The 128,131-nt window shown below is 43.8% G+C and overlaps 2 protein-coding genes across 3 annotated transcripts in view; both read left to right on the forward strand.

Annotated features, from left to right (window-relative positions):
- The first annotated feature begins 212 nt into the window (after positions 1-212).
- On the forward strand, positions 213-86,401 carry LOC139367074 (collagen alpha-1(XV) chain-like). Of its 2 annotated transcripts, none has more exons than XM_071105080.1 (42): positions 213-453; positions 549-625; positions 42,178-42,725; positions 47,436-47,510; positions 49,994-50,086; positions 54,067-54,184; positions 54,376-54,416; positions 54,786-54,977; positions 55,537-55,563; positions 56,751-56,813; positions 57,142-57,219; positions 57,338-57,394; positions 57,551-57,679; positions 60,178-60,231; positions 60,386-60,421; positions 60,807-60,932; positions 61,238-61,297; positions 61,424-61,459; positions 67,538-67,579; positions 68,973-69,035; positions 69,230-69,265; positions 69,402-69,485; positions 69,836-69,901; positions 72,554-72,616; positions 73,138-73,227; positions 73,327-73,362; positions 73,787-73,840; positions 74,061-74,117; positions 78,233-78,292; positions 78,405-78,446; positions 79,442-79,469; positions 80,340-80,417; positions 80,573-80,598; positions 80,697-80,795; positions 81,269-81,413; positions 81,525-81,589; positions 81,871-81,993; positions 82,101-82,148; positions 82,349-82,378; positions 83,319-83,522; positions 84,032-84,147; positions 85,248-86,401. In XM_071105080.1, the coding sequence occupies exons 1-42, from the start codon at positions 443-445 to the stop codon at positions 85,447-85,449; spliced, it is 3,678 nt and encodes a 1,225-aa protein (XP_070961181.1). In that variant the 5' UTR covers positions 213-442; the 3' UTR covers positions 85,450-86,401. The 2 variants fall into 2 exon arrangements, with proteins under 2 accessions (XP_070961181.1, XP_070961180.1); XM_071105079.1 differs by having other exon boundaries at positions 236-453; positions 546-625.
- Positions 86,402-91,250: 4,849 nt separating this feature from the next.
- The window catches only part of LOC139367075 (reversion-inducing cysteine-rich protein with Kazal motifs-like), a 59,923-nt gene continuing 23,042 nt past the window's right edge, over positions 91,251-128,131 (forward strand). Inside the window, exons 1-10 of the mRNA XM_071105081.1 lie at positions 91,251-91,511; positions 105,162-105,220; positions 109,292-109,366; positions 110,665-110,701; positions 114,553-114,638; positions 114,718-114,765; positions 116,511-116,544; positions 117,216-117,413; positions 117,974-118,238; positions 118,712-118,885. Of these exons, the coding sequence (XP_070961182.1) occupies positions 91,442-91,511; positions 105,162-105,220; positions 109,292-109,366; positions 110,665-110,701; positions 114,553-114,638; positions 114,718-114,765; positions 116,511-116,544; positions 117,216-117,413; positions 117,974-118,238; positions 118,712-118,885 (1,046 nt within the window). The 5' untranslated portion in view covers positions 91,251-91,441. The remainder of the gene's footprint in view (positions 91,512-105,161; positions 105,221-109,291; positions 109,367-110,664; positions 110,702-114,552; positions 114,639-114,717; positions 114,766-116,510; positions 116,545-117,215; positions 117,414-117,973; positions 118,239-118,711; positions 118,886-128,131) is intronic.

A 128,131-nucleotide genomic window follows, 5' to 3' on the forward strand; every position in this document is an offset into this window, starting at 1 on the left:
CCTGGAGTTTGATAAATGACATTGGCACATGGATTGAAACCAATTTGAGCAAATGTATTAGTAGGAAATAATATCATTTACCCTTTTTTTTGTATACAATATACTGTATCTCCGTATTTGTATTATTCATTTTAGACAGCATTTTTGTTATCTTTATCAAGGCTGTCAATCATTTTGGACCAGACCTCTATGAGGGCAGAGTTGGATAAAGCAGTGGTCCAGGAAGAGCGACTGTGAGGAGTCAGATTTCAGTGTTTGAGGACCGGTTCAGTCTTGGAGGACTAAAGCAGCCTTTGTTTCATTTGCAAATGCGGGCAGTCCAAGTGAGGGGGAGAGCAAGATCTTTTTAAGAGGGAGTGAGTGAGGGATAGAGCGGGCTCCAACTCTTACCACTATCACATTGTTACAAGAGGACTTTTGTGTGGACTTAACAAGATCGAAGATGACTTCACGGTAAATTCGCACATATTTTACGCGCATTGAAAGTGTTTTGAAAAACCGAGAATTGAACTCAGCTAAATTATTCACTTTTCCCCCTCTATCAGCAGCCTCTCCCTGTGGTCCTTTGGAATACATCTCGCCTTGTGGTACTGCCAACTGTCGACTGCATATCAGCTTCTGGACGGTATGTGACGCTCATCATTTCCCCCCCTGCTCTCTCTCATTTGGATGAACTGGTTTAGTATGGTGAGAAAGTATTAAGCACAACTTTCGCAAATATGCATCCATTCATTCATGATGAAATGGCAGTCTGTGCGAGTTTAGCTAAAGGATTTTGTGATCATGCACATCCTATTCTAAAATGCCTTGGTGCAATCGCCTTGGCGTGAAGTTCCACTTTTTAAGACCCTGGTGCTGTGCAAGTATTAGAGCGTTATGAAAGTGAGTGATGGGTCAGTAAATCGTGTCCTTGTCGGTCTTGTGTTGGGATTTACGAATGTTTTTAACTTGACAATACTTTTTTTTTAAATATCAGACTGATGCTTAAAACCTCTTGAGTTCGTTGCGTCTTGTGGGTGTAAATACACAGCGCGTGTCTTTGACAGCATCGACAACCAAGTGTTAAACCAATCAGTCATTATTCTTTGGGTAACGTGTCATTCTAGCAACGCTCGGTCAATCTCATAACTGTATACAGTGCGACACGTTTTTGACGGGGAATCAGAACATGTCCACGTACATTTGGAAAGCTGAAGATGTGATGATGTAGCGTATCTCATTTTCTTGTGGCTGGTTGTGTGGCTTGCTGTGCGCTCTATCTATGGTGTCTGCCACCGACGGCTCCGTGACTAATGGTAAAAAGTAAAACAAGATGTGCGCGATTCTGCAGGTATTGACTGTGCTAGCAATGGACACTGAAAGGAATTGCCACAGATCAAGGACGCAGACAGTAGATGGCTGTGTCTGGAAGATGAAGAACACAGGCTACCTGCTGTATCAGTAGACAATCATGTAATTGAGTTGGAGCAGTAGATGGAGTTTTGTATCACTTTGAAAACATTTCCGCATATAACCATCCAGTAGACCTCACTGGATGTTAGCTAGATAGTTAAGACATTTTACAGGACAGTTGGGACTGGTTATGGGCCCGGGCCAAAGAAAAAGGATACACTTTCAAGGGGAAGGTGTGTATGTGTTTGTGATTTCGTGTATGTGTCTCCAATGACACGTCCCTGACTTGGCTTCAACTTCATTTCATTGGGGTTAGCGTTAGCCTATATACGGCTCCGTCTGATAAATTACCTGGGTAGTGAGTGACCGGTAATTACTGTCTCTCCTCGTCAATTCAATGGCACGCAGATTGCCATTTTGACAAGCTCTGGAGATCATATAATCACCACTATGAGATGACCTCACAAAAAGCACCTTTGTTTTCGCTAGCCCCATAAAATAATTACGGGCTGCCAAGTCATTGTAATGTGGCCCCGGGAGCTTAATTGTTGAGCTCATTCCTTCGGAGTTAGAGTCACTTGGCTCTTACAAGAACAAAAATCTATATGAGCAAGCTGTATCTAATTTTCTATGGAAAATAACTCTGAAGTATGATGACTTGTGACTGAGGGGAATGTGGAGCTGGGGGAAAACTGGTGATTCTACAGCCTTGACAGTTTCCTCGACTGTATTTCCTGTCAGCTGTTTGTGGATGTGCCATATTCATAAACTGCTCGAAGATGATTCACTTTTTTGGAGAAAAAAAATATTCAGTGTGTTCTGCTTTTGCCAGCGGAGGCCATTAGGGAGAAATATTTCCAGGCATATGTAGGCTATGCAGTAAATACTCTAAAAAACAAAGCCGTCGCCTAGAAACGTCCCATCTCATGTATTTGTTGAAATCGAGCTGATTATTATCCATTTTGAGGTTGTGTGCTGTGTCCTACCGCTTAGATCAGGGGTGCCAAAATCATTCCATGGAGGGCATAGTGTCTGTATTTAATATATATATATATTTGACTAATTAGTGACCCTAATTTATCAATTAAGTACAAGGGAGGAGCGAAAACCCACACACACTTCGCTCTCGGTGGAATGAGTTTGACACATGTGCCTTAGATACTTTCTTGTTCCATAAAGTCAAGTCGAATCAAGTCCAAATAAATTCGTCACATGCACCAAATACAAGGGGTGTAGACTTTACCATGAAATACTTGCATGAAAATATATATATATATATATATATATATATATATATGTAACAAGAGAGGAATAAAATACACAAGAATGAAACTATGTGTCCTTGTATGCTTTATATCAGTGACAGGGACTAGCCTTAATGGTTTTCTTACCAGCCTAGTCCGGGACAAATACCTGCTTTAAGTGTTCGTCAATGTAATGAGCCCTTACACATACCAGGAGGGTTTACTTTATGAGGTATTGTCATAGATAATTAAGTTGTTTTTCTTTTGGAAACATCATAAAATTAGTTTGTGGGAATTCACTCATGGTGATTTGTTGCTTTTAATGCCTGGTAATGTGGAATTTATCTGCCGGCAGGCACAATGCACCATTCCAGCCTTTGTGTGCTACCCCCAGTCTAAATGCATGTTCAAGCGTTTCCAATTCAGATAAAGGTTGAAGACTGCTGCCTCTTAAACGTAAATGTGTTAATAATGTCCTAAGGATCAATTCTGCAATAGACTAACTAGAGCGTCAACATTCACCACTTGAAGGTATTATGTGGAATCTTTTCAACATTGGAGCAAGGACTGAAAATTGTTAGATGCTTAGGCCTACAGCACATGTGGAGACAGTCTACTCATGTTAATGGTTTATTAGTTAGGGAAGGGGGGTGGAATTTGGCAGCCTTCCACGCAGAATATTCCCTTAATGATGTTCATGGGACTGTTGTAAATGAATATCTGAGACACAGAGACAGGCAAAAGGCCTTCAGCTGTTCAAAAGAGGAGCACAGTGATGCATCTCCAAACAGTAATATAATAATGGCGTTTGGCGGAGGCCTTTATCCAAAGCTTGCGTACTTTTTAGATATGGGTTGTCCTGGGAATCCAACCCACTATCCAGGCGTTGCAAGCGCCATGTCTACGAGCTGAGCTACAGAGGACGACAGTGCTGACGTAACTATTTTCCTGTGACCTGGTCTGTAATGTAGCCTACATACTTTGTCTAAGAGATAACCGTTGGAGTAGATAACCATTGGAGTAGATAACCACTGGAGTAGATAACCACTGGAGTAGTCGTTGTAGGAAAGAAGTAATCCCATGTGTTTCACTAATGCCCCTAATGATGATGATGGCGATGCGGTGGAGTAATTACACTTCAGTCGCGGCTCCTGCCCTCAGTTGACCCGGGCCTGACAGTAACGTACTGCATAGGCGAGAGCTGGGAATTATTCAATACTGACATGCTTATGCCACGTGGGGACCACCAACTGAGGGTCTATTTATGGGAACAGCACAGTATGCTTCCTAAAGAAATGTCAACGTCTGTACTGTGTCTCAGGATACTACACTACACAGATCTACTAGACAGATAAGAGAATACTATATATCACTCTGAAGCATGCCTGTGTGTGTGCTTGTGGGTGTGTGCTTGTGGGTGTGTGTCTGTCTGAATGCTCTTAATTCTGGACCAGTCCCATGGAGTTTTGAGCCAGAGAGGGGCTTGCATAGTTTGAGTTTCTCCCCCCAGGGCTGCTCCCATGTCGGGCTAACAGAGAGAAAGAGAGAGAGAGAGAGGGTGGCCTCCTGCCAGGCTGCTGAGTTTAGCTGTAATGAAGGATGCCTGAGTGGCAGCTCTGTCTTGGTTGTGGGGGCAGCAGGCTCAGACGTACAGTAGCAGGGCAGACTGCATCACCCCTCACAGTGGCATGACCAATAATGAATGTCAACAGACTCAACACCTCAGTGAAGAGAACTGCACTGACATGACATGTGTTGCCCTAAAGGGATAGTTGTTCACCGCAAAATCAAAGTTTCATACCTCAAAAGTGGTCCAAAGTGGAGCTGAGTTCCTACTTTATATTTTTGGGCTGGGATTATATATTTTATTTGATCACAAGGTCATGCAAAGATACAATCATTGATATTTATGCATAAGGACAGCTTCAACAACAAACACAAATATATATAAACAATGTACAATACTAACAGAAATACAGTAGTTAGATGCTAACAGATGTGTGTTCCAAAATGGCTTAGCATACAAGAAATGGAAAATACAAAAACAGGACAGTCACTTATGGCAGAGCATTAGTATCTAAAATACCACAAATAGATAGTGATATTGTTCTTTTTTACACCATGTGTCCAAATCCCTGCCACCCGCCCTCCCTCTCCATCCACCCTGATGTTCCTCAATGATATTGTGGTTCATGTCATATATATATAAACTCAGTCCAAAAATAAACGTCCTCTCACTGTCAACTGTGTTTGTTTTCAGCAAAGTGTAAATATTTGTATGAACATAACAAGATTCAGCTACTGAGACATAAACTGAACAAGTTCCACAGACATGTGACTAACAGAAATGTAATATGTCCCTGATCAACGGGGGGGTCAAAATCAAAAGTAACAGTCAGTATCTGGTGTGGCCACCAGCCTGCAGGAAGGGTACCACATGAGGGAGGAGGATGTCTTCCCTGTAACTCACAGCGTTGAGATTGCCTGCAATGACAATAAGCTCAGTCCGATGATGCTGTGACACACCGCCCGAGATCATGACGGACCCTCCACCTCCAAATCGATCCTGCTCCAGAGTACAGGACTCGGTGTAACGCTCATTCCTTCGACGATAAACACGATTCCGACCATCACCCCTGGTGAGACAAAAGACTTGTCAGTGAAGAGCACTTTTTGCCAGTCCTTTTTTTTTTTGCCAGTAAACTCCGGTACATAATTCATCCGACACGGGTATCGGTTTCAGCAAAATACTGAAAATGTGCTTTCTTATTTGAGATGAACTAGTCCTTTAAGTAAAGCAAGCCACCGTTCATTGCTGATGAGACATGGAGTTGTTGCTGGGCTAGCTCACCATAAATCCATGATTTGTATTAGTGACACTCACACCCACGTTCCTGTCTAGAAAAAGTGGAGAGGTGATGGTTTGATGTCCTTCCACAGATATGTAATACAAATGGTTTAGGGCCTTGTTTCAGTAAAAGAGACATACAAATGGGGCCCATGCTCCACATGGAAAGCATTTATTTATGTTATATGTAAAACTCTGCTCCCTCTGTCCCTCCCTGATTGAATAACAGACGTTGGCCGCCGTGGTTGTATTTGACTTGACATGCCAAACTGTTTCTTCTCCCAAACTCTCCTAAACTCTGGAAAATATGAAGCAGAGGAGGACGGAGATGGATATTCATCAAGGAAGTGTGTTGCTCTCATGTCCAAACATGAACCATGGTGACAAAAAAACTGTGTGGTTTAATTTAGTCCTCTCTCCTCTCCCCAAATGGACCTTGTGCGTGTGAACATGTGTGTGGGAGAAATTAACAGACATGCAGGGGAAGGAGAGGAGAAGGTGGGACCTCTATGTAAGCTAATGTAAGCTAACTCGAGTAATGTTGCTAATACGAGCCGGCCCCTTGCACTTGGCGGAGAGGCTCTCCAGTCCAGTGTCTTCCAGGCAGACTGTTAGCAAAACACTTGGCTTCCCTTGGGTGTCGGGAAAGGGCCCACTGGGTCTGGTCAATGTCTGCTGCACCATGTACTGTAACGCTGACCCGAACCATTCTTAACTCGGCCTCCATTACAAAGGAAAAAATACTTGTCACACCGTAAGGGTAAACATTCCCCAGTATTCATCAAGTTAAAAGCGCCCTAGCTTTAGTTTTGAGCCAGCGTGCCTATGTATGTTTATAGAATTGTTAGATGTGTATGGATGTGTTTATATAGAAGAGGTTCAAGCACATTCTATTTCTCTAGTTCCTCACTTGATGAGGTAATACTTTTTCTTACTTACCCCCTTAGAAGTCCATACCCACTGGGCACACCGTGTCATTTCAACGTGGATATTTGGGTAATATTTGGTTGAGATGTTGATCAATCAGATTACAACCCATATTTACCCACTCAATAAGACAGCCAAAAGTTAGTTGAATTTCCAATATGTTATCACAATGCTTTCAACCATCTAAAATCACAACCAAATTCCAATGGAAAAACAATGTCTGACTTTTGGTTTAGTTGTCACCCAAATGTTTATCACTGCGCTTTTAAACACTTAAAAGTGCAGCAAGGTTCAAATGGGAATACAATATTTTATTTATTTATACAACAGGTTAATGTTTTATCACTGTGCTTTATCTAATAGCAGAATCAATTAACCTGGATTGCAGATGAGATTACATTAAAAGTACATGGTGCAAGTGATCAATGCCATACGAGATTCTGCAATGATTATTACAGCAATTGTGAAGATCTCTACAGACCTGCGTCGACCTACTATCTTGGACATGCACGCTTTATATGATTACACGAGAAGAAATGTATAGTTAGCTACAGTAGCCTTGAAATGTGGCCACGTTACATTAGTTTGTAAGATAGCCTTAACTTTAGGCTACTTACTGTATTACAAAAGTCATATTGAATTGTGTTTGGTTGACAACGCAACCAAATATCAACATTCAAAGGAGATATATCTACTGCTTGGATAGTTACATCTAAGCCACTGGCTTAATCCCATTCTTTAACCTTGGTTGGTTGAGTTGGAGATGTGAGATGTGAGTCCAACATATCATTTGTTAACTTGTCGACAAGTTAATAGGCTATATTGTATTTCAAAAGTGATATTTCATTTTATTTGGTTGTCAACGCAACCAAATGTCAACATTTGGAGGAGATTCATCTTCTGCTTGGATAGTTCCAATCAAATGTTAATGCACTTTAAATAAAGTTTATGATGATTGTAAATAACACAATACAACCACACATGTGGATACAATACATTTAAAAATCACAGCGGATAATATGCAAACGTTTAGAAACCTATTTCCATGGTGGTCCTCTTGGTAACAAAATACTTTACATTATTCATCAATGAACAAGAAATCAAAGATGCAAAACGAATGGAGTTGAGGCTGTTTGGAAAAGTCAGTATGGCTTGAGCAGATGGCGCATCAATGGTACAGTACAGCCATGGAGAAATGTTGTCTGTCATCAAGGGCCTGTTGCTTTGTCCGACGTTCCCAGTTCCTCCATAGTAGCCCCTCCTCCATAGTAGCCCCTCCTCCATAGTAGCCCCTCCTCCATAGTTAGCTGATCCTCCATTGATGGTCAGATGCATTGGCTGCAGTAAAGCGCCAGAAAATCAACCACACATCAGCAGTGGTCAGGAACAGTCCCCCTGCCTCTCTGACATCTCAGACACCGCAGTCTCCACCTTCCAACCGGCAGGTGAAACAAAAAAGCCGGAGATGCCTGCTGCATTATTTAAATGCAAACATTAGCCATCCAGCTAGCTAGCTAGCCATGGCAAACAAACAGATTTAAAATCAAAGTCCTGCAATTCTTATTTTTTTTAACTAGGCAAGTCAGTTAAGAAGAAATTCTTATATTCAATGACAGCCTAGGAACAGTGGGTTAACTACCTTGTTCAGTGGCAGAACAACTGATTTTCATCTTGTCAGTTCGGGGATTTGATCTTGCAACCTTTCAGTTACTAGTCCAACACTCTAACCGCTAGGCTACCTGCCACCCCAAACTTTGACATTGAAGACCACAATATTTATGTGCTAAATTGTTTTAAACAAAACAACACTTAAAATGTTTTGTTTGATTTGATTTAGTCCTATTCTTTAACTTACATTTTTGGTGAAGATGGAGACGTGAATCCAACAATTATCAATTATTAATTTGTAGACAAACTGGAATTTAAACCAGACTAAGTCAGTGGCACATGAAACTGTCCAAGCAGAAGATACATCTCCTTCAAATGTTGACATTTGGTTGCGTTGACAACCAAACACAATTCAACATCACTAAATATCATGACATTTACAATCAACCAGAGCTTGAAACCCTAGGCCTATTGTATTGTCTATTTTTCTATTTTCAGTTGAATTCTGTGTTGAATTGAAACCATATCTGTTGATGACTTCACAAATGCTATATAGGCCTAAATAGCATCATTGATGATGTACAGTGGGGAGAGCAAGTATTTGATACACTGCCGATTTTGCATGTAGAGGACTGTAATTTTTTTATCATAGGTACACTTCAACTGTGAGAGACGGAATCTAAAACAAAAATCCAGAAAATCAAATTGTATGATTTTTAAGTAATTCATTTGCATTTTATTGCATGAAATAAGTATTTGATACATCAGAAAAGCAGAACTTAATATTTGGTACAGAAACCTTTGTTTGCAATTACAGAGATCATATGTTTCCTGTAGTTTTAGACCAGGTTTGCACACACTGCAGCAGGGATTTTGTCCCACTTCTCCATACAGACCTTCTCCAGATCCTTCAGATTTCGGGGCTGTCGCTGGGCAAAACGGACTTTCAGCTCCCTCCAAAGATTTTCTATTGGGTTCAGGTCTGGAGACTGGCTAGGCCACTCCAGGACCTTGAGATGCTTCTTACGGAGCCTCTCCTTAGTTGCCCTGGCTGTGTGTTTCGGGTCGTTGCCATGCTGGACGACCCAGCCACGACCCATCTTCAATGCTCTTTCTGAGGGAAGGAGGTTGTTGGCCAAGATCTCGCGATACATGGCCCCATCCATCCTCCCCTCAATACGGTGCAGTCGTCTTGTCCCCTTTGCAGAAAAGCATCCCCAAAGAATGAGGTTTCCACCTCCATGCTTCACAGTTGGGATGGTGTTCTTGGGGTTGTACTCATCCTTCTTCTTCCTCCAAACACAGCGAGTGGAGTTTAGACCAAAAAGCTATATTTTTGTCTCATCAGACCACATGACCTTCTCCCATTCCTCCTCTGGATCATCCAGATGGTCATTGGCAAACTTCAGACGGGCCTGGACATGCGCTGGCTTGAGCAGGGGGACCTTGCGTGCGCTGCAGGATTTTAATCCATGACGGCATAGTGTGTTACTAATGGTTTTCTTTGAGACTGTGGTCCCAGCTCTCTTCAGGTCATTGACCAGGTCCTGCCATGTAGTTCTGGGCTGATCCCTCACCTTCCTCATGATCATTGATGCCCCACGAGGTGAGATCTTGCATGGAGCCCCAGACCGAGGGTGATTGACCGTCATCTTGAACTTCTTCCATTTTCGAATAATTGCTCCAACAGGTGTTTCCTTCTCACCAAGCTGCTTGCCTATTGTCCTGTAGCCCATCTCAGCCTTGTGCAGGTCTACAAATTTAGCCCTGATGTCCTTACACAGCTCTCTGGTCTTGGCCATTGTGGAGAGGTTGGAGTCTGTTTGATAGAGTGTGTGGACAGGTGTCTTTTATACAGGTAACGAGTTCAAACAGGTGCAGTTAATACAGGTAATGAGTGGAGAACAGGAGGGCTTCTTAAAGAAAAAGTGACAGGTCTTTGAGAGCTGGAATTCTTACTGGTTGGTAGGTGATCAAATACTTATGTCATGCAATAACATGCAAATTAATTACTTAAAAATCATACAATGTGATTTTCTGGATTTTTGTTCTAGATTCCGTCTCTCACAGTTGAAGTGTACCTATGATAAAAATTACAGACCTCTACATGCTTTGTAAGTAGGAAAACCTGCAAAGTCGGCAGTGTGTCAAATGCTTGTTCTCCCCACTGTATGAGAGGTAAAGTATGATCACATTTAATTTGCTCTGTTTAACCTACCCTTGGAATGACTTCGATAGCAACAGTGAATCTATTTAGTTTGGAGATCTAAGTGGAGATCTCTCAACAATTATTCTCACAATAGCACATTGGTAATAATCACTGAAAAAGCGTAGATAAGCAAGGCTGGGCTTGATTAAAACCCTGGATGGGAGAGCAATATGTAGCTGTAGATAAATCAATTCTCCCGTAAGAGGTGCTGCCCAGCCTATAGTTTTTTTTCTGACAGTGGATATAACGTTGAATATATGCCGTTGTTTTAAAGGTACAAATTCAACATATTTTATACAAGGTGTGTCTATGTTGACATTTGGTTACCAAAATGGTATAATCCTGTGGTTGAAATTTCACCCTCAAAACAACAGTTTACGTTGATGATCCAATGAAATTGATTTTCTACGTAGATTCTATGTCACAACAACGTTGACAAATTGCATTGACACAACATTGATTCAACCAGTTTGTGTCAAGTGGGTGTGTCATGAGACAGCATACTCAAACCAAGACCCCCTTATAGACTGATGTGTTAATACAGGAGAGGTTCAAGCACATTCTATTTCACCAGTTATTTACTTCATGATGTAAGAATAGCATATATTCGAGTATACATTTCCCCTTAGAAGTGACCCTAAGAAGTCCATACTATTATATCATAAGACAGCATCCACTACTAAATCCACAACATTTTTTTTATGCAGATGACACTGTTCTCCATTCAAGTAGAAGCAGTTGGACTTTTGAAAAATCTCAAATAGCTATTAACATCATTCAGCAGAATCTGTCCGACTTGAAGCTTGTTCTGAATTCCTCTCAATCAAAATGCATGTTTTTTTCCAATACTAAACACTCTGAAAACCATGTAATGACTACCTTGGACGCACATTCTATAGAGCAAGTCAAAACGTACAAATATCTGGGAGTTTGGCTGGAAGAGAAGTTGAGCTTCATCACCCATGTAGAGAACCTTGTCTGGAAACTCTGCTTATTGGGTTTTATTACCTGCACAAAATGTGTTTTTCCTTTGCCGCCAGAAAATAGTTGTACTTTTCAATCTGTGTGACTATGGTGACTATGTGCAAGCCTCAAGCTCTACACTGAAGGCTCTTGACTCTGTGTATCATGCAGCCCTTGGTTTTATCACTAATCAGATGTACATCAATAGCAACCGGTCAAGCTCAAACACTGGGACATTCTTATTTGTAAGGCCATTTTAGTAAAACTGCCATCTTAAAGCTCAAAATGAAAAAGCATACAAGCTCAGATCTTAATATTGTTTTATGCTTACAGTTCTGAAAATTATAACCGAGCATTACCAGCCCCCTGGTCTTGCAATTCCCTCCAAGCCAACCTAAAACTCCTTGACCTGGTGTCCCTGGAGGGGTTCAAATGGCAAATAGATGAACATGTTGTTGAGACATAGTTTTTTCTAGTTGTCAGCCGATGTCACTAGTTTGCGTTGCCTCAATCTCTCTCTGGCTCAGGCCCCACCTGCTTCAAGATGTCAACTATTATTCCCGTGGCCAAGAAAGGGAAAGAAACTGAACTGAATGATTATTGACCAGTAGCACTTATACTTCCATCATCATGAAGTGCTTTGAGAGGCTTGTCAAAGACCACATCACCTCTTCCCTCCCTGAAACACTCGACCTTCTCCAATTCACCTACCGCCCTGACAGATCCATGGAAGACGCAATCATTATTGCACTGCACACAGCCCTTACCCACCTTGACAAAAGGAATGCATATGGGAGGATGCCGTTCATCGACTACAGCTCGGCCTTCAATACCATAAAGCTCACGGACCTGGGACTTTACTCTTTCCTATGCTACTGGGTCCTGGACTTCCAGAGGGGCCATCCCCCAGGTGGTGAAGGTAGGCAAAATTACCTCCTCTACACTGATCCTCAACACGGGGGCCCCACAAGGGTGCGTCCTAGGTCCCCTCCTGTACTCCCTGTATACACACGACTGCGTGACCTCACACAGTTCCATCTCCATCATCAAGCTCGCTGATGACAGTAGTAGGCCTGACTACCAACAATGACAAGATGGCCTACAGAGAGGACGTAGGCACGATGACGGCGTGGTGCCAGTTAAGCAACCTCAACGTCAACAAAACAAGGGAGCTGATTGTGGACTTCAGGAGGAACCAGGTTGGGCACGCCCCCATCCTCATCAATGGGGATGCTGTGGAGAGGGTAAAAAACATCAAGTTCCTCGGCGTACTCAACTCAGAGGAGCTGAAATGGTTAAACCTTCGACTCTTCAATCTCAGGAGGCTGAAGAAATGTAGCCTGTCCCCGAGGGCCCTCACAGTGTTCTACAGGATTACCATCGAGAGCATACTGTCAGGCTGCATCACAGCCTGGTACGGCAACTCTACTGCCGCTGACCACAAGGGTCTACAGAGCGTGGTACTCTCAGTCGAACGCACCATTGGGTTCACACTGCCTGCCCTCCAGGACACCTACAACATCAGATCCTCAAGGACCTCAGCAACCCAAGCCACGGTCTGTTCTCACTACTTCCATCACTCAGACATGGGCAGTATAGGAGCATCATGACAAAAACAGACAGACTGGCCAATAGCTTCTTGCCCCAGACCAGCAGGCTGCTGAATACCCACCACTAGGCAGCTAGCTACCTGCTCACCCTGTCCCCCTACTGCTACCTGGACTTCCTTTGATTTGATTTGACTAACCAAGACCCATTGTACATGCAGTTGTCAGATACTCAGAGAAGTGTGTGTTCCACATGGCCAAACATGTTCCTACTGTTCTCAATGTGAATAGCATAAACATAGACTTGAGGGAAAATGAGTAACAACCCCCCACCATGATTACAATTAGAACTATTAGCATGTGTTGGATGAAGTGATGACCCCTATGACACAATGAAACCAGGAAGCGAGGAAAAACAGGAAAGGGATTGGGTCCAGCAATAGTTCCATCCATGCATTGCCCTCATCATGACGCGATCCAGCCGTTAGATCAACAAACACACTCACCTCGTATGTTTTTTGTTCCGTTAATGTAGCCACTAAGTAGCCGGTCCCAGCTCTGTTTGTTTTGTGGGTTGTTCCACCAATTCATTGCCTTTTGAGAAAGTATAATTGGGTCAAAAACACTTTATTTCACCTAATTTAACATTCTGTCATAAAGAGAAAACGTTTTACTTTAAAAAAAAAACATGTTTTCCCATCTCAAGAGGTTAAATAAAAAACGTACTATAGTAAGTGCCTATTAAATGCCAAGTAAAGTAACAGGGTTGACGACTTCATCTTAAATCAGCCATAAATCCCCATGTCACAGGGGGAATGGATGCCTGTTGTGTGCAACAGGGAATGACAATTGAATGCAAGCTTCACCCCCCAAAATAATTGTTAAAACATTTCTAGCCTGTCTATCTATAGGTAACAGGGTTGACGTGTTATTCTAGCCTGTCTATCTATAGGTAACAGGGTTGATGTGTTATTCTAGCCTGTCTATCTATAGGTAACAGGGTTGACATGTTATTCTAGCCTGTCTATCTATGGGGAACAGGGTTGATGTGTTATTCTAGCCTGTCTATCTATAGGTAACAGGGTTGATGTGTTATTCTAGCCTGTCTATCTACAGGTAACAGGGTTGACGTGTTATTCTAGCCTGTCTATCTATAGGTAACAGGGTTGATGTGTTATTCTAGCCTGTCTATCTATAGGTAACAGGGTTGACGTGTTATTCTAGCCTGTCTATCTATAGGTAACAGGGTTGATGTGTTATTCTAGCCTGTCTATCTATAGGTAACAGGGTTGATGTGTTATTCTAGCCTGTCTATCTATGGGTAACAGGGTTGACGTGTTATTCTAGCCTGTCTATCTATAGGTAACAGGGTTGACGTGTTATTCTAGCCTGTCTATCTATAGGTAACAGGGTTGATGTGTTATTCTAGCCTGTCTATCTATAGGTAACAGGGTTGATGTGTTATTCTAGCCTGTCTATCTATAGGTAACAGGGTTGACGTGTTATTCTAGCCTGTCTATCTATAGGTAACAGGGTTGACGTGTTATTCTAGCCTGTCTATCTATAGGTAACAGGGTTGATGTGTTATTCTAGCCTGTCTATCTATAGGTAACAGGGTTGATGTGTTATTCTAGCCTGTCTATCTATAGGTAACAGGGTTGATGTGTTATTCTAGCCTGTCTATCTATGGGTAACAGGGTTGACGTGTTATTCTAGCCTGTCTATCTATAGGTAACAGGGTTGACGTGTTATTCTAGCCTGTCTATCTATGGGTAACAGGGTTGACGTGTTATTCTAGCCTGTCTATCTATAGGTAACAGGGTTGACGTGTTATTCTAGCCTGTCTATCTATAGGTAACAGGGTTGACGTGTTATTCTAGCCTGTCTATCTATAGGTAACAGGGTTGACGTGTTATTCTAGCCTGTCTATCTATAGGTAACAGGGTTGATGTGTTATTCTAGCCTGTCTATCTATAGGTAACAGGGTTGATGTGTTATTCTAGCCTGTCTATCTATAGGTAACAGGGTTGACGTGTTATTCTAGCCTGTCTATCTATGGGTAACAGGGTTGACGTGTTATTCTAGCCTGTCTATCTATAGGTAACAGGGTTGACGTGTTATTCTAGCCTGTCTATCTATAGGTAACATGGTTGACGTGTTATTCTAGCCTGTCTATCTATGGGTAACAGGGTTGACGTGTTATTCTAGCCTGTCTATCTATAGGTAACAGGGTTGACGTGTTATTCTAGCCTGTCTATCTATAGGTAACATGGTTGACGTGTTATTCTAGCCTGTCTATCTATAGGTAACAGGGTTGACGTGTTATTCTAGCCTGTCTATCTATAGGTAACAGGGTTGATGTGTTATTCTAGCCTGTCTATCTATAGGTAACAGGGTTGATGTGTTATTCTAGCCTGTCTATCTATAGGTAACAGGGTTGATGTGTTATTCTAGCCTGTCTATCTATAGGTAACAGGGTTGACGTGTTATTCTAGCCTGTCTATCTATAGGTAACAGGGTTGACGTGTTATGCTTGACACGCTCAGTTTTCCATCACAAAACACAAGAAAGTTGTAAAAAGGAGTACAACCAGCTCACCTGCTTTTACACTATGATTTGACTTTTAGATGTTCAATATTTCTTGGAAAAATATATTTAAAAAGGAATAGTTTCACCATATTACAATGAGAATTCAGTTCACGTAACAGTGTTATTAACCTTAAAATGAGGGCCAGACATAAATAATCACTAATCACGTGAAATAAATAATAATCTTGATAAATAATTTTGTAAAAGCAACAAAATAACTAGGGCTTTTGATGATGGTGAAAACTTGGAGAAATTTGGGGGTTAAGTTGGTAAAAACTGCCTTGATGTCACTGAGGGTGCACGGAGGGAAATGTCAAAATGCAGAATTTTGGCACTTCTTTATTAATATAAAATATCTGATTTATTGAATTATTCATGTGGTTTATATTAAGGGACACTTCATTTAATATAACAGGCTTTTAAAATTCCATATTGGTACCAAATTTCCAACGACCCTTGTTTTGCCAATTCGTATGGTTGAATATTGCGTGGCAATGACCATAAGAGCTGTGAAAGACAGCACACCAGGGTAGCCACTAAGTGCACATTGTTGACAGCCATAAAGAATGGGTCCAATATACTGTGGTGACTGGTGTTGATATTGAACTCCTTTCCCCATTTCCCTTATCTTTTCATTAATCTCTCATTAATTCTCCTATCATTGCATTAATCAGCCTGCTGAAATCAAAGCTTTGTTCATCAAAGAGACTAGTGCTTGGCTGGCCCATTTTCAAACACTTTGATGTGCCTAAAGATAGTTTTTTATCTCTTTAATTTTGAGGTCTTGAGTAAAATGCATCAGGCCATTGCCATCTCCCACTCTCCCTCTCTCCCTTCTCTCTCTCTCCCTCTCCCTTCTCTCCCTCTCTCCCTCTCTCTCTCTCCCTCTCCCTCTCTCCTTTTCTCTCTCGCTCCCTTCTCCCTCTCTCTCTCCCTCTCTCCCCCTCTCCCTCTCCCTCTCCCTCTCCCTCTCTCCCTCTCTCCCTCTCTCCCTCTCTCCCTCTCTCTTCCTCTCCCTCTCTCTCTCTCCCCCTCTCCCTCTCCCTCTCCCTCTCCCTCTCCCTCTCTCCCTCTCTTCCTCTCCCTTTCTCAAGCCAGTATTTATTTATGTAACCTTTGTTTCCCCCAGGAAATCCCCTTATTAATATCCCCTCTCCCTCTCTCTCCCCCTCTCCCTCTCTCCCTCTCTCTCTCTCCCCCTCTCCCTCTCCCCCTCTCCCTCTCTCCCTCTCCCTCTCTCCCTCTCTTCCTCTCCCTTTCTCAAGCCAGTATTTATTTATGTAACCTTTGTTTCCCCCAGGAAATCCCCTTTGGGTTTGAGCCTCTTTTCCAAAAAGAGACCTGAATGCTGCCTGAAACTAGGAAAGGAAATAAAATGTTCCTACATTAGGTCACCTTCTACAGGGGTTAGAAATGCATCAAATCCATACGTTAATAGAACATGAAACCTGTATGAAATATTAGGGTTTTTCTAGGAGCGCCCATGCAATGTCCTGATGCTATGCGACAGACAAAGCGGCCTGATGGGATTTTTATCCTGTCCAGGAAAGTCACTGTCAGAGTGGAAAGATATAGCGAAAAACAAGCAGGTATCTGTTTATAAGAGATCAGAGGGAGAGAGTGGCTTTCTTCTCATCCCACAGTGACGGTTCTGAGCCCTGAGAAGCCTTTAGAAGTACAGGCAGCAGGCAGGCATCCTGTTGATTGAAGTCAGTTGAGTACTGCTGTGTGTTGCTGTGTTTGTTCTCTCTCTCACTGAAGGTGATGAGACTAGAGAGGGGGCCCACTAATGACAGAGCAGCCATCTGGAGCCAACAGATTTATGAAGTTTCTTTGGTGCTTGAGTGTTTTCTCTTCTGTCTGGAAAAGTGTCAGCTTGTCTTTTGAAGCGGGGGTGGCGCATCCTTCAGCCTTTGATTGCTGCTTGCCTGATTAGTGACTCAGCCTCCGCTGTTGCTGTTTTAGAATCTATCGTCATCAACTTTAAATTATTTTTGTGAGAATTCGCAGGCGAGTAGGTAAACCACCACTACCGTCAGTATTATTAGCCAACATTAAAAACTGTAGTATCTTATGTTTCACAGAGACGTGGCTGAACGACGACATGGATAATATAGAATTGGCTGGGTTTTCCGTGCATTGGCAGGACAGAGCAAATACGTCTGGTAAGACAAGGGGCAAGGTGGGTGTCTACTTGTCAATAACTGCTACTGTGTGATGTCTAAAGTTTCGAGGTGATGCTCGTCTGAGATAGAATACCTCATGATAAGCTGAAGACCACACTATAAACCAAGAGTTTTCTCATCTATATTATTTGTAGCCTTCAATTTACCACCAAAAACATGATGCTGGCACTAAGACCGCACTCACCGAGCTGTATAAGGCCATAAGCAAGCAAGAAAAGGCTCATCCAGAAGTGGTGCTCCTAGTGGCCGGGGACTTTAATGCAGGCAAACTTAAATCCGTTTTAAGTCATTTCTACCAGCATGTTACATGTGCAACCAGAGGAAAAAAAACTTGACCATCCTTTACTCCACACACAGAGACACATACAAAGCTTTCCCTCGCCCTCCATTTGGCAAATCTGACCATAATTCTATTCTCCTGATTCCTGCTAAAAATAAAGCAGGAAGTACCAGTGATTCGCTCAATACGGAAGTGGTCAGATGATGCGGATGCTACGCTACAGGACTGTTTTGCTTGCACAGGCGTAAATAGGTTCCGGGATTCATGCGATGGCATTGAGGAGTATACCACCTCAGTCACCTGCTTCATCAATAAGTGCATCGAAGACGTCATCCCCACAGTGACCGTACGTACATATCCCAACCAGAAGCCATGGGTTACAGGCAACATCCGCAAACTATTATAGACTACTATTACAGACTACAGTGATGCAAGCCTACCAGACAAGCTAAATGCCTTTTATGCACACTTCGAGACAAGCAACACTGAAGCATGCATGAGAGCACCAGCTGTTCCAGATGACTGTGTGATCAGGCTCTCTGTAGCCGTTATGAGCAAGACCTTTAAACAGGTAAACATTCAAGGCCAGACAGATTACCAGGACGTGTACTTAAAGTATGGGTGGACAAACTGGCAAGTGTCTTCATTGACATTTTCAACCTCTCCCTGTCCGAGTCTGTAATATGTTTCAAACAGACCACCATAGTCCCTGTGCCCAAGAAAGCGAAGGTAACTAAATTACGTGAGTGCTAAATGATTACCGCCCCATAGCACTCACAATGGTAGCCATGAAGTGCTGTGAAAGGCTGGTCATGGCTCACATCAACACCATCATGCCGGAAACCATAGACCCACTCCAATTTGCATACCGCCCAAACTGATCCACAGATGACACAATCTCAATCGCACTCCACATTGCCCTTTCCCACCTGGACAACCTTTGTGAGAACACCTTTGTGAGAATGCTGTTCATTGACTACAGCTCAGTGTTCAACACCATAGTGCCCACAAAGCACATCACTAAGCTAAGGACCCTGGGACTAAACACCTCCCTCTGCAACTGGATCCTAGACTTCCTGACGGGTCACCCCCAGGTGGTAAGGTTAGGCAACAACACATCTGCCATGCTGATCCTCAACACTGGGGCTCTCAGGGGTGCATGCTTAGTCCCCTCCTGTACTCCCTGTTCACCAACGACTGCGTGGCCAAGCACGACTCCAACACTATCATTAAGTTTGCTGACAACCCAACAGTGGTAGGACTGATCACTGACAACGATGAGACAGCCTATAGGGAGGAGGTCAGTGACAACAACCTCTCCCTCAATGTGAGCAAGACAAAGGAGCTGATCGTGGACTATAGGAAAAGGAGGGCTGAACAGGCCCCCATTAACATCGACAGGGCTGTAGTGGAGCGGGTTGAGATTTTCAAGTTCCTTGGTGTCCACATTACCAACAAACTATCATGGTCCAAACACACCAAGACAGTTGTGAAGAGGGCACAACAACACCTTTTCCCCCTCAGGAGACTGAAAAGATTTGGCATGGGTCCCCAGATCCTCAAAAGGTTCTACAGCTGCACCATCAAGAGCATCCTGACCAGTTGCATCATCGCTTGGTATGGCAACTGCTCTGCATCTGACCGTAAGGTGCTACAGAGGGTAGTGCGTATCCCAAGCCTCCTGCCATCCAGGACCTATATAGTAGGCGGTGTCAGAGGAAGGCCCAAAAAATTGTCAAAGACTCGAGTAACCCAAGTCATAGACGGTTCTCTCTGCTATCACACAGCAAGCGGTACCGGAGCGCCAAGTATAGGTCCAAGACGCTGCTTAACAGCTTCTACCCCCAAGCCATAAGACTGCTGAACAATTAATCAAATGGTCACTCGGATTATTTACATTTTCATTGAACACTGCTTCTACTCGCTGTTTATTATCTATGCATAGTCACTTTACCCCGGCACTTTGACCCGGTACCGGTAACCCCTGTATATAGCCTCGTTATTGTTATGTCGTTTTCTTGTGTTCCTTTTTGATTCAAATGTTTTACTTTAGTTTACTTAGTAAATATTTTCTTAACTCAATCTCTTGAACTGCATTGTTGGTTAAGGGCCTGTAAATAAGCATTTCACATTAAGGTCTACACCTGTTGTATTCGGCACATGTGACAAATACAATTGTATTTGATTTATACTGTGGTCTCTGTGTTGTGGTTAAGAGTGTGGTCACTGACCATCTGTGCCTTCCAGCGTGGTTATTGAACATCCTTTGCTTTGTCAGCAGCAAATCCAAACACATGTCACACTCTCAGAGATTCAACATTTCATGGATGTAATATGTGTTGGTCTAAGGCTGTTTTCATGAGGCATTGGTAAAGGGTTAGGCTGCAACTTCTGCAAGGATGCTGTCAGCCTAACTTGTTAATGGAAGATAGAGAGGGGGGGGTAGAGGAAGAGATTTTCTCTCTATTTCTCTTTCTCTGAATCGATCTTGATGAATTTCCAGGCGGACCAGATCCTGGGGCTTTCTCAGGGGGGGTCTCTACTCTCAACAGCTGGACTGCAGCTGCTTTGTTTTTGATATGCGACATAGTACCGTCAACGCACTTCCCCAAACCCCACCACAAATGTAATCAGCAGCCTCCTACTAATAAACCTTACCTCTTCCTGCCAACCTTAACCCTACGAGTGTGTATGAAGTCATCACTGTCTCTCTCCAACCCCCGTTTCTTCATTCATTTAGCCTGTTTATTTGATTCCTCTCCACCCTCTCACAGAGATTACTTAAGCAGTTAAAGTGTGACTAAACTGCCTTGTTTTCCAGCTTCTTGATTAAACAGAAAGGTTATTCTTTCTGTTTAATCAAGAAGCTGGAAAACAAGGCAGTTGGGAAAAAAAACTCAACAATGCCCTTCTCTTGATTGGGATCTAATTACAAACCAGCAAATCAGTTTCTCGCCTCGGTTTGTGGCGACGAGGCCTTTAACACTCGCTAATGTAGCATGGTTGCTGCCCATCCAAAACAGTGCCCCTCCTTAAACAGTGATTATGATTGTGTTGCATGTATATAACGCAGTCTTCCCACCTTTCCAAAGGCATAATAACATGGTCTCAAGAGAGGCTAAGAGCCCTATAGACTCATTATTACTCTTCCTCATCCATCCAGTAGCAGCACAGCACAGAAAATCACCATTCATAGACATAATATTAGAACACGGCTCAGTAGGGACCTATTCTGGAGGACCCACAGCGAGTCCTTCAGCCTATTATAAACACACCTCCATTGGTGTGTGTGTCTGTGTTTTTCCCCATGTGTGTGCACGTGATTGGCTACGAAACTACCTCTACCTCTCAGAAGAAGTTCCAGCTGTTTCCACCCAATTTACGCCTTTAGAGCCGTGGGTTAACTGTTGCGGTCAGTCAAACGCATAAATGCAAACTCACCTTTGGGTTTTAAGGCTTCCCCTGAAGTACAGTACAGTATATGATGTGTCCTACAGGAGATCGAGCTGTATGTCTGCCAATAGGAATAGTCATTCTATGCCTATGGGTCTGCCATATAATGTTATGGGGATTGTCAGAAAAGTGCTATTACTGTGTCCCACAGGACTGTTCAAAAAAACATCCAAACTTTTACAACGTTTGGAAGGATAAATATGAACCTAAATTACTTTCTTGACTGTGCTGTCCTTGTCAAGCTAGAATGGCGCAGTGGTCTAAGGCACTGCATCTCAGTACAAGAGGCGTCACTACAGTCCCTGGTTCAAATCCGGTTGTGATTGGGAGTTCCACAGGGTTCGTACAATTGGCCCAGCGTCATCTGGGATAGGCAGTCATTGTAAATACGAAATTGTTTTTTAACTGACTTGCCCTGTTAAATAAAGGATTACATGCTTAATTATAATAATTAAATAGACGTAGCAATGACAGGACTGTCTTAGTGTCTTGGTTGATTATTGTATAATTCAGTGCTCATTATGACTTACTGTACATTGAAATCTTGACCCATATCCCCATCCCTCAATTCTTTGCCTTGCGTTAACCATCTGTGGTCTTGACTAAGTGGTCTTTTCTACGTCATCTCTCAGTCTGAGGCAATCCTCCATTACTTTGAATGGAAATTAAGCTTGTTTTTGGAGTGCGATGTCATGGATGTTACACACTTCACTGCATAGCCAACTATCCATCTTCCCTCCCTAGTCAAGATGGTAAGGATCCAGAAGTATTAGGCTCCAGATAAGAATCTGAAGACAAGCAGATACTAGTGGTTGTTGAGATATAAAGTGTGTTCTTTAACTATTTTGGATGCCACACCATCATACTTTTTGCAGTGCTACACCACCACACCCTTCTGGGTCACCTCCAGAACACTAGACTCTAACCAGGTTCTTCAGTTGTACAAATGATTCCACAGAAGCCTAAAGTGTACCTTCCCATGAGCCTCATCTGAACAATGCTGTCCTTAGTATATCACAGCAGAGTAAAGCTCCTAAACCTTTGATCGACTCCAGTCCTCACACCAGACTTGAAACATACTTCCCTTTCCAAGGCCCACCAACCTGAGAGTGAAGGTTGATCCCAAATTGGCCCATGCTGCTGACTTAAACCGCACTGCAACCTTCCTTTAACCATGCCCATGAAAAATCACCAAGTCAGCAGGCTTACTGTAACAGCTGAGTCAGACCTGGAAACCAAGTGAAGCCTGCTGTTGTTTTAATGGGAAACACAATGCAGGGGAAGTATACCTGGCAAACCGTGCTGTAAAATGCTCCGGGTGGCAAAACCCTGTGTATGAAATAGCAATTTCCTCTCCCTCCACTCACAGTTCTTGAGATATCATCGGCTGTGAAATCGCTCCATTGTTGGTGTATTGAGCGTAACTTTGTGAAGTGGGCCGTCACGGTAGGAGTTCGAGTTTTGGGCATACAGCGTATGTATTGACACAGTATAATGTGTGTATGGAGAGTATAATGTTGAACTCTTTTCAGCCAATCTGTTTTGAATGAGCACAATAACTGTGGGTTTTGGAAGCGATGTTCGGGACCAAGGGTTTACCCTAACGTTAGCGGTTAGAGCAGAGACGTATGGGTCAGAGGAGCCACTTGGCAAGAATGGCAGGCGGTTGAAGGGATGCTAGTCATCCCCTGCTGCTTTGTGGGTAACCATAAACAAACCTATAATCCAGTGTCACATGTCTTGGAAGATCCTGTGGTCATGCGTTGGTTTTGGTGATACAGAGGGAGAAGGAATGCGAGGAGGGGGTGCTTGGTGTCATGGCAACGAACAAATCTTACAGTACCACCCATTCAACTAATTGCAGGGAGAAATCCTGATTGTTTGTGACAATGGACATGTCTTGGGGAGCCCTTCTACATAGTGAGGCACGTTTTAGCTGACAGGCCTCTTGTAGAGTGATGCATATCACCTTTAAATGGCCAGTCAATGAGCTGGACTTACAGAAAGAAGAAATAACTCTTTATTGCCTAAGACTAGCTAGTCAGTTGAAATGTCTGTAAGATGGCCACACCTGTCTAAATACAACTGTTTAGACAGTATTTTATGCAGGAAGTTTATTTTTCACAATAAACTGCGGTCGTGGTCCTTGGGTTCACTTTAGTTTATAGTCAGACCTCATTCACACAAACAATACACAAATATGCTTTGTTTGTTCTGAATGGATCTGCTTGTTGTTAACGTTTCTTAGCATTTAATTGTTCCCATGCCAACTGGATATTCTCAGATATTCTCTTGAACATCCTCAGGCAGTGGATCATCCTTTCTCCCTCTGCTTCTCTCCCAGGGTCATGTATTCAATGGCTGGCCAACTGCTTTTAATTTCCCCAACACTCCCCTTCTCTCTGTTTGTTTTGACTTGTGCAAAGAAAAGTTCTGAAGGCTTCGGGGCCTTCTTTTGAATTTTCCGTCAGAGGATGCAATCTATGTAGTCCACTACTTGGTGTGTAACAGTGGAGTGTGAAGGGGAAGTGGGAATGGGGTATTATTGCGGTCGCATCCTTTTAGTTCGGGCTCGTAACGTCTCGCAAGGTTTTAGCGAGGGGAGCGGGGTGATCTACCACGCTAGGTCAGTCTTTCTAACTTTTACGATGGGATATTTTGATGAAAGAGCAGAGTGTCCTCCGCCATGAGGAGGATTGAAAAGAGGAGTGTGTGACCTTTGAACTCTGGTGTGTTGGATGTTTAACTTCCCCGTCAAGGTGGACCTCATTCTAAACTTGAAAGAGGGAGCGAGGGGATAACAAAAGTAGAAATAGGCATGTAATCATTAAAGGAGAGTAAAAGACAGGAGGCACAGAAGCAAATTTATGAGAAAACCTGCATATAAAATCCCAATTACTTATCCTTGGCACAGTTTACACCATTTGCCTCTTGCTACTTAACAAGAAATGTCTTAGAGGTTACTAGTTTATTAGGTACACCCGGGTTGGACTCCCCTGTAGCCATGAAGGGATGCGCCTGGTCAGCAACAATGTTCAGATACGCTGTGGTGTACAACCGTTGCTCAATTGGTATCAAGGGATCTTACGGGTGTGCCAGGAAACATTCCCCACACCATTACACCACCCGCACCAGCAAGTACCATTAACACCAGGCAGGAGATTTTGGCCCTACTGTTAGCTTGGACTATTCTTGTCATATTCGCCTACAGGACAGTATTTTGTTTGTCTCTCCATTCTCGGTAAACCCTAGACACTGTTGTGCTTGAAAGCCCAGGAGGCCAGACGTTTCTGAGATACTAGAACCGGCGCTTCTGCCACCGAAGATCAAACCATGCTCAAAGTTGATTAGGTCACTAGTTTTGCCCATTCTAACCTTCAATCGAACAGTAACTGAATGCCTCAATGCCTGTCTGCCTGCTTTATATTGCAAGACACCTCTATAGGAACAAACCATTTACATGAACGGGGTAGTGTACCAAATAACGCTCCCTACTTCAGTAGCAGGTTGTCAGTCATTCGAAGACCACTGACCATAAAGCTTCAATGGCGCTCCTCAGGTGTGAATGTATTTTTGTGGATCTATATTTCAGCGATTTGCGCCCAGTGGAAGAGACCGAGTTCAGACGTTAATCGCTGTTTGGCATCAAAAATCCGACAAAGTAAGTCCTGTGCCACCAGCCACTTGCTGTGTGGATTTATATGGTCTAACAGCTAACTGCTACCTCCTCTGTTATATAGACCCTGGCAGCCAGAGAGGCCAAGTTCACAGTCTAAGAGCAGTCTAAGTCTAAGAGCAGGTGAAGAGGGCTTGAGTTGAGTTGTAGCATTTGCCTCAGGAACCCATTACATGGACTGTGTTCGCGTAAATCTCATTTGGCACTTTGGCTGTTTTTGAGGCAGCTCTTGAAAACGGTTGGATGACTGAATGTTGAGAATTTAGTAATACAAATTATATGAATGTACTTTATGAATTAGACATTTGAATTAGAGTCAAACAGAAACAAGCTTTATTGGTTACATAAGTTTGTTTCCTTGTCCACGGTGGACTATTTAGTTCATTGACGACTACAGTTTGGCAGATAGGAGAGTTTACTCTGGGTCCTGTTGGTTATTGCCTCTAACGAGAACCATGAATCAAGCTTTCAGCTTCCTTGGACATCAACCTGAACCTGCTCTGTAAGCCAAGTACAGCAGAGGCTGAAACCATACAATATAAGTGTCTGAACATGCAGCTGGTATGCAATGCTTTGGTAACATCATACTTTGGGTTGGTCCATTAGCATAGAAGGCAGGGTTAGTTCCCAGCGGGCAAAATAGGTTGAAATCATGTCATTACAACCAGTTTAACATTCATTAAGATGTTATTTCAACCAATTTTGCACGCTGGGCTAGACAGTGTTTCCCAAATGTGCTTTTGGAGTTGCCTTGTAGCCTACCAAGAAAACAAGTGTTTGTAGCCAGGACCCAGTCTCAAACGGGGACCCTAAAGGAAGTAGTCACTTCTGCTACTCACTGGGTTCTGAGTTGACCCACCATTTGGGAAGCACTTTGTTAGAGGATTACTGTCTAATTTCTTGGTGGGGAAATGGAAGTTTAATGTTTCAGGAGGACTTGAACCTGAGTGTGTGACCTTGTTATGGGGGTTGAAGCGATGGTTGGAGTGTGTTGGGTTTTCTCCTCAGTAGGAGAAGGGAAGTGGGAGTTTGGTCAGGAGGTCATTTCGATTGAGTGTTGTCAAACAGCCACAATCAGTTGGCGCCATGGAAACAATGGTGCTACACTGATTTAATAAATTGTGAGTGGACTGCAAGTGGCTCTCTTCAGACTTTATAGACTCCCACTGCAATGCAAAGCCAAGACAGATGGCATTGCTCTGGGCTTTAGAGCACATTACTCCAGCCCCCCTGAGATAGTTTTGATTTCTAAACCGGGATCTACAAAACTTCCAAATGATGTATATGGACACGGATAACCCAGTCAGCTTAAGCCAGAAGTACTTTATTTTTTCCAGGAAACGGAAAATAAGAAAAAAAGGGTGGGGGGAGGCGGAGCATGTTAGGGGATATTTCGACACAGAGGGGGCTTCGTTATGACTCTGGAGCGATCATTGCAGTGCACTCCAAAGAAAAGCCCGTTATGGATGGCTCTCTAGTCTTCAAGGGGTCATGGTATACTGCAGACCTCCCTTTGCAAAGCACTCCATCAGTCATCGTTCCCTCTTTCTCCCCCTGAGAGGCTGGAATGGAAGGAGGGGGGGGGTGTTTGGAGGCAAGCTGCCAAAGAGTATAGCAATTTTAGCTGCACTACCATTTGCTCTGACACTTTGGTCAGAGAGGTGGAAGTACAGCTGGTCAAACAGAGAGGGAGACCTCTGAAGCAACGTGTCGTTTACATGACGGCAGCCTCATGCCCCCTCCAGCCATACACTACTGCAGCCATGATCTACTCAAACCTATTACCACTGACCTAAGCACCAGCAAGGGAGGAGGCAAAAGCATATAGCTAGCTAAGCTTGAAGGAATGCTCTATTTTTGATTGGCACTCATTCATTTACCAGTAATTTACTGGACTGTACTTTCATTTATTGTACTGTTCTACCCTGCTAGATTCTCAGCGAGCTGCTTTCAGTCTCTATATACTCTCTTTGGTCCATTAAGGATTTGTTGCATAGTTGAGGTTTCCATGAATAAACAGACTTTCAATATCATATCATACAACTAATACATTTTTGGTGCACATTCCATTCCAAACTGTTGAACATTGTTAAATCCCCCCCCCCCCCCCCCAGACTTATTTTTGGTCTCTTGTCAGAGAATCCCACGCAGTTAACAGGTCTCCATGGATAGTATTTAAATAAGTTCTACATGTAAAGGCATTTATTCCTATGTTCTTCACACACAATGCTTGAACTGTTTCTCCTGTTCTTTTATGCTGCCCACAGATGTAGGATCTTAATTTGATCACTCTTTTGTTGCTGAGAATTTTCCTGCTGTGGAAGAAATGCAAACTTGTAGTATATTTGAGTTTTAAAAAGGCTTCGTTGCCCTTACAAAAAAATGCATCAACCCCCACTAAAATGTCCATGAATTATTATTCACATAATAATACACATTTCCTGTTGCTGCGGGGCAATTTTCCTGCTGTAGCAAACTAGCTCAAATTAAGATCCTACAACTGTACACTGCATGTAGTTCTTAAATCAAGGTGAAAGTGCCTCTCGAGACCAAAATTAAAAATCAAGAAAAATACTGCAAATCTCCCCCCACACAAAAGAGATACTGTTCTCCCACTGACACTAACAAAATGGTGACCAATATCTAGATTAAAGATAAAGACATCTGGAAGTCGGAGACTAGTCGTGAGGGAGCGTTATTATAAAGAGCTCTTTGGCCCTTGGCTTTTTTGGCCCTTGACATTATGCCCAGTTAAAGTTATCAGTAACCCTTTTCTTATAAATGTTTACTTATGTGGGTACGCCCTGATGTGGAATGGGATTTTGGCCTGGATTTAACAAACTCAGTGCCCCCTATTGGGCTTTGCAAAGCGTACTCTCTACTTTCTGACAAATCACTTAAGAACATGTTATGATTTCTTGTTAACTGCGTGGGCTTCTCTGTCAAAGAGACCAAAAAGAAGTCTGGGGAGATTTAACAATATTCAACAGTTTGCGCACCAAAATGTATTAGTTGTGGTACTGTATGATATTGAAAGTCTGTTTATTCATGGAAAGCTTAACTATGGAACAAATACAACAAATGGAGCATAGAGAGTTGTGAATATCTTGAGGTCATATGGATTTGCTCTTTATTGAGGATAAAAGCTCATTTTCACAAATGGTTATACTCTTGTCCTACCACTTCTCCATGCTAAGTGTTGTCATTAGGATGTTGTTATAGCTCTGTTACAGGGTCTGCTGAAATTGGAGGCACACATCATTGCAAATCACGCATGCACGCATGCACGCACACGCACACACACACACACACACACACACACACACACACACACACACACACACACACACACACACACACACACACACACACACACACACACACACACACACACACACACACACACACACACACTGGCCCATCCCCTGGATGCTTCTGGCCCCTGGATGCTCCTGGCCCACACACATGCTGTAAAGAATTGGCTCTGCTAACTCTGCTAGGCTGCGTTTACACAGGAAGCCCAATTCTGATATTTTGCCTAATTATTGGCAAAAAGTCTGATCTGATTGGTCAAAAGACCAATTAGTGAGGGAAAAAAAGATTAGAATTGGACTGCCTGTGTAAACACAGCCCTAGACTTTCAGACTCTTCTTGTGTCTTGATTGGCTGTCTGGCTGGATGTTATCGCCTAGTTAATCTCACTCTGGCCAAACTCTGGGATCCACCAGACACAGCGGGTGTGGTAAGAGACTCCTTGTGGTCTGACAGCCTTTGTGTCTCAGGACTCTAGCATCTCAACACCATAGTAATTATGATTGAAATAGAAATAATTTAGCTAGGGTTGCCAGATTACAGAGGCCACTGCATTGCAGAACTCACTTTTCCCGGGTTGCCAGATTACCGGAAGACATTACAGCATATCCCCTCGCAAAGGTTTACGGGTCGTTCGTTGATCTCCGCATCTCTGTGTTGTGGTAATCAGCGTTCAGAACCAAAATGTCTGACTCGGTATGTAGCCTCAGTAGACCTCACAGCGGTTAGTCATAACGTTCAGAGTACAGGCACCATCTTGTTTCTATAACAAACCACCTACTGTACAGACAGTCAGTCTGGACTCTGTAGTCAGAGACTGTAGCTACTGTAGACTGAATGACCTCGTTAGATAGATTCTCCTGACTAAGGTAAAAAAAAAAAAAGAAGGGCTGCTGACATTCAAGATTAAGTTTGTCTGGGATGAGGGAGAAGAGCGAAGTCGAACCGCAGATGGTCGGGCCAAGTCGACCACTGGACCGTGGTAGTGAGCGTGGTCAAACGCAGATGTTCATTAAAAAAAGTTCTCGACCTTGTCTGTCTGCGCTCTGTTTAATGTGCTCCCCTGTGCGGCAACAGCATCTGCATTCATAATATAGGTTCCATTCAGTCAGCTGAGGTTTACATCTCACTCCTTAATTTGCACTCCTATCCAAGTACAACACACTCAGCGGAATGGGGTTGATTAGGTTACCCATATGCAGTAAGAAAGGGTTCAATTGAGACTTTGTACACTAGGTGGTAGAGCTGTTAAATATATTGCTTTTTCACAATCATGGCCGATGGTAGAGAGCCGTGTCTTAAGTATGTGCGGTCTGTGTTCCTGAAATGTTCAGTGTGTGTGTGTGTGTGTGTGTGTGTGTGTGTGTGTGTTCTATTCTTGTGGGGACTTCTCAAACGAAAGTTTGACCAACTGGGGACATTTTGTTAGTTGTTGCTGTTTCTAAGGGGTTCAAGGTTAAGGTTAGACACTAGGGTGTTATGGTTAGAATTGCGTTAAGGGTTACGGTTAGGAGCTTGGGTTAAGGTTATGGTTAGGGTTAAGGTTAGGGTAAGAGTGCGGGTTAGGGTTAGAGTTAGGGTTAGGTAAAATAGGATTTTGAATGGGATTGAATTGTGTGTCCCCATAAGGTTAGCTGTACAAAACTGTATGTGTGTGTGTGTGTGCGCATGCATGTGTGTTTGCTCGTATGTGTGTGTTTGCTCGTGCAATACCATGAATGTGTATGTGTGTATGAAAAGGCATGGAAGATGAGACCACCAGACAGCTAATGATATTCCACGTAACTGGATATTTAAAACCATTGTGTTCCCTAAGAATCCCCTACTTGTGAAACTGTAACCCTAATGACAATAGTTCCTCTCTCTGCGCTGACTGTGATATCGGAGCTGAGCACACCTGAACTGGGGATTCCAGAAAGGATCAACTTACTTGTCCTCACTTTGGTAGCTGCATCTATATGGTACAGTTGTTTTAGAGTAGGCATGCATGTGCATCTTAACATTTAACATCTTCATCTCCCCTGAGCTTGGACTTGACCCTGCCCTTTCTGTTTCCTGTCCAGCCGAGTCATGAGTCACAGTAACACATGGCAACACTACTGTGGACAGCAATGCTACTGTGGAAACTCCCTGAAATGATCTTTTGTGTTCCCAACTTAATTTCCCTCTAATTACCTTAATGCACTTTGTGTTTCCCACCGGAAAATACAGTTTTTGTTGTATCTGAAATGCACTTGAGAACACAATGTGAAGGGCCTTTCCCCCCTTAACACGGAACAGGGGTTAATTGAGGACGTTAGGTATAGAATGTGGCTATTAAGAGTTGGCTTTGAGACCACACATAGGGCCTGAGCACTGCCAACAGAGTAATGCTGTGGTGTCATGGAAGCTGTGATGCTAATGAAATCAAGCAGATGGGGCATGGAGATGGCATGCTACTCCCTGGTCTGCCGAGCTGCTTTTTTCTGTCTTTCACTCCATTTCTCTCTGCCTTTCTCTCTCTTTCTTTCCCCTCTGATTGCGGTCAAGCTTGAATCACTACGAATTATGCTGCCAACTGTGCCAAAGAGATAAAGATATTTGTGTTTGTTTCCAACCTTTGGGGAATTAATGATATTTGATATTTAATGCACTTGCACAAAACCCACAATGATAAATAATGGGCTTCAGAGTGAAAACAGACTTTGACTGCTCTTGGGTAATGGAGTAATACCCACATTTCTGTCATGTCAATTCATTCCAAATGTCATGATTTAATTCATTTAACAAAAAAGAAAAAAACATTTTTTCTCAAGGGCTCTAGTTGGGCTTCTGGCAAAGTCTTGGCTGGCTCGTACAGACATTAACAAAGAAAACAGTGCCCATGTTAAAACCTGATGGAAAAAGGACTGTTAATAACCGACCCAGAGGATTCGGCAATACCACTCCTGCATGGCATGAAAACAGATTGTTCTGCCAATTCTCACATAGAAACTTAATGGGGAGGTTTAACATGCTTTTACAAAAATATCACAAACCATTTTTGGCAAAATCATGATGAAAGTGGCCATTTTAGGCCCTTTTTAGACCAGTACAGGCCTCCTGTAAGACCCTATGAACCAGAACCTATACATGATACAGACAAAATCTTCACGTCATTATACTCTTATAATGTGTCTATAATATATAGTCTATATTCTGAAATACAATTTATTCAACATGAAAAATATTATAATTAATATTTCAAAAGTACTCTTTTTTTATTTAGCTTATTTTTAGACATATTGTTTGGAACAAACTACTCTTCAAACATATCACATTTCTGGAGTGGGCTCTTCTTTTGAAGAAATTATACATTTTATACATAGAAATTGACATTATAGGTCATTAACCAATCACAGCCCTCCTGTAGGATTGCACATTCACCAAATTACCAGCAGAGGGAGGTCCCTTTGAATCCATTTTCCCATTCACTGCGTTGGTGGCACTCATACAATTTATCATAGCAAAAATAAAAGGAGAGAGCCCACTTTGGGAATGTGATGTACTTGAATGGTATATTGTTTAAAACAAGATGTCTAAAACTTAACAGAATCAAAAAGGGTACTTTAGAGATATTAATATTAGTCATTTTTACGTCAAATAAATGTATGTGTAATAATGTATTTCAGAATGCAGCGATACTCCATATTTTAGAGCAAACTGTTTGGAGTATAATGACACCAAGATGTTGTCTGTCTTGTACGGTTCACAGATCATAAGGTCTTACAGGAGGCATGTATAGGTCTAAAAAGGACCTAGAAGGGTCACTTTTCATCATGAAAAAAAATGGTTTGTGCTACAAATAGAAATGTTTGTCAAACATACTTCCTTCCAATTAAGTTTCTATGTGAGAATTGCCAGAACAATCTGAGATGCAAAAAATATTTGCCTGCATGGAATCGCCCAGGGAACTATTTTGTAGCCATTTGGTTATTTTCATACCAATTGAACTTTAATGCCTGTAAAAATAACATTTTACATATAAATCTGCTTCTCCACTATCCCAGTGCAGTGTTATTAGACCAAGGAGTTCTCGTACTGAGTTCATTGTGGAAAAAAAGTCCCCCCTCTTCTTGAAGTGTGGCTGACGTAAGCCACATGTATGGTGTCAAATATGAAGGCCATGGGAGTGATAACAAATTCTAGGCACTTCACCATTTTGTCAGCTCAGCTTGCTGTTTGCGTTGTAACATTGTTGTAAAGCTGATGTTTACTTGAGAGTGCCATCAAAATGCTAAAATACTATGGAGTGATATTAATGCCAAAATAATTCAATAATGTTGACTATACCATTGCATAGTAGTGTGACCATGGAGGCATTCTCATCAAAATCATTCCTTGGCGTTCAGGGGCCTCTAGGGAGCAACTTCCGTGCTCCCTAGAGTACAGTTCTAAGTCCCATTTTAGTTTTTTTGAACATGACCCACTTAACCATTGCTGGTGGGATTCAAATTCTTGAGGTTACCCTCCCTGGCCTCACACACTGGGACTTGGTACGTCTGCTTCCCACAGCAACTACCGTGCTTATGTTTTGAAACACATTATTTACTTGGTTTGACAGCTATTTAAATCCGTGAGGAAAAGTTCATCATGAATGAAATGTCAATTTCTCAGTCAGTTCCTCCCTCTCTACCTCCTTCCACTCACTATAATACTCCCTGTAGCACCCACTGTAAGATCTAGCTATCAACTAGTTTCTAAGTCAACCACAACAGATTTGACTGTTCTGATATGACTAGGGTTGCAATATTCCGTCAACTTTTCCAAAATGTCATGGTTATTCAGAAATCATGGTTGAGGATTTCTGGTTTTCCTGCTTATTACCTCGTAATTCCAGAAGTCTTCCAACCAGGATTTCTGAAAAATCGATAAATGTTGGGAAAGTTACTAGACTTTTCATCTGGATGGGACCACATGATGGAGTTGGAAGGCTGTTTTTACACCTGTTCATTGGCTGATCTCCAGCTCTCTATCTGTGTTTACACAGGCAGCCCAATTCTGATCTTTTACCAATACATTGGCCTAAGACCAATTAGTGGGTGAAGATCAGAATTATGAGTGCGTGTGTTTGCGACTCAGTGCACCGAATGGCAGAGCTATCTCAAATCCAAGTGACAGTGGTAGAATGCCGTTGCTCAGCGTCGGAGCCCTTATAAACGTTCCCCATTCATTCCCACTTAAGTGGTGAAAGCCTTTGATCAAGGCTAGGGTGCTAGGAGCTTTGCTGGGCACTAGGCTAATGCCTGTGTTGACTCACCTCTAAGCCTGCTGCTAACAGACAGGCCTTTGTGCTTACAGGAGGCCATTGCTCACCTGACCGCGTGTCCTCTCTCAGCTGAATACACAACGCTAACGTCTACCTAGCCAGCTAGCTCCTTTTTCCTGTTTTTCAAACCATGCGTGGCCAACATCACCCCCTAAACCGGGCTGTCACTCAAAACTAAGGACGCCGAAGGCAATGGCAACAAGCATTTTGATCTTGTGAATGACTTCTAAGTAAATGACGCTCTTTTCAAAGTGAACACAAAACAAGTCCCGTCACAGACCGAGACTAACGTTGTTAAAGCGTGACATAATCCCTAGAAAGAAGCATTACTGTAACATGTGGTGTAGCCTAATCCCATTTCCACAGAGGATACAGTACAATTAGGTTTAGACTGAATGGCTTTGTTGAATTCTAGCCTTTGTGACCAATGACAGCATTGTGGTACCACAGATACGTGTGTGTGTGTGTGTGTGTGTGTGTGTGTGTTGTGTGTTTTGTGAAGTGATTTGAGTTATTCCATTGGTATCCTTTTTATTTCAATTAATTACTGGAGGTTTACTCATATAAAGTCATCACAGATTCCATCTGGCCCTACCTGTACTCCTACCAAGAATCTCATACCAGACTGGGATTAAATGGATAGTGCGAGATTTTCATTGATACCAATTGTATGTCTCTGTGTGCAGTTTGAAGGAAGTGAAAGGAAGTTTTGCGAGCCATTGCTAACTAGACTTCCAGTCATTGCACTGGAACAACTTCCTTAAAACTGTTCTCAGAGACATAAAAATGGTATCCAATAGTTCACCTGACTCTGGCTAAGTAGAAAAGGGCTAAATTGCCAAAATCTCGCACTATCCCTTTTAAGTTTGATTAAAAATGGCCCTCTCCATCCACCTGGCAGTCCATTCCAGGCTTAATGGAGGCACATGGTAGTGTAATAACTGTAAACCCCTGGACTGCTCCAGCTCCACTTAACCTGTCCAGAGCCTGTCTCTCACCACTGCCGTATTACCCCTCGACTCCTCCGTCTGCTGGGCCTCTCTCTGTCTGTAGTCTTCCCACTATGCAGCAAGTGTCTGCGGATGGTGTCAGCTAGGGCTGCAAGGATATACACATACGTGTACAAAAGCACACACTCGACACAAGTCCAACACAAGTAAATGTACACACATTTGCACGAACCTACACACCACACACCCACACACCCACACACACACCCACACACACACACACACACACACACACACACACACACACACACACACACGCTTAAGAGATATTCATTATTTTGTGAATTCTTTCCATTCTGTACTTGGCACTCCATTATTGAAGAGAGATAGCAGGAAAGCAGCTAGCTGTATATCGGACTCCTGAAGGGCCAAAGATCCTCGTCCATTAACCCTAACTCATCTACTGTAGACTCTGTGCATTAGAAAGGCATTAAATGTGCCCTATGTGCCTGATCCCACACTCTCAGAAAAAAAAGCTGCTATCTAGAATCTTAAAGGGTTCTTAGGCTGTCCCCATAGGAGAACCCTTTGAAGAACCCTTGTTGGTTCCAGGTAGAACCCTTTTGGATCCAAGTAGAACCATTTTGGGTTCCATGTATAACCCTCAGTGGAAAGGTTTCTACATGGAACCCAAAATGGTATTACCTGGAACCAAAATGGGTTCTCCTATGAGGACAGTCGATGAAGCCTTTTGGAACCCTTTTTTCTAAGGGTGTAACTAGAGATCTGTTTACGTAACTCGAACGTTCCCACAAATCGTCCATAGACATCATTTGCATGATGTGATTGTGAAAGAGTGAGGTATGCAAGACGAGTCTTATAACCATGACAAATTACTTTTTCTCTCTCTGTCTATTGTAAAAATGTAGTTCAGTTTTGTTGGCGAATGTTTGTTGACAGCTGCTAATTACTGTGTACTACTTACTGTGTCTTTAAAATGACCTTAAATGTTTTCACATCATTCAACAAAGTGAATCTCTACTCCTCACAGATACTTTTTAAAGACCATGGCTGGTGGTTTCATTTCACAAACATGTTTCATTCACCTCCATGTAAGGCTTGACACCAATAGTCTGAGGAGTTTTCTAAAGCACTAGCATATCTAAGACCATGGGGCATTTTCAATAATGCCCTTTTGAGGCCTGAACTAAATCAGTCCCAGGAGAAAGGCTTCAGACTTTTAAACAGTCTGGTAGTCTAGTATTAAAGTGGTTATTGTTTTGCATTCCTTTATTTGCTAGCTACAGCCCGTTGGGTGAACAAATGTTGTGGTTAGCTTCCTCTGTGGCCAGCTTGTAACGGTCTCATTTCCATGCCGAGGAGAGACGCATAGTGGGGCTGGAGTTGGGTTTAGAGGGACAAAAGGGAGTAAACTTTGACGATGACACACACACACACGCACGCATGCACACACACATAAACAAACACACACACAAACACACACACACAAACACACACGCACTCCCTCCAAGCCATTGCATTGTCAGCAATTTAACAGTTTGTGAGCTGTCTTTAGTCTGGAGGTGTGAGGGTTGAAGTCAGGTTAAAGGATCATGTTGGAACTGTACACACCAGTGTTTTACAGTATCATGCTACATTCCCCGTCAGAATGTTTCTGTCAGAAGTCCTCCAGTGATTGTTTGATATAGAAAGGGGCCTGTGGTTTCCTGTAGGCCTGTCCAAAGTAAACCTCATAATACTACTGTAATGGGATTAGTGGTGGTGTTTTGACTGACTGGGAAACCTGGCTCAACAGCAGGAGGTTAAGTTACTGAAACACACACACACACACCAAACACACACGCGCAGGCGTGCAGGCATGCACGCACACAAACACACAAACACACTGACTTAGAATACCTAATGACGAGCTGCAGACCATACTATTTACCAAGAGATTTTTCATCTATATTTTTCATTTCTGTCTATTTACTACCACAATGTGATGCTAGCTCTAAGACCGCACTCAACGAGCTGTATAGGGCCATAAGCAAACAAGAAAATGCACATCCAGAGATGGCGCTTCTCTTAGCCAGTGATTTTTATGCAGGGAAACTGAAATCCGTTTTACCTTACTTTTACCAGCATGTCACCTGTGCAACTAGAGGTGACAAAGCTCTTGATCACCTTTACTCCACACTCAGAAACGCATACAAGGCTCTCCCTCGCCCTCCCTTTGGCAAATCTGACCACAAATCTATCCTCCTGATTCCTGCGTACAAGCTAAATGTCAAACAGGAAGTACCAGTGACACACTCAATATGGATGTGGTTCGATAAAGCGGATGCTAAACCACAGGACTCTTTCACTAGCACAGACTGGAAAATGTTCCAGGATTCATCAGATAACATTGAGGAGCTTACCACATCAGTCACTGGCTTCATTAATAAGTGCATCGACGATGTTGTCGTCCCCACAGTGAACGAACATACATATCCCAATCAGAAACCATGGATTACAGGCAACATCTGCACTGAGCTAAAGGCTACAACTGCCGCTTTCAAGGAGCGGGACTCTAATCTGGACGTTTATAAGAAATCCCGCTACGACCTCCGACGAGCCATCAAACAGGAAAAGTGTCAATACAGGATCTAATCCTACTATGCCGGTTCTGATGCTCGTCGGATGTGGCAGGGCTTGCAAACTATCACAGATAACAAAGGGAACCCCAGCCACGAGCTTCCCAGTGACGTGAGCCTGCCAGATAGGCTAAATGCCTTATATTCTCGCTTCGAGGCAAGCAACACTAAACCATGCATGATGAGAGCACCAGCTGTTCTGGATGACTGCGTGATCTCACTCTCTGTAGCCGATGTGACTAAGACCTTTAAACACGTTAACATTCACAAGGCCGTGGGGCCAGATGGATTACCAGGACGTGTACTCAGAGCAAGTGTCTTTACTGGCATTTTCAACCTCTCCCTGACCCTGTATGTAATACCTACATGTTTCAAGCAGACCACTGTAGTCCCTGTGCCCAAGAACAGCAGAATAACCTGTATAAATTACTATTGCGCTGCGTAGCACTGTAGCCATGAAATGCGTTGAATGGATGGTCAGGGCTCACATCAACACCATCATCCCAGACACCCTGGACCCACTCCAATTCGCATACCTCCTCAACAGATCCACAGATGATATTTCTCCCACACTGCCCTCTCCCACCCAGAAAAGAGGAACACCTACGTGAGAATGTTGTTCATTGACTACAGTCCAGCTTTCCACACCATAGAGCCCTCCAAGCTCATCACTAAGCTCAGGACCCTGGAACTGAAGACCTCCCTCTGCAACTGGATCCTGGACTTCCTGACGGGCCGCATCCAGGTGGTAAGGGTAGGCAACAACACATCCACCACGCTGACCGTCAACACGGGGGACCCTCAGGGGTGCGTGCTTAGTCCCCATCCTGTACTCCCTGTTCACCCATGACTGTGTTGCCACGCATGACTCCAACACCATCATTTAGTTTGCTGACGACATGACGGTGGTAGGCCTGATCACCGACAATGATGAGACAGCCTATAGGGAGGAGGTAAGTGACCTGGCAGTGTAGGCAGTTGACCCTTTTATTTTGATTTTTGCGCTGTCTCTATGCACACTCACAGGGCCTTACACACTCACGCACACTGACACTCCAACACACACAAACACTCACTTCATAATTTGCTTACACACATAAATGCACATACATGTATACCGACCTTACACACACACGCAAACCCACTCACCTACTGTATAATCATTATATACCCAGCTGCTACTCTGTTTATCATATATCCTGATGCCTAGTCACCTTACCCATACACAGTTGAAGTTTACATACACTTAGGTTGGAGTCATTAAAACTCATTTTTCAACAATTTCACAAATTTCTTGTTAACAAACTATAGTTTTAACAATGTTTTGGCAAGTCGGTTAGGACATCTACATTGTGAATGACGCAAGTCATTTTTCCAACAATTGTTTACAGACAGATTATTTCACTTAATTCACTAAGTTGACTGTGTCTTTAAACAGCTTGGAAAATTCCAGAAAATTATGTCATGGCTGTAGAAGCTTCTGATAGGCTAATTGACATCATTTGAGTCAATTGGAGGTGTACCTGTGGATATATATCAAGGCCTGCCTTCAAACTCAGTGCCTCTTTGCTTGACATGTGAAAATCAAAAGAAATCAACCAAGACCTCCACAAGTCTGGTTCATCCTTGGGAGCAATTTACAAATGCCTGAAGGTACCATGCTCATCTGTACAAACAATAGTACGCAAGTATAATCACCATGGGACGACGCAGCCTTCATACCGCTCAGGAAGGAGACGCGTTCTGTCTCCTAGAGATGAACGTACTTTGGTGTGAAAAGTGCAAATCAATCCCAAAACAACAGCAAGGACCTTGTGAAGATGCTGGAGGAAACAGGTACAAAAGTATCTATATCCACAGTAAAACGAGTCCTATATCGACATAACCCGAAGGCCGCTCAGCAAGGAAGAACCCACTGCTCCAAAACCGCCATAAAAAAGCCAGACTAAGGTTTGCAACTGCACATGGGGACAAAGAGTGTACTTTTTGGAGAAATGTCCTCTGGTCTGATGAAACAGAAATAGAACTGTTTGGCCATAATGACCATTGTTATGTTGGAGGAAAAAGGGGGAGGCTTGCAAGCTGAAGAACACCATCCCAACCGTGAAGCACGGGGGTGGCAGCATCATGTTGTGGGGGTGCTTTGCTGCAGGAGGGACTGGTGCACTTCACAAAATAGATGGCATCATGAGGAGGAAAACTATGTGGATATATTGAAGCAACATCTCAAGACATCAGTCAGGAAGTTAAAGCTTGGTCGCAAATGGGTCTTCCAAATGGACATTGACCCCAAGCATACTTCCAAAGTTGTGGCAAAATGGCTTAAGGACAACAAAGTCAAGGAATTGGAGTGATCATCACAAAGCCCTGACCTCAATCCTATAGAAACTTTGTGGGCAGAACTGAAAAAGCATGTGCGCGCAAGGAGGCCTACAAACCTGACTCAGTTACACCAGCTCTGTCAGGAGGAATGGGCCAAAATTCACCCAACTTATTGTGGGAAGCTTGTGGAAGGCTACCCGAGACATTTGACCCAAGTTAAACAATTTAAAGGCAATGCTACCAAATACTAATTGAGTGTATGTAAACTTCTGACTCACTGGGAATGTGATGAAGGAAATAAAAGCTGAAATAAATCATTCTCTCTACTATCTGACATTTCACATTCTTAAAATAAAGTGGTGATCCTAACTGACCTAAGACAGGGAATTCTTACTAGGATTACATTTCAGGAATTGTGAAAAACGGAGTTGAAATATATTTGGCTAAGGTGTATGTAAACTTACGACTCTCTGGTACCGCACGGCAAGCAGTACCGATGCACCAGATCTGGAAACAACAGGACCCCGAACAGCTTCTACCTCCAAGACTTCTAAATAATTAACCAAATAGCTACCCAGACTATCTGAATTGACCTTTTGCACGTTAAGTATTTTGACTCATCACAAACTCTGCTGCTACTGCTTATTATCTATCCTGTTGCCTAGTCACTTTACCACTACCTATATGTACATATCTACCTCAATTACCTCATAGCCCTGCACATGGACTCAGTACTGGTACCCTGTGTATACGGCCAAGTTATTGTTGATCATTCTGTGTTTATTCCTCGTGTTATTATCTTTCAATTATTTTTGTATTTTTCTCTCTGCATAGTTGGGATTAAGCATTTTACTGTTAGTCTACACCTATTGTTTACGAAGCGTGTGACAAATGCAGTTCGATTTGATATGACACACACTGATAAAGCATGTTCTGGCTCAGGGTTGAATGTGTTTTAAATAGTGCTTAATCCACACTGTCTTCTCAAACCTCACATAGGAGATACTGTACAAAGCACATTTCCCTCAGAGTCTCCGTTACCAAATTGAATTGGACTCAATATTATCATTTCTTTGAATTGCATAACCTAAGCAAGACGAATTAGCTGTTATGTGCACTTAATGAAATAGTGCGGAGACTGTATAACTGGGCTATACTGTATGTGCAGATGGTAACAGTCTAGTCCCTGCCAAAATAATGCAGTGCTCTGAGTCCAGGCCGCATTACACACTCCTCAAAATGCAATGACCCACTTAGGAAATTACCCCGAGAGAGATTCCTAAGGAACGACGGATGACCACTTGGATAGAAAACAGTCATGGATAAACACACACACCCACCCACCCACACACCAACCCACCCACACACACACACACCCACCCACCCACACACCCACACACACACACAATGCCATGCACCCACATGGCTAATTAGCAACATGTGTATGCGAAGCTAGCAGCCAAACCTTCCACTACGCAATGCCCCAAAACTGCTCCCAAACACCCTCTAGCTAACGAATCAGGGAGATTTGGAGTGTTAATTAATTGGTCATTCATTCTAGTGGTCTTTATTCTGGCACTGTGGTTATATTACCCTACAATTACTTATAGCCCTTCTATCATGATATTTCCCAGTAGATTGAAACATATTGTATGCACACTGAAATGATTAATCTGTGACTTGAAGTGAATCTGAGGTACTTGCTACTTTGTTGGTGATGTCTGTCCCGTCAAGGCCAGGTCTCTATCACTCCGCCAATGATGATGTCACACCTGGTTCCATACAGTATGTTGGTCTTGCGTCATGGGAACCTGCATTTGCCAAAGAGTGCTGTGTGATGTCTCCAGCTGCTCCCCCATCTGTTGTTATGTCACTGGGTGGGCAAGGAGCTCCAGGTGACAGGACTATTTGGAATTTTGGCCTCTCTTCCATGACACCAGTAAAACATGCACTCAGACCAAGGGTTAAGGTTTACTAGGGACACTGGCTTGAAGAAGCCTGAGAGGTGATGGCCATTAAAGACTGCGTGAAGCATGCCTATCTGTCTGTGTCTCTCTATGGGGAGCTAGCGCTAGCCTAACACTGTGGGTTAGCCTAGCGGTATGGGTTAGCCTAGTGGTATGGGTTAGCCTAGCGCTGTGGGTTAGCCTAGCGGTGTGAGCTAGCCTATTGGTGTGAGTTAGCCTAGCAGTGCTAAGCCCATTTTACAGGAGCAGCCTGGACCCGGTGTGTGTATTAGTCTACGCTAATGCCTTCCAGATGAACATGCCTTACCCTGCTATACAGTCTCACAAAACGGATGATTGTTCCATGGGTTCTCCCTCCTAACGAGGAACATGTGTGGTGGGGAGTGTGTGTGAGTGTATAGAGATGCGTGTGGAGAGGGACTGGGATGGAAGGAGTGAAGGAGGGGAATGCTTCCACGTTCTCATCCTCTTGGCAAATTAGGTGAAACTGTGGTAGATTTGTAATCCATTGAAGCGGAAAGTAATGGCTGGAAATGAAAGCACAAGCCAGATCACCTTCACAATGCAGAAAGAGAGATGAGGGGAGTCAGTGCAGCACAGTTTGCGGACCAATTTGTCATTGGTATTACTATTCATAATCATGAATTCATTGTGAATATACACATAACTAACTCATCAGGTCTTTATATGAATGAATGTGCTATCCTATCCATGCGCTATGTCATATGCCTGTCTTATTCATGTGATTTAATACAGTATTTGATTGTGTGTGTTTCAGAGCGGGGCTCCCAGGGCCAGATAGACCTGACCGAGCTGATCGGCATTCCTCTCCCCCCATCGGTCTCCTTCATCACAGGGTTCGAGGGCTACCCGGCCTACAGCTTCGGGCCCGATGCCAACGTTGGCCGCCTCACCAAGTCCTTCATCCCCGACCCCTTCTACCGTGACTTTGCCATGACCGTCACCGCCAAGCCCACCACGCAGCGCGGCGGGGTCCTCTTCGCAATCACCGACGCCTACCAGCGGGTGGTGCACCTGGGGGTGGCGTTGAGCCCCGTGGAGGATGGGTCTCAGCGGGTGCTCCTTTACTACACCGACCCGGGGGATGGGAGCACCAAGGAGGCGGCCAGCTTCAAGCTGGGTGACCTGACGGGGAGGTGGGCCCGCTTCACGCTGACGGTGCAGGGGGCGGAGGTGCGCCTCTACATGGACTGTGAGGAGTACCACCGCGTGGCCTTCCAGAGGAGCCCGGAGCCCCTCACCTTTGAGGCCAGCTCGGGCATCTTCGTGGGCAACGCCGGTGGCACAGGGCTGGACAGGTTTGTGGTAAGTTGACAGGTGGGGTTTTGTTTTTGTGGTGTTTTTGCTTCTTTTTGTGTATGAGTGGAGGTGTTGGGGGGGTTATTTTACGTTGGTTAGGCCTATAGTGTGTTTGTGTTTAGTGTCCTCTGCTTGGTTTTCATGCGCCTGGTTGCTGTTTGGCTGCATGGTTGCTGTTTGGGCCTCAACCCTTCCAGAATGAAATCAGATCTCGGTCTGATTTAAATGTTCGATTCCATAATGATTTTCCTCAGCACTACAATGATTAAATTGAGAGTGTGCCCCAAACCCAATAGTAATGAGTCCCAAAACGGAGTGTTCAGAAGTGGTCATCAGGGCTTGCCACAGGCTGGCAGCATGGCTCGCCTCCATAGGCTTTGAATGACTTCACGGTCGATTGCCTGGGAAAGAGACAGTAGGGTGAGTCATTGTGGAGAACTTGACTAAGAGCTGGGCTCACCACTTCTGCTGACATCATGGTCAGCCATTTTGATTTTAAAGCATGAAAAACCCTGATGCAACATTATGGCAATAGCAGAGGATAGAGGACTGAATGACCTATACATCTTTATAAGATATACAATAAATGCTATGAATTAGCATGTGAATGCTTGTGGAATGAGCATATCGTGCCACAAACCAGTGTTCACCTAGCCGGAGAGTGTTTACTTAACTCTGAATTTCTTGTAAAATGGATAGATGAAGAGAAAATGGAGATTGATTAAAACTAGTTAAGCAGACTGCGTATCAAATCAATCAAATCAAATTTTATTTGTCACATACACATGGTTAGCAGATGTTAATGCGAGTGTAGCGAAATGCTTGTGCTTCTAGTTCCGACAATGCAGTAATAACAAGTATCTAACTAACAATTCCAAAACTACTGTCTTGTACACAGTGTAAGGGGATAAAGAATATGTACATAAGGATATATGAATGAGTGATGGTACAGAGCAGCATAGGCAAGATACAGTAGATGGTATCGAGTACAGTATGTACAAATGAGATGAGTATGTAAACAAAGTGGCATAGTATAAAGTGGCTAGTGATACATGTATTACATAAGGATACCGTCGATGATATAGAGTACAGTATATACGTATGCATATGAGATGAATAATGTAGGGTAAGTAACATTTATATAAGGTAGCATTGTTTAAAGTGGCTAGTGATATATTTACATCATTTCCCATCAATTCCCATTATTAAAGTGGCTGGAGTTGAGTCAGTGTCAGTGTGTTGGCAGCAGCCACTCAGTGTTAGTGGTGGCTGTTTAACAGTCTGATGGCCTTGAGATAGAAGCTGTTTTTCAGTCTCTCGGTCCCAGCTTTGATGCACCTGTACTGACCTCGCCTTCTGGATGATAGCGGGGTGAACAGGCAGTGGCTTGGGTGGTTGATGTCCTTGATGATCTTTATGGCCTTCCTGTGACATCGGGTGGTGTAGGTGTCCTGGAGGGCAGGTAGTTTGCCCCCGGTGATGCGTTGTGCAGCGTATGTCACGATCGTCGTAAGGAACGGACCAAAATGCAGCGTGGTATGTGTTCATGATGATATTTTAATTAAAGAAAGCACTGAACACTGAATACAAAACAATAAACGAATGTGAAGCTAAATGAGAACTGTGCTGACACAATCAACTAACATAGACAATCACCCACAAACAAACAGTGAAACTCAGGCTACCTAAGTATGATTCTCAATCAGAGACAACTAATGACACCTGCCTCTGATTGAGAACCATACTAGGCCGAAACATAGAAATCCCTAAATCATAGAAAAACAAACATAGACTGCCCACCCCAACTCACGCCCTGACCAACCTAAATAATGACAAAACAAAGGAAATAAAGGTCAGAAAGTGACAGCGTATGTGACTCGAACCCAGCTCTTCTGCGAGCCACAAGACTGTGTTATCCCATTGATCGAAATCCTGGTATTACAATGGAGTTTATTTCACCCTTAGATATAAAATAACCAATCAATTGCTACTTCCACTCCACCATACCACTACTTAATGTTGTACTAATCTAAACAGAGTGGATGAACTAATAAATCATTGCCTGCTTCAGTTTTAAAGTGCACCAAAAAGCTCATTTCAAGCAGCTATTTTCCTCTCATTAAAGTTTCATTGGAGCGATGGGTTGGTAGATTCCAAGAAATACAGTTAACCTTGGGGAGAGGAGCAGGAAACTCTCTCTCTTCCAACCTGCTTGTTTCAACCTGCACCCGCCTATCTCTTCTCACCTAGCACCCGGGAGCAAAGCAGACTGCTCGCTGATCAGAGCCTTTCACTCTATAAATCACTCTGTGTTCATTGCTCATCTTCCTTTAGTCCTCTCTCTTTCTCTTGCTCTGCCAAGAGGGTGCATGCGCATGAGTGTGCGTGTGTGTGTGCGTGAGTGTGTGCGTGCGTGCATGTGCGCGCGTGCTTGTGGGCGTGAGTGTGAGCGTGTGTGTGTGTGCGTGCTTGCAGCCAGGCAGTCATGGTAGTCATACCATGCTGGTTTGGGACCAGTGGTCTTCAGTAACAGCCAGTTCTGATAGTGACCATGTTTGTTTTATTTCTAAATACATTTAAGCGTTAGCTGAAATCTTGCAAAGAGACTTTGTGTAACCCTGACGTAAGCAGCATATGTTTTAGATGTTCTACTTGATAGGACCGTTCATTGTGTAACTTACCATCACAACACAAGACCTTCGCGTCTGCAGTCTTTGCAACGGTTACTCGGTTCCAACAGACATGGTTGTTTATGCAGTGTGGTGGCTTGTGCTGTGAGGAAAACCCTCCTCTTGCTGGGTGCCTGTTGGTGTCTGCTGTAGCCAGCTTGTTGTTACCCTGCCAAACAGTGTGCAGAAAAGTTTAGTCAGTCTAGCCAATGCTCCTCAGATTACAGGCAGGCCGTGAGATAACGTTACTGATCCAGTAAGGTCTGAGGAAGAGAGAGTTACACCACTCCCCCCTCCTCCCCATCTGCAGCCAAGAGACAATCCAGCTCGGCTGAGACATGGCTCTCTGTGCCTTTGGCCACATCCACATCCTCATAAATCTAAGCTCACTACTCCCCTCCGCCACAGGGATGCATACTCTTACCATACTAAGTGTACCCTCTGGCTGAGGGTAGCTGCTTCTAGCTGCTTTTATATGTTCCTCGTTTCATTTACTGTAAATGTCCCTTTTCCTAAATAATGTGGATTTGCAAGTTGCATTTTATTGTACAGCTTTTACTGCTATATTTGTGTTTACTTGGTCGTGTCAAATCTGTTTACTTCATTCTTCTGCTGTTGATGCTTATTTTTGTGTTTATGTCTGAGTCCTGTTAGATTAGTAACATATAGCCAATGGTGGACATGGATCAAAACAACACTATTGGGGGGGGGGGGGGATGCTCTGCAGCCGGCCCGGTGCTGCTTCCAGCCTCTCGTACAGTATGTACTGTTTGTGTTTGTAGCGTCTGAGGAGTCGGGATGAACATAAAACAGCAAAAAGAAGAACAGCCGATTCACATTGGACAGTAGAGCTCAATTCTATTATTATGTCTTTGCTCAGTTGTGTCATCGTAGGGGTGAAAAGCAATATCAGTAGTCTACCGTAGCATTCCAGCAATATTACAGATCAGGGGTGGGATTCGGGCCCTTAGAGCAGCTTTTTAAAAAAAGGCTCGCCCATCAGGCACTGGGATCACACACTGTGAGCAATGCACACAAACGCATACAATGTCATTGCAATCACACAGCTGCTGATCAGTATAGGTCAGCAGCACCCCGTGTAGGTCACAGCTGCAGGGTTTCCCAAACTCGGTCCTCGGGACACCAGGGGGTGCGCTTTTGGACTTTGCCCTAGCACTACACAGCTGATTCAAATAATCAACGAATCATCAGCTGAACGCGATTGATGGTAGTGTTTCCAATTTGGAAGGCTCACTGATCGCAATGCTTTTAATTCAAGTTTAATTCAACAAAATCCTTGATTGTGCTGTACCGTGCTCTTCTCGCGTCCCTTTTCTATTCAAAGATTAAGATTGATCTCAGAAAAGCTCATGAAACTTTGAATTAATCAGAGCTCTCTGTTGCATGGCACATTTGTTGTTTATCTGCAGACTCTGTTTACAGCATCAACAGATGGACTTGATTTGGTTGACCCAGATTGATCCTGCCTCTCTTCTCCCTCCCCTCCTCTCCTCTCTTCTCCCTCTCTCCCCTCCACTTGTTTCCTAGAAGATTTGTTGGATTAAAAACAGGTGTTTGTCCTCTGGATAGAACCCACAAATAGATTTACCAAGCATGCCTTTGTCCATTTGCAGCACTTCTGTTATTCATTGCTAGAGTGGGATCTATGTTCTGTTCGAGTTATAGCAGTTTAAAGGTTGCTTGTCTTGAATAGTTATTGTCAGTAAGACTAGAGGCACCTGTTCGCCATACTTGAAATGCTGATTTAAATTGCAGTAAAAGGTTGTGGAATGGTATTATTAATGGGAGTGAGAGTGAGCATGGTCATTCATTTGGTGTGTGTGTGTGTGTGTGTGTGTGTGTGTGTGTGTGTGTGTGTGTGTGTGTGTGTGTGCATATGCGTGCAAGGGCACAAGGGTTCATGCATTGACTGTGAGTGTGTACACTAGTGTTATTGTGACTTACCGTCTCCCCCCTCTCTCTCTCTCTGTCTCTCTCTCTCTCTGTCTCTCTCTCTCTCTGTCTCTCTCTCTCTCTCTCCCCCCAGGGTTCTATTCAGCAGCTGGTTCTGAAGGGGGACCCCACGGCCCCAGATGACCAGTGTGAGGAGGACGACCCCTATGTGAGTGTGTCCCCTTAATCCCAATACTCTACCTTTAAGGACAATTCCACCCAAAAACTATATTTTTAAGGGTCTACACCTGTTGTATTCGGCGCATGTGACTAATAACATTTGATTTGATTTGATATAGTCCCAAACATGTGTTGCATGTCAGCAAGCAAGTTAAGATACAGTGCCTTGCGAAAGTATTCGGCCCCCTTGAACTTTGCGACCTTTTGCCACATTTCAGGTTTCAAACATAAAGATATAAAACTGTATTTTTTTGTGAAGAATCAACAACAAGTGGGACACAATCATGAAGTGGAACGACATTTATTGGATATTTCAAACTTTTTTAACAAATCAAAAACTGAAAAATTGGGCGTGCAAAATTATTCAGCCCCTTTACTTTCAGTGCAGCAAACTCTCTCCAGAAGTTCAGTGAGGATCTCTGAATGATCCAATGTTGACCTAAATGACTAATGATGATAAATACAATCCACCTGTGTGTAATCAAGTCTCCGTATAAATGCACCTGCACTGTGATAGTCTCAGAGGTTCGTCAAAAGCGCAGAGCATCATGAAGAACAAGGAACACACCAGGCAGGTCCGAGATACTGTTGTGAAGAAGTTTAAAGCCGGATTTGGATACAAAAAGATTTCCCAAGCTTTAAACATCCCAAGGAGCACTGTGCAAGCGATAATATTGAAATAGAAGGAGTATCAGACCACTGCAAATCTACCAAGACCTGGCCGTCCCTCTAAACTTTCAGCTCATACAAGGAGAAGACTGATCAGAGATGCAGCCAAGAGGCCCATGATCACTCTGGATGAACTGCAGAGATCTACAGCTGAGGTGGGAGACTCTGTCCATAGGACAACAATCAGTTGTATATTGCACAAATCTGGCCTTTATGGAAGAGTGGCAAGAAGAAAGCCATTTCTTAAAGATATCCATAAAAAGTGTCGTTTAAAGTTTGCCACAAGCCACCTGGGAGACACACCAAACATGTGGAAGAAGGTGCTCTGGTCAGATGAAACCAAAATTGAACTTTTTGGCAACAATGCAAAACGTTATGTTTGGCGTAAAAGCAACACAGCTGAACACACCATCCGCACTGTCAAACATGGTGGTGGCAGCATCATGGTTTGGGCCTGCTTTTCTTCAGCAGGGACAGGGAAGATGGTTAAAATTGATGGGTAGATGGATGGAGCCAAATACAGGACCATTCTGGAAGAAAACCTGATGGAGTCTGCAAAAGACCTGAGACTGGGACGGAGATTTGTCTTCCAACAAGACAATGATCCAAAACATAAAGCAAAATCTACAATGGAATGGTTCAAAAATAAACATATCCAGGTGTTAGAATGGCCAAGTCAAAGTCCAGACCTGAATCCAATCGAGAATCTGTGGAAAGAACTGAAAACTGCTGTTCACAAATGCTCTCCATCCAACCTCACTGAGCTCGAGCTGTTTTGCAAGGAGGAATGGGAAAAAATGTCAGTCTCTCGATGTGCAAAACTGATAGAGACATACCCCAAGCGACTTACAGCTGTAATCGCAGCAAAAGGTGGCGCTACAAAGTATTAACTTAAGGGGGCTGAATAATTTTGCACGCCCAATTTTTCAGTTTTTGATTTGTTAAAAAAGTTTGAAATATCCAATAAATGTCGTTCGACTTCATGATTGTGTCCCACTTGTTGTTGATTCTTCACAAAAAAATACAGTTTTATATCTTTATGTTTGAAGCCTGAAATGTGGCAAAAGGTCGCAAAGTTCAAGGGGGCCGAATACTTTCGCAAGGCACTGTAGGTAACTTTCCAAATACAGATGGCATTTCCGCCATACAACTATCACCTATGAAATATGTTCAAATGAATCGTCATAAAGGAAAGAATGCAATGAGAGGCTATTTAAGGCTGTTGGAGCAGTGTTTGTGGTTAACACCAGAGACAGTGGTAAGGTACTGTACAGGGGCTCGCCTCGCTGCAAGGTTCACTGATATCCTCAAAGCTTGAGGTCGAAGTTGCACTCCAACAGGTGTGCTTGGATCAGATGACTCCACCCCCAATACTAAAACTATTATGAAAATGTTCAATCTGACCTTGAATCAGTGCTAATGGGCTGAACTACGACCGACCGACTCCATCAAACCTGAGAAAGGCTCATGATGAATGGGCTCATCACCCCCTCTTGTGGTTGTGAGAGAGCATCACAGGACTGTGTGATAGAGTCTGGTCTGCAGCCTGCAGGGCTTTACAGATTGTTTTGGTTGATTAGATTTCTTTGTATTTCCCCCCCCTCTGTTTTCATCTCTGTTTTTTAAGTATTTCCACATGCATAAGCCTGAGTTATTGCTACTTGGAAAAGCATTAGATAATTGGCTTGTGATTGAATATGTAAAAAAAAAAAAAAAGGAGATTGCAAATTCATGAGTCATAATTTAAATGGTGTGTTATGACAAGGTTGCTACTAGAGTAATTCCATTGTTATTCTCTTTCAGGCATCTGGGTATGGGAGTGGAGACGACTCCTTCGATGACACAGAAACTCTGGATGAAGTGAAGAAGGTAGTGGAGGAAAGAGAGTACATTATGGTGAGTGACACACACGCACGCACGTACAGACCCAACCACGTACAGTATATTAACATGTAGACATATTTTATCCCACTCTCATAACCCACAAGGATAGTTTACGAAATACTTCAATTGAAACGTCAACAAAATGTACACCTTCTAAATCCATACTTCCACAGTGTTTTTACAGTACATCCAGAATCAAAGGGCCTGGGATCATTCCAATTCAAAAATGTCCTGCTAATAGGGCCAGTTAGGTGGGAGACGTGGAGATATGCCGTTCCTCCTGCCAGGTTCTCCATGTGAGAAATGCTCTTAGCTCAGCCAGATCTGGCCTGATGTTCTTGGAACCGCGTCTGGGAGGAAAACATTTCCTCTTCTGAATATCAGCTGCTTTCTGACACATCTGTGCTCCACTCCCCCATATCTCACCACAGCCATTTAGATAAGAACACATTGGTTATTCCCAGAGATGGAAATGAAGCTCGCTCGTTTGATATGGAGTCCATTAGAAGAGGTCCGAGTGAGTTCTGCATCCAAAAACATGTTACTGTCTGTCTCACTCCCACTCCTCTGCTGTATCCTTCTGCCCGTTTGGAGGGAGACGTATTGGTCTTTAGCTTGAAGGACATTTTCATGCCTCAAAAAATGATCTAAAGTTGACAGACACATCCCATCCTACAGTATATGTCGTGGAGATCATGCTCTGTTGACAAGATACTTGTACTGTCTAACTATCCTTTTGACACTGCCTTCCGTCATCTATTCAGTGCATTGAACTTTCACATGGACACCAAGCAGACTGCTTAACGTCACACCTGCTTAGTCATTCACTGATGCTTGGCAGAGTTTCTCTTCCAATATCCCATTAGCTTTTTCTCTCCAATTACCAGGGAATGGATATGATCTGAAAGAATGTGACGAGATCAAAAGTTGAGTAGAAGAGACCACACCGTGTGCAGGTCAATGGGAATTTTCCAGGACACTTCAGGGAAGCACACTTCTAAGTACATGGAGATTAGTAACCCAACTTTGAAGCACCACATGGTTGTGGTTAGTTAGTTAGGCAACACACTACCAAGGCTACTTACTTCTCTCTCTCCCCTTCGCTCTTTTGTGGTCTCTCTCTCTCGCTCTCTGTCTCTCTTTCATTTTCTTTCTCTGTGTCTCTGTCTCCCTCATTCTCTGTTTCTGTCTCTCATTCTCTCTCTGCCCTTCTCTCTTGCTGTCTCTCTTTATCTCTCTCACTCTCTCTCTCTCACGCTCTCTGTCTCTATCTCCCCTTCTCTCTTTTGCGGTCTTTCTCTCTCTCTCTCTCTCTCTCTCTCTCATTCTCTCTCTCCCCTTCTCCCTGTCTCTCCCTCTCCATCTCCCTGTCTCTCTCTCCAGCTGTGTGTGAAGGTTGGACTTTGTGTGGTCTACACTATCCTCCCTTACCTCTCCTTGAGGCTGCTCCCACTCACAGCTTGTTTGTGTCCTCTGTCCTAGCTGGCATTGGGGTAGACTCAGGAAGGGTGATTTGGCTAATGTGGAATCTGGATTTTCGGAGGGAAAACTGGTCCCAGATCTGTGCCCATGGGCGGCTTCATCCGAGAGCATAGGATGTACTGAGGCAGGGGAGGATGTCTCTGGCATTCCAAGTGTGCTTGTGGATCCGGTCCCAGCGTTTTCCTGCATAGCTGGTTTGGCAGGGCTCCTGGTCCGTCAGCCCACACACACACACAAACACATTCATACACACATATGCATGCTCACACATACAAATACAAACATAAACACACACACACACACACAAAAACACATAAACACACGTCCACATACATAAGCTATGAGCCAGAGAAGGAGAGAAAACACACCATGCAGCTCCTCTGCCCCCTACTGGAAAATAGTATGAATTAGGCAGTATGAGAAGATTTGAATCCTAAGCAACCTGCATAGACATTGTTTGAAGTACAATAGACCAACATAGCTACTGTAGTAGGTCAAAGCTGTGTGCAGGAAAACCTTGGTAGAGCATGGGTGAAGTAGGCTTTCTGGTGCTCATGTGAATTTCCTTTTTCAGCTTTCTTACCTGCCTACGTCTCACTTAAAACATATTTTAGCATTTATTTAAAAAATGTATTGAACATAATATAAAAGCACACACAATCAAAACCACAGGTCACAATTACAATAGAGGATCGAATTACATCAAATGATTTTACAACATCACAGTATTGCCACAGTTGTAAATGTGTAGTTTTAAGTGTTTACCATTTTATTACTACAATGATGATTGATTATACAGCCACCCCCAACCCCCACCCCGCCACCCCTGCCACTTTTTAAAACATTTATTTTGTCAGAAAAAGTTTGAGTTTCAGAATCCTAACAGGGTGGACATTTGGAGCCTAAATTAGTCATAGCTCTGTGGGTGATTGAGATTAAGATAGCATAATGGTCAACACTTGAAGAGGATTTAACTTCTATATGAAATGTATTTTGTCATTTTATGAATTTTCTCTATAATTTAGCTCAACAGGATGGAAATGTACGAGTGAGGCAAGCAGACTAACACGAAACATGTAAAAATAGATGTATATTTATTTAGCTTTGCACCATTGTTTTCCCATCAAACAAATAATGATACTTCCTGAACCACATGTCATTGTGGGAAGGGGCTGTTTTCTTAAAGGAGAATTACTACAAACTAACAGGGTAGAAAGTGATATCAGGGACACAAAGAAAGGGTTAAATACAATAATAATGAATATAATAATCATGAAAAAAAAAATTGATGACAGATTTGAACTAGTACTATAAAATAATAAAGAAAGATTGTGTTATTTTATGGCTTATATTTCTTGGAGAATAACACCCGGCAACATGGCAAAACCGCCTACATCCACTGAAAAAAAGTTTTCAAAATGCTTAAGTCCCTTTCAAGATCCATATTTTGTCGTTTTTAAGGTAAAGCACACCTGACCTTATATTTAAACGTTTTGGAATTGACATTTTACACTAAATAAGAGGTGATTTTTCCTGGGGACAGAAAAGGCACCAGATGGTAGGTGGACCGGACCCACTTACCTGAATACTTACCTCAACATACTTACCTGAAAATACCTACCTGAACATACTTAGCAAAATAATTACCTCAACATACTTACCTGAACCTGAACATACTTAGCTAATACTGTAAAGCAGTGGTTCCCAACCTATTCAGCTTTACCAACTGAATTTTCCTGGAGTTCGCCCTCATTTTACAATTAAGCCTATGGTCTTCTCAAGTACCCCCTGTGGATAGGCCAAGTACCCCCAGGGGTCCTAGTACCCCTGGTTGGGAACCACTGCTGTAAAGTACCTTCAGTTTGATGGCTGGCCAACTGCCTGTGAAAGGGGGATGCCTAGTCAGTTGTTCAACTGAATTCATTCAACTGAAATGTGTCTTCCGCATTTAACCCAACCCCTCTGAATCATTCACCTTGTTCACCTCATTCACCTTGTTCTCCTTTTCACAAATATCCACAATCAGAGAATACATATTTTTCCCCAGTTTGCTGTTACACTCTCTCATGATGGGTTTCATTCCAGCTCGTGTTGGACTCCACAACAACATGGTAGAGGCAACAACATCAAAATCATCCCCGCTGTCTGCCAATGGTGACGATCACAGGATCAAACTTTCCAGGGGTGTCAATGGCAAACATTTCCAAGCCCTGGGTTCAGAATGTGTTCACAAGAGTTGATGAAAGTTGTTCAAATAAAGTTATGTAATAATCCACCAGAGAAGCAGAAAAGTCATCTGAGTCGTATGTAGTTTGCCCAGTAAGGACTGAAAGTCAATTCTAAAAATGCAACAAATTATCATGGCAACAATTCAACCAAACATTCAAAATTCTTGGCTTTTCCTAGGGCGACAAAACCAATCTTGCAGAACATGATGAACCTGACTCTAGCTGTATGTTCAAATTATGCATTGTTTTAAATTTCTTCCCGCTCTCCCCCTAAACCCTCAGCCAGAGGAGCCAATGATCACCCCAGTGCGTGCCCCTCCCACAGAGGCAGCGCCCAGTGACGATGAGGAGGATGCTGGCGAGACCTCGGGTCAGGAAGTGGAGCTGACCGCTGAGAGAGGTGAGAGAGAGGAGGAAGACTGTACACAATTTATTAATTTATGATCATTTGAAATGAAAATTCACTGCGTGAACATGTTATTATGCCTTGTGGTATTTACATGAATAGCCACTAGGTGGCGGTAAAACATGGTGAGGTAAGGAGCCATATACTGTACATTTGTATTGATGATTTTGTGTCTTTGGCCACAGGACCAAGTCAGACAGCGGATGCGGCCTATAGACCAGGAAGTGTAAGTATCAGTTGTTGACTTGAATGAATGAGATTGAATAGGATGTAACTGAAGACCTGGAGTGTGTTACCTGATCTATAACAGTGGTTGTCAAATCTGTCGTTAGTTGTAGTCCTGAACTAGCTCATCTGATTCACCTAGTCAAAGGCTTGATAATTCGTTGACAAGTTGAATCAGGTGTGCTAGCTCAGTAGTTCAAGTACATGGAGGGGCTGGGGGTCCTGGAAGAGCGTTTGAGAACCCCTGCCCTATTGTACCTGACGAGCCATCAATAACAAATAATTTATTGCCAATATACCAGACATACCACACTTTGCTAGCTTGTTCTAAAACATCCTTTCATGGTGTGAGCCTACTCTCTCCCTCCAGGCGACGCCCAGTCAGAAAGGAGAGCGAGGAGACCCAGGGCCAGCCGGACCCCCTGGCTCCCCCGGCCCCCCAGGCCCGCAAAGCCTGTTAGGCGATGGCTCCTCTGGGGAGGGAGAGCCAGGACCAAGGGGCCCCCAGGGGCCTCAGGGACCAGCAGGAACACCCGGAGCACCCGGCAACGACGGCCAGCCAGTAAGAGCCTGTTTGTTAGCACAACATCCCCTCCCTTCACCACCCATTGATCATGTTTATCAGCACTACATTGTAATTGGGCAAAATCGCAGTAGTATCTGGTTACGGTCAATTCATTCGTTCTCTTTGGCTCCTAGACAGTTCCTGCCAAACACCAGACAACACCCTGCCTGATTTGTCATGCTACGCAATGCACAATAAACACAGTGAGATCTCGGCAGTTGGCAAGCGATAGGGGAGCATTCTCTATTCTCCGTCTCACATTGTGAACATGCTATCCTTTTTATTTGTGTGGTTTGGCCCGCCCGGCATATCTTTCACCAGAATAGTTCAGTTCAATTGGCGTTCTCTCTCTGTAATTCTGTCTCTATAAACATCTGCTATTGTCTATTTTAATGGCCTATTTAGGTGGTTTCAGGCCTTCGGCCGTTGTCCATGACGGCTTTATTGTCATCTTGTTCAGTGGTTGAGAAGGGCAGTTTTTGATGTAGCTGATGTATGTTTATGGGGTCAAAAATAGTTTGGGGTCTTTTATATTGTTGTTTTCTTTGTTCTCCAGGGCAGTGGAGGTAAAGATGGTGACCCAGTAAGTATTCTTCATGTCATTGCTCAATATGACTTGTGCTTCATTTCTATGGACTTCAAGCTTTCATTATTACTCGACTCACACATCTCTGAGTTGAGATCACTACACTGTGTAAATTAAACTATTAGTCTACTTACAGTAATTGTTTCAGTGTTAGGCCCTACAGTACACAATACATAAGACTTGACCCTGTTGTCCTGCTACATACAATGACTCCCAACCTCTCTCTTTCTCAAGAACACTGTACACATGCCACAGCTTCCCAGGCACACACACACACAACCACACACACACAACCACACACACACACACACACACACACACACCACAGGAGGCTGGTGGTACCTTAATTGGGGAGAGTGGGCTCATAGTAATGGCTGGAGTGGAATATGTGGAATGGTATCAAATACATCAAACACATAACTTCCATGTGTTTGGTGACATTCCATTCAGTCCATTTTGTCCATTATTATGAGTCGTTCTCCCCTCAGCAGCCCCCTATGAAACACACACACACACACACACAACCTGCCAATATCTCACATGTGTGCACCAGACCCAGTACTTTAGCCAATAATGGAGGAAAGGGGGATATAGTGATTTAAAAATGATTTACATAAATTAGGAAAGTTTAGTTCATTGTGCATGCATCTCCAACAGCTGTAGTCCAAAATGGCTGACTATTTATTTACAACTCACGTCCCTATCTTCTACAGTGGTCTCTCTAGCCGTTTTTCATCTGTTTCACCTGCCCACCTATGGGGTGGGATATAGGTCCTGCTTATATGTGGTACATCTGTGTGTGTACGTCTGTGTGTGTGTGTCTGCATGTGTGAGTGTGTGTCTGCATGTGTGTGTGTGTGTGTGTGTGTGTGTGTGTGTGTGTGGCGTATCTGTGTGTGTGTGTCTGCATGTGTGCACACAGTCATAAAGGGGCTTCAGAAGAGATTAGATAACTGTTGTAGTGAATACCGGGGTGAATGTTCTCTTTGAACACTGTGTTTATGGAGTGAGATATAACTCGAGGAAGGGCCACACATGAATCCAATCTCCAACTCCTGCCAATCCACCAATCATTGTTAGAAAGCCTACAGTACAGTACACAACCCATGTGGATTTCTATATATGTTTCAACCAGCAGCCATTTCTCATGTTGATAATACTCACTTGCTGTGTTCCTACCACAGGGAGAAAATGGAGTTCAGGGATTCCCAGGCTTGCCAGGAGATCCTGGTCCCAAAGGAGACAAGGTGAAAAACACATAGTGTATAACATCACGGTTACAGAGGGTACATGATGTACTAGTGACCTACAGGTTTTAGCAGCTACAAGGTCATGGGGGACTGTCACTGAATAGTTCAGCAGTGTTCTACGTCATTACATTATTCATCTAGAAGAGCACCAACACACTCGATTCAACTAATCAAGGGCTGGCGATAAATTGAATCAGGTGTGTTAGTGCTGGCCTTGAACAAATCCCCCTACAGGCTCCCGTGCCCTGGGATTGGATTGAGAAACACTGATCTAGTTGGTTGTTGTGTTTGACCCTGGATTGTGTGTTGTTGTTGACCCCTGTAGGGTGATCCTGGAGTGGGCAAACCTGGTTCCCCCGGTCCTCCCGGGCCACCGGGTCGACCCAACTCATCCAGATCCCTGGTATGTAGTGGAATGAACCACCCTGGATGTGTGGATTAATGGATGGATGGATGGAATAATTAGTTGATTGATTGATTCATCAGTTCATTGATTCATTGTAAGTTGATGTGGTTTGCAGAATGTTGTGGACGGTTCGGGCTTTGAGGACTTTGACAGCGACACAGAGATTATGACAGTGAGTGGCCATCCTTTTCAAAAACCTAGAATCCACCTGCTGTTGTTCTGCTCTGTGATTACAGCCACAAAGGCAGTTAGCGTTAGCGTTAATGCATTATGACGGTTATGCTATTTGTTACCATTAATGTTAATATTATTTATTTTCTTCATCCAGGGTCCCCCTGGTCCACCGGGTTCTCCAGGGCTGCCTGGCCCCCCAGGTTCGTCTGAGGGCCTCTCTGCGTCACCTGGAGCCCCTGGGACCCCCGGGAAGGATGGAGAGATGGGTAAACCTGGACAGCCTGTGAGTCACCCAACACTTTACTGAAACTCCATCGCTCTCACTTATACTGTTAAAGCCAGTGAGTGGTAAGATGGTGCCATCCGTCTATCACTTGTAGTTCTAAGGGCCAATTAAGCAGCTGTTATAGCACACCCTGTGGAGAGGTCAGCATTGCTACATTCCAACCCACATTTGAAGGAGACTTCTAAAACCGCATTGTAGACACAACTAAACTCTGTGGTGGTGTTCCAGTCCCCTTTTCCATTGCTCACCTGGCCTCTGTTTCAGGTGATGCTGGGTTGGTTTAGTGGCTCTGGTTCTGTTTCTGGGTTCTGGGTTGGTATTAAACTCTGGTCATATCTATTCATTGAACCGATGGGCCAAAATGGCATAATTTCCCCCACAACTTCCCTTCATTCCCCATGTTTCTTAACACCAGGCATCTGTGGTTTTGCGTACTCTCTGTGCTGCAGAACCATGAACAAAGGGTGTGTGTGAGCTTACAAATCAATTTCTTAGAACAAATTGCTGCCAGATAATCAACAGCATGGAACTCCAGGTGTCTACCACAAGATTTGGCAAACCCAGCAGCAACCTTCGGACAACCTTACAGCAATCCCTTCTGTTGCCCAGCACAACTATAACATCTCTGATCGCTACATGACAAGAGATGCCTGGAAACCATTTGGATAACGCATAATTCCCCTGCAACCCTGCAATTTGTTCCGTTTGCTTAAGCCTAGAACGTTCGGGAGGCCCAATGTTTATGTGAATGATTGAACGGGTGATTGAGGGACCCAGAGCAGCTGTTGCCTTGGTGAGGTCACCATGGAGCTGGACCCTCGTGACACCAATCTGGCTGCCTTGACAACTTGTATTGTAAATGATACTTTCTGACCTGCTGTGAATTGGGGAGATTTTTACTGTGGGAAGGAGGGCTGTAGACAGAGGCATGGAGGCAAATATTGATTTGTAACTGTTTCAAAAAGCACATTGGAGTTTGACTTTCAATCATGAACAGTTAAGATAGTTAACCACTGATATGGTTATATAATACGGTCAAACCTCTATACTGGTGTGTAACACACTGCTTTAGTAAACATGAAAAAAGAGGGGCGTTTTATTATTGTTGCATGTCTGTTAATCAATCTAGAAGGAAAGCAGGAGTGACATCACTCACACACCAGTCATTGTGTGTGTCACCCAGTCTCTTAGGCAAACTGTAAAAGGAGCTCTGTGTTTATAAGCAAGTCTGCTCCCCTTTGCTACGATAAACACAACCCCAGTCAGCGTCCCTCTCTGTCTGTGTGGTCTACCCTGCCTGCGCCACGCTCTACAAGCTGCCTGGCCTGGCCTGCTGTCCTCAGAGCATGTACACAGCTCAGACTTCTCGTCTGTTCAAAGCCAGGGACCTTGATCACAGAGCACTATGGGAATTGCAACCTTTTGTGTTTGACAGAGTAGGTCAAAGTTTGCATTATCCGATGATGCAGGGTCAGGTCTTTTTTTCAGCCCCCTACTGGTTAGGTTTAGGATCGGAGGTAGCTGGTTGAGTAATCAGATCCTAGATCTGTGGTTAAGGCCGACTTGTACCTCAACAGATTTGACAGTTTCCCATGTGATCATGCATTCCCAGGTCCCAACTTCCCACAGACAGACCCCTGATTACTTGGCTCTGCTCCAGACAGCATGGAATATTGTAGCTACACACTGTTTCACTGTTTGACTGTTTCATCAAACTACATGGCTGTTATGTTTCGAATCCAACCCGACACGTACTCTAATCAACCTCCTCTCTGGTGAAGTACAGGGATCTCACAGTCATCTTTCCACAACACGTCACAATCTATTTCCATGAGATTTGGCAGTGTTTATGCTTACTTTCCCAGTGGTGAGATATTGCTCAGCCTCATGACATTTTAATCTGTTCTGAATGACAGATTACAGAATGTTATTGCCCAGGCCAATAATCTCTCACTTAATCTGTTGAAAAACATTTTTAAGTTTGTTTGACGATACGATTCACAAAATACAGTAAGACCGTTAACCAATGGCGATAAAGATATTGCGAGTCTAGTGTGGAAAGGTTAAAGGTTCAGAAGCGATGAAGCAACAATGTAATCTTGGCTCCTGGAGCTAATGGCTTCTGACTGCAGCTAGACGCATCTCATGAAACATGGTCTCTCCCATTATTCGCATCGTTGGGGGAAAACTGCCTTTTCACTTGAGAATGTAGGAGGCTTTACTAGCTGTGTGAATGGATCACTTACAGGACATTTATCGCATGTCAGTTATGATCGTTGAAACTATGAATTGAGTTCTGGCTCTTCTGAATAGATGAATAAATTAATTATTTCTAAATTAGCCGGTGGACTAAAGATACAGTATATTGTCTTGCTGTGCTGTCAGATCAGACACTTCACAGTTAAATACAATCTGACAAATGGAATGATCCCATACTGGGCAGAACTACATTACGGAGAAACACATCTAATCTAAGGAATTGTTCTATCTCCCAGGGGGTTGATGGACACGATGGGGACCCTGGTCCAGAAGGCGAGAGAGGAGAGAAGGTACGACCTTTGGATATAGACCTCTGATATCCTGTGTACTGACTGCAGAGAATATATCATCTCAATATATTATCTCAAGACGTCTCCCTCTGATTTAAAAAGAGCTTCAATTTGATTGATTTAAATTGATTGAAACATTGATTTTCTTTGACAGGGTGAGCCGGGTCTGAGCGGACCTCCTGGACCAAAGGTAAAGTCAGAGTCACGCTGCTCCATCACTCCCCAAGCTTGAAGTGACCATAAAAACCACAACGGTCTTTCTCCACTATTCAAACGCAAACACACTTGTTCCCCACATGTGAATCAAGTGATAATTACTGCTAATAACCAGAACCAGATAAAAACATTTTTTTAAACAATACCTATGCCTAGCCACTCCCCCATCAGCGTTTTCAGATCTAAAGGAATAACATAGGCCTAAGCTACTGTGATGCCTACACCTTCCTGCGGGTGTAGTGGAAGCCCCCTCCATAATACTTACACCCATCCAGTTCCTTCACATCTGCAAAAATGGACGTCGTAATAATGTATGCTGCTTCAGGTGGTTTTTAGACTGAACCATTGTTCTCTCCCAGGGGGAGCCAAGTGCTGCAGGGTTCCCAGGTCTGCCCGGCTCAGAGGGCCCAGAGGGGACGCCAGGCCTGAGGGGCCCTCCTGGGCCACCGGGACCCCCAGGAAGGGGCTTCAGCTTGGACCTGGAAGTATGATTTCACTCATTCAGTTCTCTTGTCTGTCAGAGGGTCAACAACATACTGTACACCTGATTATTTTCAAGCTTTTGTAATGAAGGATAGCTAATACTGTTCTCATAACAATGTTATGTATTATTGTATTATTATTATAAACTTTAAAGTGATTTACATTGTATGTTGGAAGGGATGGGGACAACGACGCACCCTATACATCACCAATGTGTAGCACCCACCTTAGTGATGCTCGGCAGCCATTTTGTGCCAGAGGGCTCATCACCACACACCAGTTGTCATTGACTGTATGTTGTTTACAGGACATTGAGGGGTCTGGGACACTCGGTGGCTTTGGGGCAGTGATGCCCAGAGGCCCTCAGGTAAGAACACAAAGAGTGGTTTCTATATGGAGCTGCTGGGGCACCATTTTGCTTATAAGACTGATCTACAGATGAAAATGTGTATGATTAATACTAACGATCCTTTTTACCTGGTGCTTTCCACAGGGTCCTATTGGGAAACCTGGTCCTCCAGGACCAAAGGTACTGTATGCCCTCATGTCTTATATCACTGACACAGTGAGCTTACTCTATGTACCTATCAGGCATGTTTTAATACGTTATCATGTCCCATCTTTGAAGCAAATTGACTATGCTAAAAGCTAACTATGTGAGGCAGCTACTTTCAAAAACACACTTCAACCTGACATCAAATTCAACGTGTACTTGCAGTCGGCAGTCTTTTCACGGCCCTTGGATGTTCGCATGTATTCTAGACACACAGTAGTGTATGTGCTAAAATGTCTACGTGTACTAGATCCTTGGTGTGAAGTGTGACTCACTTGTTTCACCACTGACTGTGATAGACTACCTTCTTTTTTATATTTTCAGTGATATTGTTCACAAACACGCCCCCATTAATAAAATGAGAATTAAGAACAGGTTCAGCCCCTGGTTCGTCCGTGATCTGGCAGAGTTACTCCACCTCAAGAATTCCATTTGGCAAAAGGCTCGGCACGTGCATATTCAGGCTGACTGGCTCTCATTCAGGAAAATTAGAAATAAGTGCACTCAGGCTATCCGGAAGGCCAAAGTTAGTTACTTTAAGGAGCAGTTCTCTCTCTGTGGGTCTAACCCCAAGAAGTTCTGGAAAATGGTTATAGACCTGGAGAATAAACCCTCCTCCTCATAGCTGCCCATGTCCCATAATGTTGATGATGTGGTTGTTACTGACAATGCCTACTGACATGACATGCCTGACATACTGACATGCCTCCTTGCATGTCCAACATCTCCCACCCCTTCTCATGTGACTAGCCCCGATGCTCCTCCCTCCTTTTCGCCTGCCCCGCTACAAAGTTTTTCCCTACTGAGTCCGAGGTGCTAAAGGAGCTCCTTAAACTTGACCACAAAAAAACATCTGGACCAGATGGTTTAGACCCTTTCTTCTTTAAGGTTTCTGCCCCTAGAATTGCCCGGCATGTCAGACCTTTGTAACCTGTCTCTCCTCTCTGGGGAGGTTCCCATTGCTTGGAAAGCAGCCACGGTGCGTCCTTTATTTAAGCTGATCTTTGCTGTTATAGGCCAATTTCTATTTTGCCCTGTTTATCAAAAGTGTTGGAAAAACGTGTCAATAATCAACTGACTGGCTTTCTTGATGTCTTTAGTATTCTCTCTGGTATACTATCTGGTTTCCGCTCAGGTTATAAATGTGTCACTGCAACTTTAAAGGTCCTAAATTATGTCACCATTGCCCTTGATTTGATTCTAATCAATGTTGTGCTGCTATTTTTATTGACTTGGCCAAAGCTTTTGATAGGGTAGACCATTCCATTTATGTGGGCCGGCTAAGGAGTATTGGTGTTTCTGAGGGGTCTTTGACCTGGTTTGCTAACAACCTCTTTCAAAGAGTGCAGTGTATAAAATCAGAACATCTGCTGTCTCAGCCACTGCCTGTCACCAAGGGAGTACCCCAAGGCTCAATCCTAGGCCCCACACTCTTTTCAATTTACATCAACAACATAGCTCAGGCAGTAGGAAGCTCTCTCATTCATTTATATGCAGATAATACGGTCTTATACTCAGCTGGCCCCTCCCCGGATTTTGTGTTAAATGCTCTACAACAAAGCTTTCTTAGTGTCCAACAAGCTTCCTCTGCCCTTAACCTTGTTCTGAACACCTCCAAAACAAAGGTCATGTGGTTCGGTAGGAAGTATGCCCCTCTCCCCACCGATGTGATTAATACCTCTGAGGGTTTAGAGCTTGAGGTAGTCACCTCATACAAGTACTTGGGAGTATGGCTAAACGGTACGCTGTCCTTCTCTCAGCACATATCAAAGCTGCAGGCTAAGGTTAAATCTAGACTTGGTTTCCTCTATTGTAATCGCTCCTCTTTAACCACAGCTGACAAACTAACCCTGATTCAGATGACCATCCTACTCATGCTAGATTACGAACATTTATAGATCGGCAGTTGTGAAGAAGGCACCTTTTCCCACTCAAGAGACTGAAAAGATTTGGCATGGGTGCCCAGATCCTCAAAAAGTTATACAGTTGCACCATCGAGAGCATCCTGACCAGTTGCATCACTGCCTGGAATGGCATCTGCTCTGCATCTGACCGTATGGCACTACAGATGGTAGTGCGTACGGCCCAGTACATCATTGGGGCCAAGCTTCCTGACATCCAGGACCTATATACTAGGCAGTGTCAGAGGAAGGCCCAAAAAATTGTCAAAGACTCTGGTCACCCAAGTCATAGACTGTTCTCTCTGCTACCGCACGGCAAGCGGTACCGGAGCTCGAAGTCTAGGCCCAAATCAAATCAAAATCAATCAAATCAAATGTATTTATATAGCCCTTCGTACATCAGCTGATATCTCAAAGTGCTGTACAGAAACCCAGCCTAAAACCCCAAACAGCAAGCAATGCAGGTGTAGAAGCACGGTGGCTAGGAAAAACTCCCTAGAAAGGCCAAAACCTAGGAAGAAACCTAGAGAGGAACCAGGCTATGTGGGGTGGCCAGTCCTCTTCTGGCTGTGCCGGGTGGAGATTATAACAAAACATGGTCAAGATGCTCAAATGTTCATAGATGACCAGCATGGTCGAATAATAATAAGGCAGAATAGTTGAAACTGGAGCAGTAGCACAGTCAGGTGGACTGGGGACAGCAAGGAGTCATCATGTCAGGTATTCCTGGGGCATGGTCCTAGGGCTCAGGTCCTCTGAGGGAGAGAAAGAAAGAGAGAATTAGAGAGAGCATATGTGGGATGGCCAGTCCTCTTCTGGCTGTGCCGGGTGGAGATTATAACAGAACATAGCCAAGATGTTCAAATGTTCATAAATGACCAGCATGGTCGAATAATAATAAGGCAGAACAGTTGAAACTGGAGCAGCAGCACAGCCAGGTGGACTGGGGACAGCAAGGAGTCATCATGTCAGGTAGTCCTTGGGCATGGTCCTAGGGCTCAGGTCCTCCGAGAGAGAGAAAGAGAGAAGGAGAGAATTAGAGAACGCACACTTAGATTCACACAGGACACCGAATAGGACAGGAGAAGTACTCCAGATATAACAAACTGACCCTAGCCCCCCGACACATAAACTACTGCAGCATAAATACTGGAGGCTGAGACAGGAGGGGTCAGGAGACACTGTGGCCCACTCCGAGGACACCCCCGGACAGGGCCAAACAGGAAGGATATAACCCCACCCACTTTGCCAAAGCACAGCCCCCACACCACTAGAGGGATATCTTCAACCACCAACTTACCATCCTGAGACAAGGCTGAGTATAGCCCACAAAGACCTCCGCCACGGCACAACCCAGGGGGGGGGGGACCACATCAGTGACTCAACCCACTCAGGTGACGCACCCCCTCCAGGGACGACATGAGAGAGCCCCAGTAAAGCCAGTGACTCAGCCCCTGTAATAGGGTTTGAGGCAGAGAATCCCAGTGGAAAGAGGGGAACCGGCCAGGCAGAGACAGCAAGGGCGGTTCGTTGCTCCAGAGCCTTTCCGTTCACCCTCCCACTCCTGGGCCAGACTACACTCAATCATATGACCCACTGAAGAGATGAGTCTTCAGTAGAGACTTAAAGGTTGAGACCGAGTTTGCGTCTCTGACATGGGTAGGCAGACCGTTCCATAAAAATGGAGCTCTATAGGAGAAAGCCCTGCCTCCAGCTGTTTGCTTAAAAATTCTAGGGACAATTAGGAGGCCTGCGTCTTGTGACCGTAGCGTACGTGTAGGTATGTACGGCAGGACCAAATCAGAGAGATAGGTAGGAGCAAGCCCATGTAATGCTTTGTAGGTTAGCAGTAAAACCTTGAAATCAGCCCTTGCTTTGACAGGAAGCCAGTGTAGAGAGGCTAGCACTGGAGTAATATGATCAAATGTTTTGGTTCTAGTCAGGATTCTAGCAGCCGTATTTAGCACTAACTGAAGTTTATTTAGTGCTTTATCCGGGTAGCCGGAAAGTAGAGCATTGCAGTAGTCTAACCTGGAAGTGACAAAAGCATGGATTAATTTTTCTGCATCATTTTTGGACAGAAAGTTTCTGATTTTTGCAATGTTACGTAGATGGAAAAAAGCTGTCCTTGAAATGGTCTTGATATGTTCTTCAAAAGAGAGATCAGGGTCCAGAGTAACGCCGAGGTCCTTCACAGTTTTATTGGAGACGACTGTACAACCATTAAGATTAATTGTCAGATTCAACAGAAGGTCTCTTTGTTTCTTGGGACCTAGAACAAGCATCTCTGTTTTGTCCGTGTTTAAAAGTAGAAAGTTTGCAGCCATACACTTCCTTATGTCTGAAATACATTCTTCTAGCAAGGGCAATTTTGGGGTTTCACCATGTTTAATTGAAATGTACAGCTGTGTGTCATCCGCATAGCAGTGAAAGTTAACATTATAGTTTTCGAATAACATCCCCAAGAGGTAAAATATATAGTGAAAACAATAGTGGTCCTAAAACGGAACCTTGAGGAACACCGACAATTACAGTTGATTTGTCAGAGGACAAACCATTCTCAGAGACAAACTGATATCTTTCCGACAGATAAGATCTAAACCAGGCCAGAACTTGTCCGTGTAGACCAATTTGGGTTTCCAATCTCTCCAAAAGAATGTGGTGATCGATGGTATCAAAAGCAGCACTAAGGTCTAGGAGCACGAGGACAGATGCAGAGCCTCGGTCCGATGCCATTAAAATGTCTTTTTTTTTTTCATGTCAAAAGGCTTCTTTACAGCTTCTACCCCCAAGCCACTGCTGAACAATTAATCAAATGGTCATCGGGACTATTTACATTGACCCCCCCCCCCCCCCCCCCCCCCTTTGTTTTTACACTGCTGCTACTACAAATGACCTCGACTAACTTGTACCTCCGTACCCCGTACCCCCTGTATATAGCCTCATTATTGTTATGTCATTTCCTTGTGTTACTGTTAGATTAAAAAAAAACTAAAATGTCACTATTTCATTTAGTTCCTTGAACTGCATTGTTGGTTAAAGGCTTGTAAGTAAGCGTTTCACCGATTGTATTCGGTGCATGTGACAAATACATTTGATTAGATTTTTATTTTATTTGCCACCAATACTCCTTATAGGACACATCACTGCACTCTATTCTCCTCTGTTAACTGGCCAGCTCTGTATACCCGGCGCAAGACCCACTGGTTGATGCTTATTTATAAAACCCTCTTAGACCTCACTCCCCCCTATCTGAGATACCTACTGCAGCCCTCATCCTCCATATACAACACCCGTTCTGCCAGTCACATTATGTTAAACGTCCCCAAAGCACACACATCCCTGAGTCACTCCTATTTTCAGTTTGCTGCAGCTAGCGACTGGAACAAGCTGCAACAAACACTGAAACTGGACAGATTTATCGCCATCTTTTCATTCAAAGACTCAATCATGGACACTCTTACTGACAGTTGTGGCTGCTTCACGTGATGTATTGTTGTCTCTACCTTCTTGCCCTTTGTGCTGTTGTCTATGCCAAATAATGTTTGTACCATGTTGTGCTGCTGCCATGTTGTGTTGCTACCATGCTGTATTGTCATGTGTTGCTGCCATGCTATGTTGTTGTCTTAGGTCTCTCTTTATGTAGTGTTGTCTCTCTTGTCGTTATGTGTGTTTTGTCCTATATTTTTATTTGATTTGTTATTTGTAATCCCAGCCCACGTCCCCAAAGGCATTTGCCTTTTGGTAGGCCATCACTTTACATAAGAATTTGTTCTTCACTGACTTGCCTAGTTAAATAAAGTTCAATTAAAAAAAAAACATCCTACTGCACACCACTTAAAGTATCAATCATATGAATCACAGAGTCAGAATACAGGTGTATAAGATCATAGGACTGAAATCTTGCAATAGTTATAATGTGCTTCAAGTGGTTCTAAGAATGAAATCATCTGGTGCGAATGTGGCTATAAAGTTTTCACTGCTCTGCATAAACTAGAAGTGTGTTGGTATTTGTTGTGAGTGTGCGTGTTCTTGTGTTCATTTCTATCTGGTATGTGTTAGTGGCACTACATATTCTGTGTGTTAGAATATGTAGTTCTACATACATGTAAAAGGTTCCCATACTGATGGCCATTTTATTTCTCCTTCACAGGGCAAAGACGGGCAGGACGGGCTTCCTGGTGTAGCGGTAAAGGTGATCCCCACTACTCAACTGATTCCCATTCATCCTCTCAGAGGAAGTGCAGCCTTCCCCACCATGTGCATTCTATTAGCCCGCTAATTTCCAACAAATAACTCTCTGAAACATCTGTACACAGGCAGGGCCAGTCGTCCAGGTCTCAGGCACCGTACCTCACATGCACCAGCACCACCACCTTGATAGAGACATCACCTAGCATTAAAGTGAAAGTTCAGATATCATTAAAGGGAAAGTTCACCCCAAAATCAAAGTTTCTAAACTAACTACAGTAATTCCAATTGTTCCCATTCTTTTGGGATTAAGTCCTGTATTTTCCCATCTGGTTTGATGATGGAGTGCTGCATCAGACCTGCTGCATCAGACCTGGCCTCCACAATCATCCGACCTCAACCCAATTGAGATGGTTTGGGATGAGTTGGACCGCAGAGTGTAGGAAAAGCAGCCACCAAGTGCTCAGCAATATGTGGGAACTCCTTCAAGACTGTTGGAAAAGCATTCCTCGTGAAGCTGGTTGAGAGAATGCCAAGAGTGTGCAAGGCTGTGATCAAGGCAAAGGGTGGCTACTTTGAAAAATCTAAAATATATTTAGATTTGTTCAACACTTTTTGGGTTACTACCTGATTGCTTGTGTGTTATTTCATAGTTTTGATGTATTCCCTATTATTCTACAATGTAGAAAATAATACAAATAAAGAAAAACTCTTGAATGAGTAGGTGTGTCCACACTTTTGACTGGTAGGTATATACAGTACCATATACAGTACCAGTCGAAAGTTTGGACATCATTTTATATATATATTTTTAATGGGATTAGGTAAACAAACCCAATATAATTAAAACAAAATCAAAACTGTGCATAAATGACAACGGACCTACATTCATGCAGTTTCTTGACTGTCCAGCTCGCTAATAATCACTAAACAGTCAGGGGGCATCGAAAATGTCCAAAATGATGAATAGAGGACAATTTTTAGCAAATTTTGACATCAAGGAAATATAACCAAGTTTCAGTGTGGCCTTCCGGACCTCGTTGATGACCGAATGAAAATGAAAAGAGTAATTCTATACATACAATCTCCTCATTGCGATAAAAAGGTTTTCAGAAGTATCACTCATTGATGAGGTCTACTATCATAGGTACGTAGATGAGGTAGTTAGTTGGACTTGTTCCTCAATTCTGGGCTACTATATGTGGGTTGGTTTCACTAGCATCTCAAACAGATCTAAAAACTCTCTTATTTTAACATGATACTGTTTTTGTCTACTAATGTTCTAAATAATGTCATTTTATGTTTTGTGTGGGATCCAAGAAGAGTATCTGCTACATGAGCAATAGCTAATGGTGATCCGAATAAATAATCCATCAATTTCATCTCTGTTCCTCTAGGGGGAGCCTGGTGCTCCGGGAGCAGCAGGGTCCTCTGGGCTGGACGGACTGCCAGGGCACACGGTCAGTACTTCACCTGCCTTTTACTGACCTATTCAATCTCCTCTATTTGCCTTTTCTTTTGAACTTCTTTTGATTTTAAAATATTCTAATCTGTCTTTATACCCTTTACATTTGTTGTCATAGGTTCCTCATAAAATGGTCTCAGGTCTCAGTTATGTTTTGTCGTTATAGTGTTTGCCCTTTCTTCCATGCAGGGAGCGAAGGGGGACAGCGGTGATATGGGACCAAAGGTACCGTATCACTCCTGCTGACTCCATTCATGTCAATATGTTATGAGATCATCGATTTCGACTGGCCTTCTGGAGCCAACCAAGCTGGCCCTGTTCTTAGTTCTTCTAACACTGTGACCTATGTTCTGTGTGTTAGGGAGAGAGAGGTCAGGATGGCCTCAGTTTCCCCGGCCCTCCAGGACCTCCCGGGCCTCCAGGACCAGTCATCAACCTCCAGGATGTAAGTGGATCAACCATGAAGAGATCCTCATGAAGGACCTAGGGGCTAAGGAGTGTTTCTTTATGGGGACATTTATCCAATTTACTTCTGATTTATTGAGTTACTCAGCTGTAATTTTAACACCACACTAATGGCAGTATAGTGTGACTTAATTCCTTAAAATTACCAGTAATCTCAGTTTCGGGAGGCATATTTTATTGTCTTATATTATACAGTAATTGGCTGTTATTAGAGCAATTACAAGTGTTACAAATTACATTGTTATCACCCCTACTGATGAGCTCAGATGGGACAGTTTTAATGTGGACGGAGATAGTGATGTCACCGCCTCTCCTCTCTGTACTCCTCAGCTCCTGCTCAACGATACAGAGGGTGTGTTTAACTTCTCAGGAGGGCTGGAATCTCAGGGGCCCAGGGTAAGTAGACTTAGGCTTGTGGTGTGTGTGTGTGTGTGTGTGTGTGTGTGTGTGTGTGTGTGTGTGTGTGTGTGTGTGTGTGTGTGTGTGTGTGTGTGTGTGTGTGTGTGTGTGTGTGTTAGATGTCGACCGATTAGGATTTTTTTCAATACCGATACCGATTATTGGAGGACCAAAAAAAAACAATGCCGATTAATTGGACGATTTTTAAAAATGTATTTGTAATAATGACAATTACAACAATACTGAATGAACACTTATTTTAACTTAATATAATACATCAATAAAAATCTATTTAGCCTCAAATAAATAATGAAACATGTTCAATTTGGTTTCAAATAATCCAAAAACAAAGTGTTGGAGAAGTAAAAGTGCAATATGTGCCATGTAAAAAAGCTAACGTTTGAGTTCCTTGCTCAGAACCTGAGAACATATGAAAGTTGGTGGTTCTTTTTAACATGAGACTTCAATATTCCAAGGTAAGAGGTTTTAGGTTGTAGTTAATATAGTATTTATATGACTATTTCTCTCTATACCATTTTGTATTTAATATACCTTTGACTGTTGGATGTTCTTATAGGCACTATAGTATTGCCAGTGTAACAGTATAGCTTCCGTGCCTCTCCTCGCCCCTACCTGGGCTCGAACCAGGAACACATCGACAACAGCCACACTTGAAGCAGCGTTACCCATCACTCCACAAAAGCCGCAGCCCTTGCAGAGCAAGGCGAATAACTACTCCAAGTCTCAGAGCGAGTGACGTTTGAAACGCTATTAGCGCGCACCCCGCTAACTAGCTAGCCATTTCACATCGGTTACACCAGCCATTAGGCTGATAGACTTGAAGTCATAAACAGCGCTATGCTTGCGAAGAGCAGCTGGCAAAACGCACGAAAGTGCTGTTTGAATGAATGCTTACGAGCCTGCTGCTGCCTACCATCGCTCAGTCAGACTGCTCTATCAAATCATAGTCTTAATTATAACATAACACACAGAAATACGAGCCTTTGGTCATTAATATGATCGAATCCAGAAACTATCAATTCGAAAACAAAACGTTTATTATTTCAGTGAAATACGGAACCGTTCGGTATTTTATCTAACAGTGGCATCCATCAGTCTAAATATTCTTGTTACATTGTACAACCTTCAATCTTATGTCATAATTACGTACAATTCTGGCAAATTAGTTCGCAATGAGCCAGGCTGCCCAAACTGTTGCATATACCCTGACTCTGCGTACAATGAACGCAAGAGAAGTGACACATTTTCACCTGGTTAATATTGCCTGCTAACCTGGATTTCTTTTAGCTAAATATGCAGGTTTAAAAATATATACTTCTGTGTATTGATTTTAAGAAAGGCATTGGTGTTTTTTGCAAATGCTCTTTTGTTAAATCATCCCTCAGCGTTGCATCGATTATATGCAACGCAGGACACGCTAGATAAACTAGTAATATCATCAACCATGTGATTGATTGATTATTTTTTATAAGATAAGTTTAATGCTAGCTAGCAACTTACCTAGGCTTCTACTGATTTTGCGTAATAGGCAGTCTCCTTGTGGAGTGCAACGAGAGGCAGGTGGTTATAGCGTTGGACTAGTTGTAAGTTGGTTATAGCGTTGGACTGTAAGGTTGCAAGATTGGATCCCCCGAGCTGACAATGAGAAAATCTGTCGTTCTGCCCCTGAACGAGGCAGTTAACCCTCCGTTCCTAGGCCGTCATTGAAAATAAGAATGTGTTCTTAACTGACTTGCCTAGTTACATAAAGGTATAAAAAAATAAAAACAAAAACCATAAAAATCGGCAAAATCGGCACCCAAAAATACCGATTTCCGATTGTTAGGAAAACTTGAAATCGGCCCTAATTAATCGGCGGACCTCTAGTGGGTGTGTGTGTGTGTGTGTGTGTGTGTGTGTCCTTCAACAGTGACACCAAGCATTTCACAGGCGAGAGTTGAAGCAAGTTAACTTCAGTTAATATCTTTTGAGATGACAATTTCCTTCACGGTGCTCTTTAAAAACTCTCCGTTTCTCGCATTAACGAGATAGCATGACAGAACTCCTTTTATATTGTTTTGGGTTCGGCGTACTCGCTCTCCCAGAGCAATTATGTTGAGAAATGGCTGGAATCATATCAAAGATTTTCTTCAAATTGCTGTAACGATATCTGTCATGCATGGTCATCAAAAAGTGGTTTGTGTGTCCCACGGACAATTAGGTCCAGGTCATAAGAGATGCATGTTGAGGTATTTATCTGTGACTGATATGGAGGTTAATTCCACAGTGTGGAGTTTAGTTTGTTGGATTTCTTGGTACATAAACGTTAGATAATTCCTTGAAACAGACTGTTTTTTGTAACTGACAAATAGTCAACCAAATCAGATTTTCTCTCTTGCTGTTCAGAGGATCTGCTGGTAGGTTACAGCACCATGGTACTATGCCTGTCCTTTCTCTATTTTAAAATATACCATATGCGGCCCACACTTCTGGCATGAACTTGACAGTGCAAACTTTATACAGTGCAATCGGACAGGTACATACTGAAAGAGACACTGCAGCTGTGACTCTGTTTTAATTCATTATTAATGTAGTTATTTATTTAAATGATTAATACATGATCTATTCACTGACTATGATTATTCCCAGGGGCCACGGGGTCCAACGGGGGACTTGGGGATGACAGGTTTCATGGGGCCTCCAGGAATAAAGGTATGTGTGTGTTTGTGTTATCTGTCTTTGTTTTGGGTTTAAGAACTCCACTAGAGGTTAACTATAGCAGGGTTTGCTACAGCATAACCTTTTGCTATAGGGGCCTTTTCCAAACAGGATTGAATGGACATGTAATATACAGGCTCAAAGCCTTTTGGATTCCAATCAATTAAAAGTGTGTGAGACTAAACACCAGGGCTCATGATTAAAGCTACGACCCCGGTTGCTGCACACTATTGATGTGTAAAAGCCTGCTAATGTGTTCCAGACTGTGCAGCCATAGACAATATATAACTGATTCAGTCTAGGCCCATGGAACAACATGAATGAGATTATTATCTAATGTTATCCTTTCTCTGAGAGGGGCTCAAGGTGCCTTAACATGCATGTGCTGCACATTACCCTTGGGGTCATGTGCGTGTGCTTGCGTGTGTGTGTATGCATGTTTGTAATCTGAATGCAAGTGTATGGACAGTATTCATATCATCTTATTGTGTGTGTGTCTGTGTATGTGTTTGCAGGGCGAGAAGGGTGAGCCAGGGGTCATGGTTGCCGCTGATGGGTCTATGATGTCTGGACTCACAGGGCCACAGGGGCCCAAAGGGATCAAGGTAAGTCTTACACACACTACTTCCTGGGTCAAAGTTCACATTGACTGCCTGGGTTCTAGTTGTGTCAGACACTCACTTTGTTTCCTGACCCCATCGCAGGGCGATTGTGGTGTACCTGGACCAGCTGGCGTGATGGTAAGACGTTATTTGTTTCTCAGTTTGATAACGGACCTATAATAAACAACTTACTCTCGTGTGCACGTGTGTGTTATGTTGCCAATACAGCTCTGTGTGTGGGGGGGAGGGGGGGGGGGGGGGGGTTTGTTGTTCCCTACACTGAGTTTGGAGTAATCCCTTTGTAGTAACTACCCCCCCCCCCCCTCCTTCTTTGTGTTGCCGCAGCTGCTTTCAATCAAAGTGTTTTGGAACATTTTTATCAGGCCAAGTCCATACGCACATACAGGCCTGCTTCTGGGCCCCCTATCCAGTCAATGCATATTTTCAGGCGTACTACGGACCTGTGATGTATCCTCATCCGCAGTGCACCTGCTGACGGGAGAAATACAAAAGAGAAACAGTTCTGGTCCTTCAAAGGTTGCTTTGTTGTTGTTTTTTACAGGGTCCCATTGGGCCAGAAGGACCCAAAGGAGAATATGGCTATCCTGGTCATCCGGTAAGTACAGTACCTCACATTTTGATTTGAGCCATTCCTTTAACATCGTAGGCTACACATGATAACAACAGCAAGTTAAAAAAAATATGATTCACATATAGAGTGTTTTTCAAACCCAAGTGCACTCTATTGGGTTACACAAATAAACAGCACTACAGAGCATGATCATATCACTCCAATGCATTTGACCGTTGGTGATGTGGTGTGTCCCTCGCTACAGGGTCGTCCTGGAATTAGTGGGCATAAAGGAGACCGAGGAGACGCTGTGGTTGTGTCGGTGAGTTGAACCCTCTCCCTTCTTCCCTCCCTCTTTAGATGGGTCAGAGTCACAAAGGTTTGAGAACCACTGCACTATTGCCATCTGAAGGTGGCGCCCCCTAGCCAGAACCTCTTTCCATTCCTTTCCATTTCAACTCAGCCACCACCAAATATTAGACCTAGACCACACACGGCCCATGAACCACATGGTTGACCGCCTGACACCGACTCACCACACAGCTGGTAAAGATGCCAGTCGACACGTTGGCATTGGGAATAGTTGTTTCACAGGCAGTCCCGTGCCCAGACAACCCCAACATATGATGAAAACAACCGGCTTATTTATCGACGGCACTTGAAAGCACCCCGTAAATAAAATAGCTTTTGTTGACTTTTAACAAGACATCTTTCCTCAACATGTGTCAGAAGTCCCTGGCCCATCCTCTGTGTGCGATGAAGCAACAGTGTGTTTTTCAGGTCTGTCCATGTGCTGTGGTGTCTTAGACACTTTTACTGTTGGATTAACTGGCTGACCAATCTTAACCAGACCTTACAGTTTATACAGAACCAGTCAAGATTTGGACGCACCTTCTCATTCAATGTTTTTTCTTTATTTGTACTATTTTCTACATTGTAGAATAATAGTGAAGACATCAAAACTATGAAAAAACACATATGGAATCATGTAGTAACCAAAATAGTGTTAAAAATCGAATTATATTTTATACTTTAGATTCTTCAAAGTAGCCATCCTTTGCCTTGATGACAGCTTTGCACACTCTTGGCATTCTCTCAACCAGCTTCATGAGGAATGTTTTTCCAACAGTCTTGAAGGAGTTCCCACATATGCTGAGCACTTGCTGACTGCTTTTCCTTCACTCTGTAGTCCAACTCATCCCGAACCATCTCAATTGGGTTGAGGTCGGATGATTGTGGAGGTCAGATCATCTGATGCAGCACCCCATCACTCTTTTTGGTCAAATAGCCCTTACACAGCCTGGAGTTTTTTGGGTCATTGTCTTGTTGAAAAACAAATGATAGTGCCACTAAGCGCAAACCAGATGGGATGGCTTATCGCTGCAGAATGCTGTGGTAGCCATGCTGGTTAAGTGTGCCTTGAATTCTAAATAAATCACTGACAGTGTCACCAGCAGCTCCACAGTGGGAACCACAAATGTGGAGATCTTCCGTTCACCTACTCTGGGTCTCTGTGTTGGAACCAAAAAAAATTGGACTCATCAGCCCAAAGGACAGATTTCCACTGGTCAAATGTCCATTGCTCGTGTTTCTTGGCCTAAGCAAGTCTCTTCGTATTATTGGTGTCCTTTAGTAGTGGTATGCAGCAATTCGACCATGAAGGCCTGATTCACGCAGTATCCTCTGAACAGTTGATGTTGAGATGTGTCTATTACTTGAACTCTGTGAAGCATTTATTTGGGCTGCAATCTGAGGTGCAGTTAACTCTAATGAACTTATCCTCTGCAGCAGAGGTAACTCTGGGTCTTCCTTTCCTTATGAGAGCCAGTTTTATCATAGTGCTTGATGGTTTTTGACCTTCATGTCTTAAAGTAATGATGGACTATTCTCTTTGCCTATTTGAGCTGTTCTTGCCATAATATTGACTTGGTCTTTTACCAAATAGGGCTATCTTCTGTATACAACACCTACCTTGTCACAACACAACTGATTGGCTCAAAGGAAATAAATTACACAAATTAACTTTTAACAAGGCACACCTAGTAATTGAAATGCATTCCATGTGACTACCTCATGAAGCTGGTTGAGAGAATGCCAAGAGTGTGCAAAGCTGTCATCGGTGAAAGGTGGCTACTAAAACCAAACACTTTATTGGTTTCTACATGATTCCACATGTGTTATTTCATAGTTTCGATGTCTTCACTATTATTCTACAATGCGGAAAATAGTAAAAAAATATATATAAGAAAAACCCTTGAATGAGAAGGTGTGTCCAAACTTTTGTCTGGTACTGTATCTATTTTTTTACATTTACCCATTAATCTCTCTCTATTGTTCATGTAGCCAAATTTCAACATATATATTTCTGGCATAGGCCTTTTTTTGTGCAAAAACAGCCTAGCCTACTGTTCACAGAGAGCGCAAATATATCCATTGTCAGCTGATCATAGCAAATGTAGATCATGTAAATCAGCTAACTTGTTACAGTAGCTAGCTAATTGTTAGCTATGCTGTTGTAACAATGTAACTACTCTTAACTAGTGATGGGGGGAAAACATTTATATAATAATAATACTTTTTGGACTATATTATATCGATATTTTACCTCAAGTAAGAATTTGTAAAAATCGAAGCATCGATTTTGTAAAAATACACATGGCCAAAAGTATGTGGACACGTGCTCGTTGACCATCTCATATCATGGGCATTAATATGGAGTTGGTCCCCCCTTTGCTGCTATAACAGCCTCCATTCTTCTGCGAAGGCTTTTGACTCGAAGTTGGAACATTGCTACAGGGACTTGCTTCCATTGAGCCACAAGAGCATTATTTAGGTTGGGCACTGATGTTGGGAAATTAGGTCTGGCTAGAATTCTGCATTCCAATTCATCCCGAAGATGTTCGATGAGGTTGAGGTCAGGGCTCTGTGTAGGCCTGTCAATTTATTCCACACTGATCTCGACAAACCATTTCTGTATGAACCTTACTTTGTGCATGGGGGCATTGTCATATTGAAAAAGGGCCTTCCCCAAAGTGTTGCCACAAAGTTGGAAGCACAGAATCATTATTGTGTGCTATAGCATTAAGATTTTCCTTCACTTGGGCCTAGCCCTAACCAGGAAAACAGCCCCATATCATTATTCCTCCTCCAACAAACTTTACAGTTCCCTCTATGCATTCGGGGCAGGTAGCGTTCTCCAGGCATCTGCCAAACCCAGATTCGTCCGTCGGACTGCCAGACGCTGAAGTGTGATTCATTACTCCAGAGAACGTGTTTCCACTGCTCCAGTGTCCAATGGGGGCGAGCTTTACACAACTCTAGCCAATGCTTGGCATTACGCATGGTGATTTTAGGCTTGTGCGGCTGCTCGGCCATTGAAACCCATTTCATTAAGCTCCCGTCGAACAGTTGTTGTGGTGACGTTGCTTCAAGAAAGGCAGTTTGGAACTCTGTAGTGAGTATCGCAACAGACAATTTTTACACACTTCAGCATTTGGCGGTCCCATTCTGTGAGCTTGTGTGGCCTACCACTTCACGGCTGAGCCGTTGTTGCTCCTAGACATTTCCACTTCACAATAAAAGCACTTACAGTTGACCGGGGCAGCTCTAGCAGGGCAGAAATTTGACAAACTGACTTGTTGGAAAGGTAGCATCTTTTGACAGTGCCACGTTAAAAGTCACTAATCTCTTCAATCTCTTCCATTCTACTGCCAATGTTTGTCTATGGAAATTGTATGGCTGTGTGCTTGATTTTATACACCTGTCAGCAACTGGTGTGGCTGAAATAGCCCAAATCCACTAATTTGAAGGGGTATCCACATACTTTTATATATATAGTGTAAATATATATATTTTTGCTACATGGTCCGGGCTAGGCCCCAGTGAAGGAAAATCTTAACGCTACAGCATTTCAGCGTTAGCTAGCGCTAATCGGCTGTACCTGCGCCAAAACTCCTATAGCTTGTTCTCCATCTTCTTTTTAAATAGTGAGCCAACATGTTTTCAGCACTTTTATTTCCCTGACTGATCAAAACGTGTTTTCTCATGCTCTCTCGTCTCTCTGCAGCAGACATACAGTGAGCAATATGTTTGGAACATCAAATCGCAAACAAAATCGCAGTAAAGAAAGAATCTTGAGAATCGCAATTCATATTATATTTTGACAAAAGAGACAACAAAAAAAATATACCAATCTGAAAGGGCACTTTTCTAATAGGAGGGCAACAGGGCAGAGCTCTTGTGGTCATATCTGAAGTACATGTGTGCAAATCAAGGGTTGTTTCACTATGAAGGTTTGTGGGTGAGTGATTCAGAAGGACCTTGATCACTCCAAGGTGGATGGATGTGAATTGGACTTCTGAACCTGTATGTTGTCCATTCAACTCCAATTTTCCTCTTCCTCTCTGTCTCTCTTTCTTGTTCTCTCTCGGTTCTCAGGGGCCCCCTGGCCCTCCCGGACCCCCAGGACGTCCCGGAATGTTCAACTGCCCTAAAGGAGTAAGTATGACCTCCCCTACTCCCTTCCTATATCCATGTTTGTCCATGTCATCGTCAGGTATTGTAGCTCTCCTGTGCTCACTGTCCCCTTCTTCCCCTACATTTTTTGAAGACAGTTTTTCCCATCCCTCCCAGACCACACTGCAAAAAGGCCGTAAGTGACTGACAGCACAGCGGTGGGCAGGCTGAGCTCAGGCCTGTCTGTCTGGCTCTGTGGAGTATACCTTTTCTTTCTGACTCATTCCTTCCATTACTCATTTTCTCTCTCTCTCTCTCTCTCTCTCTCTCTCTCTCTCCCTTTGTATCTCTCTCTCACTCCCTTGTTCAATCTGTGTAGTATCTTTCCTAACCTCTCCATCATAAAAGGGGAATGTGCATGTTGCATCCATGGTCCCTAACCTATTCCAGGTGTGAATAGAGAATCTCTCCCAGCATGCTGCATGTCATATGGACATGGTGGTCATGTGGTGTGGGTTTGCTTTTCCATAGGTTGGTGTTTCATGGAGAAGACTAACAAAATGCAGGATGGTCCCCAAGATTGAATATTAAACATTCATGAAAATTATAATATTTAGATTTTTAGAAGATGCACTACTGTCAAAACAAAAACAATTGTTTATATTGCAGTATGTATTTGCCTGGTATTTGGTGAGGCGTGTAGTAATTTCCAAGAATTCCATTCAGATTGTATAACCGTGTAATTTTGTAGTAAATACCAGGTTAATAGTGTTCTAAAATACAACCTAACCAAATGAATGTACTTACTATGTAAGGTCTTTCAGAAGTGAGATGAGCCAAGTGTGATCGGCATCTCCTGTCTTTCATGGGGCCCATCTTGAAAAAGCACCTTTCATCCAGGGTGATGGTGGTCACTGGCATGTTTAAGATGTTTTTTTGTTGTTGTTCATCCTTCTAACCCTCCATTTTGTTACAGATAGATTAACTCGTCCACTGTGAATTCAACGTCATTTATAATATGAAAAATGATATACTGTAGATACAGTATAATAGCTGTCTTGGATTCATCTTGCCATCATGTGCAATGTTTTTGTTTGTGTCTGAGATGCATGTTCCTTTCACAAGCCCTGTTCTTGTTCCTGCTTAGACAAATCCACCATGTCTTTTAACATGTTCCTTTCACTTTTTCAGATAAATGGTTCTAAGAGCTCAACAAATGGTGAGTTGAAGGACTTTCTGGATATGACAATACATTTCAGAACATCATAAATAAATACATTTGATGTATTTCTTTGTTACAGTTTTTCGTATCTTGAAATACAAATAACATCAGTGAATACAAAATGCACTGTTAAAGTGTTCTGTTTTCATCAGAAGAGAAATTAATGCAATTGTGTTGGCTGTTTCCGGTAATCACTAAATAATACTGCAAAAAAGTATAAATCACCCCATCAGTGTCATACCATGTACAATATAGAGACTTTTTTTACAATATTGAGGACATGCAGAGATGCAGAGAATGAAGTTGGGTTACTCCTAAGTAATCATCTTCGACATTGTGACCTTCCATGATAGAGCTTTGGTGTGGATTGAGGCTATACATTCATATCAGTTCCTCCATTGTATTCACCTTTCATAATTTACATTGTGGATAGTGTTTCTGTGTACCAATGGAACCAGCCTTTGTATTGAATACATTGAATTGGATTGTGATGATACTGATGAATGAATCCTGCACACAATGTGCTTAATTAAAAAAATATATTTATGTATCAGTAATAATATTTGATTTGAGGAAATATGCATAAAAGAAGAGTAATTTCCGATCATTCTGCTCCTTTGGATAGTACTTCCAATTTGGATCATTATTTAGTGACTGCAAAGAGAAAGTATTGATATAGTGTGATTTTATAGAGACAGACTAGCTTTCTGTTTTGTCTGCTTGGACTCAGGAGATAAGTATGGCTGCGTTAATCTTTTTGCAGGCAGTCGTGTTCTTTTGATGAAACCATTTGCAATGACTTTGTTGTGCTGCATTCTCTGATATGAATGCCAAATGCTCACCTGTTATTCCCTATGTGACCTGTAGGGGGGGCTAACTGTCTTCCAACTGGGACCAAAGGGGACAGGGGGGAGAGGGGTTTCCCTGGGATGCCTGCCCCATCACGTGAGTCACGATAGATAGATTTATTACTGTTCACCTACAGTATGATTTTGCTTTACTGTTAATATAAAGAATACATGTTATAATCTGTCATAAGGACACAGGTGTTGTTCATGCATTATCTTTAATAACCAATGGATGATGTGTTTTTCCTGCAGTTACAATGCTTCCCAAAGGAACTACGGTAAGTTGAATATTTGTTTCTGCTGTGTGTGTGTGTGTGTGTGTGTGTGTGTGTGTGCTTCTGGAGCTCTCACAGTCTGTGTGTCTGTCTATCCACAGGGGAATAAAGGGGACCACGGCTTCAGGGGGGACAAGGGAGAGAAGGGGGAGGCCGGGTTACCGGGCTCACCTGGTATGCCTGGGAGATCGGGACTGGTGGTGAGTCCCATTTCCATTGAGACCATATGCTTCCAAATAAGCGGGGCTCATCCACCACAGCTTTGACCAATTACAATTACTGAGAAGATCACGATACAACATAGACACATGAGATGGTACATAATCAGTGTCAACTTCATTTGAGGGGGTTATTGTAGTCTATGACCTCTTTTGATGGTGTGCTAGATAGGCATTTGGGTTGTGTGAGTAATGAGGATTTTGAACTTAGCCACGTTGGCAAAAGGCAGAATTGACTTGAAAGGAAATCCAAGTTGTGTGCAAAATAATACATTGTTTTGCCAATTCTTACAAATTCAAGTGTTGCATGCAACAATAGGGGATTTCTTTCCTACTGGCTGCATTTAAGTAACCCCGCAGCATCATGGGGTTCAATAAGTCACCATGTTCCATTCATTTATTATATGTAAAGATACTAGAGATTAATAGCTACTAAAGCACTGTGTTTGTTTCAGGGCCCCAAAGGAGAAACTGTTATGGGGCCCCGTGGCTATCCAGGTGTTCCGGGGTCTCCTGGTACTCCTGGGTATGGGAGACCTGGCCCTCAAGGCCCCCAAGGGCCTCCCGGACCCCCCGGAGAACCCTCTCGATTTGGCTCAGGTAAGACTTTGTGGCACCCTTTGTGAAATGTTCTGTATGGTATAATATGGTGACTAGTATCACATAAGAAATTCTTACCGTTGTGCTTGTCTCTCATTTTTCTAATTCCAGCTGTGACCATCCATGGGCCACCAGGCCCCACTGGCCCGGCTGGACCTCCTGGGACCTCTGCCATGGTCAGTCAGTCTGTCCCCTCCGTTACGCTGTCACATATCCGCCCCATCACGCCATAATGTCATCCCATCATACCATCAAAATGTCAACTCTGTTACATCATGTCATCCTTGTTACATTATCACGTCAGCTCCGTCACATCATCAAATAACCCCTGACATGCTAGATATTGCTGTTCGTTCCTCAATCACTCTGGCCAGGGTCTCCTCAACAATTACTATATTCCGATACTTCGTTCCAGTCGAATAATGTGTTTCTCTCTATGTTTTTCCTTTATTTGAAGACGTTTCCTTCCAGCGAGGTCATGATGCAACAGACAAAATACAGCAGCGAGGGGACCCTAAGCTTCACCACGGGGACAGGCAAACTCTACATCCGGGTGCAACAGGGATGGAAGGAAGTCCTGGTACAGCAGCATCTCTGGCTCCCTCTCTTCCATGTCTCTATAGTGTCTCTGTGAGCAGTGAAACTAACTGGCGTGTTTGGTGTTTATCTGTGTCTCTGTCTCTACAGCTTGGTGACTTGATCCCCCTCCCAATGAATCTCCTTCTAAATGACGAGGTAAGAACAGTAGAGTTGGGATGAGGATGGAACATGTTCAACCTCATGAATTTTCTGCACAATTCTCCCATTGACATCAATGCATTATGTGAAAGTGCATTGTAGACCTCCATATGATGGATGCTTATACCAGAATATTCTGTGTGATTGCAGCTTTTTATGTTTAGAATCTAATTAGTAATACACTTTTGCCCCCTTAGGCTCAGCCAGGCAGCGGCAGAAAGTATGGGGTGAGTTTGTTGACAAATTAAGACAAGACTGACTAAGCGTTTGCAACTGTGCAAAGTTTGCTCTTGTTATTTCATAGGGGAACAATGAAAGGTTTTTAAAAACATAAACCTGTCTTTATTTACACTTCTATTGAATATCCTTTCTTAGTCAAATATTTACTTGAACTTTTGTTTCACCACTTTTTCTTATGAAACTTTGCACTGGAGCAAAGAAACAGTCAATTAAAATACTTTCTTAGAACTGCCTGCTTTCTAGTTTGTATCTAGTAAAGGGAGAATAAGTCTGAAGTTGAATCTTTGTTATTCATTCTTGAAAGCAAGTCATTGGTTTGGCTCAAGTCTGGCCGCAAAATGAGCTGGAGACAAAATTTGATTTTGCCGTGGTTTGGAGTATTCCACTTTTAGACTAAATGACTGTCTGTGTGCTGTCATTGAAGGACAGCCCGAGGCAGGCCAGGTTTGGTTTTTGAGATTTAGATCCACACTTCACAAAAGAAGACTGTACCATGCTACACTGTTACATTCCCATTTCAACAGCACTGCCAAGACCATCACCTAAGCCAGGTTTTTCCCAAACTCAGCCTCCCCCTGTGTGCACATTTTGGTTTTCGCCCTAGCATTACACAGCTGATTCAAATAACCAACTCATCATTGAGCTTTGATTATTTGAATCAGCTGTGTAGTACTAGGGCAAAAAACAAAACGTGCACTGGGGAGGGGAGAGGGGCAAGGACCGAGTTTGGGAAACCATGACCAAAGAGAGATGAGAATAGTGGTGGGTGTGTGTGTCTGTTTGTGTATATGCACTTGTCAGTTTTGTTGGATACCTTGACCACCTGGAGTAGTATCCGGCTCGAAAGGACCACTCTGAATGAAGTGGTGGTTTAGAATACATGCTAATGACTAATGAATGACCACTATTCCACTGTCTCGTCCTCAGCTCAAACTGGTGGCTCTGAACCAGCCCCACACAGGGAACTTTGGTGGGGTCTACATAGCAGACAAGATGTGTTATGAACAGGCCAAGGCCATGGGCTTGTCCGCTTATTACCGGGCCTTCCTATCCTCCCCAAAACCCCGGGCCGTTAATAAAGACCTGGTCCCCCAGAAGTTCAGGGAGAGCTACCCCGTTACCAACCTCAGGGTAAGCCAACTTCTGTTTCCCGTAGGTTCATCTAAGATCAGTATTAAAGGCCGAGTGCAGTCAAAAGTGTGATTTTTCTGTGTTTTTATATATTTTTCCAAACTATGAGGTTGGAATAATACTGTGAAATTGTGAAAATTATGATAATACCGTTTTAGTGTAAGAGCTGTTTGCAAAGACCACCTGACATTTCAGCCTGTCTTTGTGGGATGTAGTTTTGGCCTGCCTGGTGATATCACCTTGGCGGTAAATTAGTTAATAGACCGATAAGAAAGAGAGTTCCTAACCTCTCTGCCAATAACAGCTAGTTTTCAGTTTTGCCCTCCCCATTCACTCGCAGAATAGTCCTAGCTGAATTCTTGCTTGAGAAATTGCTCTTTGTTAAGAAATTATTTTTGCTATTTAAAAAAAAACAGAAATGATTTAATATTGAGATAAAAAGGTCTGTGTTGGTCCTTTAAAAAATAAAATGTCAGAGTCAACTCAATTACTCCTTTCTGTATCTACAGGGTGACATTTTGTTCAGTAACTACAAGTCTATCTTCACTGGGGGTGGAGGTAAATTCCCGCCAAACATCCCAATCTACTCCTTCGATGGACGGGACGTATTGGCAGACCCCTTCTGGTCAGTGAAACAGACAGATGTCCAGTTCCTCAGACACAGGGCCCTGTGGCTATGTGGACACGCTCATCCACAACTCATCCTATTTCAATCTCTAAAGAGTGAAGGCTAGGTAGACATCCTCATCCACCCGTCATGTTCTCCACAGTTCCACCCGACCCAAGCAGCTTCACCAAAAGACAAGTGGGTTTGGAAGAGCGAGGCATGAAGAAGGGAGGGGACAGACATGGCTGTTTCCACAAAATTACATTTTAAATGCAGGATAGCCCGACCGCAATCCAGACATCGGGGGTTGTAGCGTTGTGTTTTTCAGCCCGGGCCAATGTGAGCCAGCTATGTCCACCCTCACTCTATTTTGCTCCTATTTATACACAGCCATGTTAAATTTAGCAGCCCCAACCAACCAAAGACTGGAGGCTGGCAACTGTGGCTCCAAAGTGACTGTTTATAGATGTTTTTCAAACAGACACTTTCTGACTTTGTGGCGAAGTCTATTTGAGAGCATGTATGAATGGATATAGCAGGGACAGAGCAGAGAAATAGGTTTGTTGATGTCATCTGTTAGGTTGAGGTCACATCTGTGGGTATCTCTGCTTAGTTTGGGGCTACATTAGTTCAACTCCCATTTTGTTTTTTTTGTGACTTTATTCTGGGAGGATTATTTAAATAGAGGCTAAATTAAACTTTTAGTTGGTGTTTGCGTGAACATCTGTTATGTATGCTGTATGACTTTTTAACGTGTGTGTGTGTGTGTGTGTGTGTGTGTGTGTGTGTGTGTGTGTGTGTGTGTGTGTGTGTGTGTGTGTGTGTGTGTGTGTGTGTGTGTGTGTGTGTGTGTGTGTGTGTGTGTGTGTGTTCGCGTGTACTTTATGTTTGTACATAATAGGAGGACCAGCTCATTGTAATGGCTGGAACTAAATAAATGGCCAAACACAAACATATGGAAACAACATGTTTGACGGTTCCAATATATTCCATTCCAGCCATTACAATGATCCTGTCCTCCTATAGCTCCTCCCACCAGCCTCCTCTGGTGTACATGTCCCTGTGTATATGCTGTATCCATACACTCTCCCACTGTATTTGTTTATCGCTCCCAACAGGCCTAAGAAGAGCATCTGGCACGGCTCTAATACGTTTGGCAACATGGCGGTAGACCGGTCCTGCGAGTCGTGGCGGGTCAACGACATTTCCATCGTGGGCCAGTCATCCAGTTTGTCCTCGGGCTCCCTTATAGGACAGCAAACAAGCAGCTGCTCCAACGAGTTAATTATTCTCTGCATCGAGACCATAGAGCATGTTTAATAGACCTTTAACAGTCTCATGCCCCCCCCCCATTCCTCCATCCCCCAATCCATCCACTGTCATCTTAACACTCTGGAAAGGTGTAAATACATGAACATTGCTTTATGAACATGTCATCATCGTCATCAACTTATTCCTCTCCCATCCTCTGATTGGTTGGTTGATTGACTGAGATGGTGCTAAAGAGCGGATACTGTCTGTCAGACCAGCTCCAAATCGTGGCTTTGCACAGTTTTTTTAAACCAACTTTCAAATTACAACTGTCAACTTTCAAGATTCTTTCTCACTACAGATATTTCTCCTAGTCAAAATGTCACCTTTTGTCTTCCAGTGGTTGGTGGTGTTTACAGGTTGTCCTATTAGGTCATTCTATAAGAGATGTTAACTCCATTAGACCAGGGCCAATACCATATTTCACACAACATAATGTCCATATTCCAACAAGGGAACAACCAGTATTACCACCAAAGACATGTTGATGCACTGTATTAGATTTGTTTTACACTTTTGTCACTTCATATCCATGAAGATTGTCTTTCAGATTTTTTTTGATACATTTTATACACATTTCTCATTTGAGCAACAATTTCTCTCAGTGTTTAATTTAAATTCAATGTTTTATTTATACCTTGACCGCACATAACATGAATGAATCAAATGATTAAGGTTAAGTATGTAATTTATAGATTGTTTGTCAAAGTGACTGTTTCAGTTTTTTGCCTCTTCTGAAATTGGTTGTTTTTTGTACAGCATTCCTTTTACTGCGCTAGAATTTTGATTTGATAGGTACCTAGTTAGATTTAACATAAATTCCACCCATCATATAGAAATTCACCACAAAAAAAAACTCATATGGAATTTTTATACAACAGAGATTTGATCAGTATGTGAGAGTATGTTTTATACAATAATTGGTGCTTATTGAATAAAAATGTTTTCTTTTTCTTAATAATATGAGTCTGATGTAATTTGTTTTGAAAGCCTGGTCCAGTTACATTGACGCTGGCTGCCACTCATGTACTGTGGTTAAAGGACAAGACAGACCAACACGAAAGTTGGCCATTCCCGGTACGACAGATGGTGGCGATTGAACATTAACAGAATATTACCACCGATATTCTGTGGTCAGAAGCGATAGGACGGCCACCTGCTGCGAATGAACAACTCTTGAGTCAATCAGGGATGGTGGTCAATTTGGTACTGATGTGGTACTGTAGCATAGAGGCTCAAAGGTGGGTTTTTAGCAATTCCCCCTTACTCCAGTTGGTGGCTTTACCAAGACATAGGCCCTATTTGAATCCTTCCCTTCACCCCTCCTTGAAGTAATCAGTGACAGTGATTAGTGTAATCAGTAATCAGTGACAGTGATTAGTGTAATCAGTAATCAGTGATTACTGTAATCAGTAATCAATGACAGTGATTAGAAATGACTAGACAGATGAAAGCCATGTGATGGATCCCTGGCGTTCACCTATCCAATATCTAGTCCAGGGGTGTCAAACTCATTCCATGGAGGGCCCAGTGTCCGCAGGTTTCATTTTTCCCCCTTTCAATTAATACCTAGACAACCAGGTGAGGGAATTCCTTAGTAATTAGTGACATTCTAAACAGTCAGAAGGGGCCTGCTGTGTTTGCATTAGCAGAGAGTACTAGGATTATGGCAGAAGCTCTTTGAGTACTATGAGAATTATAGTTGGGCTTCACACGCAGTTTGCTCCCCATAGCCGGGACTACTTCTTCTGGTCGCCCGACCCTGTCGCAGTACGGGTGAGTGACGACACTCGGCCTACATGTGTAAACCCCATTAGCCGAATTCAAACTGTTTTGCTGCTGTACAGTAAGTAACCCTTTCCTTCAAAGAAGTTTCCATGTGTCTTGTGAGTGGGTCGTAGGCCTACCACTATAAAGGCGGAGGGAGGTCTTCCTGTTACAACTGTGATTATAATGGTGTACAGGATGTGACCGTTTGAATCCAGGTCTTGGATGGATCTAGGTGGGGCTGCAGAAGTTCCAAAGCGTGCTTCCAGCAACTACAGTATGATTACATTTGTCATTGTTTTGCTTACCACATCCCCCAGCCCAACATGGCTGTAGTAATATGCTATTAGAATAAAAGGCTGGATGAATGTAAATGTTATTAAAGGGATAGTTCACCCAAATCACAAACTGAGACATTGGTTTCCTTACTCTGTAAGCAGTCTATAGAAAATGTATGACAGCAATCCATGCTTTGGCTTTATTTTCCTGGTTACGGGGTAAGGAAACCATCATGTAATTTTGTAATTTGGTTGAACTTTTCCTTTAACTTACAAACACTAGAAATACTGCCATGGGGTTTGAATTGGTTACATTTTGGTCAGAAGTATAACTTTCTGTGCCACAAGGTACATTTCTTTCTGTGCCACAAGGTACATCACAAGTCTGTCTTTGGCTCACACAATATGGCTGAGTTTAAACAGGCAGCCCAATTCTGATCTTTTGCCCAAGTATTGGCAAAAGATCTGATCTGATTGGTCAACAGACCAATAATTGGGCTAGAAATATGAACTGGGCTGCCTGAATTGGGCTGATCATTGCTGACCATCCAGGACACGTTGCTGTGCAAATCAAACACACTTGGTGCAGGGTGAAAAAAATGTGTGTAACGCAGTGGCTGCGTACACACAGGCACTAATTGATATCCGACCAATCAGATCTGCTCTTTTGCCAATAATTGGGCAGAGTATAAGAACTGGGCTGCCTGTGTAAATGCAGCCAGGGAGGAACATCTCCTATTCCAGTCACAGTCTGTACTTGAACAGTTACCGAGCCAAGCACTATTAGCACAAGTTGCCTATGGTATCTTTGTATAACGTATTCAACTGAATTTGCAGTATGGGCTGCTCCTGGTTCTCTTAAAGCACCACTCGAGACCTCATCTCATTCAGTCCTCTCACACATGTAAAATATTCAAACACTTGAATAACAAATAAGGCAATTTACCTGAAAACATTTGCTATTGCCACCCACAAATTATTGATCCATGGCCAAAACATCTGGCTCTCAAAGGACACAGTCTGAACGTCTGCTGTTTGCGTTCTCAGGAATGGGGAAATGTGGGGATTTCATTCACACCCATACAGTAAGCCACATATCCAAAAAACTGACAGTGTGCCAGGAATAATAGTGGTAGAATTGCACGTACAAGTACTTGTCATCACACTGTCTGTCTGACAGGTGGTGAAAGGGCTTGAGTTTTGCCTAGGGGGGAGACGGAGGAGTGGATGGCCATGAGCAGCTGAAGGACAGGCAATTCTCCCTTCACACCTTCTGGTTAATCTCTCACACACACACAAACATACACACAAACCTGTTATTGACCAAACTTTCATTAAACCTTACTATGAGTCACACAGAAATGCCTAACCCATAATGCATGACTTTATTGAATATACACAGAGTACAAACATTAGGAACCCCTTTCTAAAACTGAGTTAGAACCCCCTCTTGCCCTCAGAACAGCCTCAATTCATCAGAGCATGGACTCCACAAGGTGTCAAATATGTTCCACAGGGAGATGCTGGCCCATGTTGACTCCAATGCTTCCCAATGTTTGTGTCAAGTTGGCTGGATATCCTTTGGGTGGTGGACCATTCTTGATACAGACGGGAAACTGTTGAGCGTGAAAAACACACCTGCATTGCAGTTCTTGACACAAACCAGTGAGCCTGGTACCTACTACCATACCTCATTCAAAGACACTTAAATATTTTGTCTTGCCCATTCACCCTCTGAATGGGACACAATCCACGTCTCAAATGTCTCAAGGCTTAAAAATCCTTCTTTAACCTGTCTCCTCCCCTTCATATTTAACCTGTATCCTCCCCTTCATCTTTAACCTGTCTCCTCCCCTTCATCTTTAACCTGTCTCCTCCCATTCATCTTTAACCTGTCTCCTCCCATTCATCTACCCTGATTTGAAGTGGATTTAACAGGTGACATCAATAAAGGATCATTGCTTTCACCTGGATTCACCTGGTCCGTTTATCATGGAAAGAGCAGGTGTTCCTAATGTTTTGTACACTAGCATATGCTCTAGTGGTTAAGGCCAGTGTGAGAACGAAGGCACTCTGTTGTATTGTGTGTTTTTATTATCTTCTTGTTTCTCATCAGATTTCTATACATCCAGCTCATCACACTTCATGATGTTTTCTGTAGCCTCTCCCAAGCCGCCTGTCATCCCTGACACACACATCATCAATAACATTCCACCATGACAGCTTCACTGCAGGAACGTGCGGGGGCCAACAGGAAAATAGATTTTTGAAGAACACGTAGAGGCTCTGTCTGTCTGTCAGGCTTTTGTCACATCTAATTCCCATGTCAACGAGCGGACCGGTCCTTTTGTGTGGCGCGGCGTACAAATCTGTCCATAGGGGGACAGAGGTCAGGGGTCAGACGAATAGAACGATCACCCCGGAGCTGGGAGGATGTTAGGGGACTGGAGTCAGCATTGTGGCCCCTGGACCTCCGCCACTGTTTGTCTCCCAGGGGCCAGGGCAGGGCAGGTCAGGAAAGACATGTGACCTTTAAAAGGGCATGTTTTTAATCAAATTGACTTTAATCTAACTTGATTCATACCACAATGGACAATTGTACTAGGTAAAGTTCCCAAATGCACAAAATGTATGCATGCATGACTAAGTTGCTTTGGATAAAAGCATCTGCTAAATGACATATTTATTAAAGTTGTGTGTGTGCAAATACATGAAGTTAATACATTAATCTATAACTTCATTCAAGCATACATTCTGGATAGCCATCAATATGATCATTGGAAAGCATAGTGACATTTTACTGAGAAAAAAAAAGACAGAAAGTACAGAAACGCAAAAAGTATTATAATAACACAGTTTATGCCAGACGCTTTTATCATAGCCTCTTACAGTTAGTTATATGTTCCGTGCATACATTGTTACTTATCATTGGTCGCGGGAATCGAACCAACTACCCTAGCGTTACAATCGCCATGCTCTACCAGCTGAGCTAGAAAGGAGCATAAATAGAGTAAAGTTAGAAGAATCCGATGCCAATGGCACAGCACAGTAGACCTGACCTCGGCAAGGCAGCTGAGCTGAGGCTGTTCCTTTCAGTGATTGATATGAGCCTTGGAGCCGTCAGCAGAGGTTGGTTCATCAACTCAACATTGGCCCCTTTGTGAGCGCAGAGCGTCTTGGCGACCATGCTAAATGCAGTGTTGTTGTTTTTCATTATAAGCATTATATCTTATTATATCTCCGCTAACCAGATGTCATAACGGATGACATGTTTGCTTCCCCGGGACATTTAGGCTGTATCATTTGGAACAGCAGGTGTAGGCTGTCATCGTTGATTTCGATGGTCAAACATACAATAGCCTATATAGTTCATTTGATTTTTTTTCGCTCACTGTATTTCCCGTTTTATAGTCTGGGATATTGCAGAATGGACAGTTGCTTTGCTGGAGAACGATGATTTATATTTCCATCTTTTATATGAATAAATGTGTTGATGGCTCAGTTTGAACAAAGACATTGTACTGGTTTGTCTGTGCAAGAATGCAAGAAAAGTTCACATTTTATGACAAAAAAGATTTCGAAATATTTCTAGAGGACACCATGATTCTAGAAGCCTAATTGGCTGACATCTCTAGAATTCAAATGAAATACTTTCAGGCAATAACACCACACCCATGCATTAATAACGGCGTTATTATACTGTTCTCATACGTATGTCACTGTTAACCCAGCCCTCTTCTGACCGGTGGGATTTGTCCCGTAGGCGCATGCCCAGTATGCGCTGTGTGTGACCACCAGTTCTCCATCTCCTCCACTATTCGGCCTGTATATGAGCGGATCACGAGAGAGAGCCGCATACGCTAATGTAGCCGACACAGAGGGTCTCATGGAGCTTGTCAAAGCGGCAGTGTTTTATTTGTCTTTTCGTTCACAATGCACTTTAGGATTTCAATAAGATGTATGTGTGTTTTGAGATAGTGACTTTTCTTCTCGCCTTCAACTTCTACGATTTGGTTCTTACTCAGGGTAAGTCTCCGCTTCGCTTTTCTTATTTCGCTAAACATTACATACAGTAATTGATATGCCTGTGTCTCTCTAAGTCCATTTTTTTTGTGCTCTTTGGGTCTGTACTTGATTCAAAACATGCAAGGTATACAATGATAAAGTTCGCTCAAGTGAGAGCAAATCCTTGTAGGCGACCCAAGTTTTCACTGCGCCGAGTTTTAACTTGTTGATTCACTTCTACAGTACGCATCCTGCAGTATGAGACCTGTGAGTAGCCAGCAACCGTTGTAGGCTAGACTGTTTTATGAACAGAACAGACCACACTTTGTGTTTTCTAACGGTACTTTGTATTGGGACGTTTAGGTGACATTTTTCTGGTGTTTCGGAGGGAATACAGTAATGACCCCCCCACCCCCCCACATAGGTTTCCGTTGTGAACATGATATCCGTCGTTTTTCTTCACATTGTGTCACGCTGGTTTCTAACCTCTCATTTTTGACACATTGTATCACGCAAATGGGGAGGGTCCCTTTACCGGTGATGGAACTGCTGCCAGCCATAGCTTGTTGTGTAGACTATTATATTCTGGTCATGACATTACATAATTTAATACGTGTTATATTTGTTTCTCTTCGGTGCCTAAGAATAGCCTGTTGATTAGGCTATAGTAGATCCTATTAAGGGCACTAGCTAGATATTGTGTGATGTAAAATCTCAACGTTTTACTCATTAGGTAATAACATGGCTGAACATTTGACACCACGTGAATGAAAGTGTAGCCTAAATCAAATCCAATTGTGTATGTCACATGCTTCGTAAACAACAGGTGTAGACTATCAGTGAAATGCTTAGGCTGCTTACTGGCTCTGTACAACAATGCAGAGAGAAAAAACAAACATAGAAATATAATAACACGAGGAATAAAACTGCATAGGCTCCACAATGACTAACACGGGGTACCAGTACCGAGTCCTTTGATAACGATAAACGGCTAATCCTTCACACCGGTCAATTAGCAAATACAGTGTTTAGGCTATGTAGGCGAGACTTTTATTAGGGTTAGACAACTGCCCTTGACTTTGCTTTCTCATGCTAATGAATTTGGCAAAAGGGATTGTTTGTTGCGCACCCCCGTTTCAATATAACAACAATGTCTGAAGGCAACATTGTAGGCGTACCTTTCTTATCAATAGTCATTTGGCCACATCATTCATTGGTGCGGGATTCCTCAATCTTTACGGATGGGGTTAGGGTGGCAGCAGCAGCTATAAATTCGCATCTGCTATATGAGGACTTTGATGTTGTGAAAAGTGCTGTGTGTCCACATGCGCTCAGGATGTGGATTAGTTCGCGTAAATATCGCTCTAATCTGTCACACTGTGCATTGAACATGAAAGACGAGGCATCGTTTAGAACTGCAGTTAGGACCCACATTAGCCAGCTGGCATTATGAACTGAAGAGAATAAATGAACCTATACATGGGCCGTTTTGTGAAAAGTTCTACAATGTGATAGCGTAGTCCTCGCGCCTTGGGAACATCTGGGAAACGAATTTGGCCCCAATCGTGACCACTGCCGCAAGATAACGGTTTTCTCATTGTCCCACTCCCTCGGTTATTTCGTGTGAAAAATTCCCTAAATGTTTTTCTCCCCACTTAGCTAAAACTACCTCCCCCTTTCCTTTTTAGTTTATTTTCATGTATGGGCTATTCAGGCTAGTCATCCCTGTTTTAAGGGGATGCATCTGCAACCAATTGAACATCTCCTCGAAGTAATGCTGGTTTAGGAACATGAGACAGAATAGAATGGAAGGCAGTCTTTGCATCATCTGAAATGTGTGTCATTTCAAGCATGCATCGTTTTTTTGCATCATGTTGTGCCATGCTTTTACAGACAACAAATGTAGTTATTGTTTTGTTCTAAGCAAATTCAAATAATAGGCAATAGTATAATAGGGATCGTCATTTTTATGTAATGTTTTAAAAATGTGATTGTGTAGCCTACCAAAGCTATTAACTTGGCACGTGGTTATTGAAATAAATGAAATAATGGTATTTATTTTGATCTGACTCCAATAATAGTTCATTTAGGAGAGTAAAGAGCATGTTTGCAAGAACATTGGTTTACATTAATATCAATGTATATTATGTTTCAGATCTGAGACATAACTGAACAGTTTTCAGGTTATTAGATTAGACTCTGTAAAGCATATGTACTTATGTTGACACAACATTGAAGTTGTTACATTAAGGGCCACCATAAATGTCAAGATTGTCAAGTTATACCTGAATGTGGCTGGGGAACACCACATAGTCATGGTTCCATCTGACATAGGATCAGTACAGGACTCACTTGAAAGTTACACACTATTAAACTCCATATCCATTTGTATAGCAATAAGGCTGGTTTTGCATCTCATCAACAAAGGCCTATTCTTTTTTATTTTACAAGTAGATTGGATTTTAAAGACCCTCCCACGCTCTTTGCCTAAAAGTGTGGCATTTCTCCCGAGGGAGGTGAGACCTTTGTTCATTTCAATGGGTCCAGAGCAGACTGTCTGACGGGCAGGCTCAGAGGGTGGCAGCAACAGAACTGGAACTTGTGTAATAGAACAAGACGGGTTCCTCATTTGATCACTCGCCAAAAAAAGACTCAAGATGATTCCATCCCCACAACCTCTCCTTCCCCCCAAAACACACACACACACACACACACACACACACACACACACACACACACACACACACACACACACACACACACACACACACACACCTCTTCCCCCACCTCTTTTCCCTCTACCTGGACATATGTAGTTCATTATGTTTGTTCATACTCTTATCTGTCCAACCCCCCCCCCCCCCCCCCATCCTTCCACCTCAGATGCATGTTCCCCACTGTGTGTGTAGTCAGTGGAGGGACAGGCCGGCTCTGTGTCCCTTTTGATTTTCCTAATTGAATATGAAAAGAGGGGCGGGATGAACTCCCTCCATCTGGAGGCTGGAATACAATCAGGGCCTCAACATCTGTTGCTCCACACAGACTGATGGTGTTCAGGTGCTCCTCCAGGGGTTGGAAGAATGTGCAGCGCCCTACGTGAGCTGCACACCTGGAGCGCACATGGACCTGCTGGTCACACTGGCTATCTTTACGTAACCACAACCACAGACACATAGGTGTAGCACCTCCATGTGAGGGTAAAATAGTCCAAACGTTAGACACACTATGTATGATTATGTGCTATATGTAGATAATGTGTAGTCAGGGATGCACATTTTTTATAAGAAGTTGTTCCCAAACGATAGGTCAGGAGCACTTACTGTTGGATCTTGGCTGAATTCTTTTGGGTTGTGGTGGGCCTTGTGGCTCAACACATTGATTGTGTTTGTTGAAATCCAGAATGTGGGGGGATGACCCCAAAAAGTTGGTCATCAATCATGGTTAAACATTAAGGGACCACCATCCTATGGCCATGTTTGGAGAAAAATACTGAAAGGCCTATTGTTTACTTTTTGAAGATTGTAATGTGCCAGCAGCAGTGTAATTGATTATTGCTTTATTGCTTGTGTGTTGCTATGAGGTTCATAAATGGGAGTGTACTGGGGTTGATGAATTCAAACTGGACCCTGGTGTCGATCAATCCCGCATCCAATTTTAGCTCTGAGGCTACCCATCACCCGGTCTCTCTATTCCCTCTGGTTGTTTTATGAGTCCCTCAATCCTCACAGATGTCATTTAAAACAGCTGGAGGAAGATATTAGTGATGGCAAGAACTTTGTTTTAGATATCTAGCACTTCATTCATCATCATTTATCTCTTTAGAATATTGTGTGAAGATTTTTTTTGAAGATTCTTCAATGGAGCAGACTTTTATAGATGCAAGACACAATTTATGGCCTTTGATGTTTTCACACCCCGAGTACATTCTCTTCTTTAGCTGGTTTCTTATGGATCTTGCGTGATGGAGGGACACAGATTTGTGTCAAATAATTTGCCAGCCCAGCATGTGTTAAAAACACACTTTCATGTTTTTATTTGATAGTTGTTGGTCGATTTTCCTGTCTAGTTACTCTGGTAAAGACACTTCAATGAGGGAATCAAATAAACTCATTTGAGCACAAGTCAGTTGAATAAATACAAGTTATCTATCAACCATTGATTAAAGAGAGTTTGGTCCTCATGGATGAGGGGTTATGATGACAATATTAATATTCTCTATTCATTCACTTGTTGATTTTAATAATTACTCAGGAATTTGCTTCTCCTGGTCATATAGTCTATTATACACTCATACACTGAACAGAAATATGAACACAACATGTAAAGTGTTGGTCCCATGTTTCATGAGCTGAAATGAAAGATCCAAGACATTTTCCTGACGCACAAAAACCTTATTTATCACACATTTTGTGCACAAATTCATTTACATCCCTGTTAGTGAGCATTTCTCCTTTGCCAAGATAATCCATCCACCTGACAGGTGTGACAAACCAAGAATCTGATCAAACAGCATGATCATTACACTGGTACACCTTGTGTTGGGGACAATAAATGGCCACTCCAAAATTAGACATTTTGTCACACAACACAATGCCACAGACATCTCAAGTTTTGAGGGAGCGCGCAATCGGCATGCTAACTGCAAGAATGTCCACCAGAGCTGTTGCAAGAGAATTGAATGTTAATTTCTCCTCCATAAGCCAATGTCGTTTTAGAGTATTTGGCAGTATGTCCAACCGCCTCACAACCGCAGACCACGTGTATGGCATCGTGTGGGCAAGCAGTTTGCTGATGTCAACGTTGTGAACAGAGTGCCTCATGGTGACGGTGGGGTTATGGTATTAGCAGGCATAAGCTACGGACAACGAACACAATTGCATTTTATCGATGGCAATTCGTGTGCACATAGATACTGTGGTGAGATCCTGAGGCCCATTGTGAGGCCAAGAGATGCATATCTGCATTCCCAGTCATGTGAAATCCATAGATCATATTTTCATATAGTGCTACATACATTATATTTTCATATGTGCAGACATATATTTTCATGTAGTGCAGACATATATTTTCATGTAGTGCGTACATATACAGTATTTTCATATAGTGCAGACACATATTTTCATGTAGGGCATACATATATTTTCATATAGTGCATATATATATTTCATATAGTGCATACATATATTTAATATAGTGCATACATATATTTTCATATAGTGCAGACATATATTTTCATATAGTGCCGACATATATGTTCATATAGTGCAGACATATATTTCATATAGTGCAGACATATATTTCATATAGTGCAGACATATATTTTCATATAGTGCAGACATATGTTTTCATATAGTGCCGACATATATTTTCATATAGTGCAGACATATATTTCATATAGTGCAGACATATATTTCATATAGTGCAGACATATATTTTCATATAGTGCAGACATATACGGAGCATATCAAACGTTAGGAACACCTTCCTAATATTTCATATACAGATGTGGTCCAATATATTGGCTGCCTTGCACTTTACAATGGAGCAGAACGTGTTTTTCTTCTTCCTCAAAACGGGTTAATGGCTTTTTTACCCTGGTGGTACCTGCAACTTACATCAAGTAGGATCAATTACACTTGCAGAGAATCACTTGCCTCCAACTTAATTCATTAGAATTTTGAATAATTTAGTCCAGGCCATGTTTTGACTTTGAAGTGAAAAATGTAAATTTCAGTTTAGATTATCATTTTTGGGGTCCTGTGCATCAAATAAAACAAATACACTTGTTAACACCAAAGGTTTTTTCAATTTCAACTTATTTTTGAATAAATAGTGACTCGTACATGGGTGACATTATATTTGACTGCATCTGTAGTACAAAGGCCTACACATCTTTTTAGTGAATCAGGAAACAGAAAGTGTTTTGGTGCGAGGAAACGTCTGTGTCTCTAGTCTCTCCCACATTTCTTCACAACACACTGATCCCTTAATGCCTCCCTGCTTATGTCAGATCGCAATGTATTAATGCACAGGAAGTCACCTTTGACCCAGAGGCATTAAACTCTCCCCTAGAGGGTTCAGGCTGCCAGAGAGGAATGCGGGAGCAGCCCAAACATCAGACAAGAATCCATGACTATTCACCATTGTATTTGTGTATGTTTATAGCCCCGATGGTGAGAAGAGGACATCCTAGGCTGAGTTCTGAAACACAATAGGAGAGAATATGAGATTAGAAAGTTCATTTTAGTCTGCTATATTATTGACATTTTCGTCTCTGAAATCGAGAGGTTTGATATTGTTTAAGTTGTTTGGAGAGAAAGGACACAGAGCGAAAGACAAAGCAACCTCCACAAGAGCATCCGCACAGGAAGCGGACTGGCAGGAACCGCTTTTTTTTGGGGGGGGGCACATTGATATTCCACACTTCATCAGCGGCTATACGCTTCAGCCAGGGCTAGCGCTGCTGCTATTTCCAGCTTTGTTTGTTATAGCATAAATACCCCTCCATTTTATCCCTACTCTCTCCTTTGAAGACCGCCTTGTGTTTTGTGGCAAAATACGGGAAGCTGCTTTCGTCGGACCGTAGGACGGCAGTGAGCAGAAAATACAGCCGTCCCAGGCCGGCCCGCATCAACACACACTCTAACGGCAGGTAGCCTAGCGGTTAAGAGCATTGTGACAGTAACTGAAAGGTCGCTGGTTTGAATCCCCGAGCCGACTACGTGAAAAAATCTGCCGATGTGCCATTGAGCAAGGCACTTAACCCTAATTGCTCCTGTAGGTGGCAGAGTGTCATCTAAATGACTAAAATGTCAAATGTATAACTGTTAAAGCCTGAAGCTGCTTTGTCAAATCTCAGAGCCTGTATTCGCAGTGTCTCAGAGTAGGAGTGCTGATCTAGGATCAGGTCCCCGATGCCTCATTCATTGGTATCTAAAAGGCAAAACTGACCTAGATCAGCACTCCTACTCAGAAACACTTTGTGAATACGGGCCCAGATATCCAGTAAGCTAAGCAGAGAAAACAGCTGAATGAAGCAGCTGAACCAACCAAGGCCTCGGCCAGCCCACTAGGTAAAGACAGACACAACACAACACTGGCCTGTCTCTGTCTGCTGCTGGTGCCAAGACTGCAGGATCAAACCGATCTGTGGTGTGGACAGAGGGATTTACTCCAACCACACAGGGCCAGATAGCTACTGAACTCACCCACGCAGTTACTACAGAGGCTTGGGTGAGCACCCGAGCCACAGACATGTAGCACAGAGTTTGGCAAACACTGTTTCAGATGTTGACACCTTAAGACAAGAATTTCAATTAGATTGTTATTGTCATGGAGTTATGGAAGACAGTTTGCTGAACTCTAGCTACAGCCTGGGCGAGGTTAGTTAATGTAGCTGTAGCCAGTCATAATGGCTTAAAGATGGCCGTCCCACATTGCGTGTCTGTCAGCGTTTTAGTTGACATATTTTACATTTCAGACAAATGTTGTGCAATAGTGTTAAAATGACTCAGCGGTTTGTAGCTTTCTCAGAGCTGACACTGAGCTATTGTAGTGGCGTTTTTTCCCCAGCTCTGAGCTATTGTAGTGGCGTTTTTCCCCAGCTCTGAGCTATTGTAGTGGCGTTTTTTCCCTCCTTACCCTCTCCTCCGTCCTCTCTTCTCTTCTCTTCCTTCCATGCCTTTGTTATTAGCCGCCAGTCTGTGCATTGTATAGTTGGAAAGTCAGACTGCATCTGCTGTGAGTGCTAAGTCTTGTGATCTTTCAGGCCAGTCATACGGTACATGTCCCTTTGTATATGCGTAGCGGGGCAGGAAATGGGATGGGTACGTCTTGGCAGATGTCTCCGTCCCGCCGATGAAAGCGGCGCGTCTGACGTGATTGATTCCCGCTCTCGAGTCGTGAGGAGAAGTAAGGGGCATCACACTGGGAGAAGAAGAGGGTGCTTTTGAGGTGGGCAGTGTGTCCCCCTCATGAATGTGCGTGCACACACTGACAGATGGGGTTGTAGGAGAGACTGCACACACTTCTCTCACTGTATTTCTCTCTCTCTCTCTCTCTCTCTCTCTCACTCTCACTCACTCACTCACACACACACACACACACACACACACACACACACACACACACACACACACACACACACACACACACACACACACACACACACACACACACACACACACTGCCTGCCTGCATGGCCAGAAAGTATGTTTTCTCTTGAGTGCCGGTGAAAGGGTTCACTCATTCTTCAGGCCTTCACAGCAAACACGACCCCCTAGCCCCACTAAACCAGCCACAACATAGAGTGATGTGTCTGTCACCCATCCACCTCAGATGACCAACCCTTAAAAGCCCTTTCAGTAGTCACCACCTCCATTGTGTTTGTGTAACCCCTCGGTGAGGGACCATGTGTGTTCTCTCTGTCCCCCTGACAGTATGGATGGATTACCCACCACACCAGGCCCCATTCCGACTCATCCGTTATCTCCTGGAGTTGAAGATAGCTGTGTGTGTTGTGACTTCCCTCACACTGTGCTCTCCTCTCCCCCATACAGTGCAGTCCATTCTCAGAGCTGACTACATACATACCCAACAGGCTGTTCTGGCTGAGGAAACACACTGACACCAATACAGGCACTGGAAAGTGTTGGGAAAACATGCTCTACTCTACTCTACTATGCTCTGCTCTACTGTCCTGTTCGGGCCTGTCTTGTCCTGTCCTGTTACTGTACATTATATACTGTGTGTCCTCGTGGTGTCTGTCTGTCTCTCTGTCAGTCTGTCTCTAGGCCTACTATGCTCATTAGCAGCTCCTGGGGCCTCTGACTCCCAGCTCTGTGTATTGCTGATGAGCTCTCCCCACTCCGCACAGCCAGAGCCTGTCATTGTCTATTAAAGGGCTCGCAGCGGGGCTCGACGTGCCTCACTGGCCAATTCATTCCTCCTCCTCCGACCTCCATATATTGTACAACCTCATCGCACCATGCCACCATCCACTGCTGGCCCATTCATCCCAATAGAAACATAAAGATAACAATGTCAACAACAAAAAAAGATAAAAACACAACAATTCACGAAAAGTGCACAACTAGTGCTGTTGCCATGGCTTTTATCAACTCTCTGCCCTTGGCAACGGGTAATTTGTTTGGCCTCTCTCCGGGGCGAGGAGCACAAAGAGGGGCAGGCGAACAGCCGTACAGACACAGACGGGTGAGGAGGAGGGCTGGAGGCCGAATGGTCCACTGGCCGCGCCAATTGTGTCATTAAAATGGCAGCTCGTTAAGAGAGGGGAGCGCGGACTTGCGGTCACCACAATGCAGGCTGCTATAGGGCTACTTGGGTTGGGTCGGCTGAAGCTCCTGAGTGCTCCTAGGCTTGCTAGCGGTTGGTGACTAACGCTAACTCACTTTAATGAAGGATGACTGAGGCTGACGTGTTCCACACGCCCAGCCCTGTCCAGTCCAACCTGCCTCCCTCCTCTCTCCTCCTACATAGCTAGCTGGAATCTCCTCCCTTATTTCTTCTCCTCTCTCCCCTGCCCAGAAAGGTTTGCCATGTTAATGCTTTACTCTTCTAGCAATTGGCCTATATGTATAGGGCTACATTGAAATGTTTCTTACAGAAGTTATATTAAATGCATAACCATGGTAGCAATTGAAAGGGAACAGTTTGGAGATTATGGGGAAATGATTAGACCAAAGTTGAGGACATAGCAGTTCACCTGGCACAAGACTGAAACCAAACATTACACTGTTGATTTTATGTGTATTTTACATTTACTGTACTTTTCACAGCATTTGTTGAGAACAAAATCTCAAAATACACTGGATACATTCAGTAACATGATAACAGTATTCCTGGAAAATGTGGGGTAGGTTCAACATAAGGCAAATAAAATGACAAGGGTTTGAGTGAGAGGACTAACTGGAGTCTCCAAGTGGTCACACACATCTCCAAAGTGTGCTCAGTTCTCAAGTAATTTCAATGCACTCATTTGAAAGGTTGTCCTATTACCAACATGACTAGCTAAGTTATAAACTACAATGTTACAGTAATAGGCTTTCACAGGGCCAGTCAGAGAAACAGATGGTCATTTTGGTGAGCATAGAAAGGAGTCGTGAGTGCATTCAGGTGCGTGTTCCACAGTGAATTCTCTTCACAATAAACAAACATAGGCTCATTCTGTTCAGAACAACCCAGGGTATGACGCCATGTCCTCTTGTAACTAACTGTACATCAAACATAGTGATCATAAATGTTGACACTGTATATGACGTGAGTTTTATGACATGGGTGTTTGGCTTGCTTGTATGACATTAAAGCGGTATTTATTATAATCCTCAACGTCTCATCTTTCAAAATACAATTTTCAAAATACAATCTTAATTTACAACATTTCCCTTACTCGGACAACAAAACATTAGCAAAAGTGGCCCAATTAGCGAGAGGGATGGGGGCAACTTCTTGTCACACGCGGTTCTCAAGTTTAGGATGTCTGTCAGTCAAAATCCACACAGAGCTGTGAAGGAGTGAGTGAGCTCTTGCGTCATGTATAGGATGTCACTGTACAGCCTCTGCGTTCCAATTTAGGCGCTTATCAGTGCCCAAATCTGCAATTTTCAACTCGTATTCGGGTAAGAATGTATTAATGACACCCCCACCCTGTCCTCTTGTCTATGGTGGAGTGGCATGTCTCTGGCTATGTGTCAGTTGAGGCAAAGAGAGTAACAGAACAGTCACTACCGTGGTGATACTGTACTCCTCCACTGTCTCTCCTCTCCTCTACTGGACAGGGGAAGACAGAGTCACAGACACACAGAGCCAGGATGCCGAGGCCTGCTCTTCCTCACCACGACACTGCATCGGTCATGGCATGAATGGAATCCAGAGGCTGTTGTGGCGCCTCCCTCTGGGTGGAAGCCACGGAGCCACGGGGTTCCACGGCCCCATATTGTAAACTGTCCCTACTCCCTCCCTCTGTCTGGTTCTCATTCCCGTTTGATCAGTTTTGCAGAGGCTGTCAAGTGCCGACCCTTTTAAGTTTTTGGCCTTAATTTCTGCCAGAGTTCAATTTTTCTCTCTGTCTCTCGCTCTGTCGCTGTCTCTGACTCCCTCACTTCAAATATTTGAACATCAAATGCTGCCTCTTCACGTAACTCACACAAGAGATGAGAGCCGGGCCAACGTGTTCCTTCCTTTCGTTGCAAACAACTTTGCTGTGTGAAGTAGTTTGGGGAGCAGGGCATGAGGAGTCCAGAGGGGCTGGTCTGTGGGGCGGCTGGTGGGTTGAGTTAGCGTGGGAGGGGGGCATTAAAAGGGTTGGGGTGGGAGTGTGTACTGAGAGAGAGAGGTTGTGGGGGGGGGGGGGGGGCTTGAAGAGGGGAATTCCTTTCATGTGGCTTGTGGGTGGGATTATTACTATTCCTCTGAAAACAGGGACACAGTAGCAGGGCTAGCTCAAAGTGCTAGCACATGTTACTGGGTTTCAAGAAAAGGAGAGAGGGATGGAGAGAGGTTGAGAGAGAGGGAGATAAAGAGTCAGAGAAAGAGAGAGTGAGTCAGCACCCGGAGACGCCTAGCTCTCTGACTCACTAAAAGGGGCCTTGTGGTTGTGAGTGGCTGGAGAGAAGACCGAGACCCTTTCCAAGTCCCTGCCTACCTCTAATGACAGACCATCTCTGTCCAAGACAACTGCATCGCCAATCCACTTTACTGCACTCACTCACGCTCTGTAGTTCTATATATAGGTCACATGACATGTTGACATGTCTTTTCTGTTAAGAGAAAAGGTGAGTCAGTTCCTGCTACATAGTTAACCAACATGATTCAGGCCGGGGCAAGGTTTGTTTGTGGTGTCACTGGTGTTGCTTGCCGCTATTCTGTTAGCTCCCCTCGTATGACCCATGTCTTCCTCTCTGGTGTGTTAGTCACGCTGCTTCTCTCTGTTTACTCCCAGGCCTTTATAGCCTCCTAATGAATGTGGTGTCATTAGAAGCCAATGGAAACCATCGTAGCAATATGACAACAGCTTTTGTTTAGCGTGGGCTGTCAGACAGGAAGGCTCTCTCACCTCAGAACAACAACAATGTGACAGGTGAAATTGTAGCGGTGCGCAGAGAGAACGCTAAGTGGTGTCACACTGATGCGCATAGACACACACACACACACACACACAAACTCTCTCTTTCTCACACACACACACAGACACACACACACACACACACACCACCCCCACACACACACACACACACACACACACACACACACACACACACACACACACACACACACACACACACACACACACACACACACACACACACACACACACATACTTTAAAGGCTACTACTGGGGGTCAAGCCAGAGAGATCTGTGTCTCATTACAAAGACAACAAGGATGGTTCTGGTTTCCATCAGACCGAACCCAGACCAGGACCCTACCCAGACCAGACCCACTCGGATACATCACAGACGGTCAACGATGCAGCACTTAGACCCTAAAACACTTTCATCTCCACCACTGCGTTTGTTGTTCCTCCTTTAGCGTGTCACTGATACGAGATCGACATTAAGAAGACAAGAGTAAGGAAAAGAAAACAGAATCAAGTTGATGAAAGGATTGAGCCTGGATCAGACATAAATGGAAGGGGAGGAAGAGAGGAGGAGACGAAGACCATGTCTGGGCCGAGATGAAAGACAAAAAGCTGGAGAGAGAGAATTCTGATAATTATGACATTTCCTCAAGGAGCATAAACAGATTCTAATATGTTTCTGTAAGAGACCTTTTCCTCTTGTTGTGATTATTATTCGGAAGGCTAGAAGTCTGGCTTGAGCATGTGTGTGAGTTTCCTCTATCCAGTCTTCTCTCTCTCCACCCGCTCTTCTCTCTGTCTCTCCACCTTCTCTCTCTCTCTCTCCATCCCCTCTATTTCTCTCTCCATCCCCTCTTCTCTATTTCTCTGGGTCCCATTAAGCCCGATGATCTGTCTGCTATATGTCCTCAGGTCATGGAATTGAGGTTATTCACTTTCATTTAAGACCACAAACGTCTCTTCTGACAGTTTTATTCCATTTACCAGAAGAAAACGTTCATTGACCTATCATGTAAACTTTTTTTTTTTTTTTTGTATGGAACTGAATATTGTGTATGTTTCCAGTCTTGAGCATCTTAAGATGTCCTGACCAAAATGATGCGGTAAAATGCATTGTATCATGCTTCATTGTTAGGCCATTGATGTGTTTGCATTGGTTACGTTGGGGCAGAATGTCTTGGTTAAGCAGAGACCAAAGCTTTCTCAAGAATACACACTTGTTGCTCTGAAAGGGTAGATAATAAGAGCTTACTCCAGATCTGTTTAGTCTGCAGACATTGTTGACCAGACGCACAAAGGATGAAATAGGTGTATTGAGACAAACACATAAGCTCAGCTGTAATACCATTATCAATCAATCGCTCCAGCCCCAAAGCAGAACTGTGTTTTTAAGCCACTGTGAATCCGTTATATTTATGGGTGGATTTCAAGGTGCCGCCCGCCTGGAAAGTCTCTCCGGGTTTGCCAGGGCTTAAGACAAAACAAGCTGGGGAGTGAGTGAGTGCTACTGTATCAAAGCAAAGACTTTCTCTGCAAAGACTAACTCCTCCGTGTCTGTCTGTTTCTCCTCCACAGATTCGTCCTGCTGCCACCATGCTGCGGAACTCACACCATGTAGGGAAGCATGCGATCAGGTAAGGGAGGCCACAGACTGAACACACACACACACACAGTTTAAAGTAGAGCACAAGTGAGAGAACTTTAGCCCCAGCACAATGGTCTCCGTATTATTTGTACCTCATAAATAATGACTATTTGATGAAGAGCACTGAAATGTATTTTTTTCTCTGTCCTTTGAAGTGTAGCGATGAGCGCTAGAATAACAATTCTGCCTGTCTCCCATTTGAGTTAGGAGCAGGTGAGGGGTCTATCTTCTTTTGTTCCTCTTATGCCCTCTCTCGCTCTCTAGCTCTCTCTCTCTCTCGCTCTCGCGCTCTTCAGATGTAAGATCTTAATTTGATCACTCTATTGTTTCCGAGAATGTTCCTGCACAGCAGGAAATGCAAACTTTAGAAAACGTTGAAAAACTCAAATACACTACAAGTTTGCATTTCCTCTTTGAAATGTTAGACTTGATTTGCCCGAACAAAAAAGGTATCGATCCCTACAAAAATGTCCATGAATTATAATCCACATAATAATTCACATTTCCCGTTGCTGCAGGATTATTTTCCTGCTGTAGCAAACTATCTCAAATTAAGATCCTACATCTGTATCTCTGCATCTTATTCTTATTTATTGTAGTGAAGGAATCTGCCAAAGCAGTGCACAATTTCATGGATCCTTGCCTTCTGTGTCTCACTAAGACATGAAAGAGACATCTGAAAGGCTTTTTATTTTTTATGGAACCGAAAAAGGGCAGACCCCTAGCCCATTTCAGTAGGCTATTACTGATGGCGTACCACCAGCACCACTCTCCCCCTCCCCTTTACAGAGAGAGAGAGACTCATTGATGCTGTAGTGTTGAACCACGCTCAGCAAGGTCGCCCTGTCCCCAGCACTGCACCTGCCACTGAGGGGGGGAGATCCAAATTATAGAGGGGGGAGAGAAAGTAAGAGAGTGACAGACAGAGAGAGAAAGAAGGGGGAGAGGGCAGAGATATAATGTCCGTCTTGTTCGCGTCCCTGCAAGCGGCTGTGTTTCTGCAGAGAAAGTGTTTTTTTTCAGGGGTGTGCCACAGGGCTCCGTGTAAACAGTGTTCCATTTCTTCTTAGGGGATGACTACCTCTTTGATGAGGGGAGGCCTTCAGTCTCTGAAAGGACAAGGTCATTCCTCTTTGGATGTTTCAGTCTGGCACCCCACATTTATTTATCTTTCAATGTTGGACTGAGAAAGAGAGAGAAGTTTTATATACTGAACAAAAATATAATATAAATATAAATGCAACGATTTGAAAGTTTTTACTGAGTTACAGTTTATATAAGGAAATCAGTCAATTGAAGTAAATTCATTAGGCTCTAATCTATGGATTTCAAATGACTGGGAATACAGATATGTATTTTTCCATGTGTTTGATGCCATTCCATTTACGCCGTTTCAGCCATTATTATGAGCCATTCTCCCCTCAGCAGCCTCCTGTGCTCAGCAAACCACTCGCCTACACGACGCCACTTGGTCTGCGGTTGTGAGGCCGGTTGGACACTGCCAAATTCTCTAAAACGATGTTGGAGGCGGCTTATGGTAGAGAAATGAACATTATATTTTCTGGCAACAGCTCTGGTGGACATTCCTGCAGTCACCATGTCATTTGTACGCTTCCTCAAAACTTGAGACATCTGTGGCATTGTGTTGTGTGACAAAACTGCACAATTTAGTGTGGCCTTTTATTATCCCCAGCACAAGGTGCACCTGTGTAATGATCATGCTGTTTAATCAGCTTCTTCATATGCCACACCTTTCAGGTGGATGGATTATCTTGGCAATGGAAAAATGCTCACTAACAGGGATGTAAACAAATTTGTGCACAAAATTTGAGCGAAATACGTTTTTTCGTGCATATAGAACATTTCTGGGTTCTTTTATTTCAGCTCATGAAACATGGCACCAATACTTTACATGTTGCGTTTATATTTTTGTTCAGTGTAAAAAAGGTGCCATCTACGTAGAACCTAAAAGTGTTCTTCGCCTGTCTACATAGGAGAACCCCTTAAATAACCCTTTTTGGTTCCAGGTAGAACCCCTTTGAGTTCCATTTAGAACCCTGTCCACAGAGGGTCCTACATGGAGCCCAAAAGAGTTCTACCTGGATCCAAAAAGGGTTCTACCTTGAGCCAAAAAGGCTTCTCCTATGGGGACAGACGAATAACCTGTTTGGAACCCTTTTTTCTAAGAGTGTAGGTTGTACGTTTCCATGGCCCAAATTAACCACGTCTTTGTAGTGTTCTGCAGATGTATTTTATTAACGGCCAAGAACTCACCGCTCGACAGCTGCTTTCGAAGGTACAGATCTTGGGAATGTTCCAACTGTAAGAAGATTACCGTCCGTCAGTCCCCAGCGTATACCTCGATGTAGTTCACCTCACAAATAAAGAATGTGTTATTAGTTTCAGGTGATTCATTCCATGTGCACTTGATGTTCTGGATAGAATGTCGAATAATGAGGATAAACAGTGAGAATGCATGAACAGAAAGCAGAACAAGCCAACTTTATCACCCTGGTTAGAATAAAACAATAGCAGACACACGGTGGTGTAGATGTCAGTATCACAGACGAGTCAAAAGGAAGATGCCGTTCAACAGTTGGGGGCTGAACTCTTTAGTGTAGAAATACTCTACTACTACTGCACTCTTTACAACATATTACTCAGATATTACACAGTAACTTCTCACGCTGAATCCAACTGTGGGCTTTTTTTTGTGAAGTTAAACAACGAAGGAGTGAAGGAGACCAACCAAAAACAACATCAACTCCCAACTCCCATCATGTGTTTAGTCTTTTAGATTGCTCTGCCTAAGTGGCTATGAATCTTCCAAAGTTAATTTCATGACTGTGCACTAAGCCAGAGAGTGTTGGCAGGCGCAGGATTCTCCCAGACCGTGTGGGAGTCAACCAACAGCTCCTCACCCTGCGTTGATAAGGCCACAGTTGGCAGCTGTCATTGGCCCTGCCATGTTTGTTTTATGTCGCAGGGTCACACGACCTAGAGAGCCATGCCTGAGTGTGAATAGAGTTAAGATGAACTCTTCTGTCATTTGGGGACGATTTCTACTTTTCTCAGGCAAACGTTAGTCTTGTTAATTGAGTGGTAAGTGTAAGCATACCAAATGGCTGTTGTTGTTACGATACTGTTGTTACATGAGAATTTCATTATACAAAACTTGTTTACATAGATTAGAGGTGTCGGGGGGGGGGGGGGGGGGGGGGGGGGGGGGGTTGTGATTTCCATCAATGTAATTGTCCGCATCATTTCCAATCCCCCTTATACTTTTTGTAAATATATATATATATATATATTCCTTTATTATTTTCCCCTAACCACACCACCCCTCCCCTAATTGTAGTAAACTAATGGTCAACAACACTTAGGTGTCTACTTCCAGCTTATACATACTATATACATTTTACAGACATGGTATATTTTACAATAGTTCTCTTTTGTTTGTTTTCAGTCCCACCCTTCAGCTTCAAATCCTCCCATCTATCTCTGAAGACCATCCAGTTTTGATTTCTATTTGCCATATATTGTTCAACTGTGCTGTGATGTTTCACAAAAGTTCTGAACCTTTCTTTTCTCATAGATTCTACACATTGTCAATTAAAGATAAATATTTTTGCTAAGAGTATTATTATATTATTGATCGATTGACAATACATTTTTGAATCACCCAGCAGTGCTATCTGCAGGGTTAGCTCCAGGTAAATGTTGTAATTCTTCATCCATTCCTGAACCTGCTACATATGGACAGTACCAAAACAAACCATCTAATGATTTAGTATCTTCGCAGCAAAATCTGCAGAGCTATCCCCCATATTTATAACATTGTAGTGGTTGCAAGAATGTTGTATAATTTAAATTGAAAAACTCTACGTTATGAATCCAGCGTTGTTTTGTGTATCAGTTCATAAACCATGTGCCATGGAATCGTAAATCATTGAAAATCTCTTCCCAACTATTTAGCTATCTATATTGCAAATGTATGGATATTGTTCTTGGTGAAAACATGTTTTGAATTCATTATAACACACTGGTTTTCTGTTTCCAGCTCGCCACCATAAAAAGCGAATCTCGTTTGAAGCACCTACTACAGCGATTACCAAGCTACTGCCCTGAGTCTATGGTAAGTGCCGATTTCTGGTCTACAAATAGTCTTCGGTCAAATGCGTCTGTAATAAAGTTGGCTATGAAATCTTTTATTATGACAGAGGAAATGTATCGGTGGCCGTGGTAAAGCTTATACGCATTAATCACAAGTCTATTGCACCGGGTTTGGCTACAAGTATAAAATAAGTATCAAAAAGTGGAGCTTGAAACCAGGCTTAACACTCCTCACCCACCAACGTAATTACAAACCCTAATGTTTTTGATCTGCTCGAAACAGCCAATTAGGAACCAGTCTGTCATTAGCTAGAGGTAAATACTTTATCTTATTTGAACACATGTCTTGCACTCATTTGCTAAAATGGATTAGATGTTTGGATTTTGGAAACGATTTCACCGACATGTTAGCACTGAAGTTCCGTGGTTCCTTTCACTCTCAGACCCCGCAAAACATCTCAAAGCTGTTCTAAGGGATTCTTGGCTCTGTGAGGTGTAATAGAAGATGTACTAAAATTTGCCCCCTGTCGTCCTTCATGTTCTGAAACTTTCTTGGGTTTCCCTTCATCACAAATCATGTTTATACTTCATGTAAATATATAAAGTCTCTCCGTCGGCCTCGCAAATTATAGTGATGCCTCCTGACAAGCGGCTCCTCTCTTCGCGAGCCAGCTGACTGACACGAGTTAGTGTTTACAATGATGTACGGAGTTGAACCTCAGACAATGTCCAGTTTTTAAAGTTGATCATCTTGTTTAGGGCTAGAGATAGAGAGTGTGCTCTCTGAGCCACTCACTGCTCCTTCTCCATGCGTTGTGCTCTCTATCCAGAGGAGCCTGGGATGTTTGTGTTTATTACTGTGTTATTAATCCCACACAGTATGTCACCACAAAGCTCTTATGAGTTTATGTGTCTCTGTTGTTTTTTTCCACTGCATTCATATATGTTTTAATTAAAAATAAAATGCTCTCTATAAAATTCAATAGCCTGTTGTTTCACCAGAGCCAGGAGTTCTCTGAGGTCATTTTTTCTAGGGCTGAAAAAAATGTTGGGACAGGATGTCTAGAAATGCACAGAAATCCTTACTTTTACAAACCCCTGACAGAGGTCTTCCTGTTGATTCATGCTCACTTATGTTCAACACAAGGCCCCTACATTTTTAATTTGTCCCAACTAAAGAGAAACCACCGTACGTCAAAACAACCTGTTGTTCTGTTATGAACTGGGCATTTTCATGGCATTTTCTTCTCCTGTTCTCTTGCTTGTTCTGGCGTTGGTCCTCTGTTTATAATGCTATGACCTTTCTTCTGTATTTCACAGAATGAACTTTGGATTTGCATCAACTCCACACTACCTGGTAAGATCTGCAGGCAGCGTTTCAAAGGGAGACATTGCTGTTACAGACAAATCTACCTGTCAGAACATAACATAATGCCTCCCAGATGCAAAAACATTGTTGATCCTTACGCACACACACACACACACACGCGCACGCACGCACGCACACACACACACACACACACTCGCACCACGTGCACACACACGCACACACACTCACAGTGTTGCTTAGCTCAACACTGTGTACCCATTGAGCCCACACTAAAAGTCCATATAAGTCCACAGTTTAAAGCCAGACTCAGTAAGTCTCATTTACGCAGTTTGTGTTCATGAAATATCAAACTATCGGGGCAACAGTTTTACTTGTTTGTAAACAAACCCAGGCAAGACGTCATAACGTGCTCTACCTAAGATTTCTCAAGCGGCCTCTGGGCCAGCGGCCCTTTGATCAGTATCAGACAGCTGGTGTTCTCATTTGCTTGTAGCCTACAACTGGCACTTTAGGTTACTCTACCGTATTATAAAAATGAGTTGGCTATGGATGTTATAGCAGTATAATGTTATTCTAATTAACACACAATGATATACTGCGCCACAACGGTAGGCTATATAGCGCCGCCGTTATCTGCTTGATCTCTTGCTTTTGCAGTGCAAACACCCTCAGAAACTATAGGATTATTATAAAATAAATCGACCAAGGGGAAAATAACCAACCAGCTAGCAACTCCAGAAAAGTGTGTGAGTAAGTGCATTAACGTTTACTTGGCTGTAGGCTAATCACCCACCAGTAGGTTATGCACATTACAAGCAATGCGTGTGTGGATGTATCTATTATCTAGCCAGCTAAATTAGCTAGCTTGCTAATTAGCTTCACTGACCAGTAGACAGAACTGGTTTTTGTGATTTTTTTTGGCACTGTCCACGGTGTCCAGCATACTGGTCATGCTGAGGAATCTAAAATATGGTCCGACTAGCTCATGCATATGAGATGTTGTACCCACTGTGACTATTAAAACCTTCCCTAACCAGAAACCGTGGATGGATGGCGGCATTCGTGATAAACTGAAAGCGCGATCCTCCGCATTTAACTATGGATAGAGGTCTGGGAATATGTCTGAATATAAACAGTGTAGCTATTCCCTCCAAGGCAATCAAACAAGCAAAATGCCAGTACAGAGACTAGGTGGAGTCGCAATTCAACGGCTCAGACATGAGGCTAATGTGGCAGGGTCTACAGGAAATCACGGACTACAAAAATAAATCCAGCTATGTCACCGACGTTACGCTTCCAGACAAACTAAACACCTTCTTTGCCCGCTTTGAGGATAATACAGGGCCACCATCGCGGCCAGCTAACAAGGACGGTGCCTCCCCCCCCCCCCCCCCCCCCTTCTCAGTGGCTGACGTGAGTAAAGCATTTACACGTATTAACCCTCGCAAGGCTGCTGGCCCAAGACGGCATCTCTAGTCAGGTCCTCAAAGCATGTGCAGACCAGCTGGCTGGTGTGTTTACGGACATATTCAATCGCTCCCTATCCCAGTCTGTTGTCCCCACATGCTTCAAGATGGCTACCATTGTTTCTGTACCCAAGAAGGCAAAGACAACTGAATTAAATGACTACCGCCCCGTAGCACTCATTTCTGTCATTATGAAATGCTTTGAGAGACTAGTCAATGATCGTATCACCTCCACCTTACCGGCCACCCTAGACCCACTTCAGTTTGCAACAGGTCCACAGATGATGTAATCACCATCACACTCCCCTATCCCATCTGGACAAAAGGAATACCTTTGTCAGAATGCTGTTCATTGACTACAGCTCAGCATTCAACACCATAGTACCCTCCAAGCTCATCATCAAGCTGGAGGACCTGGGTCTCAATCCCGCTCTGTGCAATTGGGCCCTGGACTTTCTGACGGACTGTCCCCAGGTGGTGAAGGTAGGAGACAACATCTCCACTTCACTGACCCTCAACACTGAGGCCCCACAAGGGTGCGGGCTCAGCCCCCTCCTGTACTCCCTGTTCACCCACGACAGCGTGGCCATGCAAGCTTCCAACTCAATCATCAAGTTTGCAGACGACACAACAGTAGTGGGCTTGATTACCAACAACGATGAGACAGCCTACAGGGAGGAGGTGAGTGCACTCGAAGTATGGTGTCAGGAAAACAACCTCTCACTCCACGTCAACAAAACAAAGGAGATGATTGTGGACATCAGGAAACAGCAGAAGGAGCACCCCCCTATCCACATCGATGGGACAGTAGTGGAGAAGGTGGAAAGATTCAAGTTCCTCAGCGTACACATCACAGACAAACTTAATGGTCCAGTCACACAGACAGTGTGGTGAAGAAGGCGCAACAGCACCTCTTCAACCTCAGGAGGCTGAAGAGATTTGGTCTTGTCACCCAAAACCCTGACACACTTTTACAGATGCAAGATCGAGAGCATCCTGTCGTGCTGTATCACAGCCTGGTATGGCAACTGCACCGCCCTCAACCGCAAGGCTCTCCAGAGGGTGGTGCGGTCTGCACAACTCATCACCGGGGGGCAAACTACCTGCCTCTAGACACCTACAGCACCCGATGTCACAGAAAGGCCAAAAAGATCATCAAGGACATCAACCACCCGAGCCACTGCCTGTTCACACCACTACCATCCAAAAGGCGAGGTCAGTACAGGTGCATCAAAGCTGGGACCGAGAGACTGAAAAAGATTCTTCTATCTCAAGGCCATCAGACTGCTAAACAGCAATCACTAACTCAGAGAGGCTGCTCCCTACAGTGATACCCAATCATTGGCCACTTTAATAAATGGATCACTAGTCACTTTATACAATGCACTCTTAATAATGCCACTTTAATAATGTTTACATATCTTACATTACTCATATCACATGTAAATACTGTATTTTATACCATATATTGCACCTTGCCTATGCCACTCAGCCATCGCTCATCCATATACTTACGTGTACATATTCTCATTCACCTCTTTAGATTTCTGTGTGTTTGATAGTTGTTGAGGAATTGTTTGATTACTTGTTAGATATTACTGCACTGTCGGAACTAGAAGCACAAGCATTCCGCTACACTTGCATTAACATCTGCTAACCATGTGTATGTGACAAAATTAGATTTGAACTAGCTAGCGGTAAACTAAGAAAATATTCCCAATCCATTGCTGAATGAAAATTGCCCACAAATACACCATTCCATTCAGAAGCTCAAGCTAGGAACATGAAATAAACGTTGTAAGGACAGACCCACCGGTGTTTTCAAATCTGCGATCCTGCACATCATCAGCTGTTGCACAGACAGACAGCCGCACAGACGGACTAACAGCCAGGAGACAATATTACCTAAACGACACGCATTTGTCAGCTAAATTACACTTTTATTCTGTATCATTTAACTCTCGTTTATAACGAGAGCGATATACAGTAGATATGCCAATTTGTATGTATTGTTGATATGTTGCTGTAGTCGTGGATGGATCAGAGGAACAGATAGAATATTCTATTTGCATCATAATTACCTGGAGAAATCTGACCAGCAATTTGTAAACAAAACTTCTGTACTTCATTTATTCATTTATTTCATTTATAAAAACTTCATTTGAATCACTTTGAGGTGACACAAATGGCCAAATAAGCTTTCATCTCTTCATTTCAAGATATATTAAAACTGGAAAAAATATATATTTTATTTGGGTCATACTGAGTCTGGCTTTAAAATGCTGCCCATTAAAAAGTATGAATATTTTGCAAACCCCCACTAGAGGATAAAATGAACCCATATTTTTATTGTGATAATGCTACACCCAGCGAGATTTATGGGTAATGGTGGCCATTTTTGTTTGTCTACAGGAGCGTCCAGGAAGTCTGATGGTTGGGTTGGCCTTGGCTGCTGTGAGCTGGCCATCTCGGCAGAGTGCCGCAGAGAGTGCAAGCAGGTGAGAGAGGAAGTTAGTTTGGCCAGTTATGGCCTCACCCATATGGTCTCACCTAATTCCTCATTCTCTGACCCTATAGGCATCATCCAAGAACGACATCACAAAAATATGCAAAAAAGACACAGAGGTAAGTAACACGAGGTCATGTATTGTGTAAAATAATGTGCTTTGCTTAAACTGAGCAAATGCTTTTGACTGACTATATACTCTCTGCTGCCTTTCCCTGGCCTTTCCCTGGCCTTTCCCTGGCCTTTTCCCTGGCCTTTCCCTGGCCTTTCCCTGGCCTTTCCCTGGCCTTTTCCCTGGCCTTTCCCTGGCCTTTCCCTGGCCTTTTCCCTGGCCTTTCCCTGGCCTTTTCCCTGGCTTTTACAAGATAAAGGCAGTGTTAAGTCTTTACGGTCCATCTCAGTATCGCGCTCATCCCCACCCCTCTTTATGAGGTCATTTCCTGTCAGTGTAGCACTCCATCTTAGCTCTGATTGGAGCCACTCTCGTCAAAGGGAGAGAGGAGTGAGCTCATCCAGTCTGCTGAGAAGATTTAGCTTAGCTATTAGCTTAGCATAGCGTAGGCTAGCAATGTGCTAGCAGAGGTCTCCTTTCATCTGGCTCACCTCCTCGTTCCAAACAAACAAACAAACAAAGCGGCGGGCTTAATGTTTGGTTTGGACCACAACCACAACCAAACTCCCCCCACCAGCTTTAATTAGGCACTGGCCCCTTTCATCTTGCCCTTTCATGAATCCTTGCGAGGGGAGACAAAGCCCGCAGCAGCATTGGCCTTTATGTTCCTCTGTGGTGTTGTTGGAAAGAAGCCAGTTAGTTTTCAGATTAAGTTTTAACAGTACTTAGGACAGGACTGTTTTTATGTATTTTTAAAAAATCAGGTAATCAGGTAAGTTGACTGAAAACACATTCTCATTTACAGCAACGACCTGGGGAATAGTTACAGGGGAGAGGAGGGGCGATGAATGAGCCAATTAAAAGTGTGTGATTAAGTGACCATGGTGGCCTTTTTGGGAATTTAGCCAGGACACGGGGTTAACACCCCTACTCTGACGATAAGTTCCATGGTATCTTTACTGACCACAGAGACTCAGGTCCAAAATACGGCACCCTACACAGCGCAATGTCCCCAATCACTGCCCTGGATACCCGTTTGATGAGCGATAGAAAGAAAGAGGGATGGAGAGAGGGGTGGGATAGAGAGAAATAGAGAGAGAGAGAGAGAGAGAGAGAAAGAGAGGGAGAGAGAGAGAAAGAGGGGGAGAGAGAGAGAAAGGGGAGAGAGAGAGAGAGAGAGAGAGAGAGAGAGAGAGAGAGAGAGAGAGAGAGAGAGAGAGAGAGAGAGAGAGAGAGAGAGAGAGAGAGAGAGAGAGAGAGAGAGAGAGAGAGAGAGAGAGAGAGAGAGAGAGAAAGGGGGAGACCGAGAGAGGGGGAGAGCTAGAGAGAGAGACAGAGAAAGAGGGGGAGAGAGAAAGAAAGAGGGGGAGAGAGAGAGAGAAAGAGGGGGAGAGAGAGAAAGGGGGGAGAGAGAGAAAGAGGGGGAGAGAGAGAGAAAGGGGGGGAGAGAGAGAAAGAGGGGGGGAAGAGCGAGAAAGGGGGGGAGAGAGAGAAAGAGGGGGGGAGAGAGAGAAAGAGGGGGGGAAGAGCGAGAGAGAAAGAGGGAGAGAGAGATAGAGAGGGGAGAGAGAGAGAGAGAAAGAGAGAGAAAGAAAGAGGGGAGACCGAGAAAGAGAGAGAGGGGGGAGAGAGAAAGAGGGTGAGAGAGAGAGAGAGAAAGAGAGGGACAGAGGGGGGAGAGAGAGAGCTGACACAATATTTTTTTTTCAATTGTACTTTTGATCACAAAATTATTTTTCTTCTCATTTCCAGAAACCACTCTACAGCTGTATCATCAAAAATGAGAGTAAGTTTCCCAAATCTCCATGACAAGCTGCTAGCCCAAGTCCATCAATCTGAGCGCGAATTTCCAGTGTGATTAAACATGGAGTCAGCTCAGGGCCCTTTGACCTCTGTGAGGAGGAAAAGAGTCACCACTCTGCTTGACGAGCCGTGTTTACGTGCCTGAAAGGCAAGGTCTTGACCTTTGGTCCGCAGAAATGATTTCATCTGTCACGGAGTCAGCCAGCCGATGAAACCCTTATTTGTATTCGGAGCTGCAATGTGGTGGTGTGAAACTGCCTTGCAGACAAGCCCACCACAGATGTGACAGACATGCCTTTGGGCGATTATGAGGATGTGAGGTCTTGGACTTCCCTGAAGTCTAGCAACTGAGGATCACCCCCAATGTTCACCATGCATATTTAATCAGACTATTCTCTAGGAAATCCTGGAAGTCTACTCTATTCTACTCTAATTCAGCAAAGAAGAATTCCTGATGCTTGAATGTCGATCATGTTTGCGATGTCTGTCATATATTTCATGCAGCTAAAGGCTATTTAAAAACTAAATAGACTAAATAGCCTTTATAATAATAATGATTAACTCTTTTCTATTCAATTCTGTTTACAATTCCATGGAAGTGAATGACTGATGGAAAGCAAGTTGTAACTGTGTTGTCTGTCTGTGCTGCCTCAGTGGGCTCGGTGTGCTGCAGCTACGCAGGGAGACACACCAACTGCAGAGAGTACTGCCAGGCTATCTTCCGGACAGACTCCTCCCCCACCGTCTCTCAAATCAAAGCTGTCAAGGAATACTGCCAGAGCATCAGCCCAGAGCTCATTGGCTGTGTGGGCAACTACACCAAGTCTTACCCTATTAGAAGCCCCATAGACAGTAAGTATATCTATTACTGACCTATCAGGAGCGTCGTAGATAACGAGAATATCTAATACTGACCTATCAGGAGCTTCGTAGATACTGCGTATATCTAATACTGACCTATCAGGAGCTTTGTAGATCCTGAGGATATCTGTGCTTTGTAGCCTAGTGGTTAGAGCATTGGGCCAGTAACCAAAAGGTTTCTAGATTGAATCCCTGAGCTAACAAGGTAAAACAAATATGTTGTTCTGCCCCTGAACAGGCAGTTAACCCACTGTTCCTATGCCGTCATTGTAAATAAGAATTTGTTCTTCTCACTTGCCTAGTTAAATAAAGGTTGAATTCAAAAACAACAAAATATGATAATAACCTGATACTAACCTATCAGCAACCCCATAGATAATGAGTAGTCTTATACCCAAATAATTGCCCAAGTAAATGCCCCTCAAGAGTAAAGAATAATATATTTCATTGAAATACTAATCTATCCCCATTTAATATGTCCAGTGTGTATCTTATGTCTGTGTTGCCTTCCTCCCATCATTGCCTATCACTAAGTTTGTTGGTCCATCCAGGCCTGTACTGCTGCGACCGAGCAGATGAGCCCCACTGCCAGGTGGCATGCCGGCGTATCCTTCGCACCATGACCACGGAGCATGAGATCATGGAGGGCCTGATCGATGAGTGCGGCAGCCAGCCACTGCCCCAGGACCCGCTGTGGCAGTGCTTCCTGGGCAGCGCCCACCCCCCAACCAAGAGCGAGACGGAGACCTCCCCCACTGCCAAGATGGACGGCGCCAAGCTGCACTGCTGCTCCAAAGCCAATACCTCATTGTGCAGGTTAGTTGTTTGTACTCTGATGAGATGCGTATAATAATGTATATGCCATTTAGCAGACGCTTTTATCCAAAGCGACATTTTACATATCGGTGGTCCTGGGAGTTGAACCCCCTATCCTGGCATTACAAGGACCATACTCTACCAACTGAGCTAGCTACAGAGCCTTATGGAAACCACATGAAGTGTTCCAAAAACCCATTTTCATGTAATCACATACGACAACATATAAAGCAAAATGTGATAACATGAAACTACACATGTGAAAACGTGTTTTCAGATTTCAGATTATTGATTTCAGATTATTGCACATTTCAAGATGACTTTATACAGTTAGATGGGTCAGAGAGTTAGGCACACTCAAAGTTATGGAGATTTTTTACATTGTTCAAAGGCAGTGTACATTTGAGTCTGGTTTTACATTCTTGGGTTGTGTGTCTGTCTGTATGTTTAACTCGGGTTTTGTCAACCAAAAGGGATATGTGTCAGGAGATCAGCACCAACTGGGGCACTCAGACATGGCAGGAGTTTGACCAGATGTGCGAATACAACCCTGTGGAGACGGATCTGATCACCTGTTTGGCCGACGTCAGGGAGCCCTGCCAGCTAGGCTGTAAGGACCTGGCCTACTGCACCAACTTCAACAACAGGTATGGTATATACCCAGCTACTACACCAGATAAGTAGATAGGTATTTATACCAGCTGTGCCCCACTAGAGATCCTAGTTCAAGTCCAGGCTCTGTCGCAGCCGGCCGCGACCGGGAGACCCATGTGGGCGGCGCACAATTGGCCCAGCGTCGTCCGGGTTAGGGGAGGGTTTGGCTGGCAGGGATGTTCTTGTCCCATTGCGCACTAGTGACTCCTGTGGCAGGGCTGGGTGCAATGCACGCTGACACGGTCGCCAGGTGCACGGTGTTTCCTCCGACACATTGGTGCCCTTGGTTCCGGGTTAAGAGGACATCTGGTCAAGAAGCAGTGCGGCTTGGTTGGGTTGTGTTTCGGAGGACGCACCGCTCTCGACCTTTGCCTCTCCCGAGTCCGTATGGGAGTTACAGCAATGAGACAAGACTGTAACTACCAGTTGGATACCATGAAATAGGGGAGAAAAAGGAGTAAAAAATAGTTTTAAATAATGCAATAATGTAATTTTTCTTGCAAAATGCATTTTTCTTCCACTTTGACATTAAAGAGTATATTGTGTAGATTATTGACAAAAAATGGCAATTAAATCCACTTTTATCCCACTTTGTAACACAAGAAAATGCGGAAAAATTCAAGGGGTTGGAATACTTTCTGAAGGGACTGTATTATTATTATAATTATTATTATTATTATTATATAGTTCCAATATATGACACTCTTAACAGATTATTTCATGCATACATTTTTGTATGAGATCCCTGCAGCAAATTCACAACATTTGCATTGTTAGTGCCACACTTTTACGAACTGAACCACACAGAACCACACAGGACCACACTGTACCAGACTGTACCAGACTATACCAGACCTACAATAGGTCTACAACAGGTCTGGTACCTACTATACTGTACTGATTAACTTAAAATCCCACGTCCACAACGACTGCATACATCCAAAAAGGAGTCTGTAGTACTCTGTTGCATTGATGGGCCTTCTCATTTAGTCACACGTCCAATTTCAACACATACAAACCACCCCGGGGTATGACAATGAGAGCGAAAGAGAAAAAGGACACGGAAATTATAAATGAGTCATTTCGTTAAACCAGAGTGTTACTCACAAATGGCCGAATGGTGAACTGGCATCCTGCAAACCCATGTTCTCCATCACCTCAAGCATTGGGCTGGTCGGACACAGGCTAGGCTAATAGGATTCTTTAGTCCTGGAGTGTCACAGGAAGGTCAGGGGAGAAGGCGAGGTTGGGTAGGGAGGGAGGGAGTGAGTGCGTCCACCCCACCATTTTCCCCAGCCCCGTTGTTGGTGGGTTAGTGGCTTCCATACATAACCCTATGTGCACCTCCAAACCCAAACTGGAAGCAACAGCCTCGTAACCACATGAAATAATACACTGCAGTTAACACAATGACATTGGTACGTTTCATGTATTTATCTTTCTGTTTAAACGTTGGTTGTGAAACGAAGCCCTGTGTCTAGTCGATCCCATGCTAGTCATTATGGCTGGCCAACTGGTTGGGGCCGGGTGAAACCAAGACCTCTGGGGTCTCTTCAGAGAGACAATGACTAGTTGACGACGATGTTACTTTATAGGCTCTGTGAGTATTGTGGTCGCCTTCCATGACTTTGTACTAGGTTGTTTAGAGGTCACCGAGAAAGAAGGAAAGAGAAAAGGATAGAGAGACTGTGTGTGTGTGTGTGTGTGTGTGTGTGTGTGTGTGTGTGTGTGTGTGTGTGTGTGTGTGTGTGTGTGTGTGTGTGTGTGTGTGTGTGTGTGTGTGTGTGTGTGTGTGTGTGTGATTATAGTTTATGGTGTGTGGGTTCCCTTCGACAAATACACTTGACCTTGGAGGCCAGCCGTGTCACAGCTTGCTGCATCCTGGCTTGGGACAGGGCCTGAGACCCATGCGGGACGCCATCAAAGCCCGGCGGGCGAACTCATACAAACACACACAGTTCAACAGAATGATCCCCACTCGTGGACTCATCCCCACCAAGCACTGTCCACAAAGCTCCATTCCACCACCAGCCGTTTGCTCTGTCCGGTTTCTAAAGGGACAGAGAACATATATGATTGGATACTAGGGGATCTGAAGAACACTTCATCTCATCACTTGATCTCTCTTTGTCTGTGATATAGTTTTACATATGTCTTTGTCTGTTGACTGTATCGGTTACAACACAATAATAATGATAACCATAACGTCATGATTATCATAAAACATACTGTATCAACACTTGAATTGCAGCCCGGCAGGCAAACGATGTAATCAATGTTCAATCAAACAAAAAAAGTAATTGAAACTTCTCATGGTAGGCCCTCTTAGAGAAGATTTGGAAATCCCAAGTATTCCATGTGTTATTTTCATTGGGGAAGATCAATGAATTCCTCTTTAGATGATGGCACCACTGCTCCCCACTGTGGGATTTAGAGTACAGACAAACAAACGCTAGCTCTCATTTCCTTTGAAGGAGTCCCGGGGCCATTGCACGAGAGTCTCCCCCCCCTGGGGGTTCAAAAGCTGGGGCGACCAGCGGCGTGGGGGCACAGTCGCAGTATGGAAGTTAAATAGGGCTGGAGGCTAAAAAAAACCATTGTGACCTCTGTGTGTCTGTCTGGCTGTCTATCTGTCTGTCTGTCTATCCACCCGTCTGTCTGCTTGTCTGTCTGGACAATAGGGCCCACCAAAGCCCATGGCAGGAAGTCTCAATCCACATGCCAATCATTCTGAGAGGAGGGTGGGAGAGGGGGCAGAGCTAGAGAGAGGGAAGTGGGGGAAAGAGGTCATGTACACACACCCAGGACCTAGGATGTTGACTCCGGTTGACTCAAGTTGACTAGACCACTATCTTAGATAAAACTCTTCTAGTTCTAGTTATTGACTGAGCGTATGGAAACGGTTGCCATAAACACCATGCCTATTTTAAGTTGATCTGTCTTTATTAAGAATAATTTATTGAGTTATATGAGGAATAGCTGACTCACTGACTGTATTGAGCCTGTTTGGTGAAAATGAAATGTTAAGCCTACCCCCTCCTTTTTCGAACATTCTGTTAAAAATCGCGCAACTTTTCAGCGTCCTGCTACTCATGCCAGGAATATAGTATATGCATATGATTAGTATGTGTGGATAGAAAACACTCTGAAGTTTCTAAAACTGGTTAAATCACGGCTGTGACTATAACAGATCGTGTGTTTCATCGAAAAGCGCAAGAAAAACTGCTCACTGAAAGCTAAAAATAATATCCATGCGTCACTTTCATGGATTGTTAAAAGGGCACAAAATTAATTATGGACCTGCATGCAATTCCTACAGATTCCACACGATGTCGCCATTGTCGTCATTATCCGGGGAGTTTTTTGTTGGTAAATACAACTAACTGGATTCCATTTCTTCCGGTCTCCGCCAGGATGTTTTGAAGTAAACTTTGTCGGCCATTGATTTGAAGACGAGGAGCTATTGAATACACATCGCCCTGTAATCATTTTGATAGATTATAAACGTTTACTAATACCTAAAGTTGGATTACAAAAGTATTTCGAAGTGTTTTGTGAAAGTTTATCGTCGACTTTTTTAATTTTAAAAAATGACGCTGCGTTTTAAAACGATGTTTTTTTCTGAATTACACAGCTTCCATAGATGGCTATTTTGGGTATATATGGACCGATTTAATCGAAAAAAAGACCCAATAGTGATGTTTATGGGGCATATAGGAGTGCCAAGAAAGAAGCTCGTCAAAGGTAATGAATGTTTTATATTTTATTTCTGCGTTTGTGTAACGCCGGGTACGCTAAATCTTTTGTTTACGTCGCATTCAGGCATTTTGGGGTGTTGCATGCTATAAGATAATAGCTTCTCATGCTTTCGTCGAAAAGCATTTTAAAAATCTGACTTGTTGGCTAGATTCACAACGAGTGTAGCTTTAATTCTATACCCTGCATGTGTATTTTGATGAACGTTTGAGTTTTAACGAGTACATTTAGCATTTAGCGTAGCGCATTTGCATTTCCAGGTGCCTAGTTGAGACATCTGCGTCTCAAGTAGGATCAAGAAGATAACAATCCTAAATACCTATGCTTTAATTGGAGCGACTTTCCCCCCTTTCCATCTGGGTGAAAGAGAGAGAGCGAGAATAGGAACGAGTCACTGTAAATAAAAGGGAAGATATCATTAAAGTTTATTTTTGGGTGGAGTGGAAAACCTCTATGACCATTACCCACTACCCACCAATGGGGTCACGTTTGGTTCATGACCTGGAGCTGAGGTAAGGCTGTGGTCCCTCTGCTTGTGGTCAAGACCTCACTTTCCTTCCCCTCTCACAGACACACACGCACACACACACACACACACACACACACACACACACACACACACACACACACACACACACACACACACACACACACACACACACACAGCAGAGGTGTGGACTCCAGTCACATGACTTGGATTCATAAATGTAAAGACTTGAGACTGATGACTTGAAATGATCTTTCCATGTTTTGTAACGTTTTGACACTCATTTTGTGGCACAGAGTTGCCGTGGATTACTCTCACAGAGTTGCCGTGGATTACTCTCACAGAGACGCAGACAGAGACAGTATTTTACAAAAAGAAACACAACAGATTGGCTAGTGAAACATACACTCGGTCCTCTGATTGGACCAGAAAACTGTCAAACAACACAGGTCGCGTGAGCTAGTGGTCCTCTTTTGAGGGGTGCGAGTATGAAACTGAATGGGAAGTATCCATATTGTTCATAGTTTACATATTTTAATAGATTACATAGGTAGGCTTTAAGTCTACCATTTGTATTTGATATTTATACATTTTCCTATTTGATCTGGTCACGAACATAGGCCTACGGCATTGCACCAAATTATTGTCTCAAAAACATCTTATCTGTGCTTCAGAACCAAAGAGTTGAGCGTCTTGACTGCTGACCAATCACCAATCATAATTTGGCGCGCAAAGGCGGGCGCGCATAATCAGATTAGTGACCAGAAAGCACTTGTTTAACTTTCTCCGGGTTATGCCACGACAGAAGCAGAGTAGCCTACATTTACATTATCCATATAGAATGCAGTTTAGCAATCTGCTACAGACATATCTTTGCCAGAACAATAGGCTACATGGCGATTTCATTGATCATTTTCATATTTCAGGTAGTCCTAGTTTGGGTGAGTTAATTAGGCTATTTACATCAGTTCTGCGTACTGGCTATGTCTGAAGAGAGCTGTAACATCGCACTGCCTTCAATACTTATTGGATGAAGATGTAACATTCTTAGGATATTTATTAGGATATTTGTGAGGAAGAGAAAGGCTATAGACAGACCATGCTTTCTAACCGCTGCATACAGCAGATCATCAACCTCTGCTGCTGTCACGTTCGTTGAATGGAAGAGACCAGGGCGCAGCGTGATGTGAATACATTCTTCTATTTATTAACGAAGAAACACTAAACAAACTATACAAAACAACAAAACAAACGTGACGCTATATACTGTATAAACAGGTGCAGACGCAGGCAACTAACCATAGACATACATAAACACCTAGATAGTATACACCCCCATAAACATACAAAACCCCTAGACAGTACAAAAACACATACATCACCCATGTCACACCCTGACCTAACCAAAATAATAAAGAAAAATAAGAATACTAAGGTCAGGGCGTGACAGTACCCCCCCCCCCCCAAAGATGCGGACTCCCGTCGTGGTAGGTTCCGGTCTGCGGCCCGTCGTGGTAGGTTCCGGACTGTGACCCGTCGTGGTAGGTTCCAGACTGCGACCCGTCGTGGTAGGTTCCGGTCTGCGGCCCGTCGTAGGAGGTTCCGGTCTGTAGACTGTTGCCGGATGCTCTGGACTGGGTACTGTCGCCGGACGCTCTGGACTGGGTACTGTCGCCGGACGCTCTGGACTGGGTACTGTCGCCGGACGCTCTGGACTGGGTACTGTCACCGGACGCTCTGGACTGGGTACTGTCGCCGGACGCTCTGGACTGGGTACTGTTGCCGGACGCTCTGGACTGGGTACTGTTGCCGGACGCTCTGGACTGGGTACTGTCGCCGGACGCTCTGGACTGGGTACTGTAGCCGGACGCTCTGGACTGGGTACTGTTGCCGGAAGCTCTGGACTGGGTACTGTTGCCGGAAGCTCTGGACTGGGTACTGTCGCCGGACGCTCTGGACTGGGTACTGTTGCCGGAAGCTCTGGACTGGGTACTGTTGCCGGAAGCTCTGGACTGGGTACTGTCGCCGGACGCTCTGGACTGGGTACTGTTGCCGGACGCTCTGGACTGGGTACTGTTGCCGGAAGCTCTGGACTGGGTACTGTCGCCGGACGCTCTGGACTGGGTACTGTAGCCGGACGCTCTGGACTGGGTACTGTTGCCGGACGCTCTGGACTGGGTACTGTTGCCGGACGCTCTGGACTGGGTACTGTTGCCGGACGCTCTGGACTGGGTACTGTTGCCGGACGCTCTGGACTGGGTACTGTTGCCGGACGCTCTGGACTGGGTACTGTTGCCGGACGCTCTGGACTGGGTACTGTCACCGGACGCTCTGGACTGGGTACTGTCGCCGGACGCTCTGGACTGGGTACTGTTGCCGGATGCTCTGGACTGGGTACTGTCGCCAGACGCTCTGGACTGGGTACTGTCGCCGGACGCTCTGGACTGGGTACTGTCGCCGGATGCTCTGGACTGGGTACTGTCGCCGGACCCTCTGGACTGGGTACTGTTGCCGGATGCTCTGGACTGGGCACTGTTGCCGGACGCTCTGGACTGGGTACTGTCGCCTGACGCTCTGGACTGGGTACTGTTGCCGGATGCTCTGGACTGGGCACTGTTGCCGGACGCTCTGGACTGGGTACTGTCGCCGGACGCTCTGGACTGGGTACTGTCGCCAGACGCTCTGGACTGGGTACTGTCCCCGGACGCTCTGGACTGGGTACTGTCGCCGGACGCTCTGGACTGGGTACTGTCGCCGGACACTCTGGACTGGGTACTGTCGCCTGACGCTCTGGACTGGGTACTGTTGCCGGACGCTCTGGACTGGGTACTGTCGCCGGACGCTCTGGACTGGGTACTGTTGCCGGACGCTCTGGACTGGGTACTGTTGCCGGACGCTCTGGACTGGGTACTGTTGCCGGACGCTCTGGACTGGGTACTGTTGCCGGATGCTCTGGACTGGGTACTGTCGCCGGATGCTCTGGACTGGGTACTGTCACCGGACGCTCTGGACTGGGTACTGTCGCCGGATGCTCTGGGCTGGGTACTGTTGCCGGACGCTCTGGACTGGGTACTGTCGCCGGATGCTCTGGACTGGGTACTGTAGCCGGACGCTCTGGACTGGGTACTGTTGCCGGAAGCTCTGGACTGGGTACTGTCGCCGGACGCTCTGGACTGGGTACTGTAGCCGGACGCTCTGGACTGGGTACTGTTGCCGGACGCTCTGGACTGGGTACTGTAGCCGGACGCTCTGGACTGGGTACTGTTGCCGGACGCTCTGGACTGGGTACTGTTGCCGGACGCTCTGGACTGGGTACTGTTGCCGGATGCTCTGGACTGGGTACTGTCGCCGGATGCTCTGGACTGGGTACTGTCACCGGACGCTCTGGACTGGGTACTGTCGCCGGATGCTCTGGGCTGGGTACTGTTGCCGGACGCTCTGGACTGGGTACTGTCGCCGGATGCTCTGGACTGGGTACTGTAGCCGGACGCTCTGGAATGGGTACTGTTGCCGGAAGCTCTGGACTGGGTACTGTCGCCGGACGCTCTGGACTGGGTACTGTAGCCGGACGCTCTGGACTGGGTACTGTTGCCGGACGCTCTGGACTGGGTACTGTTGCCGGACGCTCTGGACTGGGTACTGTTGCCGGACGCTCTGGACTGGGTACTGTTGCCGGACGCTCTGGACTGGGTATTGTTGCCGGACGCTCTGGACTGGGTACTGTCGCCGGATGCTCTGGACTGGGTACTGTCGCCGGACGCTCTGGGCTGGGTACTGTTGCCGGACGCTCTGGACTGGGTACTGTCGCCGGACGCTCTGGACTGGGTACTGTAGCTGGACGCTCTGGACTGGGTACTGTTGCCGGACGCTCTGGACTGGGTACTGTTGCCGGACGCTCTGGACTGGGTACTGTTGCCGGACGCTCTGGACTGGGTACTGTCGCCGGATGCTCTGGACTGGGTACTGTCGCCGGACGCTCTGGACTGGGTACTGTCGCCGGACACTCTGGACTGGGTACTGTCGCCGGATGCTCTGGACTGGCTACTGTCGCCGGACGCTCTGGACTGGTGAGGCGTACTGTAGGCCTGGTGCGTGGTACCGGTACTGGTGGTACCGGGCTGAGGACACGCACCTCAGGGTGAGTGCGGGGAGGAGGAACAGGGCGTACAGGGCTCTGGAAACGCACAGGAAGCCTGGTGCGTGGTGTTGGCACTGGTGGTACTGGGCTAGGGACACGCACCTCAGGGCGAGTGCGGGGAGCAGCCACAGGACGTACTGGGCTTTGGAGGCGTGCTGGAGGTCTGGAGTGTAGAGCTGACACAACTTGTCCTGGCTGGATGGTTATACTTGCCCTGCAAATGCAGGGTGCTGGCATAGAGCGCACCGGGCTAGAAATACGCACTGGAGACACAGTGCCAGACCAGTAACACGTTCCCCACGGTAAGCACGAGGAGTTGGCTTAGGTCTCCGACCTGACTCAGCCAATCTCCCAATCTCCTCGTGTGCCCCTCGGGCTTCCGTGCTAGCCATGTACCCTCATAACGTTGCCGTTCCTCCTGTGCTTTCTCCACCTGCTTCCATTGCAGAGTCCTTTCCCCTCGGTACTTCTCCTCCCCTGGCTGTGTCCAGGGTCCTGCTCCATCCAGTATTTCCTCCCAGGTCCATTTCCCCATTAATCGCTGTTCCTCTTTATCACGCTGCTTGGTCCTTGTTTGGTGGGTTATTCTGTCACGTTCGTTGAATGGAAGAGACCAAGGCGCAGCGTGATGTGAATACATTCTTCTATTTATTAACGAAGAAACACTAAACAAACTATACAAAACAACAAAACAAACGTGACGCTATATACTGTATAAACAGGTGCAGACGCAGGCAACTAACCATAGACATACATAAACACCTATATAGTATACACCCCCCATAAACATACAAAACCCCTAGACAGTACAAAAACACATACATCACCCATGTCACACCCTGACCTAACCAAAATAAT

Source organism: Oncorhynchus clarkii, chromosome 15 (genome assembly GCF_045791955.1).
Source record: "Oncorhynchus clarkii lewisi isolate Uvic-CL-2024 chromosome 15, UVic_Ocla_1.0, whole genome shotgun sequence".
Taxonomy (NCBI): domain Eukaryota; kingdom Metazoa; phylum Chordata; class Actinopteri; order Salmoniformes; family Salmonidae; genus Oncorhynchus; species Oncorhynchus clarkii.

Coding starts and splice junctions, on each gene's coding strand:
- LOC139367074 (XM_071105079.1), top strand. Junction 55,564..56,750: donor GAGGTAAAGATGGTGACCCA/GTAAGTATTCTT, acceptor TTCCTACCACAG/GGAGAAAATGGAGTTCAGGG. Junction 73,228..73,326: donor AGGGGCCCAAAGGGATCAAG/GTAAGTCTTACA, acceptor ACCCCATCGCAG/GGCGATTGTGGTGTACCTGG.